Below are 144,179 nucleotides of genomic sequence, written 5' to 3'. Positions count from 1 at the left end.
CATTTGATTGCTAGTTCACATCAAAGCAAAAATATGAAAAGTGATGGATGTTCTTATTTTATAGTGTCAGCCCTATGTGACATACACATCATTTAACATTGTATTTAATGAGAGAGAAGCAGGCGATCTTGACAGATGATTCTCAAGTTTTTTACTCTTTAACCAAATCCTTAATGAGCTGCACTTTATAGTTCACTTTATCTTTAAACCTATTGATGCCTTGAACCATGTGCAAATCCTAAATATTCAAGTGGGAGGAAAGCTAGCTGTGGACTCCATGCAGACATCTTAATAGTTGCCAGTCACTGAAATAGTGTGGCTGGTTTAAGTGGGGTTATTCAGTCGGTAAAAGGACTGGTAGGAAGGTTGTGTACTGCTGTCTCTTTTTTTTTTTTTTTGGCAATCCTTCAATTTTGTGGCTTTTCTGTTATTTTCTATGGGGCAAGGTTTCACAGCTCAAACACACCCAGCACATGTAGTCTAGCTCTGTTTTGATTTCCAATGGTCAAGTTCTCTTTCCAGGAGTAAGTTTAAAAAAAAAATAGTAACAACGAATGCGTTCAGAAATGAAATGACTTGTGGTTGCCCAAAAGGAGCCAAAGCTGGAACAAAGTGTAGGAGACATAGGCGAGGTGTATAAATTGCGTTCTGTACATCTACTGTATATAGACAAACTTGACGTTGCAAGGCTATTGACAGAGTGCTGCTTATGAGCAACAAAATTTATGTAAAATTAAATTAGAAATGGTTATACTGTTAGAAATCATTTGAGTTTTTTCTAAAACTTGTAGTATGATTATTTTCAGAAGACTATGCCTTAATTTAAGATCTCTCCTTAATGTGTCTCCTACATTACGATGGGTTATTTTTCAGATTCATAGGCTAATGCAACAGGGTAACCCTACAGTGAAATGCTCTGTACTTCTTATGTTCTGCAGGTAATTAGCTATTGCACTTTAGTTCATTACTTCATAGGTGATAAATTACTTTGGGGAAAAATGCTTTTAAAGAGTTTGACAAGTTTAATTAATCTATTAAAACTTTGACTCTTGGATGAATTTACAAGAAACATCCTCGTGTTTCAAGGGCAGCTAAACTACCACCCTCTACCACCACATCAAAATGGCACTAAGTAAGGAACACAAACAGGACTAGTGAGATAAAGGAAAAAGGTAGTCCTGTACTTGGATGAGATTATAAGCAATTACATGTTTCACTAAATGTACCGCAGAAGAAAATGCTATCTTTGTACTGGCCATGTAAAGTGGTGACAAGTAATTAGTACCCAAAGCAAAAGAAATTTATGTAGTCAGATTCTATGCCTTTTCCACTGGGAATGCTTTTATTAAATCACAAAATCAAGGAAAAGAACATTAATATTATACTCAGAATACAAATTTGAGTACTCAAAAGGCAAAGCAAGACTTAAGGCTTCCTTAAGTGTTTGCATTCTGATAAATTTTAAAATACATGTATATTTTTTTCTTTTTTACCTCATTTAAGGTACAAAAGAGGTTTAATAAGCAGCTGCTTGAATTCTTGTTTTTTCTTCCTAGTTCCATATGTACTTTTTTGTTTCTAATCTGCAGTTGAAATCCTGCTTAGAAAGTGGAATTCTAAATTTCTTCAGGGTTCTTTTTTTGATACTGTATCTGGTGTTATTATTAATTTATTTTTTACAGCAACTTTATAAGTCTAAGTAGTGTAATTATTTGTGTTTTGATGTCAGTTATGCAAGGCAATAAGAGTGAAAGCGGATGCGTATAACTATATGGGCACCCGTTTTGAATCAATGAAAATACGTACTTTGCACTGTGAAACACCTAATATTTCAATCAGAAATCAGCTGACATTAACACAACTTTCTAGTAAGAACATTCAGCAGCTGGACACTTTGGCCACAAAGCAAATGAAAAACTAGTGGCCATTTTTTCCAGTTTATTTCCGTGACTTTGCACAGGGGTCTCTAATTAAGACAGAATAGATTTGAGTTCTCGAAAGCATTCTTTGCCTGTTTTAACTGTAGTAATCTTTTTATTCCTTCTCTTCAATTTTACAATTTCTATTTGCTTGTAACCATCATTCTCAACAAGAATAGCCATCGTTCTTAATAGGAAATAAGGTTGTTGGTATATGTCTTTGTTGCTACACAGCTCTGGTTTATTCCAAGACAATTTTATTCCCATTGTAAAATGAGTTAGGCATTAAAAAAATAGTTCTGTCACTGTGTAATTAAAGACTGTAGCATCACAAGCACAGATAATACATGAAGCTGCAGAAAAAAACCTCTTACATATGTGACAGCTGACAAACTTTCATCCCTCAAAGTGCCTTACAAGCAGTACGTATGAAAATGACCAAAGCTGCAGAGTGGAATGTGTGCATTAATTTAATTTATACATTTTATCAAGTAGTTTTGTCCATTTACAGGTTAAATAAAATAAAAGCTCAGCCAAGAGCTAAATTACCATCTTTTTTCACCTCCTTCCCCCTACATGGAGTTGGTGTGTATAGGTCAAGGTGAAATGTGTCTGTCCATTGTACCTTATGAATCAACCTACATATTGACAAGAGTGTTGAGACTACCATCTAAATGAATTAACTTATACAGGACATTTCTGGCTATTGATTGAAACTGGATACAAAATGAATAATGAACCACTTGGTGGTTGTGAGGTTCCTAATAGGTGACTGACTCTTAAAACCTTTTCTAGCAGGACACAATAATATTGACCTAGTCCTATAGCATTAAGGGTGTGGACACAAACACATATGCACATAGTGAGCCTTGGCATGTAGTTTGCTAATTAGTTAGGAAGCATTTCCCTCATATGGTACCATACTGCCATGAATGCTGATGGTCAGCAGAGTCAGGAGATCTCTGTCCACACTACAGACGTTTGCTGGTTTCGGTCATGAAAGTGCAGATAGAACAGAGAAGGGTGCCTGTGAGGATTTCTTCTTCTTTGCGATTCATAAAAGGCTTTCTGCTCCAACATGAGGAGTAAAGGGTGTTTAGCAGCAACACTGGTACTTGCATGCACCTCAAGGCAAAATGTTTTCTTATAGCCCTGTGTGTTCACTTTTAATTCTGATTATTAAAACTATTTAGCACTTCTTTTATAATGTGCTTCTGGATTAGCTGTGTTCTGGAAGAAAGGGTAACCCAGGCAACCCACCAGTCTAGCCCTTAGGCAGCCTACAGGCAGTCAGCCTTTACAGAATAATAATAATAATAAAAGACCCCTCACAGTGCTAGCAGCAAATGCAATAGCATTTTCGAAAGGTGAAAATCTGTATCTCTGATGTAAAGCAGAGGGGAAAATGGGCAGCATGACTAAGTGCTAGTTCTGTTAGGTTCATGACAGTGCCCTTGGAGATTTAGTAAAACAATATTTTAGAAGACTTCGGAAACAAACTGAACCATCTAAGAATGCTGTCTTGAGATGAAGGGCCAGGGCAAGAACTACAGGAGAAAGCAAATTCTTCATGCTCTGCAGCAGCAAGGTGAGTTATTTATACCTTACGCTCTGCAGCAGTAGCAGAGGGCTGAAGGCAGCAGTTCCTTCCCTTGCTTAGTGGTGGGAGAGGCTGACTCGGTTGTGCAGCACCTATTTGCAGTTTTCAGCTTGTTCTCGCATCCGGTGGAAAAGATGTCTACCTGGAGCATGCTGTGAACTAGATGGACAGCCCTCGATAGGCTCAGGCAAAGAATCCTTCCTCAGCAGGAGGACACTACTAATTTTGGCATTGAGACTTTCCTAGAAAAATTCAGATTGCAGACTGAAAGGTTTCAAAGCTGTATGATGGATGGAACCTATTTTATCTGTTTAAGTTTGTTGCTAGTTTAAGAAATTATTTGGCTGAATAGCTGGAGAGGAGTGATTCCCCAGGAGGTAGAAGACTGCTTCTTGCCTTGGACAGTAACTGAGCCAACTCCAGGGCAAAAGTGGGACCATGGGGTTTAAGAAGCCAGGGGAGCCCGAGCCTGGTGTGAAGGGGTGGATAAAGTGCAGAAAAGGAGTGAGGAGCAGCCCCTCAAGATGCAGAGGAGATGGCAAAAGATTTGTAGGGATCAGAGGGGCCTAGGCAGGGTTTGCTAAAGCTTGGAAAATGTGTTTAGAAGCGAGGGCCTGACCTGGTTCTGAGAGTTCTCCCTCATTAAAATGGTAATTAACAGTCCATTAAACCCTTGTTTATTGTTTTATTTTTATTTTAAAAACCTTCGGACCTGTTTTGGTTAGTTCAGTCTAGGAGAGACTGTAGAGCTTAAAGTTTTGACCAGCTGGGAATCTGATCTTACCAGCCAGCTGCACAATGTGCAGGACCTGGAATTGCAAAAAAGTATAGTAGTTAAGAAAGTAATGATTATGTCTTCATTGTGGCTGGATATACTTCTTCCAGCCTTACTGTAGTGTATATTGTACACAGAAGACTTGAGAATTGCAGCCAGGATGCTGCGATTGTAGGAGTACCTCTGTAGAAATGTTTTATTTTGGGGACGTGAAACTTTGCACCATGTTGATATGTATGATCTATGGACCTTGAGTTACTGAGTGATTTTGTTTGGAGCTTCGCAACTTGCGTTCGCAGCTTGTGATTCCCATGTTGGCAAGTGTCTGTTCACTCCTTCCCTTAGGTGGTCTGATGCCATCCATTATATACAGCAGGTCAGCAGAGGAGCAATATACAGTATTCTTGGCTGTTGGGTTTTTTGAAATTTATTTCAACTGCAAGTTTTCATCAAGAATTTTCAGTTACTTCTTTTGTTATGCTAGAAAGGAGAGATGCTTGCTGGGAGATCAAGATGGATCAAAGTGTGTGAGAGATACCTAAATAAAGGTAATAAGTTGCAACTATCCCACATCCCAAAGAGAAAAAATTAAAAAGCTTGCTAAAAATTAATCCATTAGGTGAATGGAGCAGATTACCTTATTAGAGATATGCTGCTATACAATAATGCAATAACTTATTCTAGGTTGTTGTTGCAACATGGGATCTGTTTTACTCCTCTCTTGGGGCGGAGGCCTTGTCAAGATGGACCTAAATCGATTTCTCCTTATTTGGGTTTCTGCAGTTGCATTCGGTTTTAATTGACAAACCTTACATCTAAGTTACAACAATATGTGCATATTTATTTAGAATATGAGATTTCCAGATACTGGGGGAGTGGGGTGAATGTAGTGAAATCAAACTGAAATCCCTGGTCCCCACTACATACAGACACACACGCTATTTGCTTTTTGTATTAACCTTTTGATTTTTTTGTTCCTTACAATACGAAAGACATGTTCATTTGTGTGTCCATATCATCCGCATTTTGCTGCTTTTCCTACCTCTAGGGGAATTAAATTAACATAACCTTGTCTTCAAGCTATTGATAAGAATATTCAAAATACAAAGGTGTTAGCAAGAGTGCGTGTGTGCCTGTGTGAAGGCGAAGGGAGAAGACAGCAAGGTCTTACGACATAAAATGAAACTTTAAGTTTTTAAGATATGTTCTTTTTGAAGTATACGTATAGTTGGGTAAAGGTGATTTTTTTTTTCTTTTTTAAAAGGATACTGTAGTGTACATGTGTGCACAGGACTCTGGGAGCATTTCTGAGAGAACTTTGTAAAACAAAGAGCTCTTCCGACCCGTTTGTGGGTACATCAACTGTTCTAATCACTTAGTCTTTTATTATAATTGAAGGATGTAATAGCTCAAATGAAGTTAATGAGCTGCATCAGGCACGGTTTTTTTTACGGTATATGTTTTTCTCTGCAAGAGATTTTTGAACTTCAGCTAAATGTATGGCAGGTATAAATCTAGCTAACTAATTCAGTAGCCTGAATTACATTAGATGATTTTTTTCCCTGTGATTTTTACTGGATAAATTAAATGGATGAAACTTGTATGAGTGGTTGAAATGTATGTTCAGCAATGACGGATTTTTCCTTCGGTCTTTATAAGGTGGTAAGTTATTTTTTTGAGAAGCTCAGGTTTCAAAGTAACTTCAGATTCACGATTCAAAGAGAAGATCAAATAAAGTGTTAAAATAGCTATGAAATCTGACGGAGAATGGTTGAGTGACATGGGTTTCATCCCACCCCTCCCTGCTTTAAGTTGATCTACATGACTAACAAGTGTAAATTATTAAAAATCTCTATGTGTGTGAATTTGTGTGTGTGTATCAAAAAACCCACCACCACATCACAACAAAGTAACCAATAGCAACCTTAGCTGCAAAATTACAGCAGATCACAAAAAAAAAGAAATCTGCATAGAAACAGGGTTTTTTCACTTAGAAAATATTGCCATTGTTTATTCTTCCTGTCTAAAAAGCCACTTGGAAAATGTAATTTCTTAAACAGTTATTTCAATATGCTGTGATATAGAGCTGTCTTTAAGCAAAAGAAAGGGCATATTGACTTTACTAGTAAAGCTCTGGACTAGAATCTTTTACCTCTGCTAGCTTGTTAGAACTTTAAGAATCTAAATTTCCTATCTGACAATCTTTTCTGGCCATATTTTGCAATTTGTTCTAGCAGAGCAAGTCCTTTAGGATTACTTTTTCCAAAGGTGAACCTAATAGAACCATATCAAGTATTCCCAGAAGTGAAGATTTACTAGTTTTGAGCAAAGAGGTAACCAAGTCCATGCAATAGAAACATATAAATGTAGGTAATAGCATTGAGGAGCTCTATAAAGGGAAAACTGTTCAGACACTGTAACGGGAGTGTTAAATGTGGTAGTCAGTCAGTGGTTTTGTGGAGTTTAAAATTATATGAAGCAAGGAGGTAAAATGTCATTTATCTAAGGAGTGTACTACCCTAGCAGCAGAAGAGACAGTTTAATACTAGTCTTTAATAAAAATAATCGTTCATAAAAATACTTGGTCTGGTTTTGTCTTGTCTCTTAGTTGAACTGCTGTTCCAGATAAGCACCAGAAGGAGGGAAACTAATCAAAAAAATCAAAGTCTCCTAAAGAATGGCGGTAATATATTCTATATCTTCGTTATATATGCGACTGAATGATTAAACTGAGTGTATATTTTAAGGTTTTCTTGGGGTCTGATGATTACAAATAAAGCTGGATTTTTTTTCTTAGTGCATACCAATTGGCAGTGTTATCTTCACAGACCACCATTTTATGTCAAATAGTATGGTATAACGTAGCAATGTCCTCTTGCTATAACTTCAAGCTGCTTTTGAAGTGCTCATCTGTGAGCACTCCTTTCCTTGTTGCCGTGGACAGGGGGCTTTGTTTTCATTTTGATTAGCTACTCACTTTAGATGTGCGGTCACCTAAGTAGGAAGCATCACAGCACAACTTCTCAGAGAGCTGATGACATTCTGTAGATAACAACCCTGTGGCTGAAGCCACCTTTCTTTTATTTTGGTTGCTTTCTACTCTTCTGTCAAACACTTTGAGTGGCAGAAATTACCAAGTGCTTATTGGATTCCTATCTGGCTTCCATGTCTCTAAGAGATACTATTTATTAGATTTCTTTGTTTGAGATTAACACTGTGTTTGGAATAACGACATGTACAGACCTGCCATAAACTGCTATACCATAAATTACAAAGAATCTGAAATAAATTATTCATTATTAGCAGCTTATTTAAATTTGGTAGTTTAGAAATCTAACATATCCTTGGAGAAAAATCAATAAATACCTTTTTATAAAATTTGTTGTGCATATATACACATATGTCATCATGTGAGTGCTACGATTTTTAACCACACTGTCCACTGCATGAAGAAATTGTGGTACAAATCCAATCATACATGCAGTGCCTTTGTTGTGTGCTGGAATGTAAGGATAGGACTATTTCTCTCAAACATATCAATGCTAAGAGATGACAAAAAAGAGGCAAACGGTTTTAAGGGAGCGATACTTCATTATCTTGAGAATCAACAGCAGCCTCGGGTATACCTGATAACCCCAAACTGTCTTTTGAGGTTTCTATTGATTAGGTATAGCAAGAAATCTGCAGTGTTGTATCGTTTGTAGGTTGCATTGATTTTACATGTGTTGAGATTTCGTCTGTTCTTGATACAAAGGTGGCCTCTGATGCAGAGCGGGAAAAGGGAGGGCATCTGAAGCAGATCTGTATAAACAGGTGCCAAATTAGCTCTTGTGGGTAGAAAAAACAGAGGTGAGAGATTAATAGTATCTTGTCCAATCTAAAATTGCTGTCAGTGTGTTTTCAGCCAGTACCTAGACAAAAGCTAGGTATGTGAGCTTCCCTCCCAAAATAAATTCACGGAAAAATGTGCATAGTTGTACACAAATTCTTGAATATGGACTGAAGGAAAAAAATAACATTGTAAGCTTACAAATGGTTGAAATGTTCTTTTAGTGAGGTTACACAAAAGACTTAAATTCAGTCTTGTGGATACATCAGAAATCTTGTTTTACTGAAGCTAAATATGATGATATAAAATGATGAAAGTTTAGGCCTGATGTGTAGCAATGTGCTCAGATGATTTTGAAAAAGTAGGCAGTGAAGACTCTCAGAGAAAACTCCTAATGAATAAATGAAAGAGCCTAATTACAATTACAGTTTGGGAGAGCGTTTACAATGCTTCAGAAATCAAATAACAGTACAGTAACTACAGGAGCCTTTAGAAAGAAAGGAGTTATAAATTGAGAAGTTCACTGGTACGACTTAGATGTAGTAAGAATGCACAGAATAAAAGAGCTGAGGAAATGCTGTAAGTCCATACTAGAGATGCATCGTGAATGTTTTCAGATTGCTAGACTAATTGTAACTATTTCCTTTTTCAATTTTCCCACCACCTTGCCTCTTGCTCTCTCTCTCCAAATCGTTTCAATAATATAGACTAAATGCCCTAGTGAGAGTTAGAAAGGCTACATAACTTAGATTATTGCCACAGACAGCTTCCAAGCAGTTTGTGAGCACAACGTAGGAGTCTTGAGATGAAACGGCAGATTTCAACTGTAGCGTATTTAGCTTTCGCTTTCTTTGCCTTGAGTGCTATTGACCACTTTTGCCCTCTGGGGATATAGTTGGGTTTTCATGGTACATGAAAATCTTTTTGATTAAAACATAGAAATATGTATGACTTTCTTGTGTGGACATTGAAGATCCAGAAGCGTTTACTCTAAAACTGAAACTCTGTCTTAAATGACTTGTCCAGACAAACTTCCGATGTACTTTGAGTGGGATGTCCAAACCTCCATTTCAGTTGGGTTTTAACTGTCCTTCTGAGTTTCTGGACCTCTCCATGCTGTTCTCTCTCCATCTCCCTGTTGCACAAAAAGAGGTGGATAGTTCACTCTGTTAATCATCCAGCAACAAGCACTTTTGTCACCAATGGAGAGCTTGTACTACTGGCCTCCAAACTGGCTGCTGCCTTTCATGGAAGGGGTCTTTGTCAGTAGAAATTTAAACCAAGCAATCCTGGTGAAGGTACCCGTCCATGAGGAAGGCAATGTCTGTGGTTTTCTAACCAACCTGAAGTCATCTATAACTCTAGCAAACAGTAAACTTACAATGAACTCAATTTACCTAAGGCCAAAGATTAAGACGTTTGCCCCTGTTTTGAAGATGAGTATGAGGAAACAAAACGATAAGACTTGTTATGAATGCTCTTCAGGGCATGAATACTTAAAGTACAGGCTTTGCAATGAGGCTGTTTGAGAAGATACTGCCAACTATTCGCTGTGTATTCTTGTGCTTTCCTTTCAGTTTTCTGCAAATATTAGATCCTGAAGTTATCAGTATAACAGTGTTTTTGATGGAGATGGTGTGGGAAAGGAAAGCGCTAATAATTTGGACTGTGCAGTGATCTGAGGATCAGCAGCTTCATGGGCCATCAAACTGCCACAGTCAATGGAGCAGTGAACTGCAGCAAGAGAATGGGCAGGGCAGGGGATTGAACTGCAACCTGCCCTGTAAATAGATTTGTGCTCTTCTCTGGTGTCAGCGTGGCTCCTGCGAGCCATCAGCTCACATGGTAAAGAATTTGGGCACATCTGAGAGCTCGTCCTTTAAACGTTTTCTGTCCTTTTGGGTTTAAAGGGAGAAATGCTGATCTAGGGCAAAGATCTGCTCTGTCTGAGGCTTCTATCAGCTGTAAATGTGATTTTTAAGGACTTCTTGTGAACTTCCAGCCTGGGTTCTCATAAAAGTATCACCTTATTTCTGAGAGCTGAACGGAGACAGCTCGGTTGCTGCTGCATTAGGATGCCTTTTGCCCCAGATGAGAGGTTTGCTGTTTTGTTTGACTGTAAGCAAACCTGTTCATGCAACACAGACAAGTCAGTAATGGAGGATTCTTTCACCTCTGATGTTACACACATGAAACTTATGTGATGCATAACTTGTTCATCCTGCGAACTATCCTACAAAGAATAAAGGACTTGCCATCAACCATGGAGAGAAAAATCATGGTAGGAAAATCAGTGGCTTAACTAGGCAACATTTTCCTTTTTCCAGAACTTACTTGGTCAGTTCAGGAGATGAAACTTGAAATGGTTTGTATTCCCTCTTTCTGAAAGACACAAAATAATAAAACATGAATATTTACTTAACATAGAAACAGGCAGTTACAGTGATTTAGTGTGTTTTCTGTGGAAAATGTGATAATATTCAACTTTTTAGAGTTGTCAGATTCTATGGTGTAAATTGTATAATCTGTTTTCCATAATCTCATCTTCAAGAGAAAGAGGAGTCAAAACTCTTATGCTTAGGGGAGGGTGGTTTGGTTTTTTGTTGTTGTTGTTTGTGGTTGTTTTGTTACAGAGTCAGAATGTTGCAAAAGTTAAAAGCAAGCCAGAATGAGAAGGAAGCCTAATGAAAGCTTAAAATATCCTTCTTTAACCTTTTCTAAATACATCTGTCTGATTTGAAGTAATTTCTGAAAGAACTTATTGAAATCCATGTTACCTGAAGATGGAGAGCGTCCGAAAGTAATTAACAAAACCCATAAATTTTCAAAAAAGTCAGCTATGACAGGTATTTCAATACAATTCTTCAGAGTAGTTTAGACATGTTATCGTTACTTGATAACTTTGAAAATAATTCTAATATTTGGATTTTTTGACTGGTAATCTAGCATTCTCCTTTATTTCAACGGGCTTCACAACTGTATTAGATTGTTCATACAGTAAGACAACTGCCTATTACAGGAATAATTAATCTTTCTTTTTTCCCCACAGGCATCGTTCTGTATCCATGTGTTCTCTTATCTTTTATTTTGGTTCTTTCTTCTTTGTTCTATACTTGTATGACATCTAAACTATTAGGGTCTTAATCTCTAACTGAGAGTCTTAGGCCCAGTGGGAATATGAAAATAATAGCAATCTATCTTGCTATCAGTTTGGTGATGTGTTTGTGACACTCACTGAAATATCTGAAATGGTAGAAGATTCTTGACAAGCATTGCCTCACCAAAGTCTGTTCCTAGAAAAATAGATTAATATAAAACTGTTCATACAGATTAAGATAAAACTGCTTCCAGAGAATAGTTACCAATACTTCAATTTTAAATTGAAGGCATTAGAAGTGGGATTTGGCTTGGTTCTTTCTTGGATCCAGTATTATTGAATAGCTTTGCTAACAACTTGGATAGTAGAATAGGATATATGGCAATTAAGTGAACAAAGGGAATAGGGAAAGAGTGACTGCATGCACTATAGAAGAGAAGACCGGGATTTAAAATAATGTTGATAAAAATTATTTAAAAAAAAATCTGTAAAAGAATAAAGTAAAATTCAGCTAATGAGAATGCACGCAGTGCACTGTACTCATACTTCCTTTATGCTTTCAATCTCACTGCTTTGTTTCAAGAGTCTCCTTGCAGCTCCATGGTTACTGCTTGACTTGGTTGATAGTGAACTTCCTCCTTAGCAGTACTGGTTTGGGATATTTGATTCCTCCTTAGTATTTTCACTCACTTTTCCATCTTAATCGCTGTTGTTACCCAGGACATTTTGCCAATAGTGGGCTATGGGATCACCCCCACAAGCAATGCCACACGTGCAAAAATGTCACATCACTGTATAGAGAGGAACATTACTTGCATCTCACAAGAAATAATTTCTCTCTTCTGTTCAGTACTACTAAGCCAAAGCAGTCTCGTGCCAGTTTTAGTTTCTACACCTGTGTAGACTACAGAGAAGTCCACTAAGATAGTACTAGACCACGGCACTAAACTGGAAGGAGTGGCTGACACACCTGAAGGCTGTGCTGCCGTTCAGAGAGACCTGGACAGGCTGGAGAGTTAGGCGAGGAGAAATCTAATGAAATTCAACAAGGGCAAGTGTAGAGTCTTGCATTTGGGTAAGAACAACCCCATGTACCAGTACAAGTTGGGGACTGAACTGTTGGGGAACAGCACAGGGGAAAGGGACCTGGGGGTCCTGGTGGACAGCAGGATGACCATGAGCCAGCAATGTGCCCTTGTGGCCAAGAAGGCCAATGGCATCCTGGGGTGTATTAGAAGGGGTGTGGTTAGTAGGTCAAGAGAGGTTCTCCTCCCCCTCTACTCTGCCCTGGTGAGGCCGCATCTGGAATATTGTGTCCAGTTCTGGGCTCCTCAGTTCCAGAAGGACAAGGAACTGCTTGAGAGAGTCCAGCACAGGGCCACAAAGATGATTAAGGGAGTGGAGCATCTCCCTTATGAAGAAAGGCTGAGGGAGCTGGGTCTCTTTGGCTTGGAGAAGAGGAGACTGAGGGGAGACCTCGTTAATGTTTATAAATATATAAAGGGTGACTGTCATGAGGATGGAGCCAGGCTCTTCTCAGTGGCATCCAATGATAGGACAAGGGGAAATGAATATAAGCTGGAACATAGGAGGTTCTGCTTAAACATGAGGAAGAACTTCTTCCTAGTAAGGGTAACAGAACACTGGGACAGGCTGCCCAGAGAAGTTGTGGAGTCTCCTCTCTGGAGATGTTCAAAACCCACCTGGACGCGTTCTTGTGTGATCTGATCTAGGTGGTCCTGCTCTGGCAGGGGGATTGGACTAGATGATCCTTTGAGGTCCCTTTCAATCCCTAATATTCTGTGATACTAGTTAAGAAAATTGACCGTAGGAAATACTGTAGCAAGAGAGTTTTATTTGATCTAGAGAGGTGACTGATGTGGAGTTAGTAACACTTGAAACATTCCTCCTCCAATGATTGCAAAAGTGGAGGAAATAGTTGTTCTTTTTTATACTGAGCAATGGTTAAGAAGTAATAGGTTTATACAGAAGCCGAAAATATCTATATTAAACATCAGGAGATGGTGTTTTGGGTTTTTTTTTTTGTTTGTTTTTGTTTTTTTACCACAAGGGCAGTGAAGTTTGTTGAAGAGGTTAAAGTGTCTCCAGTTTAGGAGAATTTTAAGGAAAAGTTATGGTAGCATCTTTCAGGAATAGATGAGGCAGAGTTGCTCATTTCTTAAAGCAGAGCGATTGACCAGATAATTCAACAAGTTTTCTCCTAGTCATTTTTTCTCCTTTGTTTATGGGCTGATGCTCTGTTTTAAATTACAGAGCTTTAAGGTAATAGCTTGGTTATAGTCCTTTATACAGTATAGTTAAAACATATAGTTCACCATTCAGTCTTCATTATGGTCAATAAGGCTTTCCATTGGAAACACGTATGTATATTTTATATGTGTGAATATATATATATAAAAAATTATCCATCTATATTTCCATTGTGAAGGACCACAAGAAGTAGCATAAAAGGGGTGGAAAGATTCCCCTATTTGTATTCGTTAATATAGGAGAAAGTGATGTGTTTATCTAATGCCATGCGAAAAACCTTGAACTAGCTTTAAAAAGCTAGTTTTTTTGGTGTGGAGAAAAAAAAAAATCCTTCAAGAAATGAAGCACTGTAACAAGAACTGCTCAAGAAAGAGGAAGTTTTAATTTGAGTGTTGAAATGTATGATTCAGCAGTGCTAAAAGAAGGTGTTTTAAGAATGCTAAACAAAGAGCAAAAGTCCCTGCATGCTTGTTTTGGCTCTTGATACAAAAGATTTAACTTCCTGTTCAAACCCAGTGATTTCGAAGAGCAGCTAGTTCAGCTATGATCCAAATTTTCTGTTGCCAACAGAAGTACATTTAGCTGACTATCATAATTTTTCGTGGGGGTTTGGCTTGCTTTGCTGGATTCTGCTTAGAGATGGCACTGCTTGAACACCTAATGTCCTTGCGTGACACTTAATCAAAATGGGTGATTTGTGCATCCTTTGACAGGGGTATGCTGGAAGTATTTCAGTCCTCTCTGCAAGTAAACCAGCAGCTGATTCTTTAACTGGCTATTAACATACTCCTTTCGCCAGCAGGTCTCCTCCTGAAGTCCTTAGGTGTATGGCAAAATCATTATCTAATTTATCTGGCTACCTTCATGTGGGCAAGTAACTTCTGTATTCCTCAGGTCCACCACCATGCTTTTGTCTAGGTGGATTAATTTAACCAATACTAGGGTTTTTTGTCTTTGGCATGCGTTGCCTGTGATAGGGATGTCAGTCAAACCGGAGAAGTGCTAAGGAAAGGCATATGTTTGTATAAAAAGAAATATAATATATAAAAAAATATAAATTCCATCTATCTTATATTATAAATGTCAAGTCTCTATAATCAGAAGAATTGCCAAATAGGCATTAAAACTAATGATGAAATATCATGCTTGTGGCACAGAATCAGCTCCTGATGGACACAGGTTGGTATGACAGGTGGTCCTTTAGACTGACCAGATATGGCTTGCTTTGTCATTGTATCACTACTTAGTTCTTTGGTGATTATCAGTGAGAGACCTTACTGCATGCCTTTTGGAAATGGAAGTACAATATATAATTTACTTTCCTTTCTCCATTTGCTCATTGGCTCCTTCAGAGAAGTAGATTTGGAAAGCATGACTTCCCTTTACAGAAGATACTTAGGCTCTTCCTTAATTATAATCTCAATCTACATTAGTTTATTTAGAGCATTCCTGGATTTTCCCTGAAGCCATTGAAATTGCTACATACTTGCCATCAAGGCAATTTAAAGAATAGATTACCAATAGAATTAATAGTTCGGATATTTTTTCCCTGAATTCTTTTAGAACTTAGGTAAACAATGGTGATTAGTCACTGTCCAACTTGTTTGTTTGTTCTATGAGTATTTGTACTGATGTTTTAATTTCAAACAGTTCCTCTAACACATTCTTTATTTAAAAAAAAAAAAAAAATTTGGCACACAAGCAGCCTGCTTGATAAATCAAGATATGAGAAAATCTTTTAGCTTTTTTGCTGTGTTCTATTTTCTCTGTCTGTTCTGTGTTTTCCTTATAAATTCCATCATCTGTTCACCCTCTCTAGCAAGATTGTGTTCCTGAGAAAAATAGTTGTTTACTAATTTTCCTCTGTCTTCAAGTTGCTTTTCAATCCCTTTGGGCCAGCCTAGTGTTTACATTTAAGATGTCAACATTTATAATCCTCTCTATTACTTGATTTAGGCATAACTTCATCTTCTGCAAAATAGCTTTCTTACTTGCAAAGGCTTTCTTACCTGGCATTTTAGAGAGAGTATCTTTTATTGTCTTTGTAAACCCTTTTGGACAGGTGAAGTGCATTTCCATTGGGCCTGCAGTACAGTGTCTATAAATACTCTGGTTTGTGTCTGAATATTTTCATCTTTTAGATGGCTTTTTATCTTTCAAAGAGAGTTGTTATTTTTGTGTACCTTATTATTTTAATTTTTTTTTAATTAGGCACATCTACAGTTAATTTTCTGGCTCGCTGTGCTTGTCAGATGCGGTCTCCAGGTACATTATTGTTGTAGGTACTGAATGGTTCTTCGGGTGTGTTTTGAGCCAGGTCCTGCATGCTGCTTCGGTCCTATCGTGCTGCTTCCTTCATGTAGTTCTCATCAACAGCAGCTAGAAATTCAGTCTCAGAATCACAAACGAACATGATAATTACGCAACCAAGATCGAGGTAGCTGAGGTTTCCCATTGCTGCTGTTCTTCCCCGGCTTCGTTAGACTCCTTGATCTCTCACAGCACACTACAGTCACTGCCACTTTCCTGTCTGGGTTGATGCTTTCTCTGCTATGAAAGGACTTAACTAACTAGAATATATACACATACCGATCATGTGCACATATAGAATGTGTTAGTGTATATATGTATATATAGATGGATCTATATATGCATGCAATATCAGGCACAGAAATCAATCACAGAATTATAGTAGAGTTTGCTTCATATACTACAGTTTTCTTTCATTTCTGAGAGCAAAACTGCGTATCAGGTTAGTGCTGTGAATTATCAGCAGGTCTAAAACTACTATTGCTATCAAATTCCTTTTCCTGGATTCCTCACTTTGTGAACAGCAGTGTCCTTGCCATAATTTTAAAGAAGTGACCTTTTATGCTTTCAAGAAGAAAGAAGACAACACCTCAAAAAGAAACTGTGTTTTATCTTCTTTGGATCTTTGATGTTTTGCTTCACGTTTATCTATTCAATATGCAAAAGGAGTGTTTGTTTCTCATATCACTCTCCTGACAAATCTTCTATGCTCCCTTTTTTAAGATAGGAATCTATTCTCAGCTTTGGTAGAGAGAAATTGTGCTCGTTGGATTTTTGTTTTGTTTTCATTTGATATTTAATAAGTTTTTAATTCCTTTAAATACAGTTGTGTGTCTGAGTTCATATTACTTTAAATACTTGATCAGCTAATGATTTCCATGTATTCATTTGTTCTACCATCATTCTTAAAAGTTTTGCTAGTGTTTCAAAAGATCTTGCACAACAGGGAATGATCAAAACTCAAAGTCACTCGTAAGAAATAGCACAACAAAGTAGAAATGTGTCAAATTACCCAGAAACAATTTGAACGGCTGGCAAACAGGGTAGCCTGCTGGTTTGTGAACAGTGTAGGTAATTTGCCACTCAACTCTCCTCTATTTGCTTCAATAAATTGTAGGGTACTTAGTACTCTACTATCCGTTATCTATCTGTCTATGTTTCTTAGCACTGTCAGTGTCTGACAGTAGTTCTGCTTCATTTTGTCTATGTCTGTCTTTCACTCTCAGCTTGATGGGAAACCTTTAAAAAAGAGGTGCGTGGTGTTTGGGGGCTGAGATCCAACAGTTTATACATCATAGTGCATCTATGCAGTCTAATCTAAAAAACATAGTTGAAAAGAAATAAAAAAGATTAATCTAGTACACCTAAAGTATAGTTCAACAACACTATATGAAAATAAATCAACAATAAGTTCTCATAATGAACTAGAAAGAGTGCTCAAGTCATAATTTTCCATCAACAGTCTCATAAACAAGGTGTTATAAAATGTGAACAACATCTGTGCAACACAAAGATTGTTTAAAAGTGCTGGTCAATCATTCTCCTTACCCCAGAACTCTACAACTCCATTTAAATAGAAGGGCGATAGTGGTTTTTTGGTGTTTGAGGAAAGGAGAATAGAAATCAATAACATGGTAGATAAGTTGGAGGAAAAACCAAAAGAGAAATCCGTAGCTTTTTTTAAAATATGTGCATATGTTCATGCTTGTGAGATAATTTCCTGTTGTTTTCCTTTTGTATTGGCATTATCCGAGTTCAGCGTGGACCTCCAGCAAAAAAGACTGGCACTGCTGTTTACGCAGGTTCCTGAAAGGGGATGACATTTCTAGCAGAACGGATTATTGTGGCCAAGGATTTTGAAGTTAGAGCCTTTGTTGTTCTGTGAAGAGTGAAACAAATCTGTTCTTGTGGTATTTGGATGTACTGATTTACAATCTGGACAGAATTTTCAGTATCGCATTCTTAGAGAATATCAGCTATTAGTTATTATTTGCTCTCTGTTAGGTGAGTGATATATACGTTTATCATTTCTGTTTCTGCAACATTAAAAAAATAGTTATATGTAACTGAGAAATATTTTGGTATGACTATATTAAAAATGTATGTTTAATTAATAGATAATTTATTGATTCCTCACATAAACTGAGTTAACATGACGGCATATTTTTACAATATGTTGAGATTGTTGGGAATATTTCTTTTCTGGCTATCTATAGACTTTGAGTGAAAGGGGATGTTACCTTTTTTTTTTTTCCTTTTCCGCCTACCCCCTGTAGTAAATGATGCTGTGTGAGAAACTAGAACAATACCTTAGCTGCTTGGCTAGGAATTAGTTGTGCCGTTTGATGCAAAGTGAGCTGCCAAGATGAGATGCTAGCAAATCCTCAGACAGAGCATATCTAGTAACATAGTAGTAGAAAACCCTAGAAAAAACTGCATCTGCTTTCTTTCCAGAAAATGAACACAGAAAAGTATCATTTTATTCAAGTAAAACGCTGCCAGGATAGGAAGTGTCTGTTAGCAGGGAGAAGGCTGGTGCCACAGGAGCCCTGCCCACAGGAACAGGCTGGAGCTGGAGGCTCTGCTGAGGGCCATGTCCCCTGTGGGGTATGGTACCCAGCACCCTGGCTACCCAGCCTGTCAGAGGCTGCAGCTCAGCCAGCCCAGCTCCCAAAGGACCAGTTCTGCAGGTTCAGTTCTGCAGAGGGAGACATGCCCTTGGCTGCAGGAGCTGGGCGCGGGCAGGGGTCTGTATCCCCGGGGGGAGGGCAGCAGCCTGTGCAGCACCAGGGCGGCATGGGGGAAGAGGACGGGATCTCAATGCGACGAGATTCACTGTGAGGCCACTTTTGGTTGTTTCTGAAAGGTTGTGGTGATTGGGAGAGGTTTCTGAGGACTGGAAGATGGATTCCAAGTTGACCATGAGCCGGCAACGTGGTTTTGTGGCAAAGGTGGTCAACAGCCTCCTGAGCTGCATTAGGAGGAGTGTTGACAGCAGATCAAAGGAGGTGATCCTTCTCCTCTCCTCAGAACTGGTGAAACACGCCTAGAGTGCTGTGTCTAGTGCTGGGCTTCCCAGTACAAGAGAGATAGGGACATACTGGAGAGCATCCAGGGAAGGTCCATAAAGATGATTAAGGGACTGGAGCATCTGTGTTATAAGGAGAGGCTGAGAGAGCTGGTGCTGTCCAGCCTGGGGCAGAGAAGGCTCAGGGGATCTGATCTGTGTGCATAAATACCTGATGGGGGGAGTAAAGTAGAGGGAGCCAGGCTCTTGTCAGTGGTGCCCAGTGACAGGACAATAAGAGGTGATGGGCACAACCTGAAACGCAGGAAATTCCACCTAAATGTAAGAAAGCACTTTTCTACTGTGAAGGTGGTCAAACACTGGAACAGGTTGCCTAGGGAGGCTGTGGAGCTTCCATCCTTGGAGATACTCAGAACCCAACTGGATGTAGCCCTGAGCAACCTGTTTTGGCTGACCATGGTCTAAACAGGGGATTGGACTGGGTGATCTCCTGCTTGTCATTTCATGTGAGTATGAAAAACATGTTTCTTGTGGTTACATGAGTACTTGTTGGCTGTAAGTTATGAATAATAGTGACTGTGACGTTTTTCCACCTTATATGTTCTAGCTGATATGGTAGACACTTAAGCAAAGTTAGAAGTAGGGTGTCTTGAAGCCATTATTAGATACATCAGTAGTTCATAAGTCATGGTCAGAAGATCAAAGATAAAGCAGATATGGAAAAGCTATATTGCAGTTTCAGCCTTTCTGGGACATGAAAAGACTTCAGGTCTTTAAACAACCTGTACAAAGTCTCGTTTCTTTAAAGTTGTATAAGGAAGGCTAAATTAGCACTGCTGACATAAAGTTAAAAATGTCATTGCAACTGCTGGCATGTGAAACTGTACCTCTGCACAGTAGCACTAGGATATTCTTTAACACTCTTACAGCTGTCAGACCAAAAATACAGTGTAACTTTACACTCATTCACATTGGACTTCGCAGTGTTAGATTTATAGTTGGACTCGAGGATCTTAAAGGTCTTTTCCAACCTAAATGATTCTACGATTGCTCACAAGAGTACCTGTAGGCTTTGAATTTGTACCTGGCACTTTGCATGCCATCAAACGCACTCACATGGACCCCAGCAATTGCAAAAGCTGCAGAACCACTATGTGGTGTTCTACACATGCAGTGTGTAGATTGACCCTGCATTGCATATGCTATGGCTCAAACGCATCAGTGACAGAGTGAGTTCAGTTCTGTGAACACAGAAATGTTTGTGAGACTACAATGACTAGATTTCTGGATGCCCAGCAGCCAGGTTTACAAAGGATACAAAAACTGCAGAACATCATTCTGTGCGGGAAGGTGGCAGTGTCCAGCCAGAAGTTGTACTTTCTTACTAGGTGGAGTGGACAGCTCTGCAGATGTGATCTCAACAAAAGATCTTTATGCACCCAATATTGGGTGATTCTCACTGTTAGTGGGCATGAGAATTTCACCTCATCAGTTAAAAAGTCAGTTGTTTAAAGCTATGTGATGTTCTTTTAAACCCTGCGTGTATTAACAACTTAGCTGCTGCTTTGCTAAACACACTGATGTTACTAGGAAATCCATGTCACAAAGAGAAATTTGTATTCCCTATTCTTTCCTCCATTTTTAATGATATATGAAACTTGAGAAGATATTATCGTCATATTATAAGGTGGGTTGGTTTTTTGTATTTGCTTTTGGATAATGGACAGCCAGCAAATCATTAGTAAAAAAGACTGTCTCAGGATAATTGGAAGCCATTTTCTCTTTCAAACGGTGCTTTTGCTTCCCTTCAGTATTTCTGTGAGTAAGAGACCATTATCTCATTGCAGCATCCCATCTCATTGCTGGACTCTCCTAATGAAACTGGAATTTCTGTAGGAATCCAGGGTATGTCTAACTAGAGATTCACTGAGCAATAAGGTTTCCAATTTCTGAGTTCTGGACACCTCTTCAAGGACTCTCTTGACAACTGTAAACTTCTTTTAAATAAATATTGACATACCAGTTTGAAAAGTAATGAATTCTCTTTTCTTCCTGTAATATGGAGCAGTAAAAAAGATGTGTGGATTTTTTCGGTTACTTTAATGTCTGGAATTGAAGCTAAAACAATAGGTAGTTTGATTATATAAGAATTTTAAAATGCATTACTTGGCTATTATTGGCATCTTGCAATCTAGGTTTGCAATTATCTAGAGCTGTAAATTATTTAAAATCAATATGTCGATACTTCGAGTGATATGTGTTTCATATGCGGCTAGACATTAATTTATGATGATACCTACTTTTTATTGGTCTGGTAAATGTAGCTATTTAGAAGATATTTACAGATGATCATAATTTTAATAGCATATGTATATTACTGAAAATCGTAGATGGCAGCAGCCCAGAATTCCATCTATTTCTTAAATCTTCTATACATGTATATGCTGCAAAAGACTTGAGTGGATTCTACTGTAGATCATTTTAGGCTCCCTTTGGTGTGCAAAAATGGGTTTGTGAGGTTTTTTAGAAATTGAATATAAGAATGACATGACATACAAATGCATTTATTTACAAATATTGGATTATTGTTCTCAAAAATAGAAGGATCCTCAAAGTGGAATTAGTTTTCCTCAAAATGTTTTTGAAATGAATTTTCTCTTCAAAAGATTGTATTTTTGAGAATATTAAGTATATCATCTGAAACACAGATGTCTAGATGTTTTAAACAGACTTTTTTAGTTGAAAGCTCAGTTTTACATTGAAAAAATAAAACCAATGAGAAATTCCAGGCAAATCTCATTCTTACTATTCCCTGCTACAGCTTCTTATAGCATGCTACTACAATTAGAGTACAGGACTTAGGTTTGAGTGGATAGTTATGAGGGTTGTGCTCTTGCTTTATAAGGAGAAGAAATAGTAGGTAATAATGTGATAATTTTCTACATTGTTTTCTAGTAATGGGATGCAGTTGATAGTGTCAGAATTTGGGAATGTTAATACAACTCAATATATATATGACAAATATTTTTCTTAACAGCAGTTGCATAATGTCTGCTTTTGCATCTCTTCTTTCAATTGCATCGGAGCAGAGGAGAGTGCTCTCCTACAAGTCTGACAGTAGCGTGCTCTGCTTCTTACAGAGAAAGCCTTCTCCTTATTTCTTCAGATAGTTGCTTTCGCTTTTAATGAGGCTTCTCAAATCTATTTTTATTCTTTCTCAAGTAGAATAAAATTCAAATAAATGAAACTTTTTGCTGTGTTACCTTCCTCTATGTGGTCTGATCTTTCTTGTCCTAGTCCAGTAACTAAATAACAAGTTTATTTAAAGTGACGGAGAAATACAGAGCTGGGAATAATTAATAAATAAGAAATAGAAGTAGTTTTCATTAAGTGTTTATCTGATAAATTTGAGAAATGTCTTGCTGATTAGTTCTTATTTTTGCAGGATTCTTGATGTCTTAAATGAAAGTCCTTCAGCATTTTATTGTAGAGTGAGTTCATCCTTAATGCTCTGTTTATTGTAGAAAATAAAAGCATGGCCAGGGACGTATGGGTGGGGAAGGTAGAAATCTTTCTCTTTTTAATATTTTTTTAATAGTAAGTGAGACATTACTTGAGTATTTTATATAGGGATATATGTTTCTTTTTCTGTTTTTTATTCTTGATTGTGCATATATTCTTAAATTGGCAAAGGTATGCTTGAACTGAGTGGTGGCTTTTCTTTTTTTAAATGAAAGTAATTTTGGAAAGTAAATACATTGTTATATTTCTTGGTGGAGGATTTTTTTTTTGTATAAAATTCACAAACATTCCTATGTTTTTTTTTTTGTTTAAAAGAGGAAAATTTCCCAAACTCTGTATTTCATCAAGGGATGTGTTTTTAATAGCTAATTCTGCAGTGATTCCATCTGATTTCTATATAAGGACCAGAAAATTGACAAGAAAATTAACAAATGCGACCACTGCATCCTTACATTTCTAAATATTGCATTACTGTAAGTGTAATCATAGCTACATACACATATTTAAAGTTATTAATCTCTCTGAATTTTTAAGAGGAGTTTGTGTTAAAAGTTGGTGTTGTGGCTATTCACTTTAAATCCCCGCTTGTCCAGTCGTTTAGAGAGCGTGATTCTACAGAAGCACCTTAACTTCAGGAGCTGATACTGGCTTCTAGAGAGAATGACACAACGTGTGGAGGAGAGGGCCAGGGGGTGAGGGTAACTGGGTTGGAAGATCTGTGTCTCAAGAGACTGTCAGCACTTCTTTCAATCTTGCAGGCATATACTGCATCTTTTCTAGCCTACTGCATCAGAACTGCTTGATGGCAGAAGTGGGAAGTGCAGTGGTAGCGGTAATTTTCTCTAAAGACTATGAAGGATGAGAAAGTTTTGTTTCCTAAAAAAAGGGGGAAAAAAACAGAAACAGAACTTTAATGAAAGACCACTGATTCCCACGTACTAGTCAAAACTCAGAGAACAGGAGCAAATCTCCAGTATGAAAAAAAGAAATATTTTCTGTTCATGTGGTAGCTCTGCTCTTCCTTTCAGTAGTTTTGCGGTTGAAGTCCTCGTGCAGATACTCCTTGTCATGGTAGAGGACTGGTGTTGGGCTCCAGCAGCAGGCACTGACCCACCTGCAGACACCAGCACCATTCTACCCAACAATAAGTGCAACAACTCGCTGATGTTTACAGACTTTCAAATAATATTGGGGGGTCGGGGAGAGGGAGAAACCGTTTACTTCTTGAAATGTAGGCATGAGAGTGTGCTCACCTCCTAGCAGATCATTGAAAAGCAGATGGGCAATTTTATTGCTGGCTTGAAACTGAGCTCGTGCTCTTAACAGTCACCCCAAATCTGCCTTATAATGCTTCTGAAGTTTCAAAATGGGACCACATCAATATTCAGTCATAACTCTCCTAAGTATATAGCTTTTTTCATTAAATTGGATTTTTCTACTGAGGTACAGTACAGTCCATTTCACTGTAGCTTTCTTCCAAGTAGAGCATACAGAATGTAGCATGGGATGATTTTATGAGCAGCACATTGAGAGCAATTAACACTTGAATTGAATCTACATCAGGATAACAACAGGCGATTATACTATTTAACAACTGTTAAATGGTGTTAATGGCTAAGTGTAGACCACAAACCCAACAGATTAGGACACAGTGAAATTCAGTAGGCATGTAAATTAACAAAAAAGGAATAGATAATTTAGGAATATGTTTGCTACTAAAAAGCTGCAAATTATTTTAGAATGCACTAATTACCTAATTTTTTTGTAAGTAAAAACACTGATAGGGTAAGGAAGGTCATTTCACTGGAGGTGTTTTAAGTTGAAAAAAATCAATTTGATTAAAGTGTGTTTGAGAGTCCTGTTTAGATGCATCACACTCCTATTTTTTTTTTTTTATGTCTCAGTGTTCTGGGTTGATAACTGCTATTTTGATGTGTTACACGGAATTTAGAGAATTAGCTGGACGAAGGAACCTAGATGGCAACAGTAGGCAATCAAGTACCCAAATGACAATTTAGTCCTGTTAGAAGCAATTTGAGTTTCACAGTATTTTTGGAAAAAAAACTTTAGTGTTCATTTCAACAAATAGTAACGTTTAAGTTGGCCTAGCTTGGTAGAGGAAAATGTATTTCCACCCTCCTGATAGAAAATATATTTAAAAATTTGAAATTTTCTCTGTAGAGTCTGTTTTACTGTTCTAATGACCCCTGTGAGTACAGTTTTAGGATAGTATTCAAGTTTGCCACGTTTTCGACCTGTTCTGTCAGCTGCTCAAATTCATTTAACATTTGTGTAGGCATCCAGAAAAGGCAAATCAATACTTGCCTAGAATTCTTTTCTAGAAACAACTTTTCTGAAGGTACTCTAATTCACTCTGTGGGAACAGGAAAAATTGAACTGGTGGTTTGAACTTCAGCTATATGAATGTGAGGGATATAGTCTCTCAGCTGTTGCACTGAGAAAGAGATCCCACATGGGTCTGGTGGGACCACCGTATGCCTCTTGCCACTGACCTATACCATGTATAGGCTACTCCTGTCACTTCAGACTTGGGCTTCTTGTGTGCCCAGCACACGTAGTTCCCCCGGTCCTGATAACTGAAGCTCTTCTAGTGTTGAGGGCTTTTTGCCATGGAAGCAGTGATAAATACAGAAGAAAACACTGAAGGCTTTTGTAAGACCTCAGGTTTTATTACCATAAAGACGCCTCCCTGTAGTTTTTCTTATGATGCTGACAGATTTCAAGGTATTTCTTTCAGAAATACCGTTGCAACATTCTGACATATTAGTCTGGCTAACGTTTTTTTTCTTTGACACCTTCCTCCCACCCCCCCAGTTTTGAGCTCCTGCTAAAATCTTTGTGTAATCAGTTTCAGAATTTGGCCGCAGGGAATTAGCTGGAATTGCCTACTTCAGGCAGCATTCTCGATAGTTAAGTATCCATTTAGTATGGGCCAAATCCTTAAAGATCTTCAATTGCCTTTGAATGGCAAGTCCCATAAGGAGCAAATGAACACTGATGGGTTATCAGTCCAGATAGATGGGAACAGAATAATAGAGAATATGAATGATTCATTAAAAATACCACTTTTTATGTTAACTCCAAGCATACAGTAACCCACTCAGAGTCTAGGCCTCACTTTCCATCTGTTAATTCCATGTTATTAAGGTTTTGATTTCTGCAGAAAACAGATGGCTATCAACTTAGACAGGTGTTCGCATTGCACATTTTAAAGTTTAAATGCTGAACAGGTATAACTTGAAGTTTGCTTTGGTACGAGGGGAATTAGTGCTTTGAAAGATGTGTGAGTAGAGAATAATCTGGGAGGAGGGTCAAATAATTCACTGGAAATACATTTAACTATGGACCTTTGCCATTGTAGAATGCAAGGAGAGATGACAGCAGAAAGATTTAAAGGAACACATTTTCTTCTGAGCCCTTGTTCTGTATCTCATGTTGAGAATATACACCATGAAAATGCGACCTAAATGCATTGCAGTAAGGGGAGGATGTAGGGAAGCATTTGCTGTTCAGTGATTCTTCCAGATTTTTTGAGTGGCTCAGCACGTTGCCACCTTGTTAGAATGCAAACATGCAGGACTAGACTTCCTTTGATTGAAACCAAATCTCATTCCGATTTTGTAATTTCTGGCTCTAGTAAACAATTGTAAAAATTTTCGAATTCTGAAGGAAAATAAAATTGCTGAAATAAGGTGGATGATGTTTAATATAATTTGATTATAAAATGCCATAGCATTACCTGTGACACTGAAAGCCTGCACAGTTTTCCAGCACAGCTTCTGTACAACCTCATTGTTCAGCCAGTTTTGCATTCATAGTAATATAAAAAAGTATCAGTAAATAATGCAGCAGGATTGGGCCGTTCTCACGTGCATACAGTTTTCTTTCTACACTTCTCATCAAAGATTCAAGAAGCCCCTGCTGTAGTGAGATGTCACTGTGAGGACCCTATTATTTTTCTGATATATATTTCAGCATATATACTAGTACTCAGTGAGCAGGTAAATAATTTAAGCTAACATACGCTGATCAAATGAACAACATGGATTTCTATGAAGCGAAATCTTTGCTTGTTTGTTCGTTTCCTAATTGGCAGATAGATGCATCTATATGCAAATTCCAAAATACAAGGTATAATAGCACTCCGATTTACTCTCCTTTATGGGCTCTGCCACCTTGTGGCAATCAGCGAGGGAAAAGGATCAGTAGGTTACAAAATCTTGCTCTCTTCCTTCTTTCTTTTCATGTTGATGTGCTCTGAATGGTTGAGAGGAGGGAGTCCTTGAACAAAACCTTGACTTATCTTTTGGAAGCACTTCCAGAGCACAGGGTGACATTGCTTTCTACCTTTTGTGGTGATTTGTAGAGTCTTTTCCTTCAAGAGCAGAGAGTGAAGCAGAATTACTGACAAGGACATTATTTATCCATAAATACATGAGGCAGAGACATACAGTGCTGTACTAAGGGTTGCTTCTTTCTGATCTAAGTTTCCAGTCTGTAAGGATGGAATGCTATTGAGCTTTTTGAGATGTCTCAACTGTGATCGGAGTTGCAACTCCAGCGGTCGGTAGCCTGAATGTGCTGGTTAGCTACAGCACATACTTAATTTCCAGTAAAGACAAAAAATGGACCTGTGGTCTTGGAACCAGGGTGCACTGGAGGAAAAAACCTCTCTCCTTCCCTTTTCATACTAAAGCATAGGTGTACTGTAGACATGCTGACATACGCGCTGCATGGACTTGGCTCAGTTCTGAGGGGAGAGTTCCAAAATTGTGTGTAGGAAAGAAATATTATATGGCATGTTTATGTTACGTTAAAGCCAAAAGGCTCCTCCCCACTTAAAAAGCTCCTTTAGTCTGTTGATGAGGCTATAGAGAAATGTATTAGAGCCAAGGAACTGGAAAAGACTGCCAAGGAGGTCCTTAGAAAATCTGTATGTAATTGTACAGATTCCATGGTTTGCATGTGGATTTCATTACAGCAGATAGGGTTTCTGGCCATTTGCTTGATTGTTTTCTTTTACTTTAAAAAGTAGGGTAAAAATGAATATAATATTGTAGATATTGGTATATAGTGAAAAGATAGAGCTAAGGAAAATAAAGATTTTTTTAAATTATTATGCTCTACTTATTTTCCAAATGAGTTGTTTTCTTGTGAGCTACCATAACAGATAGATACTAGGGAAAGGAAACATAAAAAATCTATTACCCCTCTAGTCAACTGAACAATAGGATTATGTACACAGGAGCAAATGCCTTTCAATTGTTGAGTGATGCAGTTGATGTTTCCTATTAAGAACAAGCAGACTTAGTCTAAGAGGCCAATGTGCTTTTTTATAGGTCAAAGGAAATTTCCCATCGCAGAATCAAAGCAAAATCTATTTTAAAAGGACTTACAGAATCATATTAAGAAAAGCATTCATTGATATGAACCAAGAATTATTGTATTAGTTGACCAGCAACAGGGAGCATGCTGGCTAATTCTGTACATGAGTCAAATCTCCAGTTAGTATAAATCAGGGCATCTCCACTGACACAGCACTTCCCTGCTGAGCTTCAGTGCTTGAGGAGGTGGCCTACCGTGTTTGAAAGGGCCTCCTCCCTTCTGCTGTTGGGTGTCTGCTGTGATTATGTAGCTTCAAATGACTTTCAGACACTGTTTGAATCGGCCAGGGTGCTGAAAGATGCAAGAGAAGATGTAGTTTTTTACTCTATAGTGATTGAGTCAAACATGTATTTATGCAGATTGTTTTGGTTTTGATACAGTATTTTGTTGTTGTTGCACTATTGAGCACGATAGGATGGGTGATAGTAAGCTACTAACAGGCGTTTCGGGGCTGATTTTATTGAATATAAAACTAAAGTATACAATATATAAGATTGTATTTAGCTTTTATGCTGTCCCACAAGCATCATGCTTACAACAACTGCCATTGCACAAAATTCTGGGCACAGAACTACCTAAAACAGATAAGTAATTTGTGATGTCTGCCACCCCCTGTGCTTGCTGTCTGTCCTTGGTGGATCTGAGGTGAGGAGGAGGAGGGACAGCCCAAGTGGGACGTGGAGCTGGCTGAGCAGGCTGCCCTGGCAGGCAGCTGGATCCCAGTCTCCTTTAGTGCAGCAGACGTGTGCAGCACGACCTCTGCGGCTGCTGCCTTGCTGCTCTGTGCTTGCTTTCTCTCTTTTCAGGAATCGGGAATTTAAGTATTTATTTGGATTATTTTTTTTTAATTAATATTTTCTGTGCATTGCTTCAGTACTTGCTGACAGTTGCATGACAAATGAGCCAGAAATAGGTATTGATTTGCTTTTTAGGTATTTGTGGGATTTATCAGGGGTAGCCTGATCCCTGAAGCTAACCCCAGCTAAAAATTTGAAGGAATAGGGCTAAATCCAGTCGTTGGCATAATGTTGTCATTTTGGATGACTCAAGGCCACAGTTCTGCAATGCAATGACAGAAAAGTGAGGAGGAGAGAGGAAGTAAAAGAAGAAATAGAGGGCAACCCTAAAGCCGGTTCAGTGCCCTAAACAACCACTGTGCTTCACTCACACTAATAGCAATATAGTTGAATTTCACACTATAACCCAATTTTACTCTCATCTCAAATGTTTTTTTACAGTTTAGCTCTGTGATTACCCTTTGATGTTACTGAACAAAGTCTATATGTAAGAAGTATGTATGAGAAATCTCTGCTTTAAAAATTAGGGATGGTCTGTAATTAACATAATTTGTTTGACAGCTTCACAGTATGCCTGTCTTAAAATATATTGATGATTTTTATTTTTTTGATGGTTAATTTTCACTCTGTTCCACTTAGGATATATGCTAATTTGACAGAAATGAAGATGCCTTTACGTTAGACGTTTTCATATTTGTCATGTATTGGTGTAAATCCTTTGCACCATCAGTCCAAAATTGGTTCAGGCATTGTGGTGGGAGGGGGCCACTTATCTTTCTCCTTTTCCTCAGAAACAAAGCTTAAACTGACACAGAGAAAATTGCATATAGGAATGTGGAATCAAAGCAGTGTAAACACAAAAATGTTCCTGTTAATTTATGTGAGTGGTTTCACCGAAATAAATGAAATTAACATGCTTTTTAACATTTGTATCATCAGGACTAAACTTTGTTGGAATAATGCCATATATATTATCAAATGTATTGTTTCTGCAGTGAAGTGGTCTTATGAGTCCTTGACTAATGTTTTGCCTTTTTTTTTTTAATAAAATAAAACAGGGATTTAGTTTAGATGATAAAGATAATGAATTGCCTTAAATAAATTGCCTTCATGCTAGGGGAAGTAGTGGGTTGGGGCTCCAACTGTAAAAATGTAATATAGGTCAATTAATATGAGATTTTTTCCCTACTGGACTTACAATTCATTCTTAAAGTAGAGTTTAGGAAGAAAAGAGTGTAACTTTTATTTCATATGTTCTACTTCAAGTTAATGTAACAAGCTAGTTCAGTTTTTTTTCCTCTATCTTTAGGAAACTAAATAATGATTTACATTCCCACTTCCTTATATTTAATTAATTTGATACAACATTCTGCAGTAACTGCATAATAAAATAGATAGAAATATGCATTGATTTATTTTGTGTCATTTCAAGTTTTAGTAACTCTCTAGGTTATGGTAAAGAGAAGGAAATGGAAATGATTCCTAAGATTCCTATAACGAGTCAAATACGAAGGATAATAGGAAAATGATAAAAATCTTGCTCTTGGAGATGTAACATCTTCAGTGTATATTGGAAGATTTATGAGGATAAGAGAGTTGTCAGTTTGAAGAAAGGTTTTTAAATATAATTTTAAATAGTAATTTTTGTCTATAGCTTATTACACAGCATATACAGATTGGTGGGTTAAAACACATGTATATTTCTGAACTTTCACAGTACGCTTAGAAATGCTAGAGAAATTCAAAGATGACCTAAACGTGTAGGTAAATTTTACCAGCTCTGTTATTTGAATCTGGAAGTGATTCTGAAATGCAGCGCTTGACAAGAGAATCACATTTTTAGAAAAGCAATTTGAAGATAGCCCTTACAAATACTAAAGATGAGCATTCTTAAAAGGTGGAAGGAAGGGATACCCTCCAATTTTTAGAAGCAATGGGAATAGCAAATCTTGGATCCTTTAGGCAGATCTGTATCATTATACACATATACCAAGTCACAAGTTGCTTGTTAGCAACTCTGATTATCTCAGAAGATGGGAGACGATAGGATGAGATAATATAAGCTTTTGCAAAGACATGAACAAATATTTAATTTCAGACATTATGACTAGTCCTCTGAATGCCACTGAGACTATTCTATGCTTACTTGTAAGCCATGATATAAGTGTATAGATATTAAGAGGCCCAGCACTGCAAGGTAAATAATAAGATAAATAATCTCCAAATGTTAAGTGTAGGATTCATCAATTTTTGACACTCGTGTTCTCTTTAAATAATTGCTTGAGTTCTGGGTGAAATTAATACATTCATATTTTTTTAAACATAAAAATGTTGTTGTCAAATTTTGTTGAAGTCTATCAAGACATGATGCAGGATGCCTGATCATTTCTTAATTTATTCTTTAGTGGAAAATAATGCAAAATGAATGAGTGATGTGTCAAATCAGGCAGTTGACGAATATTCTTATTTTGCAAGCACTGTGTGTTTAGAAATCTATTAATGAAAATAAAACTGTGTTTGGTAACGCGTGACATGGAAAAAAGGCAAATGTTGTGATGACATAAATGCTAAAGCAAAATTTGAGACATTTTCTGAAAGTACAGATCTTGGAAATACCTGCAAAGAAGTTGGAAAAGATGAGTTATGTCAAATTCCTTGAGTTATTAAAAAGCCCTGACCGCTATGTTAGATCAAAGACGACATTCCCTCTGTTGAAAATACAAGTTGATTGAATAATTAAATTTTCTTCATATCAAGTTTACATACATAAAATCAGTCTTTTTGATAGCAAACTGCTTTTTGAAAAGAACTTCACAAGTTGTAGACCCCGATTTTTGTCTAGGGCCCAAGGCATTAGCTAGTGACACTACAGAGCTGAATTAGCATTGTCTCATTGTAAACTGATGCTGCAGCCCAGGAAACCTGTCAGTAAAGCTTATGTGACATGCTAAACTGTCGCTTGCTGAGATGCCGTGGCAGACTGACTCCAAAAGGTATTGATCTGAAATCATGACATTTTGTTGGGGAGAAGACAGGAGAAGGAAAAGAACTAGCTACAAAGCAAGAAAAATAGTAAAACTATACCACTAGTAAGTAAATGGAATCTTGTAGTATAACTAGTAAACGTTTAAAGAAGTTTATGTTATGATATGTTTAAAAAACAACCAACTCTCCCCAACTCTGTTATTTACACAAATGGTCCTTTGATTTAGTTATAATTGGTTGGTTAGTAAAACAACAAAAACAAATGAATACCTGGCTAAACAAAACAAAAAAATCAGTCACACTTCTTACTAATTTGCCAAGAGAGTAAAATTGCTAGCTTGGTCCTCTGTGTTACTGAATGCATATTTTTTGAATATAAACCAAAACAAAGATATTCCCTATCTAAACCACAATACTTAGTAAAATCACAGAATCATAAAATCATATAATACCAGGTGGGAAGAGACCTCAAGGATCGTCTGATCCAATTTTTCTTGGTAAAAGCACACTCTAGACAAGATGGCCCAGCACCCTGTCCAGCTGAATCTTAAAAGTGTTCAATGCTCAGTACTTCCATGGTGAGATTATTTCAATGGCTGATGTTCTCATCATGAAAAAATTTTCCTCTTGTGTCCAATTAGAATCTCCCCAGGAGTAACGTGTATGCATTACTCCTCATCTTTTCCATGTGACTTCTTGTAAAAAGGGAGTCTACGTGTTCTTTGTACCCATCCTTTAAATACTGGAACATGGTGATAAGGTTTCTCCCCTAAGCCTTCTTTTCTCAAGGCTGGACAAACCCAGTTCTCTCAGCCTTTCCTCATGTGGCAGGCTGCCCAGTCCTTTGATCATCTTTGTGGCCCTTCTCTGGACTCTCTTCACATCTTTTTTGTATAGCAGGGACCAAAACTGAACACAGTATTCCAGGTATGACCTGACAAGCGCTGAGTAGTGTGGGATGACTTCATTATCTCTGCTGGTGATGCCCTTGTTGACGCAACCGAGCATCCTGTTGGCTTTCTTTGCCACAGCAGCCCACTGTTCACTCATATTGAGCTTGTCCACAAGGCAAGTGACAAACGCATGGCAACACAGTAACTGATACCTAGACATCATAATTCTTCTTTAGCAAACTGTCAAAAAATCCAAGCAATTATGATGATGTATGTGTAGCCTTCATTCTTTAGACGTAATAGTGAATATAACACAAACTTGAATTGAAATCTTTCCTGTTGAGACACTTAATGTACCTGTGAGAGAGCACTCTTAGGAATGTCTGTTTAACTAGCTCTGTAACACCAGAATGTCAATAACTTTAATCACTGTATAATATGGTACTCCTTTTGGTGAGAGAGATTTTTACTATTAGAAATTGCTCCTTAAGGAGGTATATTAATAAAGTAACACACATTTTCTGAAGACCAGTGCTGAACAAATAAGAAGTCTACAACAAGCAATGAATACGTGATCAAATTTTCAACCAATTCATAATTTAAAAAAAAAAAAATATTCCTCTGAAAGCTTGTGGTAAAGTAGGGGAGAAAGCTTATAGTTTTCATGTAATGATGTTTGCAGATGAACTTTCATTGGAGCTCCATATTAAAAAAAAAAGTAGAATCTTTTAATTATTTCTTTGTTTTTATGCTTTTCTAGCACTTACAATCTAAAGCATCTATGTTTCCAAAGTAATGATTGTACTCTTACAAGAAGCAAATCCTTGATCATTTCCATCTTTCTTCACCTTTATTGAAAATAGTGATGATTACTTGTAATATATTAAAGTTTAGAATTATAATTATCTATTAAAGATAAAATGTATTAGTAATTTAATTATAATAATGAAATGCTGAGCATCATCTTCCCCCTTTTTCTTCCTTCGAAAAAAATGGCAAGTAAAGAAAAACCAAAGAACTGATGTGGAAGGAACTTCGGTTCATTGCCCTGGCTTCATGAAATTTTTACACTGCATTGATTAGAAAGAAGTAATTGTTTGTTCTATTATATCGTGCTTAACTCTACAGTTTAACAATCTACATTCAAATTTCCACTTTAGTTAGCCCAGAGTATGAATGTCAGGAACTAGGTAAACTTATACCCCCCTCCCTCCAAAAAAAAAAAAAATAAAAAATAAAAAAGCAATGGTTTTGCCCATTTTTTTAATACACACACCAATACAGAAAACCAGAATAGAAATAGTGTAGATACGACAATGAATTACCCAGTTAGAAGAGTTTACCACTTAGATGAGCAATGAATATGAATATAACCAATGGTTGACTTTATAAATATAATACTGTTACTTATGATGGGTTAACGGGAAATCAATTAGTGACAAATTCTTAAAATCTCAATAACATTGTATGGGATTTTGTTTTCAAACTGCCTCACTGATAAAAATGGAAACTAGCGAAAGTTAGTCCTTGCAGATGAGTGTGAGGTCTCATCACTATTAGCTAACCAACTCTATCCTTCTTTGAATCATACATTTGGAATACTCAGTTATTTGACTCAGTCTTAAGAAGAATTCCTATGGTACATGTCTGTGTTTGTTAGCATAGCTATAATCCAAAAGAACAGGAAAGCTGGAGAGTTTGACTTTGAAAATGACTAGAATAATTGTTAAAAATACTGGTTGACTGGGAAAAAGTCAAAAGAGAGTGAAATGTCTTTATCTTTCCAATATGACCACTTTGTGTTACTTCTTCTATAAGAGGCAGCAAAAAATATCGGTGCTTAATAGGATAACCTTTGTGCATCAATATCCCTTGCAGCCTTTATTGCAGCCCTTATGCCAGACACTTCTTCTGCCAGAAATGCTGTTTTATGGTGCTTTACAGCTGTTCCAAAACCCCTTGGGACTGTTGACAGTGAGGTGACCTAAGTTTCCAGTATCCATTAGGCATGTATTTTGATGCACAGTGAACTCAACGTGTTTAATGCCCACATGCATCCTGTTAAACTACACAAAGAACAGGAAAGCAAAAATCATGCTAAGTCTCTCAAAAATGAGCAAAATATCAGCGTATTTTGTAAGTGGAAATGTAGTCGAGAGGCCTAATGATATACGATAAGAAAGCATACCTCATAAAAGAGATTGCCAAACACTTAGAAAATATTGTACATGGACAATTGGATGTTATTTTGTAATTTAAAGGTCTAATAATGATTTACTTTCAGAATAACACACTTTTATATGTGAAACTAAATGGCAGGAACTAATACGTAATAAATGAGAATATTTTTTAAAAAATCCCAAGTCCATCCATTGCTGCTATAAAGAGTTAACTTCAATGTTTTGCCACTTTAATGTCTTCTCAAATGAACTGTATTTATCCTGTTAACAATTGTGTAGCCTCATTAATATAGTTAATGAAGTGATATTACTGTTAAGATGCTCAATGCAACCTACAAATAGCATCGTGAATATTTAATCAACCATTGATCTCAGTCAACAGATCCAAACATCAGTCAGTTGTATCAGATCAATCTTCATAGTTTGTTTGCATGCTATCAGTTACTTGTTGAGTTAAAGATGTTTCGCTATTTCAAAAAAATCACAGAGACTTGACTTCTGTAGGAGGAAGAGCTCCCAGCTCCCCTCTTTGACACCACTGGCATCCACATCTGCCTGTTCTTGTTTTATTTCCTTTCAATTTACTTTTCCTCTCCTAAGAGGAAGAAGCTGGGAGCTCAGTTTTACAGATTTTCAGGTCTCTCTGGCACAATGTTACTAGTCTAGCTGCCCCTGTAGTACAGGGTCCATTAGAGGCTCGACTTCAGAATTACTCCTTCCGATAGTTCAACAGTTCTGCCTATGGCAAGGCAAATGAATTCTGACATTCACTCCATCAGTCTACTACACATTTTTTATCTTCCAGTCCAGAACACATACATTATACTCTGCAAGAGATGAGCTTTTTCATGGAATACATTATCTGCTTGCTGCCTGATAGCAATGTTAATGACTCTGCTGATTCTTTGAATTTGGGGAACTGAAAAGGCAGGATCCCTTCAGATACAGGAATTTCAACACAGCCATTCTCTTCTCTCAAGAACCAATCTTGTGTCCCACAATCATACTTATTTCAAAAGGGAAAAGACCTATTTCATACCTGATTCTGTGATTATGTAGAAATAAGGTAATAGAGAAAAACAGTATCTCACTCCATTCATCAATAAGAGATCATAGATAGCCAGATGTTCTATTTGAATGAGATGGTCTTGCCCTATTCTGAAAAGTAAAATAATGTCATGAATTTTTTAACAGAAGACCAGAAAACAAAATTCTGTACATGACAATATTCCTTGGAAACATCTTTAAAATGTTGAAAGGAGATGCTTGCTGAGGTGCATTCTTCAGCTCCTGGTGATTATGAATTGGACAGAAGGAGAAAAAGACACGTTTAGTCTAGTGGTTAAACTCGCTGAATATGAAGTCTGATAAAATTTTCATAAAAATACAACAGGAAGACTACTTAGGAATTTTTCATTACACCAGTGTTATATGACTGAACACCACAGACTGTGGTGGTTCGTACCACTACGATCCAACTGAGACACAGGCAATTTTGTTCTAAGCTGTTACTCTGAAGTAGGCAGGAACAGGATTTGATTCACTCTTCATATTTTGAGTGAGTTCCAAACCACAGTGTTACAGGACCTTGGTGGCCTTTTTGTGAATAGCTCTCCAGACCTGTTGTGCCTGTTGAGGTAATTTATCCTAGAAATTCTTGGGCATTGTTGATATTTTTTTCTCTTTCTGTTAAACTTAATCACTTAGCAAATTGAATTGAATTGCACTTTTTCAGGAAATAAAGTAGTTTTAAACGTATGGTGAAGAGCTGATGAAAGGTGTTTCTTCACTATCAAAATGTTTTTGACTTTCAGCTTAGCACCATCCTGTTAAGCCCAGAAATTTAACTTTGACCTTTAAATGAAGTTACTTTACCATTGGATTCACCACCCCTCAAGAGCTATCATCCAAAAATATTTCAAGTCATGAATGTTAAAAACAACCAAATAAATTTAAGAGTGATATACAAGATTTTGACAGAAACAGTTTTGCTGACTAGTGCTCAATACTGCTATGCTAATAAATTTTGTTGTATTTTTAGCTCCTGTTACTGCTTGATCTTTTTTACACTATAGATCTAGTAGAGATACAGCTTTCTTAGACTTCATACATTTAAGAATACACTCTGTTCTAAAATCAAGTGCAGAAACTTCAGTCATCAAATGAAGGCATTGCTTTCATAGTAGTGGTTTTTTTTTTCCTTCATTTCTTTATCTCACTGGAATTGAATGGGATATATCAAAAAAAAGTAAAGAACTTTTTGACTGAAGGCATGTATATGCCTTTCTCTCAGAAGGTTGCTAAAAACATGGTCAGATTACTGGATTTCCGAAAGCTGATCTATTGCAAATAGATAATGAAACTATGTTAATAACAATACTCTCTGCAAGGTGACTGAGGAGCTTGGCTTTAAATGATGACAAAGATGTACCCTGTAGTACTTTTCAGTGCGTTCCACTGAATAACAAGTCTAACAAAGACTTACACAATTGGCTCTTCAACATTGAAAAGCTATGCTTTATTTAGAAGAAAAATATAAGTTGTCTATCTTTTGCTTATATTCATGAATAAATCTACAACTTGAGTTTATAATTTTTTGGTGAAATAGAAATGCGTGGATTCCATTTAAAATTTTAAACTAAGCCTTTTTAAAAAAATGCTTTAGAGAAACAGGTATCTGTTCCTTCACATTGTTTGCGTATTAATGTAACAAGTAGGTATCCAACTAATTTTCTTTACCAGTTGACAGTTCTGATAAGACCATTAAAAATTAGTAAAAAAAAAAATAAAATCTGTTATTGATCCTCTTTAATGACATACAGAGACTGGGCATAAAATCCACAAACATAAAAATCAAACTAAGTAATTTAATATTTAGTTTGTTTTCAATAATATTGAACTAGCCTTAAAAATTAGAGCAGGAAAAGATTTGATTGTCCGTAAACTAACTGGGCTTATTTTAATTTTATTTAGTGAGAGACTCTTTAAAACATGATACTTTTCCTCTAAATATGTTTCATAATCATGAAATACACATGGTTCTGAGAGTTGGGAGTTCCATTTCTTTTAGGCTTTGTGGTGGTGATGTTTACCTTGAATGTAGCTTTTGTGTTTTGCTTCTTTCTTTTTAGACTAAAATTAGTGCTAAATAAGCAGAATGGACATTGGACGATCATATACTTTTAAGAAAATGGTACTATTTTTCAAGCTATTTCAACATAATGATAGGATAAATATTTTCACAGTCCACCTTTTTCTGTAGTTTTAAATGATATTTTGAAGTATATTTCTGAGTATTTTCTTCAGGAAGTATGTAGAATTATACTTTTCTTGCAAAATGCAAGACTGCAATTTGTCTGACCTTCTTTCTGTTTTCCATCTGCATACATTAAATGAATGACTCTCCATTTTGCAGCTGAGAGAAGCACAACTTTGAATGAAAAATGCTGCCATTAAAAAAGAGGGAACAAATTGCATAAATTATAAATGACCTGCGGAAGCTGAAATGTACTACCACGTTATCCTGATTATACATGCATGGGTTTTTTGTCATTAATCCAACAAAATAGCATGGCAACCTATGGAACTTATGCAGATACGGATCTTTTGGTAAAGAAAGAGAACTCCAGATGGATTTAAATTTATAGCATTGCATTATGCTTTACAGGGAGAAAAAAAAAAAAGACTGACTCAATTCCTGAGTTTATAGTGTTAATTTTACATATCCATACAGTTGGGTTTTGCTTTTTACTTTCTAAAAGTTTGTATTTTATTGGAATACGTAAAAAAAAACAATTGATGCTTCTGTTGATCTCCAAGCAAGCACTTCAGATTCCACTGGATTTATTTTGTTTATTGTGATCTTGCTGTGTCAAGTAATTTGGCTCATCTTAAACTTACGAGTTTTTCAATGCTTCTTTGCATGCTTAGGCTTTTCATGATTTCAGATCACAGAATATTGATGCAATAATAAATCTTATGAATTAAATCAACCCATAGTTATTATTAAGTAAGTTTCATTTACGAATATTGTTAGGATTATTATAAGAACACAGAGAATACTGGGTTAAGTTGTCCAAAGAAGGGTGACTAAACTGGTCAAGGGGCTGGAAAACAAAACTTATGAGGAGCGGCTGAGGGAGTTGGGGCTATTTAGCCTGGAGAAGAGGAGGCTGAGGGGAGACCTGATTACGGCCTACAAATACTTGAGAAGGGATGATGGGGAGGTGGGGGAAGGGCTCTTTACATTAGTGATGGGTGATAGAACAAGAGGAAATGGGTATAAGCTTAGTCAGGGGAGATTCAGGTTGGATGTTAGGAAGTATTTCTTCTCTGAAAGGGTTGTCAGCCACTGGAATAGGCTGCCCAGGGAGGTGGTTGAGTCCCCATCCCTGGATGTGTTTAAGAATAGGGTGGATGATCTACTTAGGGATATGGTTTAATGCGGATTAGGGATGGTTGGACTGGATGATCTCTAAGGTCTTTTCCAACTTAGAAATCTATGAAATCTATGAAGCCATAGATTCTTCTGGCGCATTTTCCTGTTTCTAGTATTCTCTGGTAAGAGCAGGTAAAAAAATACCTTTCTAGAATTTTCTCACTGTCTCTATCAATTTATAGCTCTGGAATTTAAATATCAGTCTTTTGATGTATTCTTCTCTCAAGAATGTCTTCAGTTACTTTTTAAAGTTCTGTAAAATACAGTAATACTGGTTAGATAGCTAGGGCACAGCTGAGCTCTGCAATGTGTGAAGAATTATACCTTTAGGTTTGAACTTGTTTTTTTTTTGGTAATTTCATCTAATGCCCCTTGATTCTTGCCCCAATGAAGGAAGGACTCAATGAACGGTTGCTGTCCTCCTCCTTGCCATTCATGCCTTAAGTTGACTGCTATCAACTCTATATCTCATAACCTATTTTCTAGGCTAAAGATACCCAGAGGTATTTTGTGATTCTTCACACTGTAGTTGTTCAATCCACAAGGATTTTGTCATCCATATTTCCTTGTCTATATATTTTCTGTAGATGCATCCTCTTAACATGGAGAGAAAAGGCATGTGCCTCATGTCCAAGACATGACTGTGTTCTGACTCATGTACGCTGGCAAAACAGCAGCTCCTCTCTTGTCCTCTGTGCTTTCCTAACAAACCCCAGCATCAGAAATGCTTTCTTTCATCAAAGACTGATTAAATAAACTAACAAACTCAGGCTCTTCTACTGCTGAATGTTTTTCCCAAATGCCTAACTAAAGATGGGCATTAATCTACAGTGATTATCTTCTACTATATTAATGCTGAGTCATCTGGAAACTTGAGAACTTTCTGTTATGATTTGCAGATAGCCCTTGACTGTACTAACACTAAATATAATTAAGTAGCCATAGGTAACTTTGTAATCTCACTTTTGTACCCTCTTCCAGGTTAATTTTTTAATGTTTTCAACAGTATGTCATCAGGCTTGTATGTACAATTCAGGGAATGTTATTGAACAGTATTTTCATACGAAAGAAGGGTTTGGGTTTTTTGTCTTTTCATTCTTTATTTTAACGGATGAAGCATCTCACATTCTGTAAGTGATAGTCACTTAGTGTTATTTCAGGTCTGTATCTCAATAATAAATTACTCCATCATGGTGCTTTTAACCAGTAGCGTTTTTGACACACTTCTGAACATACCTCTTTTGGGAATGTCTCTATGAACACTACAAAGGTGCACAAAAAATTTTCTTTGCTTTCTAAAATAGTGTTGCTGAGACCATTAAACTGAAATATTTTTCACGCCACCTCCAAGCTCTTATGTCAGACTAGGATTCAAGAGTGACTGAAAATGACATTTGTTCACTCACATTCTTGAAGCGTTAGGGCTCTCACTGTGCTAAAGAGTAGACTACTAGAGCCTACTAGTCTAGTAGACTACTAAAGCTTCTCTAGTTTTAGTGATTCCTCCACTGTTTTCAAGCTTCAGGACAAAGGCATTTCTGTTTCACATTAACAGAGCAGTAGCTTTGCAGCTCAAGTGTAACTGGAAGATACCAGGATTTTTCATAGTAGTTAGGTGGGAAAAATTATTATGTTTATAGGCCTGGTAAAGGCTTACAGTTTAAAGCCTTAAGCTTCTGTTATAACTTAAACTGCTTATGTTTATGCTACAACTTCAGTAGAACCAACGCTACATCCTACTCTGACATGTCAGTACATTGGCAAATGGTGACCTCATGGTAGGTGATATAAAGCTAACCTCAGGTTTTTAATAAGCCTGTGTAACAGGAATACTCATTTGTTTTGTTGGTTTTTTTTAGTCCCTTTGTCATGGTACAAGGAAGTGAAGGTATCTGGGAAAGGGAAGAGGCAAATTATGGAGCATGAAATCTGAGTTACTAACGGAAATTGAAAGATGTGAAATGTACTACTGTGTTCATCAACAATTTGAATGCGTTCATTAAAAGTGAAGAAGAGTTTATCCAAGTGAACATGCTTAATTTTTACTTGGTAAGTGTATGCAAATGAGTTTCAATCCCCCTCCCTGCCCTTTTCTGTACGTGAAAAAGAACCTTTGGAAAAAAAAATAAACAGAATCCACTCAAACTCATGGCAGGTAAATAGTGCCTGCTTTTAATTAATGGTATTAATCTTGGATGCCTTGAGTCCAGATATCTCTTGGGGAATATAAGAGGAGGGCTAAAATACTGTGTTCATCACATAAAAGAAATCCTGAAATTACTTCCCTGTCATTTTAAACTTAATACTGTGTCATTTTTCTTAAACTTTATTAAGGTAACATTTCTAAAATAATATTATAACATTTTAAACTTCAAACAGTTCCAAAGATAATGGTGGATTTTAATGAATTTTCTTAATTAAAGGAATGGTTAGTTGTGCCTGTTTTCAATAAATTAATTAAACTTTTAGTCATTAAGCAAAACGTTAATTCATTATTGAAGGATATAGGAAATGTAAAAAATTCTGGCATTTGAGATGGATACCATCTCCTAATCTATCACTGATATTATGGAATTACATGCTTAAAAATGTTCTAGATAGTATAAAATATTATAGAAAGTGCCTGGTGACTAACTAGGGGTGTTTAAAGCATTTTAGTTTGAATCATCATATCCGATATAAGAATCTTCTAACTGGTTTTAGACAAATGAATTATTTTGCATATGAAATGTTAGTGGGCAACTTCTTAAAAAGAAAAAGGTAGTGAAAATTGTGTTCTCATTTACTGTTCATTGATTCAGTATGACAGTTATCTTCCTCTGAAGAAGAAAACATCAGAGTATTAGCACTATATATGCCAGTTTTGTGAACTGTAGAAATAAGTAACCTGATTTTTTTTTTTTGTTTTTCTCTACTGGACTTTCTCTACCTCTGATCCTGTTTTGTCATAAAGTTGCTCTGTTTCTCTGAGTGTAACTCGGTATAAAATACCTTTGTCTAGACTTCTAAAAACGTGGCACAGGGTGATTCTGCAGAGGAATTCTTTGCCCAATGTCCTATTCTAATCTATTATTGGAGAGAGAAGCAAGTGAATCTCCCATGCTCTGCATATTAATCGTAATAATCAGAGAGCAGATTTGAATTGATGTTCTCATTGCACCAAAATTCTTACAATGTGGTATATAAAAAAATAGATTTATTAGAGATACTTTAGTGTGATTGTTTGCGTGCTCTGCCTTATTTTCCTGCATTGGAGAAAAACGTATATAAAGGCAAGCAGCGCAGTTTTATGACATACAGGGTAAAACTTTTTCTTATTATATGAAGTATTGCCATGCCTTGGCTGGTCATTACTGCACACAGCTGGCACCTTTGCAGTGGCTCCTGATCCTTGTTGCTGCGGGTGTTTGACTGTTAGAAGGGAGCAGGAGGAAGAAGGACTTGACTCCCCTCTGCTGATTGCTGGCTGTGTGGCTGGAGTGCCACAGCTTGGCCATCTCCCATTTTGAGAGTACGTGTCAGGAGAGGAAATTCAGTTGACAGCTTTATGAGATTTACTTTAAGAATACCATTATGTATTTTTATTTTCTTCTGGTGGACAATTTGGCTTAGAAAACTGATGCAAATCAGCTTTACTTACTGCATAGAATTAAATTCCCCTTTTTTATCTACCCTTTGTTATATTTGCCTAACAAAAGGAGAAGAGGTGTTTTCTCCTTAGCTGCTGGAAAGCGGAATGTGACAATGTGACGGTACAAACCCTGCCCCTGCTGTCAGTGTTGTAACTGCAGCAAATACTAATATGGAAGAACGTATATACAGGTATGAATGTGCACATGCACAAATACCTTTGTTAATGTAACTTTTTCCTATTTCCTATCAATCATGTTGATCGCATTCACTTTGATCAGGATATGAAAGTCATTATCGAAACCTCGTAATCTAGCTTATTGGTGCATTTTGCTTGAAGTGGCTGCGTTGGTCAAAATATCATTTTTAAGGAGAGGAACTTAGGTCTGAAATAAAAATGGAGACTTCTGTAGCTATTACTTTCTGTATGTTTTGCAGTTAAGATAAATACTGTGGGATGCTCATCAAAGAGGAACTTAATAAAATGGATTTGTGTTATAAAATGCAGCTCTCCGAACAAACCAGATTCTAAATTATCTGCTAATGTGTCTTCTGTAACAGCAGATTCTCATAAGATTAGATGTTTACATGATCATCCACAATTTTAACCTCTGCGTTTTGGTTAACCGCATGATTCTACATGATACGGTTGCTTTCTGTTCCGTGTCAGATAGCTATAGGAGTTAAAATAATGATTAAATATCTCAGGGAAAAAAAAAAGATTGCCTGAATACCCATCTTGTAAAATTTAATGGTTTTTCCTTTTACAATATTATGTTATTGGCTGTAGTAGAATAGGACAACTTTGATAGAAGAATTGCACGTAATTAAATTTTCATGTGTGATTCAAAGTGCAAAAAGATTAGAAGGCTATTTAAGAGGTGCTGGAACTGTCACACCATATCGGTAAAGTCTGGGAGATAAGAGAGCACAAAAGTACTGATTTAGTGCAACATGTCACGTTATTATAGCAATAGCTACAAGGAAGATTCCATGGATGGGTGCGCGTCTCTGCCTATGAATACTTGTAAGGATACTGTAGAATCCATTTTTTATCTTAAAAGGGATAAAGAAAATGGATTCAGAAGGTGCATTCAAAAGCTGTGATTTAATCATGTATATTCAAATAGGATACTAAGTAACTTTTGCATTTATTTTCTCTAGGCTTATTAATACTTATGTGTCATGGATACTTATGAAATACTAATAATCTTTGAAATTTTTTGTTTTGGTGAGTTGTGATGTGTTGGTTTGAGGGCAATATTTGCCTATTCGGTGATGAGGGGTAGGAGTCTCTGCAACTCCAGAAGTGCAGGGTCATCCCTGTTAGTTCCAGCCTAGGATTGCCTGGCAGTGGTTCAACTCGCAGGACCAAAACTAGGCCCATATTATAGCACCCGTTTTTCTAGCACATACAGTTTGTAGTTCCCTTGCAGAGATAAGGTGAAATATTGGTATGAACCTATCAAGAATTGCTTTATATTTTATTTTGGGGGAAAAAAGTATTGTGATTCACCTGAACTGTGTTGACTCCTCAAATATGATTATTAGGACTGTTCTTTAGAAATAGAATTCTGAAACCTATATAGTATTTTCAGGAATGTATGTAGTAGTGGGAATAATCCAAATCGGCATCTAAGAGAATCAGTGCAAAACCCAAACCCAAAAATGATCCTTGAAAATAGTTACCAACTGTGTTTTTTGTTGTTGTTTGTGGGTTGGTTTTTTTTTCCTGTGGAAGATTGGATTGGATCCAAGTGATAGGAAGGCAGAACATTAAAATATATTTTGGTAGTAACCCATGTATGTTGGAAAAATCTGCAGCCATCATAATGTCCAGACAGGCTCTTTCCAGGCTAGAGAGGCGGTAGGGAGATTTGGCAGTCTCTCTTGTGTTTGAGATCAGAGGCACACCTTCCAACAGCTGTGAAGCAGCAAATGAAATATTGACCATGTTATTGTGTCATTTAATTTGTAATGATCTTGAACACTTTTGAAATGCTGGACATGACATGTGGCAAAATCCAATTGTGTCATTCCTTGTAGTCTTAGGAAATAAGAAAAATCACAATATAATGAGAATATAAAAGGTTAATGTAGTTTTCCAAAACTAATGAACAAGCACATATTGTGTCATAAGACTCTAGTGTCTCACAGCCTAGTAGTTTTTTTTGTGTGTGTAGCTGGAACCAATATGTATCTCCAACATTAATTGATTTATGAGACTTTTATTACATTTTGCCTCTGTAGGATGAGTGAAACTTCGTTTCAGAAGCACATACCAAGTTATAAAAGTTACTAAAAAAAAAATCCCCAACAACTTGCTAGTTGATTTGGACCCAGTTCTTTCTCCAATAGGTAAAAAGCATGGGTTCAAGGTCATGCTGTGGAATTTAATTTCCTTGGTCACAAATTCAAATAGAAATAGTAATCTTGTTGCACCGTTCAGCTCCCACTGAAACCAGTGGGCATTTTGCTGTGCAATTTTAAGGGAATGGAAGGAGGAATTTGAAAAGTATCTGAATCAGAGAAGCATAAATAAGAGAGGGAGTCACTCATCCATGTACCCAGCCCTGCTTGAAGGAAGATTTTGCATTTGCATGAAACAAAGCATTTGCCTGTCTTTCACTTCTTGAAATGCAGATCAGAAACAAGAGAGGGTGAGAGAAATACGTTTTACTGTCTACTCACCTAAAAGAACAGATGACTCTTTGTTTTCTCCTTTTTTCTGGCATTTATGCTAGGAAAGCAGCAAAAGGCAATTCTGACTCAGAAACTGTAGTACCAGGAGTAGAACCAAATTATGGAAAAGAAACACAGAAGTTGCAGGTTTGGGTTTTTAGAGTTTTTTTGAAGTTTCTTTCTTGCTTGTGTCCTAGAAATCAAATAGAAGCTTGTTATGATTTCATATATTGCCTGGAAATGACCCTGAAGTACTTCCTTAAAAGGGTAGCTCCAGTAGAGCTTTATAATATTAGTAATAACTTAAAGGTTCATTTAGGTATATTGTTTGGAAATATTTTTTGATGCAGGGTTTCCTACCAATAAATACAGACCTTTGACGAAAAACTCATTAATGTAGAATTAGATGGTCATTTAGAATAGATGGGTATGAAAGTTTTTAAATGACATTAAAATGCAAGCAGAGCGTCATAATATTTGAGTTTGATTTCTACCTCAGCAGCTATAGACTGACTGCTGATTGCACAGGGAAGACAACTGAACAACTCTTGCTTACCTTTTGCCCGGTATTTTTCACATGCAACTTCTGAGAAGATGCCCACTATTGATTTGTAGCATAGCAATGTCCAGAAGCACAGTCCAGTCCAGCCTAATGTTGGGTCTTATCCTTTTCTGTGCTGTATCAGCAGATGGTGGTGTAAGCATTAATGAATTAAGTCAGTAATGAAGCTTGCGATCCTGAGGCAGATTTTGTCATGGAGTACTTACTCTGTACAGACAGTTTACCTTGTTTCACAGGGTCGCAGAGGCCCTGGCAGTAATATTCATCTCACTTAGCTGTGGATGCCTACAGTGTGGGTATCTGCACTTGAATACTTCTGTGGGAAGAAGTAAGGGCATGTACACCAGTTGAAAGGCAGTTTTTCTAGCTCGATGTTGGAATTCCTGTAGGTCTGGGCTCAGTTACATTAACCCAGACCCCTCTTCCCCTCCCATTACCCTGAATGATGTGGAGAGTTCATGTTTTTATATGATGACTGTATAGGAGGTCACCTCCATGAACACACACATAGTCTCTCATGTTAGCACAGGAATGATACCTGGCTCTCTCCAAGTTCTTCAGTGTGTCTGGTTTGTCATGCTCACTTAGTGAAATCCAGAGCAATAGGAAATAAATAATTGTCTCTTATTGGCTCATAATGTGGCAATTTAGGTTACAAGGTTGTCATTTATATCATTGAAATTCTCTTTGCTGTTTGAAAAGATGGCCTGTGCATCTTTTCTTACTTTCAATAGTAACAGCAAAAGTGAACAGCTCTCAGTACTAAAACCTCCTGCAACTGAGTGTAATATTTCACTCTCCTACTACCTTTTCAAATACTTTACATTCCTTGATGCTGTAACTGGTGGTGCATCTAGCCGGGCTGTTGGTTCTGCTGACTTTTGTGTAATTATGCCACCTTACTCCAATCTTAGATTTGGCCTTTAAAGTTTTTTGGGGGGTGGGTTGGTTGGTTTTGGTTGTTTTTTTTAAATAGTGAGGCAGTTTCTTAATTTACTGCTGTTTGAACTTTTAATACAAGAATAGGGTGAGACCAATGCAGCAGGAGATTCCTTTGTTCCTTGTCAGTATTTCCCCACAACATTGCATTTCCACAGGGAAAAGCTGAGGCATTTTATTGCTTTATGCGATGGCTGAGTACTATGGCAACTAGTCTACCAACTCTTAACTATCCCCCAATATCCATTACATTGTAGGCATATTGCAGGGTCAATTTGGAGTGCTTACGTGATATGACAAGAAATCTTTAATCTCATTCACTCGCATTTATCAATAAATTACATTTAGCTCAGTCTTGTTTGAATCATAAAGGATATGCCCATGTTCAACAGCTCCATTATATTGCTATAAATCCAAAATAAGTCTGAGATTCATATTCTTTTTCCATTCTAGAGCACTTTGGGTCACTTCTTGCATGGATTCATTCAGTGCATTATCGTCGTTGTTCCTGCTGGTCTTTGTATCCCTGCAGGCAGGCAGCCCTCTACTTCTCTGGGGCCAGATCTGTAATCTGTGTGAGGGAAGGAGCATGTGGCCAGCAGCAGCCAGGCACTAGAGAGGTCCACAGTCCCTGAGTAGAGAAAAATAAGGGTAATTTTCTGAGACCGCAGCTAGCACGCTCTGTGGAGGAAAGAAGCCGTGAGGTAACAAGGCAGCAGGCCAAAAGCAGCAGGTTGAAAGCAGGCTACGGTGGGGTGATTGATTAGGAGCAAGCTGCCAAAAGGTGGTCATGTGCACCACATCGCTGATGCTGCTACAGCAGTAGCTGTAACATGCAACGCATGTAAAGCAGCGGTGCATGGTCGACACCATTGTCTGTCGCAGGCAGACCTGGGGCTCTGCTGGGTGGGTGGGTGCTCTGCCGTGACTAACACCGAGTGGCAGCAAAATGGCATGGCTTGCTCAGGAGAAGCATGTGTACATGGGCGCGTGTGGAGTTACAGTGACGTAGCAAGCACAAGGACAACAGAGAGCCTCTAATCAGCCGTGCTCCCTCCTACAATTGCGTGACAGAGTGTATAACCAGGGAGCTAAGAAGTGACAACAGACACACCTTAACAGACCTTACTCGTGGTGGGTTGACCCTGGTTGGACACCAGGTGCCCACCAAAGCCGCTCTATCGATCCCCCTCCTCGAGTGGACAGGGGAGAGAAAATACAACAAAAGGCTCGTGGGTCGAGATAAGGACAAAGAGAGATCGCTTACCAGTTACTGTCCTGGGCAGAGCAGACTCAACTTGGGGAAATAAGTTACATTTATTATCTATCAAATCAGAGTAGTATAAGAAGAAATAAAACCTAAATATTGAAAAACACCTTCTCCACACCTCTCCCTTCTTCCCGAGATCAGCTTCACTCTGGATTTCTCTACTTCCTCCCTGACAGCGGTGCAGGGGGACAGGAAAACAGGAGTGTTGTGATCAGTTCATCACATGTTGTCTCTGCTACTCCTTTCTCCTCATACTCTTGCCCTGCTCCAGCATAAGGTCTGTCCCACAGGAGAAAATTCTCCACGAACTTCTCCAACATGAGTCCTTCCCACAGGTTACGGTTCTTCATAAACTGCTCCAGCATGGGTCCCTTCCACGGGGTGCAGTCCTTCAGGAACAGACTGCTCCAGCATAGATTCCCCTTGTGGGGAATACCTGCCAACAAACCTGCTCCAGCATGGGCTCCTCTCTCCATGGGTCCACAGATCCTGCCTGCTCTAATGCAGGCTTCCCACAGGGTCACAGTCTCCTTTAGGGCACATCCACTTTCTCTGGCATGGGATCCTCCATGGGTTGCTAGTGAATCTCTGCTCCACCGTTAACCTCCATGGGCTGCAGGGCGACTGCCTGCCTCACCATGGTCTTTGCCACAGGCTGCAGGAGAATCTCTCCTCCAGCACCTGGAGCATCTCCTCCCTCTACTCCTTCTCCACTGACCTGGATGTCTGTAGAGCTTTTTCTCTCACATGTTCTCACTCCTCTCTCCAGCTGCAATTGCTGTTGCACAGTGACATTTTCCCCTTCTTAAATATGTTATCCCAGAAGCACTACCGCTGTCAGTGAGGGGCTCAGACTTGGCCAGTGGTGCCATCTTTTGGTCCATCTTTGAGCCGCTGGCATTGGCTCTGTTGGACGTGGGGGAAGCTTCTAGCAGCTTCTCACAGAAGGCACCCCTGTAGCCCCTCCACTATCAAAACCTGGCCACGCAAACCCAATACGTACTTCTAATCTCCTCTAACCTGATCCAGCTTCTCTAACTCAAACAGCTGAAGTTTTGGCTTTCAGAAATTGAGCACTGATCTTTTTCCAAAAGATTAATTTTGAAATTGAGGATGCAATATGTATGCTACTGACCTGAACATATGTTACAACCTGATAATAACAGAATCATCACTCGGCATCACTTCGCAAATGAGTGTACTGCTTAATCTTTCTGTGCCAAATCGTGGCTTCTTTAGGACTGCCTTATCGTTGTGAGGCATTGCCTCTTCCTCTGTTGCCATTAATTGTCCTGGATGAGTACATTCCCAGAAAAACAGCTATAGATTCACCTAGGCGAGGTCTGAAGCTGGATGTGCAGAAAATTTGAATGGCCAAGTGCATTGTCACTTTTTCAGAGTAAATTTTAAGTACATTTGACCTAGTCCTCTCTGAGAGTCCTTCACTCAATGGCATACCAGTAAGAAAGTAAAAGAATAAAATAAAATTAATCATAATTGTTTCTCCTGTGGATGAAAGTGAAAGAGACAGGGAGATTATTAGTATCATTTAAACAGCAAATGCTCATCAGGCACCTGGATATCAGTCACTCACATAAGAATACAAGTGTAATTCGGGTAATTTCAACTGCAGGAACGCAGAGCTGTCTCATTCTGGTTTTGTGACTTTTTTATGATATGTTAATGACATTTATAAAAGCTATATGATAGCTGAACTTTTTAATTGGTTTCTGATGTAAAGGCTTTAAATTTAGAGAGAAAATAACATTGCTGCAGTACAAATCACAGTTAGCAAAATTTGCACAGCTGTGTACACAGGGATGCTACTTCAGTAGCAGGACAGGAAAATTCCCTGTGTGGTGTGGGGACAGGCCAGCAGCCAGAGGCACAAACCCTTCCTTGCTACTGCCTCAACATGTCTATTGGGATGATGGCTAAAGCCTAATCTGAAGCTCATCTCATTTAGTTGGACCCCTTCCCTTGTGCAGAAACCCCAAGTGCCTTGCACAGAAATACCTGGCAGCAGGGTTTAGTTTGCGTAGGTCTAATGGAATCTACCCTGATGGGTTTTTTTTTAGCAAAGCTCTACTGCCAATATATTGGGGGAACTAAACCAGCTCGTTAGAGAGTCTAAGTTGCAGTCACAGCAGTGATGGCAGCATATTTGAGAGATATCCAAAGCTAGCTTTAGATTAGCTAGCTTAGGTATAAATAGTAGTCTGTGGCAACAGCTCAGGGCTGAACCATCTCCCTGTGTCTTGGGCAGAAACAAATGTCTTTTTCCTAAACTGGTGATTATTGTCACACTGAATACGTTTTATTTTTTTAAACAAAGATGGGAATTACTTGTTCATTCCCCATGAGCTTGCACACAGCTTTGTACTCTGGCTAAGTATCAACCGTTTTCCTGGATGATTCATAATTTATAATGTGGGAGTTAAATTTAGATGTATTTTTGAGGCTTCAATTTAAAAATATGTTAATTTACAATTGTGGATTTTTATGAGGGGAAAAGTGCTGGATGTCGACTGATCTGTTGGTGACTTAAATCTCTCAAACCACTAAGCCCCACGTAATCTTAAAAGCAATAGCTCTGCATTCAGTTTGCTACTTCACAAGTCAGCATCTTCTCTGAGTATTTCAGGAGGAATTATTTTAATGTCAGCTAACATGAGATTGCTCTATGTGTAATCCCCAATCAGTAAAACCCACACATCTACACATACATGCACAGCATACAGTCATTAGTGACAGATCATGATGGAGATAAAGTTCACAAGATTTTTCAGCAATGTTCTAACAGGTTGTTGTCATCTCTGGATCATCCCATTCTCACAATATCTATTAGATTGCCTAGTGCTCACCTTGTGATGCTCTGTTAGTCAAAACATCTCTTTGCCCATATATTCAAATGAACTGTAGAGGTTATTAACTTGCCCTTGGCAAAAAGATTTAGTTTTCTAGGGCAAATGCTTTTATAAATTCTGTGTGTGACAGTTTTATTACATATTGTAAATAGAATACCCTGCCAGATTTTTATGACAGCCATCACTAAGTCATTCAGACCTTATTACTTTTCAACCCTTCACATACCTTGAATAGTTTTTTGGTGTGGTGTTTTTTTTTTTTTTTTCTTTTTTTAATCTTCAACAGTGTACTTTTCTTACTTCCTTAAACAATTTAATTTACATACATGACTATCGAAAACATTTTGTATTAAGCTAAACATTTTATCTTGCAGAAAATCAAGGCTGTATTTTAATTTGTCTCATGCACACATTAATTTGCACGTTCTGCATTTATAGTGATAGACTCATTTAAGCTTGTACAGTCTCTGCTAGGAGTTAATATAACAGTTTCTGTGCTCAGCGGCATACCTATCCTGGGTCCCACTATCTCTGACTGAATGAATATTCTGCTGAAGTCTGTTATTCACTTAATTTTGCATTTTGTGTTTCAAAACAATGTACATGTTGTGAAAAGAAAAAGCACACGAGCCACGCTGGTATTAAGACCTACTCAGACATATCTAGTTATTACATATTTCATCAATTCCTTTCTCTGATCCTAAAGATGTTTTCAAAGAATGAAAAAGAGTTGTTGAAGAGATTTTATTTAGATACGTAGTTTTTTAGGAATGGAAATCTCACGTGCTAGGCTTTGGGAACACAGGTCATAAAAACAATAGTTCCTGTTTTAGTTTCCTGTTGAGATGACACACACAAATGAGACTGGCTTTGGTAAAGATATGGTAAAAGTGAAGAATATTGATTTTGAAAAGTAGTATGTAAGGGACACAAAAGTCTAAGTTCCTAAAATTTATAATCCTTTTCATACTCTGCTACTTTTGAAATGTTACCTTCAATAGTAATTTAAAATATAGTGAAGCTCAGTTGCTGGAAAGTCCACTGGCAATAGAGCCGAGCTGCCTGGAAAGGGACATTTCGCTGCTTGAGAATGCAGCTGAGCTGTCAGTGCCGAGGCTGAGGAGCACAGGAGCCCTTCGCCTCCGTCCTCACTCCCCTCTGGCCTTAGACCTTGGGACAAGCCCCTTGTCTCGTGCGTTGATGAACCAAGCCTTAATCCTCCCTGGGGACGTCATATGAGGACAGGTTGGAGGTGCAGCTCATACAGTCATTAATTAGGCAAAATTGTGAATGCATTGATGGAGCTTCCACTTCCTGAAGGTGATAGGAAGGTGTTGTGTTGGGCTGTGGAAATGGAAAGGATTCAAGTCCCTTCTGGTTTTCTGCTGCTGCCGAATAGGATGTGTCTTCTTACAACCTGCATTTCTGATGAATCAGAAAAAAAAAATCCTTTTAATAAAGAATTTTGAATTGGCAATAATGAGGCCTCATTTGGAAATTCACTACATGTCATTCCTTTCTCTTTATTTTTCTGTGTATTTGAACTCAGATTCTTATAAAGGAAAGAATCTGGTGCTTTGCAGTTTTAAAGTTGTATATTTTGCTGTCTAGGCAACTTACAATAGTTAGGTCACATTATGATAATTAGCCTATTTATAAGTTAGCTAACGGAGTTCTTTGTTTTAAGCACTATAAATTCTAAAATTAGTGAATAAAGCTAGGAGACCATTTTCAGATCCATTTAGATGAAAGGTGCTATATAATTTTAAAGTGATTATAAATGATTGAAAGATGTTTTCACAACTGCTGCTAGATTGCATAGGAATGTGGAATAGCGTTTCAAAAGATTTCGAAATTAATGTGTGTGTGGATGTGCTCTGGAGAACTGCTGAACCTTCACTACAGCTTCCTTTCTGCCTGATGCTGACTATCACAGTGTTTCAGTAATCAGGTACTCATTTCCATGCTAACTTCCTTCACTTTCAGCCCTGAATCTCCAAGCTCCTGTAAAAAATATATATATTTTAAATATATATGTATATATACAAACACTTTTTTTCCCTCTATTTGACAACAATAGATTCTAAGTCATCTTTATGGTTAGGAGTGAGGATCTTTAAGTGCAAGGTCCCATGAATAATAGGATTATAAAACTGCACTTGAAAACAAAACCGGACTTGACTTTTATGTTATTACATGTTAGGATATGCTAGTTTTATTGTCATGGTGAAGACTGCTTTGTCCATTGCCTTAAAAGCCGTGATTCAGGCTCCTTATTTAGGTATGAACTATACAGCACGTTCTTCCAATAATGGTGGTATTTGATTTTAAAAAGATTGCTAAGGATGTATTTGCTACTGAATCTCTTAATTATATTGACCTAACATTTACTTTTAAATAACTGCTTTAAGAGATTTTGCCATCTGTCAGACTTTTTTTTAGTTGTTTTTGAAATGTTCTCACTAGTGGAGAGAGAGATGCAGGTTCTTTCATGTCTCCTCACAGTTAAAGCTAATAGAAATCTTGCATTTGTGCTCAATGCGAAGTACTGGCTTTAAATAATTAGATCTCTTTGGACGTTGCGTAGGTGATAGATATAAGTCTCTTCTGCCTAAAAAGTTGCTTCAAAGCTGCTATAATAGGAAAAGAAAAAGAAACTTTTAAAGGATTTTCTAAGACTAAGGACCAGATTTCAGCAAGAATTCTCCTTATAACAACCCAGGAGTCTCATTTGTCCAAGAAGTCTTATTTTTTAAGAAGGACTCTTGAAAAGAGTAATTAGCAGAGAACTCTTAGATTTTCAGAAACTATCTTGCACTTAGTCCTGCAGTTCTCATCGGCTTTTCTTTGTGATGTGTCTCTCCTCTTGGGCCTCTGCATCATTCTTATACCGAGGAAAGAATGGGAGAATGAGATCAAAGAATAAGCACCAAGAAGCTAAATTAATTATGTAACCTACACTTTGATAGCTGGTTAACTGAAAGATTTTATTTCTTTGTCAAGTTTTATTTCGTTTACTCTTCCACTGAGTATATTTTTCTTTCCTTTATGTTTCTAGAATTGTAATACCTCAGGGTGAACTCAATAGAATTGTTACATCATTTAATATAATAGGATGGGACATGATGCAACTTGATATAGTGCCTGAAAATAGTAAGGTACAATGCCTTGCAGAAGACATTTGAAAATTCTGAGCACTGCAGATAGGAAATAGCCAATTTGAAATCTGGCATGTGCATATCTTCATTTTTGTTCTCTAATTATGCCATAAACAAACTTAATTCACTATAGCACTTTAAAGTAGTTGGCAATTATTCTTTTCAGACTAAAACATTACCTTAGGCAGTAAGAACTTCAATGCTTCATACATCAACATGTTATTGTGTTAATGTGCCTATTATTGTACCGTTTTGATTGACAATGCTAATTACGAGAGTTCTTGAACTTGATGTGATTTTCTGGCTGACAGTGACCATTTAATAAACAGGAACAACTTCAGTAAAAGAGCTATAAGCATTAAGCATGAACTGCTCTTCTTTTTCACAAAATCCAAAGATTGTTTCTCTGGAACAAAGTCATACCTTATTGTACCTTTAATGCCTTTCGGGAGGGTGTGGTTATCCTCCAATAATCACACTGATTGGTGGGGAATTAAAGGCAATCTGTTCAACAAACCACACAAAATAATGGAGAAGTTGATAAATAACAAGTCATGGGACACAGTTAAAACTCTTCCTCTGGAACTTGAATGTAAAAAAAAAACCAAAACCCAACAGTTTAATTGCAGCAAGCAGTGTGACTGAAAGTTGGGATAATTCATGCATAGGTGAATCTTTTTATTCTGCTGAATAAAAGCATTCACTGGTTCAAAGGAAAGAAAGAGCAGTTGATAATCCACCCTACCTGGAAGCAAAACTAATGAGCCTCTGTGTAAAATCAGTGTAGACAAGTAATACTTTTGTAAGAGAAGGATTCAGCTGTGTGAACTGATTTGCTGTTGCTATTTATAAAGTTGAATTTGTGCTTAGCCGGTTGTTGAGAAAGTCATTATTAATGTTTGCATTAATTATTTTACTATAGCAGATTGAATTATGGCATTTGACCTTTGTGAGGGTAGGAAGGGTCCTCTGGAGTTACGTTGTGCTGTTTGAAATGAGTCGCTGCCCTAATTAAACTCACAGGAAGTATTTTTCCAATCTCATTTAGCATTATTATTTCGGTGTCCCCCTTAACCCACAGCATAATTAATTAGCATTAGGAGCCATACGCTCGCATTGTTCTTTCAGCCCTCTGAACAACGCCTGTGCTTTTTACTAGGGCTTAGCACCTTATCATTATCCAGCTGTCCAGAGAAACTCTTAGAGTTCCAAAATCTCCTGTGGAGAGCCATGCCACCCCTCCGAAAGCCTGCAGCTCTGCGGGGGGGTGCCTGCTGGAGGGGTGCAGCTTTCTGCCACGGGGTAAATTAGTCCGGGGTAAATAATTGTGATGAGAAACGCGGTTCTAACCTCTTGTAGGTAACAGAAGAGGAGGGAGGAAGGTAGAGGAGAGAGAAATGAGGAAAATAATGACTTAAGGCTTCTATGGGTGGGCAAGACAGACTGGTGTGGGTCTCCCACTGGAAAGACAGTGCTGAGCAAGCAGTTTGTCAGAAGACAGGGCTGAAAGGATAACGGGAGGTTGGGGACAGAAGGAAGTATTATGAGTGTTGGGAAGGTAAAAAACAAAGCATGCTGTCCTGCTAAAAAACCAGCTTGGGAACTGCTGCCTTGTGATCACAGAGGCTTGCACAGAGCAGTTCAGCCTGCTGGAGATCTGAGTAGTGCCCCAGCAGGGTCTTCCTCTCACTGTTGATTACAAAAGGAAATTTGGGCTACCAGGGTCCTAATTTAGACCTTCATGCAAATGTTGAAAACTGCCAGGATTTTGGAGTGGAGACTTGCTCTTTATGGTTTCGCTGCTGCTTTGCACAATATAGCACCAGTCTGGGTTGCTAAACTGTGATTACTGTTGTTAAGTATAAATAATAACAAGAATGATTCCTGCTGTTATTTAAAATATATTGCAAACCAACTAAGGGTTCCAGATTTTTCTTGACAGGAAAACATGCACATTAAGGTAATCCCCTGCATAGGAATGGAAAACCAACCTTTTTTTTTTTTTAAATAAATTAATCTATGTTTAAAATAAACTGTGCTGTACCACAGCAAGTATTTGCTAACTGCAGAGTCAAGGTATCCGGACACTTATGGGATATTTTTAATTTTCCTCTGTTACAAATTTTTAGTTTAATGATGGGTATCAGTGCTAAGTAAATGCTGTGACATTAGGTCTTGCATATATTCATTATTAGTTGCGTTTATTGCTACTGTTCTTTTTGGATTTGATTGTGAGTGGATACCTCCTGGGACAGACGGCTTGGTGTCTGCTAGCGCTGACTCCAGAGGAATTAAGTATTTCCAAATCTAATCCAGTGAAAGCCTTCGCTTCACTTTGGCTTGCTTAAATTCCCCACTGGTATTTTTACCTGGGATTCTTGTCATGAGTGAGTGCCTAGATCAGCAGCCAGATCTTGCTCTCAGCACCTTCACCCGTGGTCCCTGTGCTGTCACATGTGGTTGCTTTCTGCTGCTGCTGCCCATGAGCGCAGCCCTGGTAGGGTCAACCGGGAGCCCATCCAAGCCTGGTACGGCTCATTGCCCTCGGCACTGCTTGGCTAGAAGGGAAGAGATGGAGCGGGACAGCTGTTAGCTTCCTGGCATCGCAGTATATGCCTCTGAACTATCAAAGCTCATAAACCCCACTTTCTTTTCATACTTTTAAATGCAGATTAGCATTAAATTAGGCGGTTAAAGCCTAGTGTTCTTGTGAGCTTTTAAGGAATATTCACTTAAATATGCATTTGTTTTCAGACGTATAGTGAAATTGAATATTAGTGTGCATCACTATACATAAGTGTGTTGTTTATCTGTCATTGGGATACTTGCATTTTAGAATATTTGAACTACTTTAAAATACATTAATTTCTTTCCTTCCCTCATAAAAGTGGAAAATAAAGATAAGTCTAGGTGAGGATGTGTAGGATTACTCTGTGTGTGCGATTTTCCTGTTACTTATGAAAAAGTAATTTTGATCTTTGATAGGTGAGAAAATTCAAATTCTTTGAGTACCTCAAATTCTCTAATTACTCAACAAGAAAACATGATTTTATATATATTAAATATATGTAGTAGTATTTGATTGGTTTTAATTAAAATATAGAAATGTCTTTTGAAATTACTCTACTTTAAATAGAAATAAAAAAACTTCTTGATTGGATAGAACAGTTGACACATGACAACAAGTTATCTGATCTATTGTATGTCTGCTCCAAACTACACTTATGATACCGGTGGACTATTATTTAAAGATCTCCAGGGAGGGGAATGAGTCCATGCACAGTGTTGCAATTTTTTTCTGTGTTTTTCTAAAGGCTCATCAACAATCATGTTCTTCTCTACTGTGTATTTTGGAGAAGGTGATGGAAAGCATTAATTAATTTGGGAGGGGAGATGTAGGGAAACCCACAGGTGTGCGCAGTGATCCGTGCCACAGCTGAGTCAGTGACAGGATTACTCTGCTACCCTCATAATTTCCTCTGACTGTAAATTGCTATCATGCACAATTTTCACAGTAAAATGGTACTGTACACATGATCAGCTAGTGCCAAAGTTAAGCTCCTGGATAAGATACAGAAGCAGTATCTGCAGTATGGCTTTCTACAATCTTTGCTGCTCACCAGTGCATGTAGACACGGCTGTTTTAGTCACAGTAAGCACTCTCCTGTGTCCATATCCACATTGACTGCGCATGTCCTGTCATACCTAAAGCCAAAAAAAAAAAAAGAGAAGCAGCCTTAATAAACTTTCATATTGCAGTGTTCCCTTTCTGAGTGCTTTACTCCAAGACCTCAGCTTTGCCAGATGAGTTCAATGCTTTTATTCTAAAGATTTTTACAGTGCTCTTTGATGAGATGTATCTAGACCAAGGGGAACTCAGGTCTTGGTCCAATGACGGCTGTAAAAATAGAACAATTATGAAACTGATAAGTGTGATAAAGCATTTAAATGATACTAGGCATTAGTCAAGAATGCCTCTGACATTTTAAACACGTTTTAATTTACACTGGAGTATTTCCTTGCCTAGATGTTATCTCATGCTCTTTGCTAGAATAATTCTTAAGAAACATGATAGGAAGTAGGATAGCACTATTTTACAAAAGGAGATCTGTCAAACAGCTTAGATTACTTTATTTTCCATGAGAAATAGTCAGAGGGCTGGGAGGTTTGGTCCATTGTGAAAGGAACAGCGTGCTGCCACATGCCATTGCAGTCTTCCCCAGCTAAATCTTAACCTGCTATTTATGTAGAGGAGGGTTTGCTGAAGTTCCAAAAAAAGCCGGGCCTTTTTGCTTTTTAGGTTGTGATGAACCAAAAGGTATTGCCTCAGTCTTCACTGGCAAGAGCTCCAGCTGCACAGCCCAAGTCACAGAAGGCAAAGGCAGGGACTGGGAGAATGAAGAACTGCCCACTGTAGGAGAAGATCAGGTTCGAGACTGTCTAAAGAACCTGAAGGTGGACAAGTCCATGGGACCTGATGAGGTGCATCTGCGGGTCCTGAGGGAACTGGCAGATGAAGTTGCTAAGCCACTATCCATCATATTTAAGAAGTTGTGGCAATCTGGTGAGGTTCCCAATGACTGGAAAAGGGGAAACATAGCCCCTATTTTTAAAAAGGGAAAAAAAGGAGACCCGGGGAACTACAGGCCAGTCAGTCTCACCTCTGTGCCCAGCAAGATCATGGAGCAGATCCTCCTGGCAACTATGCTAAAGCACATAGAAAATAAGGAGGTGATTGGTGACAGCCAACATGGCTTCACTAAGGGCAAATCCTGCCTGACTAATTTGGTGGCCTTCTATGATGAGGTTACAGTATTGATGGATAAGGGAAGAGCAACTGACATCATCTACCTGGACTTATCCAAAGCATTTGATACTGTCTCACACGACATCCTTGTCTCTAAACTGGAAAGACATGGTTTTGATGGATGGACCACTTGGTGGATAAGGAATTGGCTGGATGGTTGCACTCAAAGAGTTGTGGTCAATGGTTCAATGTCCACGTGGAGGCCAGTGATGAGTGGTGTTCCTCAGGGGTCAGTAATGGGACCAGTGCTATTTAACATCTTTGTTGGAGACATGGACAGTGGGATCGAGTGCACCCTCAGCAAGTTTGCAGATGACACCAAGTTGTGTGGTGTTGTGGACACGCTGGAGGGAAGGGATGCCATCCAGAGGGACCTTGACAGGCTGGAGAGGTGGGCCTGTGAGAACCTCATGAAGTTCAACAAGGCCAAGTGCAAGTTCCTGCACGTGGGTCGGGGCAATCCCAAGCACAAGTACAGGCTGGGCGGAGAATGGATTGAGAGCAGCCCTGAGGAAAAGGACTTGGGAGTGCTGGTGGATGAGAAGCTCAACACGAGCTGGCAATGTGCGCTGGCAGCCCAGAAAGCCAACCGCATCCTGGGCTGTATCAAAAGAAGTGTGGTCAGCAGGTCGAGGGAGGTGTTTCTGCCCCTCTGCTCTCGTGAGACCCCACCTGGAATACTGCGTTCAGCTCTGGAGTCTCCAACACAAGAAGGACGTGGAGCTACTGAAGTGGGTCCAGAGGAGGGCCACGAAGATGATCCGAGGGCTGGAGCACCTCTGCTATGAAGACAGGCTGAGAGAGTTGGGGTTGTTCAGCCTGGAGAAGAGAAGGCTCCAGGGTGATCTTATTGCAGCCTTCCAGTACTTAAAGGGGGCCTACAGCAAAGCTGGAGAGGGACTTTTTATAAGGGCGTGTAGTGATAGGACAAGGGGCAATGGCTTTAAATTGAAAGAGGGTAGATTTAGATTTTTCACTCAGAGGGTGGTGAGGCACCGGAACAGGTTGCCCAGAGAAGTTGTAGATGCCCCATTCCTGGCAGTGTTCAAGGCCAGGCTGGATGAGGCTTTGGGCAACCTGGTGTAGTGGAGGATTTCCCTGCCCATGGCAGGGGGGTTGGAACTAGATGATCTTTGAGGTCCCTTCCAACCCAAACCATTCTATCATTCTATTAAATTCAAAGGTGAGTGTTTGGGCAGGGCAAGCAAAGTTCTGCTGCCCCTGGGAAGGGGAGCAGCCTCATCCCCAGGGTGGCCTGGCTGCAGTGTCGTGTGGGGGTCTGCGGTGCTTGCACCCTGTTGCTGCCTCCTGCTGCTCCTTCTGGCAGGTCTTGAGGGTTTCTGAAGAGAAACCCCGATGCTGTACAGCTAACTGTGATAGCTGCAGTGTGAGAGGATAGAGAGGCAAAAAAATAAGGCTTTACTTGCTGTGTGCTCCTGGTATATCTTTAACCATGGGAGATTTTTTCTGGTAAACCTTGCTCCTTCTGTATTGTGATTTTAGATTTTTAAATTTACACAAAACTAAACCCTAAAATGGAAAAATCTATGAACTACCATTAAAACTCAGTATTTGTATTTTATTTTCTTGGAAAGAGTTGAACCAAGCACTAGTTATGTCCTTTCTCGTGGCTGATATTTCAAACAAGAGCATCTACTCACAAATAATCACAACTGCTATGAGAGATGACTCTAAAAGTCCCTTCTTGCCTTAAAAATCTATTCATTGGAACAATCAGCATATGGGCCCTTATAAGCCTGTAGGATTGCTGCAGCAATTCGCATATTTATAAAACGTTGATAATATGTACTGTAGTACAAAGATACCAAAGACTTGGATTAACAATTTTAAAGGGTTTTGTATTGTTTGAACACTGCGAGCTTCTCTAAGTGTTTCTGAAATTAGGGCACTCTGCTGCGTAGGATAAGGTGGTAACATCATTCTGTCTCAGGCTCTGGGTTGAACTGAAGTGTGTGTCCTAAAACAGGTCACCTCCAACAGTGAATATAAACTAACTCTTAAATTGTTCATTATAGACCTGACAGTCAGATTTGCGTTTATCATGTAATTGTTAATCTGTGTCCTTAAACAAAAGCCGTGTATAGCTTCGAGTAAAATGCGTTGCAGCTAATGAGGGAGATTGATTTCTAAAAATCTTCCTCTAAATCATGGGTTCAGCTACAAACTGCCCAAGTCTCCAAGCTCATTTTGCATCTCAAATGCTTGTTTGTAAACTGCCCGTTCTTCTTTCACATGTTGTGAGAATGAAGCCTTAAGGGTTTAGAAAGTGTGCAGGTATTTGGGTGATAAAAGCTATGTAAATATGTAGATGGATTAACATATGGAGTAAAACAACATCTCCTATGACAGTGATACAAGCTAAGAGCCAAAATCTGACAAGGTTTTCGTGCGTATTAAAGTATTTCTACCATTATCTTAATGCAAGCCTACAGGAAACATCTGCTTACAGTTTGTGTTTTATTCAGTCTACATAATTCTCTGTTTTCTAAAGCAGCCACAGGGTAGTGTTATTTTATTTCCATATAGGTTATCCAGACTTTGCGTCTGGAAGTCTTACAGGTACAGCATAAGTGTTTGTTCGTTATTATCTCAGACTCGTATACAGTCTGCTCTACAATATGTTTTGTGGGATTGTTGTTTGGTTTTTTTCCATGGAAAGTGGAATCATCAAGTTTAAAAACTCGGTCATGTCATTTTACAGTGCTGTCCATACTTTGATGTATAGTAATAATCTCCTGTAAAGGATTATTGCTAATGCTGACAAGTTAGCAGAACGCCACATTATAACTATAAATTCTAGTTGGCACGGATATTGATCAAGATTTCTACTAATCTCACTTGTGCTTACTTGGGAAAGGAGAAGCCTAGGGCCTTACCTAGACTTGCCTGTTTGTTGTCTCATACTTGATCAGCAAAATCCTCTTCCTCACAGAAAACAGATGTTTTAAGGGGTTTTTATGCATTGTGAGGAGCACTGGAACAGAGAAGAAAATCTAATGTACAGTATGGAGGTCTTATGGTTCAAGTAGATGCTTCTCAGGTCCCATCCATGGACGTGTCTGAAACTGTGCCAAGCTATGGGTCTGATTACTGGTACAAGGGAACACGTTTATTTCTCCTCAGTCTAAGACTGACACCTGAATTTGACTCCCCCATACAGACCTGGGTTAGAAGTCCTTCCCTGCTCCTCGGCTCAGCAAACAGGAACCGTGGCAGTAGGAGCTCTCCCACCACATCTGGACTTCAGATTCTGTGAGGACCCATCAATAAGGAAGCTTAAGATGTTGTTAAAAACATTGCATCAAGAAACCCCATGAAGTGGTGATCTGCTCATGAATAGTCTGTGGACCAGATAAAGCCCAGTTATCCATTGCAATTCATTTTCTGAACTCTATTAATCATAAACTTAATTTCGGTTTATAATTTAACGATCTGATTTGCTCTAGATTATTAGGGTTTGAAGGTCAAGCCAGATGTCGTTTGAAAGTAGTTTTCCCTTGATTTGCAATCGGATTTCTAAATTGACCTGCAACCTTGCTGACATAAAGCGTTAATGAACTACACATGGCTTGCATATAGAAAGATGCAAATATAGAGGTTTTTACGATTTTACTAGAATCAGTATTTTATCTTCAATTCTTTTGGATGTTTAAGTTTGACGAGTCTTACATGTGTGTACCTGTGGGGGACATTAGATCTCTTAATTTAAAAATATCCCTAATCATGGAACATCTCTCATTTGAGTAACTGATAAGAGGAATAAGTAAGCAACTGAACCAATGCAGTACTGAGAAATGTGTTACCTGTATTTTCTTAGTCCTGTGCCAGCTGCTTGAGGTGTAGAGAGCATCGGGTCTCTGTCATTTGATGCCATTATAGTGAAGAAACCCAGTGCAAGTTTAAAAACATCTGTGTTCTACCTACTTACAGAAATGCATTTAATAAATACTTTAAAAAAATAAAACTCAGTGTTACTCACGGATATCACAGGATCAGTTATGAAATCATACAATCGTTCAGAGAGCTCTAAAAGGAACAGAGGTTATTGAGGAATGCTGTTTTAATTCAAACTTACTGTAATGTAGATATGAGTCCTCCAAGTCTATGAGTATATAAGGAATTATTGGCAAAGCTAATAATTGTTTCCTGTAGTTCTTAAACTCTATTTTTCTACTTTTTGAATTACTTAAAGTTGCAGAATATGTATTAAAAAAACCCCACCCTCTGCCAGCTGCACAAAGAGGTCAGAAATAGTGTATAATTATTGCTGAGTTAATTGCTGGGTGCTAACAGACATATAGTATTCAACTCAGACATTATCACAATAGTGGACAATTAGGGCAAATTCAGTGACAGATAAAATGCAAATAGATTTTTTAAGCATAGTACTCTACTGGCTTTTTAATTTTTTAATAATCTTAGAAAAATTGTCACTTCTATCTATAGCCTTACAGATGTATTTTAAAAGGGTGGCTAAGTCAGAATAACAGTTGCAAAACCCTTTGAAATATTGTGCTCAAACTCAAAATTATTTATTGTAAAATTTAAGATTGTATTTTCCTTCCATTATTTCTGAAGATTGAAAACTAGATCTGCAACAAATACACATTATATAAATAAAATAACCTATACTGTAGATGTAACATATTTCTCAATATAAGACTGATTTAGTCTTCATTTAATTTTATTAAATTAATCCACTTTTATTTTCTTCATGTGTATTTTTAGGCAAAGACAAACTCATATTTTTCTGATGTTTGATTTTTTTTTTTTTTTTTTGTGAAACAGAAAGGCAAGCTTAAAAAGAAGAAGTTTTCTTTGGAAAATCATAGAGTCATCGAACGGTTAGGGTTGGAAGGGACCTTAAAAATCATTCAGTTCCAACCCCCCTCCCATGGGCAGGGAAATCCTCCACTACACCAGGTTGCCCAAAGCCTCATCCAACCTGAAAAATGTTTACTGTTGTTTAGTTCCTGACTTCAAACTATCTTTCTGAAATAATAATTTTGGTAAAATATGTGATCCTTTAATAAAAATTATGTCTTTTTATATTTGAGGGAAAGAAGATTAATTTCAGAATTATATATTTTCAGAAATATATATTTTCAAAATGATACAATTTTTTATGTTCAAATATCTTAAAAGGTGTAGCAGGATACATGAGAAATAACATAATTAGGAGAAATCTATAGCAACCATCTGTACTTCATGAAGCTTAAGGATATGATGTTTCCTCTCAAACTTTAAAAATTTACTGTAGCAGCAGTATGAAACACCGATAGTCTGACCCTACTTTTTATTCATGAAAGTTGTTACAGGAATGTCAGGATGATGGGAGATCATTCTCTTCGTGCATGTTTGGATCTGGGTTTCTGATGGTCTCATGTTCTGAAGAAACAAGAATGTGGAGCCACAGCTTCAGGGTTTTGATGCAGGAGGAGCACTGGCCAGTTATATTGAAGTTTAAAAGAAATTATTTCTCTATGGGTATATTCCATTTGAGGGATTAATTATGCATATAGGAATTTTCTTAAAGCTTTAAAAGTCGAAGAACTCACAGGCAGCTAAAATTGCCCGAAAACTATTTCCACGGTGTGTTTACATGTGTGTATATTAAGGAGTAAGAAATCCTTTTAATTTTCATTTATAGAGAAGAAACAGAAAAGTTAGAAAAATAGAAGTTGAAGTCATATTTAAAAGTTGAAGATAGATAAGGACAGACTTCCTTGGGACACGTCTACACAATGTCTCATGATCACAGCCACTAGTTCTTGTGGGTGACTTCAATCTACCAGATATTTGCTGGAATTTGAATACAGCAGTGAGGAAACAGTCCAGGAGGTTTCTAGAGTGTCTGGAAGACAACTTCCTGATACAGCTGGTGAGGGAACCAACTAGGGAAGGCTCCCTGCTGGACCTGCTGTTTACCAACAGAGAAGGACTCATTGATGGTGTCAAGGTTGGAGGCTGTCTTGGACATAGTGACCATGAAATAACAGAATTTTCAGTCACAGAAGCAGTAGGGAGAGGGGTCAGCAGAACTGCTGCCTTGAACTTCCGGAGGGCAGACTTCAACCTTCTTAGGAGACTGTTTGGAAGAGTCCCTTGGGAGTTGGTCCAAAAGGCAAAGGGTTCCAGGAAGCCTGGACAATTGTCAAGACAGAAATCTTCAGAGCCCAGGAGCAGGCCGTCCCAGCGGACCGCAAAATGAGCCGGAAGGGCAGAAGACCAGCCTGGCTGAACAAAGAGCTCTGGCTAGAGCTCAAGAAGAAAGACTATGACCTATGGAAGAAGGGGCTAATCACTCACGAAAACTACAAGGATTCTGTGAGACGATGCAGGGAGAAAATTAGAAAGGCAAAAGCCCAGTTGGAGCTTAATCTGGCAGCTAACATAAAAGACAATAAGAAAAGTTTCTACAAATACCTTAACAGTAAAAGGAGGGTTAGGGAGAATCTCCATCCCTTGCTAAATGCAATGGGAGAAATAGTGACTGGGGATGAAGAAAAGGCTGAGGTACTCAATGCCTTCTTTGCTTCAGTCTTTAATGGTCAGACCAACTCACTGGGTGATATACCTCTAGAACCAAATGGTGGAGATGGAGAGCTTTATCAAGGTTTCTTTCAAGAGGAAACGGTAAGCAAACTGCTGCACAGCTTAAATGTGCAGAAGTCTACAGGGCTGGATGAGATCCACCCAAGAGTTCTGAGGGAGCTGGCGGGAAGTGTTCACCAAACCACTTTCCATCATTTACCAACAATCCTGGCTAACAGGGGAGGCACCAGCTGACTGGAGGTCGGCAAACGTGACACCGATCTACAAGAAAGGTCAGAGGGAAGACCCAGGGAACTACAGGCCTGTCAGTCTGACCTCAGTGCCAGGTAAACTCATGGAACAGATCATCCTTAGTGTTATCATGTGTCATGTACAGGACAGTCAGATGATGAGGCCCGGTCAACATGGATTTATGAAGGGCAGGTCTTGTTTGACCAACCTGATCTCCTTCTATGATAAAATGACCTGTTTAGTGGACGAGGAAAGAACTGTGGATGTTGTTTACCTCGATTTTAGCAAAGCCTTTGACACTGTTTCCCATAACATTCTTCTGCAGAAGCTGGCTGCCTATGGCTTGGATGGGTGTACGCTTTGCTGGATCAAAAACTGGCTGGATGTCTGGGATCAGAGAGTGGTGGTGAATGGAGTTAAATCCAGCTGGCGTCTGGTCACCAGTGGTGTTCCGCAGCGCTCAGTGTTGGAGCCTGTTCTCTTTAACATCTTTATCAATGATCTAGATGAGGGGATCAAGTGCACCCTCAGCAAGTTTGCAGATGACACTAAATTGGGAGGTAGTGTTGATCTGCCTGAGAGTCAGGAAGCTCTACAGAGGGACCTGGATAGACTGGATCGATGGGCCAAGGCCAACTGTATGAAATTCAACAAGACCAAGTGCCGGGTCCTGCACTTCGGCCACATCAGCCCCCTGCAGCGTTACAGGCTTGGGGAAGTGTGGCTGGAAAGCTGCACAGCAGAGAAGGACCTGGGGGTGCTGGTCAACAGCTGATTGAACATGAGCCAGCAGTGTGCCCAAGCAGCCAAGAAAGCCAACGGAATCCTGGCATGTATCAGAAACAGTGTGGCCAGCAGGAGCAGGGAAGTGATTGTCCCCCTATACTCAGCACTGGTGAGGCCACACCTGGAGTACTGTGTCTAGTTTTGGGCCCCTCACTTCAAGAAGGACGTTGAGGTGCTGGAGCAGGTTCAGAGAAGGGCAACAAAACTAGTGAAGGGTTTAGAGAGCTTGTCCTATGAGGAGTGGCTGAGGGAGCTGGGACTGTTTAGTCTGGAGAAGAGGAGGCTCAGGTGGGACCTTATCGCTCTCTACAATCACCTGAAAGGAAGTTGTAGGGAGATGGGGGTCGATCTCTTCTCCCACGTTATGAATGACAGGATGAGAGGGAATGGCCTCAAGTTATGCCCGGGGAAATTTAGTTTAGATATCAGGAAGAATTTCTTTACAGAGAGGGTTGTGAAGTATTGGAACAGGTTGTCCAGGGAGGTGGTGGAGTCCCCATCCCTGGAGGTGTTTAAAAAACTGTGTGGATTTGGTGTTGAGCAACATGGTTTAGGGACCCTGACAGTGCAGGGTGAATAGTTGGACTCAATCTGAAAGGTCTCTTTCAACCAGACGATTCTATGATCTACAGGTGCAATTAAGCACAAGAACCTTACCAGGACCTGTTTAAGGAGCCCTTTGATCACATAGACACAAAGCCCTTCCCAACACTTGATTTTCCCTCACCTTACAAATCAGAGACAATACCTCTTTAAAGTCTTTTACAAACTTCTGGTTGTTTTTCAAAGTTTATGATTTATTTTTCATTTGGTGCTGTGGATGTGATTTATTGCCTGTTTCACAGAGGGAATGAGACTTAAATTGCTAAAGGCAGATGTGGGGAAAGCTGGGAGTAAACATATGACAATTGATTTTGGGGATATAGGGAAGCTTTATGGGGGCCATATCTGATAAGGCTAACTTCTACTTGGACAAGAAAAAAACGTATTTTTTCAATATGAGCTCAGATGGATGGACTTTGAATTGTTCAATTAGTAGTGAAAATGACACTGAGTTTTAAGATGAAGGTTATGGGATTGATCTAAATTTCATTGAAGTTAGTGAGTGTATGCCAATTGCTTTCATAGATTTCATGTGGTTTTCAAGGCTGTCAGCCAGGACAATGATTTGGGGCTGCTGGCAGAGTGGGATGGAAAGGTTGAAGAAACACAATAAATGGGTGCAATTTGCCCAGCCTCTCAGAGGGAAAGCAGGGCCTGCCTCTGCCTACATCTGACATCAGATGACCTGTACCACTGTTCCCATTAATGTTAACACAGGTATGACCTGAGGATTCTGACTGACCAGAAATTTGGAAGAGTTTCAGCTCAGTGTTTTTGACTTTGTACTGCCGTTCTTAATGTAACGTGAAAGGGGAGAGGCGTGCTGGTGTGGTATTGTAGGGTCCGATGCCAAATTAGAGCATCCTTTGCATCCTGTCGCACGGAGGGCTCGTACGGATCTCGGGATTCAGCTTACAGCATAAAATCGCTCCGATTCCCCTCAACTCTTATGCGATGAAACGTCTGATTGTGTCAGCATCCAAGTGTTTGTGTGAATTTTGGTTGGTGGCTGTCGGGGCTGGCACGTACCGCAGAAGGCACAGGGTTTGGGTCATAATCTTGGTATTGTAACTCTGAGAGGCCGCTGGTACTCAGGGATAGGTCTGTAGCGAAAACTCACTTTTCAGGTAGGAGAATGATGCTTCACCCTCTGTGTTGTATGTGTTAGGGCGCTGCATCCCTCACCTTGAGGTGGTTTCTTCTCTTTAGGTATGTGTTGTTTGAAGCCAGAGCAACCGCCTTTGCATAGTGCAGAATTTTCTGTGCTAAGGGAAAGAGCAGAATTATTAGCTGTTAAACATACGGATGATGACCTTATTAAAATCAGTGTACCAGGGAAAGGTACCGAAGTGCATTGCGTTATTCACATAATTTAGGTGCCTTTACAAAACATTCACACGTATGCAAATTCCCAGTTGTTTTGTTCAGCCTCTGAGCAAGGCGTGTTCAGCATAGATTTGACACACACTGTCGTATGTGTGCAAATATGTGCACGCTTATTTGAACACCTGGGCCTTGGAGACCAACTTGTTCTGCTTCCTTGGGTGGTGGTCTGCTGTTGTGCCCGCTTGCCTCGTGAAGCTGCTATGCATTACAGTGCCATGACAAATTATAGCCCTCACTGATTATCCACTGTCATTCTGGCCCCTGGTCACTGGAGTGAAACCAATGAAAGATCACATTTCTTCCTACTGTGTTGCTATAACACAACCTTACAATGCTGTAGGCAAAAAATTACTATAAATTGTTTTATTCAGCCATGCTTATAATGCCACATCTTCTGAGCCTGCAGCACAGGACATCCAGGTAGAGAGGAATAACCCAGCTTTAATTTTGCTCTGCATATTCGACCCTCTAACAGCAACAATGGTGTTTTGCCTCTGTGTTTGTTTTTGTTTAACAGGCGCTAGTTTTGTACAACTTGTCTGAAAGCCCTTTCAGTCGAATGTTTATCTAGTTGTTTAGTAATGGTAATTGTTTAAAGGGAAAATCATTTTCATGTGCTGAATGAGAGTGGAAGACAGTTAACTATACTGACAAAAGACATCATAAGAGGAGATTATGCTTTTGTTACAAAACCATGCTTGAAGTGTGGCCTCCGTCCGAAGTGGGATGTGCTGATAATGGTGTGGAAGGGTGGGGTTGGGGATAAGTTTATCTCGGAAGGACTTACATATGAATTTTTCTCAATTCATGAATAATGAGTTATATTTTCTAATATCAGTCAGAATAGACTGAGGCTAGGATTATTGCCTTGCTAAATTCTTTTTCCTTGTGATTCGATACCACTAATAAAGATTTCTGCAGGTCAAATGATGCCCTCATTTATACCTATGCAACATCATTGTGCGTACCCTCTGGCCTTGGTTCTAGTCCAGCGGGGTTGACCCTGGCATTGGAATGTAATTATCAAATGGCACCTGATGCATGAGTGACATTCGAATGCCATCTGATTTGTTTCGCTAGTGTGGGCTCTGCAGTGCTAATAGAAGTCAAAAAAAAAATAAAATCATTGAATGAATGAATTCAGGGTTGCCAGTGATGGCTGTGACAGATGAAGTGTCTTACAGTACCTGTGTCTGTTTCATCTATGAACATTTGATCCAGTTCTGCTGCCCAGCGCAGATGGTCCCTGCCTGGCGGACTGTCTCCCAACTAAAGCAAGACTGGATCCCCATAACAATGGAAAAAGAAAGAATGAATGTGGAACTTGAACATGTACTTAAAGAGCAGTTGTTTTTGCACTGCAACAGTGCAAAAATAGTTTGAAACCACAAATTGCAATTAAACCCAAATGCATTTTAAATGCAGCAGCAGATACTTGCTTAGCATGAGTCTGCGTAGCATTTGTCTCAGTATTTCAGACAAATGCTGATTATACAATGCTTGCTATCTCTGAAAGACGCTTATAGATCCTTAGAGAAATCCTCTGTTCTAGCTTTATGTTCAGAAAATTTAGCAAAGGATGGAAGCAGAGGTGTCACAGTTGCTGTTTTCTTTTCTAACACATAGATGCTTCTTCTGAACTTGAAAGTGGCGGAGCAAACAACTCAAGCCAGCCAAACCTCCTTCCTTTTTTTTTTTTTTTAAATGAATTGCAAATGTAGGGCTCTGCAGAAAAATTACTCCAGTATTTAAAGCTGCGGGTGTATGAGCAGTGTGGTATTTTGGCATGACTTTCAGACTGACCCGTTACACCCTTGTCTCATAATTGCTGGTACTTTTGATTTGTATCTGGAATCCCAGCTGACAAATGAGATTCTTCACTTGAACACTTTAGAAGTGGAAGGGAGAAGTGTAGAGTCACCGCTACGTCTTTTGTCTTCAATGTGTCCTCAGGGAAACTTCAATACCACATAAAAGGAAAACAAGCTAATATCTTTAATAACTGCAATTAGTCAGGGTTTCATTGTTGCAAGTCACCTGAAACGTGACACCTTCAGCAACACCGGAGGCCTCGCAAACATAAAACCTACTGGATCAATATTTGTTCAAGGAAAGCAGATGTATCTCTTGTCACCAGCAGTATTTCCAGAGTGAGCTCTGCGATATCTTGGTCTTTCTTTCTTTCTGATCCGAAATTTCAGATCCTATTTAATTCCATTTTCCAATAAAACTTGTCTTCTCCCAGGTTCTTTATCGTATGGAAATGCCAGATAGTGTGTGATTTAGTTTGTCTTTTCCATGTTAATTTCTGTAGATTACATCTGGAGATACTTGATTGACTGACGTTAGTCGATTCTTCCTAATGGGGCTACTGGGCGTTGCAGTGCCAAAGAGCTTCAAAAATTAATCGGAAGCAGGAGGAGAGGAACGGCTTAGTACTTTGTGGCTTCAAAGTTGTGCATAGTAAAATTTAAAGAGAATAGGTCTAAAATAATCCCAAAGAAGGCAAAAAACTTGGAAATACTCAAAATGCTTTGAGGCTCTCTGATTTAAAGATCTATTTTAAAATGAAATATGAGCCTGACTTATTTTTTCCTGTGAGCGATAACCAGAATCTGTTTACTGACAAATCAAAGCCTTTAAGTCATGGTAGGAAAATTATGATTCCCATATGAATGAACTCGTACTTTTCAGCTTTGCTATCTCCTCTTCATAGCCATTAGAAATAGGCCCCCAGGGGAAAAAAAAAAAAAAAAAGTTGTTTTGGAATGATAGTTCAAGTATTTTCAAAGTATAACTATTGCTCTACTCACACCTCGTAAAAATATATCTTGGTATCTTCTCTACCTACAAGTTGGTTTGCACTCAATTATTCTATTTTCTTTTTTCCCCTCTTGTTGGATAGATAGTGGGTGCCAATTTTTCCAGATGATTTCATAGTTGTGTTTTGGATAAATGTTCTACTTCTGGGTAGGAAATAGAACAAAAGAGGATACAGTAAGATAGCAAGTGTATTATGATTTTTTCGTATTAGAAAAGAGGTAAATAAGGCCAGAACAGTTTGTCTTTTTTTTTTTCTTTCTCTCTTGTATAAACCACAGAAATTTATTTTCACTGTGTAGTACAAAACGCAGTGAAATATCTCATTAGTGTTTTTACCTCCTCTTGTTGTTTATGACTTCATATAGTATTTTTCTTACCAAAACTGCTTCTTGGGAAACAACACATGTATGTTGTTTAACAATTCATATTATTGTTAAGTACTTAGTATTTATTGCATATTGTTACATATAAATAATTACATATATTTTGATATTTTACTATTTAATTGTAAGTATAGTTTATGTTACATATAGGAAGCAATACAATTATTAGATAGATGCACTGTGGAAATTACATTTCAATGTAACAGTATAGCATATTACCAGTGCTAAAAGAATTTGGAATCTTTGTGTATAATGTAGTGGATAGATTATTGAAGTTATTCTATTAAAAATATTGAAAAAAATGAAAAGTTGTTTTTCCTCACGCTGTTTACCAAATATTGAAGAAGTTCTTGGCTGCCTATGAACTCCATCAAGCAAATGTATACTTTTTGAACTGCTGGGAGACTGAACTGAAGACTGGAATAATTGATAAACTCAAAATGATTTATTATCTTTCTTATTATACCTAAATGTAATCCTCAGATAAATCGTAATTGATGAGTGCAAAATAATATGAAATAAATTTCATGCAGTTTTTCATTCTGCATAATATAATCTGCAAAGTGTCAGAAAAGACCTTGGACCTTTAACATAAACAAGGGAAAAAAACCCTCGGTGTTGAAAGTTGAGTCTTAGACATATTGTCCATGTTTTATTGATGTATTTCTTCTCCTGCACTAAAACTGGTATATTGTGAGATCTCTCTCTCTCTCTCTTTCAAGCTTTCGTTTTATCTTATATGGGAAGAAAGCTACTTATTAGTTAAGATGAAAAGAGAGACCCTTTTGTGGGTCTCTATTACCAGTGAAAGCAAAAGTGAGCGTAGTATTTGGGGACTGGCATGCAATGATTGCCAGAACTTCATCTTAGGTTATATTTGTGAAGGGGAAATGTAAATGGTTTTGCAGAATACCTGCGCTGGAAGTGCAGATTATACACTGGGCAAACACTGATTTCTCAATCCTTGGAAATCACATGAACTGGAAGGAATTTCAAATAGATTTTTGATTTAAGGTGGCTATGGATTTATTTGGCAATGTATTGTTTTACAAATACCAAAAAATTTTGTTCCCATTGATGTCTGTGGCTAACAGAAATCCCCAGGATGTTTCCGCAGATATTTAGAATGCCCTAAGCTGAAAGTACTTAAAATCAAAACAATTTTCATGCCTAAAAAGAACTGAATTAATTATGGCTTATAGCAACTTGGGCCTTTGTGTATGGTGAGGTAGACAGTGGGAAAATATTATTTATGCCTACAGTGCAGAATGTGACTATTTCTGTCTTGTAGTGTTTAGTGTTGATTATATTCCTTTTGCAAAGTTCATTTAGTCTTGAGCATTTTCATACTGCCAAACGCTGGCTGTATGGGATCTTTGGGAGAATAGAAGTAGCACAAAAAAAAATATTTGTAACTTCTTAGGGGAGAGAATGGGCATTTCAGCTTCTGTTTCCATTCCTTCTCATCTTAATCATGACTCTCAATTCAGTCATTTCTTTTTCTGCAATCTCTTTAATTTTTTATTTTGATTGTCCAGTGTTCTGAAATGGGAAAAGTGAAGGCTTCTGTTGAGCTTCTCCAAATGTTAAGCTAATGCTACAATTAAATACTTTCAGGAAATACAGTCATGAAAAATACCTGCGCTACTGAACGCTGATTTGATCCAAGTGTTACTTCTTGCAGTTACTGAAAGATCTTGTGAAAGTCTGTAACCTTCGCCATAGTGAAATGGGATCTGGATGGCAAATACAAAGGGTCAGAGAACATGTCAGCAAGTGAGCGGTTGAGGCTTCTGTCTGTCCCTCCTACTGTTTGCAAGCAGCAGACCTCTCCAAGATACCGCCCTTAAAAGAGCATGTTGCTCAGGGGCTCTGATATTTAAGCTTCCGTGAAGTTATTGTTGCTATTTATTCAAGCTTGAGGGTTTTAACCAAGTGCTTACACCAGTAGTCCTTTGTGCCAGATAGTGATTAGTAAAAAGAAGGAAAACATGGAAAGGAAGGAAGACCAAATAACCGAATACAACAACTTCAGATTAAACTAACTTGGACGTATTTTTTTCTGAGTATCTCACTAGTGGTTTGTTAAGTAGGGTGCTGATGTATGCTTACACTGAGTAAACATCTTAAAATTCTGTTAATTAAAAAGAACCTCTGTATCCATTAATGTTGTAGGCATTTATAAACACAACTCCATCTTAGTGGTAGCTGCTGCCCTTTGGCTTCATGAACAGAATGAGAGAATATGCAACTGATAATTCATCTTGAATACTGCAGGCTTTTCTTTTGACTTCATCTCATAAACACTAAATTACAACTGGATATACTTTAGATGAAGGCAGCAGGCACATTTGTGTGTATGGATCATCTTTGGTCTGAGAAAAGACTAGAGTAGGAATTTTCTTACTGGAATAAATTATGTGAAGGGAGGGTATGTTGGAAAACCATGATAGGAGGAAAGGTGAACAGGAATTTTTTCATGGTGAAAAGCCAAAATTATCTCAATAAAATTATCAAGTACACTTTTCAAAGTGTACAGTTTTCTTTCAATAAAATTATCAAGTACACTTTTCTTTCAAAGAAACAAGAGAAAGTATGTTTTTCAGACTGCTAATAAATTAAATCTGTGGAACTCATTGCTAGGGACTATGGGCTGGAGAAAATCATAAATGAATCAAAAGTGGAACTAGACAAAGGCAAGAAGTATAGATTCTTCACATTCTAATCAAAGTTGATAGCTGTGATAGAGTCTGTAGTTAAGAAGTCTCAAAGCCTTTCCCAAGCAGAGGATGACAGGCTGGGCAAATGCTAAACTCCACTAATTTCTTATCATTCTTGTACTTTTCCCATAAGCATCTGAGGTTGACCACTACTGAAGATGTGATGCTAGACAAGATAGGCATTTGATCTGTCTTAACATATGAGTAGTTCTGTGCTTAGAAAGCGTTAAATAGTCTCACGTTCATGACTGGTGTAAGCTGTCACAAAGGACCTTGGAGGATGTAGGAGATCCTGGCAAGGACTGGTTGGATGTCAGGGACGTTAAGCTGTAATGGGGTCGGTTTGTCTCTTGTAGCTCTCATCGGAGCTACAAGCCTACATTTCTCTGTTTCCAGTATTGCACATTCAAAGCATGAAATAGAATTACAAATCAGTTCTTTTACATCTCTAAAACATGATGTTGACTTAAAAATCATGACACTTAAAGGAAAAATAAATGTTGGGTTTCTTTTGTTTGTCTTTCTGATGTTTCAACCTATGAAGTTTGTATAATCTTTCTTGAAACTGTATCTTTTCTCTGGAGGCATTTCAACTCTGGAAAAGGGAAATTCTTATGAACCTAGAAACGAGGACATCAAAAACCCCACCAAATTTCATAAGAAGTGACAATGCTTTTTCTGTGTTTCCCTGAAGGTCTGCCTGCTCACTCTTAATGTATACAAAGTGGGTTTAATAACCTACCTTTTGCAAAATAATGCAGAAGGTTTCAGCAGAAAGGAAGTCTGGGCTCTTTAGGCATTAGACTGAAGGAAGCACGCCTGTGACCAGCAACTGTGATGGTTTCCCTTTTGCTCTTGTATCAGGTAGTCCTTCCCTTCTCCTGCCACATCACTTGACCTGCTACTCAAGCAATACCTGATACTGCCAAGGCTGCTGGAGGCATATGTCAGAGCTGGCAGAAAGCTGACAGAAACTCATCATACCTTCCAACAGCCTCTGCTTTCATTAATGCTGCAAATACAAGGTGTCCAGGCTGAAGAAATTGAATTCTTCTACAGCATAGGAACCAAGGAGGTATTTTTAAGGATGTCTGCCACCATTGGAAACTAGTTTCCCTATAGCAGCTGGCTTCTACATGGATAGAGGTAGAAACAAGATGGTAAACTTTCAGGGGATTATAAAATTTGAAAGTGAGATGGAGACTGAAGAAAGGATAAGGGAGGCAGAAGTGACATAAGGCTGCAGAGATGGCCAAGAGAATGATCCCATCAGGATTTCTGAAGCATGGCTGATATCGTCGCACATGTTTTGGACATTGGAGGTGTTTGCTTTTTGATTCAAAACTGGTTTAAGTTAGTGAATTTGCATAGTGGTACCTGAGGGTGGTGGTAGTTGTTGTTGGTGTTTTAGAGTAAGGTCAAAACATAAAAAGTTTGAAACTTAGCCGTGTAAACTTGTAATTTTTTTGATGCTTCAACATGGCTGTATGGTGCTAGTTTCAGAGGAATGTTACAGAGGCAATGGAAATGAACACAAGTGTCTGCCTCATTTCGGTAACAGTTGGGAGAGAAATAGAAGAAATGGTGTTTTAATTATTAGCAATGAGACTGGTGATTAAGAATGCCTTGATGGAGAAATTTAACATAAGAAGCCGCCGCTTAGTGACTCCACATGATAGATACTGACCTAATTTTTGGCAACTAAGAGCCATAAACATCAGCCTTGATATATCAGACTCAGCATCTGGTAAGATGTCTTAAAACTTTTAAAAATTAATGCACAGAGGGATGAAAAACTACTGTACATCAGCATGCATTTGTTTTCCGTCTAAATGCAAATGTTACATCCTCTAACCAGCCTGTAAATATATTTTAGAACTTAAAATAAAAGATCTTTCATAGTTGATATGGTGGTGGCGGAGTCCAAATATTTCCTTGTTTGTGATGTTACATGCTGTTTGTTTAAAAAATCCCTCTACATATATGAGATGTTCATGATTGTCTCCACCAGTCAAAATATCATTCTTTATTCAGACGAATAAGCAATGCTTCAGATTTATTAATATAAAAGGGCATCATGTCCCTGGTTGAAAATGTGGTAACTTCAGGGAATTTGTGACCATTGTTGCTTTATCATTCTAAGGACATTGATTTTTTTATTTATATAAATCTACAGCACAAGGTTTGTGGCTCATTGATTTGAATACTGAACGCTCATACGGAAACAACTAAATGCCAAACTGTAGACGAATTTAAGCTACTGGGCATGCTTAAGCAAGCACTGGGCATCTCGAGGCTGTTTACTATGAGCAGTCTCAATGTTGTGAATTTTTCTCTGAGCACCTTTTGTGAAAATCGAAAATTTTGCGCTGAAAGTCTTGTGTTTACTGATCCAGCTTTGGCATTCTTAAATATGGACATCTGGAGACATAGGTAGTGGTGTTATTTCTGTGGCGGTATCAGCAACTGTTAAATAAAAAATTGTGACTGCAAAGCTATTATTTTCAAAATATCTGTACTTCTGAATGCCCCTTTTCTCTTTCCCTCTCTTTCCATCCCCTACCCCCGCACCCTGGATTTAGGAAATCCTAAGCATAGACTGTAAAAATATAAAATGCATAGCTGCTCTGTGCAGTGAAAAGATTACTGCTACTGCTAAGGATTTGTTCTTCCTGTTTGCTACTTTAAATGAAAAAAAAAAAAGCAAAAGCATGTGGATTTTTTTCCCATATAATAATTACTTCAGAAATGGTATAAGTAATTAGTGCGTTGAAGCTTGCATTTTAGTTTAAAGTATGAACGAAAGCCTTAATAAAATGCAGTCAAAAGTCCTGAGCATTGCACAGTGTATAGCAGGAATTCTCCTCCACACAATAGAGATTAAATGCTCCCTGTGCATACTGTATTCTGCTCAGCCCTCTGCGTTCGGAGCTGGGACCGTGGCAGTCGTTATCTCTAGCAGGTTCTTTGGTGATTTTCAAGCCCTGCACTACCTACCCAAGTGGCAGTGACACCAGCTTTCACCGAAGCCTTATTACTCTTAAAAGAGCAATTTGGTTGGTTGCACGGCTATTAGGATCAGACAGTCAGGCTTAAAGCTGTCAGTACAACTGCTTCTCATCTTTTTTCACAATCCTGACATCTTCTCTCTTTTCTGCTGGACACAAGCATTACTGTTTTTATCATTTTCAATCAAGCTCACGCTGCAAGCTGAGGAATATATTCCCACAGAAACCCAAGTGAGGAGCAGAAATTATTTTATAGCTTCTGTAGTAGCAGCGGTGCTGGCTGCTTGTTGTGTGGGAGAAACCGGATCAGTGAGAAATGTGGCTTTCCTCAGGGCTACATCACTGAGATATTACTTCAACATCTAAGCAGGGCAAAAGCTACTCCTTGCTCTGATTTTTCAATGATTAATCACTCCCCCTTAAGCAAACAGAAAGTGGAGGAGGGGAAGATGTAAGATAATTTTTAATATTTTTTTTTTTTAAGAAAATAACTTGTGGAAATGTTATCATCAGTGAAACGGGGGAAAATCACTATGCTTGAACTTCTTTTCATTTTGATGTTGCTCTTCTCTGGACCAACCCTCAGCAAGCTTAGCAGGACCAAAGGCAAACACTGGAAGGGGGGTAAGTGGAAAGAAAAAGTTTTGTGTTGGATGTTTCGGTAAGATTCTAAAAAAGCTGTGTTAAAGGTGGTCTAAGGAGACTACCTATGCTGTTTTGAGTGACTCAGATTTCAGGTTGCCGTGTGGGCTTGCAATAGGATGCTGAAAAGAGAGCATGGAGTTTCATTTGTTTTCTTGTTACTTTGCCTGACTGGCTCTTTAAGCTATATATTCCTTGCAGGAATTTTACTTTGTATTGTATTATTAGCAGAATAACATATAAGGCCTTTATATAAATAATTGTATGCTATTTAGAAACTGGTGGGTTTTTTGTCTGTGAGAATTCGGATTCTTCTTTTCAGTATGGAGACTCTGGGACAGGTGCTTGTGGCTTTATTGCAAGAGATGTTACCCCCATCGTAGGGGGTGGTAGTGTTGGAAAAGAGGAAGCAAGAAGAGAGAGAGAAAGCAAGCAGCCTATTTTGAGTGCAGAACTGTTAGTGTATGTGGTAAAAATGACTAGACAGACATTTTTCCAGAGTATATGAATGTTGTGAAATGCACTGCCAGCAGCACTAATTGGCTGACTGACTATGTCAGTGTTGATGTGTTAATAAAGATAAATTGCATTAACTTTATTGAAAAAAAATGCTGTGCTGAGAAAACACTTATGATTTCTGAAGGCAGCAATCCATTTTCCTCTTCTGTTAAAAACTGCTGAGAAGATTTACCCTATATGTGCTGCGAACAGTTCACTAAATGTGCCTTTCCATAAAGTTCACTTTGTTTTGCTTCCTTGCATGACATTTGTTTATGGAAAACATGGGTTATCGAGGTCTCATAATCAAATAGCTCAGTGAGCATAAATGGTACCTCATAAATATTTGGTCTGAGGGACTGTGGATTGTAGATAGCTTCATATTCTCTCCCTGGTTGTTTCTTGATGTTACTGATTGGAGGCACCCCAGGATTTTTTTTTTTTTCCCTTACAAGTGTTGCCACAGCATGGTGTGTTTATCACAGCTTTAATAGCACTTTCAGTTTTCCTCTGCTGTCAGTATTGTGATCTGAGGTTAAAGAGTAGCATCAACATTAAAAAGAAGTTTTAATAATTTATCACAACATCTCAGCAGGAGGCTCCTCCCTTCCCCCTCTACATTTCCTTTTGTTGCGTTTAAAGATGTCACAAATCTTCCACTTACTGTACCTTGAAGGGAAAAGTTGCAGCGCACACTTAACCTGGACTGTTAATGCGGCACGGTATATCTGAAAATTATTTCCTGGTCCTGTAAATCACATTATCGCATGTATCTCACAGTGTTGCTGGGTATCCTCGTTGCAAATTACAAGCTGTTATTTATTCTGGGCAGCACGACCTCTTCTCAGAGGCACGTGAGTTAGGAATATGTGTCACTGTCAAGTTCCTGGGATTTAAAAAAAAAATCTGTTAACTTTTTTCCCTTTCTCGCACTTTCAATTAAACCTGGTAAAGGAGGGGTTTATTGCTTCAGTCTCTTACATACTCTCTGATGGAGGCAAAGAGCTCTACTGAAGAATTTTTATTATGGGTAGAAAATAATCCCTGAATCTGACTGCAGAAAATAATACCTTATTATGGGGTTTTGCTTTTCTTAGAAATGTTCTTTGCAGCCAAAAGAAAACATAAGGAAGGTACCTGTTTCAAGGAGACTGAGCAATTTGTCTTATTTACTCACAGCTCTCGTATCAGCCAAAAACTAGGTATACCTGCTGTCCAGCAGTTTTTTTCGTACGTAGAGGTTATTGTGAAGAGTTGTATGGCGTGAAGATGATGTATGCTCTCTAGTGAAAGTTTCTAGTTCAGGGTGTGTCAGAATCCGTGTGTTGCAGTATCATGTAGTCTGAACGTTTTTGACCTCCAAAACTTAATGTATGCACCTCCCTTTCCATTAAACATTAAGCATCAGCTTTTGCTTGTATATCAACGATATGAGTTTTTTTTGTTGGTGTGCACGTGGAATTCGTGGTGTCACTGGGTGAAATTTCGGCATGCAAACCTCTCCACTGGAGCGCACTGGGAAGCCCATCCCAAAATGGAAACAGAGATTTTTATTTTTAAGAGGTTCAGTAAGGCCTGACACCTGCATACCAACTTCCAGCTATATTGTTCAGAGGGGAAAGGCGATGCTGGATGCATGAATCTGGAAATGCATTGCATGAATCATAGTATAGCTATGCTGAAGTCAGTTTCCACGGTGGACAGCAATAGCGGATTTAGCCTATACTCTAAAGTTTTTCTGTACCACATTTTGTTTCAAGAGTGCTGCAAAGTATAAACATCCTTGAAAAATGCTGCTGTTCTGTGTCTGCCTAGGCCTTGATCGTGATCAGTCCAAGTGCAGGTTACTGAATCTGGAAATTCTTCTGGTATAATTAAAAAAACTTTTTTGTTGAAGTTATAGTCTCTGATAAATCATTTTCTGTGGTTTTGCTGTGTGCTTCTCTATTATTCATGAGAAAACCAACTCTATTCACCTCAATTTTTCTTCTTGGAATTTACTCTAAAAAAATGACTGTCCACATACAACTAAAATAAATGGCATTATGAGTAGAAATCACCTTGTGATTTAACTGCAGCTTCAGGTGTCAGGGAATGAAATGAGTCCCATACGTGGGCCTGGAGAAATGTAAAGATACCATTTTCTTTTCTAGTTGTTTCTAAGTCTGCACTCCAGAAAACAATTCAGGATAGTTTATTGGAATGCAGGTTCTAAATGTGCCTTAAACTGGGATTTATAAAGTAATGATCAAGATAAACTGGAGTCTAAAAGCAGAACCTGAAAGTACCTATCAACTGCATTTTCTTTTTCCTTTTGAGCCAAAATAACGCACCATGGTTCACGCTTTTAAGAAGGATTTATAATATGGAGAACAAAAAACTGGGAAAAGAAGATTAAGTACTCTTTGAGTTTACCTTAAATCAGAAAGCAGATTTCGAGCGTTGCTAATGCCTATCCCCTCCTGAATTTGTTTCCACAGTATTTTTACTCCATCACATACTATGGGGGTGGGGAGGAAATAAGTTTTGAGTGCATCCATCCATACGCATATGCTTTGTGTCTGTTGAGCAGAGAATTTGGAGACGGGGAAGAAAGTTGTCCATTTGTGTCGTGCTTGGAAACCTTCCCAACACTTTGCTCATACTAATAATGTGGTAATAGTAATTTCTGACCAAGGAGATAGTGGTGTGGGAGGAGGGGACGCGGTTGTCCAGGCTGTGCCAAAGCACCCGATGCTGCTGGGACCTCAGCCTTGTTGAGCAGTTGGCACGGGTAAGCTAGCGCCCCTATGCAGAAGCCTCTGTGTGTAGTGGCTGGTTGTTCCTTCAGCTGGCAAACAGCAAAATGCGCGGGGAGAAGAAAATCATGCACAACGCTTGTCTTCTGGTAGACATCAGTATATTTTACAACTCGATGTGAAGGCTGTGAGGCAAAAAGGGTTCAGCAGAGAAGAGCAAGAGCATTAGGACAATCGCTGTGCTTGGCAGACATTAACCCTTTACTCATCTTGGAAAAAAATCACGTGTTCAGTCTAGGGGACAGCTGTACGCTCCTGGGCCATCAGGCACTTTTGAAGAGCCTGACCCCTTACGCACTGGCCTCTATAATAGCACCAGATCCATTTGACAAGCCAGCATCCACCCTGGCCAAAAGGCTGCAGGCTGAGCCACTGCAGGACAGTACCCAGGGGTGATACAAAACTCGGTGAGGGAGCACAGAGGAACTTTTTGCATGCCCCAGAGTGCCTCAGCATAAGAGCAATACGCCGGCAGTACCTCACAAGGGAAGAAAAGGCCTCCAGGGTTGGGGAGAGGCATCGGAGATGAAAAGACTTCAGAGATAAGAGACCAGACCTGGGATTGGGAGATGCAAATTAAGTATGCCTTTTTCCTGAAGATGTGTTTGCTCAGGTCTCCCTTGTGCTTCACTAGAAGAATGTCCCTTTTAAGAACTAAAGTGTGATTGGATTTACTTATGATCAAATTGGAGAAATAAAAATAAAATGCAACCACAGTGCAACACCCTGCGGAACTAGACGAGGACAGTGCCTGTCCTTTCTGTCTACATGGAAGCGAAGCAATAATCACTTTAATGACTAAATCAAAGTTTATTATGCAAGTGATCCAGCCTTATATTTCAGTTCCAATTCCAGCTCTATGACAGTTTAATCATTTTTATGGCAAAGGATACCAGTGTGAGAAATCTTAAGTGTCACAGCCTAGGTATTACTGGTAAGGGTGATACAAAGGGACGTGCTTGAGATTCTCACAGGATCCCTGCAGATTGATCAGCACATGTTTTATTTAGTATGCTTGTAATCTATCCACACTAGTTTAAATGTTTTTAAAAGCATAATTCAAATGTTAGCTGAGAAGAGAAAATTTCTACAAACTTCCTTCTGTACAGAAAGCAGCTACTCATCAGACCTTCCAAATTTGGAGGTAAAGTGTAAGTTTATTAGAGCAATGTCTAGAGTATTAAAGTTGGAGATATGTTACTGGACAGCTACGAGGTGCCTGATTGCTCTGGGTACCCAGACGTCTCAGATACATGGACGTTCACATGCAGAAACTTTTCTGTGCATACACACTGAGTTTGGTGAAAATAAGGCCTTGAGATTTTCTGCATTTGTGAGGAAGATTCTTTGCATGGTCACAAAGTCCCACACATCAAGAGCCCTGTGAATTGTTACAGCTGTTTAGATGTCTTCTTGGCAGCCACTCAACAATACTATTCACGTCCCCCATGGGGAAACTCGCAAAGCCTTTTTTCACCAGGAGGAACTTGTTTTCGTTTGCCCCATGGCTGCGGGGTGCTTAGGATAAAGGGATGCAGACTGGGATCTTTGAAGAAGGGAAAGTAGAGAGGAGGCATTTACGTGGACCCTAGTAGCCTGGCCTTCAGCACGAGTTTTTGTGAGACATGAGGAATCTAGTCGGATGTGATGAGGTGGAGCCTTTGATGTGATGGTTAAGTTGCAACACTCGTAAAGCACAGTCAGTTGTGCTGGTATGAATCACTGTGTAGTTACGTGATTTTGGGAGGATAACGCCTTTATATAGTTTGCCATTTATCTCATTTACATAGTTTATTTTATGGAATTTCAACGATAAACTGCATGAATTGTTTTTGAATACATTATCATGTTGTATGATTTACAGTATTTCTTAAACTGTGAGATACTAAATATGCTGCTATGCACTCGTACTTTGGAAAAGCTTATGAAACACTGACCAAAATCTTCAAACTCAGACTCCTAAAATTATTTCCCTACGTTTCGTAGAAGCAAGCCCATTTTGAGTAGTAAAGAGAACTCACAATTTTTTGTAACTTCAGAGGAAGCTTAATATATTTGAGGAGGTGGCTTGTGCAGAGATAAGGATCTAAAAATCTAATTTTAGAAACTGAGGACTGTAAGTGTGGATCTGCAGTTTTAGTCTTACTACAAGTATATAAAGTGTGTGAGAACACACAGTATGTGACTTGATGTCTGAAGATATTCTAATAGTTTTGTTTTGAATATACTTAAAAGGAAAAAAAAAATATTTGCATACTGAGTTATTCAGTATTCTATTTTCCTTAAAGACTAGATTTAGCCCTTATCCCACAAAAACAAGCGAATTTTTGTACCTTCTTTTACACCACCTTCTTCAGAGTGAAATCTGAATTCAGAAGGACTCTGCTAATGTGTGAAGCTTCCTGTACATATTTTCTTGGAGCGTACTGCCTTTACTTCTCTGTTTTTCATCTCTTTAAAGATATTTGAAATACCGTATAGAAGTCCGGTAACCTGTATTCAAGCTCTTTCAGGTGGAGACGACAAAGACAAGGGCAATGGAAAACCAAGTTTGTGAGAGCTTTCTTCCCAGCTGGAAGGCTGGGAGGGAAAATGATGGGGTTATTCCAGTCATGAGGGAGAAAACATGGGGAAGAGGTAACATCTACTTAAGAACAGACTAGTGTTGGCACAAAACTAAACAGTAAGGAATAAATGTAGACTAGAAGTAAGAAGAGTGTTTCCAACTATCATTAAGAAGAGACTGACATCCTTTGGCAGAGGAAGTCAGCCTGATCCAGGTTTCCACAGTCTCCTTCGACCTCACCTAGTGCTGGCTGCAACGTCGCCCTCCGCCTCTTCCACCAGTGCTAGTCCTTGTGCACATCTTCTGGCACCTCTACCCAGGGAGCTGATCCAGCTAGCAATTAGCCATATAAAAGAGAGGATAGCACTCATCTAGCTGATGGGATCCCTTAATTCGCACTCTCTTAGGTCACAGGGGAACTTAGTACACAAGAGGGACATGGCCACAAGGGAAGAGGTTGTGATCATGGCTCAATGTGGGCTAGTTCCAGCTGATACATAACTTCAGCCTGCAGCTCTGGATTATCCAGAAGAAAAAGAAAAAAAAAAAAGAAAAGAGATTTAATAAGGTGGCACCTTCCTTTGAATGCTATGTCCACATCCTGTACTTGGAGCCTTGCTTGAAATGTTTGCCATCATATTAAAAAGTATGTTGATCAAATAGTTATAAAACAGAAGGAATATTTAAATACTGTTCACCCACACACAGACATGCACATCTCTCTCCTTCGGTTATTTGCATTTATTTTTTCTTAAAACAGGTTTTGGAACCACCACAAAGCGTCATTGACATTAGAAAGCTAGCAAGCGTAAGCAAACCCTCTTAAGTCCACAAATAAAATGAACTCATGTGAATTGCCTGCTAGGTGTTGAAAGAGGGCAGATCAGAGACTCAAAATGACGAACAGGCTTAAACCAAACACTAGAGCATCTGAGAAGTTGTCGGTTTGGCTTTCCCATTCTAGCAATTTTGAAAGACAAGGATGTTCATCAGTTAAACACTATTGATTTTTGTCTTCAAAGAATGATCTAAAGAGTACTTTGAGAGCATTACTTCTTTCAAGAGCCATTACTAAATACCTCCATGAAAACTTCTTTGTTTAGCACGTTCAAAATTGGGGGGAAGATATATGATGTTTTTACAGATGATTTAGTTTTGATACTTGAATTGCCAACAATGGAAAGCTTTTGATATTTTAGAGCTGCTGTTCAATAATGACAGCACCTCCTATAGCAATGCTTTTTTCAGACATTTATATCTGAATCATAAAATCTTGTTATTGGCTAAATTGTGTCGTGTTAGCACTCATCCTAGTGCTGTTTCATCCTACTAGTTTTGAAACTTCATTCTCTTACGCTAGCTGAGTAGTAAAACAAATTCGTGGTCGCATGTATGTATTGCACAGAGAAGTGAACCACAGTAATTCAGAAACATCAAAAAGTTCTTCTATTTTCTAAAGTTTTCCCTCAAAACCTGTATTTTTCATTACTGTGTTTCCTTGCATAAGGAAACTTAAATGAAGTAACAGCTAAAACAAGAGAGAGGCAAAATCCAGTTTTGTTTCCAGAGATGCTCATCACTCGGTAGCAGCTGCCAGAGATAAGGATTCTCAGCCTTCAAAAAATTCAAGGTTTTGGTATGAGTAAATATGTAGCTCCTTTTCCCTCCAGGCTCCTATGTCCTCTGAATACCAGCTGTCTGTAGCCTTCCCATTTCCTTTCAGGTGTGGACATGTGTGCAGTTTCAGTGCTGGTGTAATTTGCGATGAGACTTCACTGATACAATTCCTGCTGCGATTCCAAGCATGGGCATGGCTGCAGTGGTGCAGAGCAGCAGCAAACTCTTGTTCTTCACTGTCTTTTCCATGCAGGATTCTGGATAAGGACAAATGATAGTGCTCATGTTAATACCTCATGTCATTTTACTTAACGATTACTTTCTACCAGCTGGACTTTTTGTGTTCTTTAAAAGTTTATTTGGTTGAGTTTGAAAGTTCAGAGAGAGAAAATCACAAGTTTACCATGCTGCCTGAGATTGCTGCCTCTGGCTCAACAGTTCAACCCAGCTATAGGTGCGTTTTACTGACAGTAGAAAACAGACAAACAGAATCCTTAGCTCTGTAAATAGGATAAAGGAACAAATAGTTTGCTCCTTGCGTACTGCCTTGTTGAGAGAAGAAATGGAAGAGTGTCTAATATTTGATTTGGAAAAATTGGAGGAAATAAGAAAAAGCCACAAAATTATTCTGTAAGCTGGAGAAAATGTTTTTGAGAGAGGTTGAAGGAATTTAGTCTTCTCAATTATGAAAAATTTGAGAGCTTTCATGCCATTTAAGTGTGTCACTAAATTTCTTCTCCTTAGAAGGGTCCTTAGAACTATTAGAGAAAGGTGTTGCAGGAATGGATGAGTGAAAGCCCACGGCAGACACATCTGAGTAAAGACAATAAACAAGCTTTAGGCTGAGTATTTCAAAAAGCATTCTTCAATTATATTTTAAAATCTTACTGATGTGTTGGAAATTTGCATGGCATTGTTATACTTTATGTAATAAGTGCTTACTCTGAGAAACCATGGATACTATTCTGAATTTCCTTTACACCCTGAAAGGAAGCAGGGAGTAGATCATTCTACAGTCATGATGTTCAGTGTTCCTTCTGGAAAGCAGTTGGTGTATCAAATCTGCTGCTTCTGATTTAAAAACTAGCATGCTATAAAGAAGCCCTTGGGGAATGCCCCTGGTTAACTATCTTCTGCAAATGTAAGACTGTGTCTTATTTCTGGTACTTGCTTGAGAAGAATTGCTGCATTTTGCTGCATGTTGTGGTGCGCCTCATAGTAACTGGAACATACTCATCATCTTTCTTGTACTTGTTATAGGCAGGAGTAATTCCACTGAAATTTATGGAATTAAAACACTTTAAATGAAAGGAGAATCTGCTTTTGAGTCTTAGCTGTATTATCATCTATTTGATAATCAATCCTGACAGTTCTCACCAGGTGATGCTTGTCTGATAACAGATCTAGGCAGCTGGGGAAAGACTGATCTGAAGAGTGCACGGGTGAGTCCTGAGGCTGATTAAGACAGAGGAGAAATTGTGACACTGATGTGGTTCCCACAGCTATAGAGTAGTTCCCACTAGTTGTGGTGGTATCATACTGCAAGTGACTCTGGTAAAGCTTGAGATTTTGACTACGGTTCTTACTTGCTGTCCATCATTCTGTGATAGGTCTAAATGAGCAATTGTTAATCCATCCATTTGATTCTCCATGGACTTCATAAGGGTTTGTACACTAGGAAGGAACATGCTTGAATGACTTACTGTCCCGGCGTCAAGAATTGCTTAGTTCAATAATTTTCAATTTATGTGTAAAGTCATTTCAAAGATATCATAAAACTTATATTAGTAATACATGTTTAATAAAAAAAGAATGAATGCATACTTAAAATAATTTAAGGTTACAGAGCATGGTGAAGGGTAAAGAGTTCATTAAAAATCTGGACAACAGTCAGTTTTCACATTTTCAATTTTTATTTTCTCTACTGCTAGACTCTTTGGTTTCTGCTTTCAAAAAGTGACAGTTTTGAAATGTGAGTAATGTTCTTGCTGTTGGTAGGCACTGTGGAAAGAAAATGAAGAATGACTCTGTGCTTTGCAGAAGTTTTATTTCCTCTTTTTTTTTAAAGTTGGAAACTTCAACTTTTAATGTTGAAGTGCAGCAGAAGGGAAATAGGAGAAATAAAGAAATCAACCTCAATTAATTCCTTCATGTTGTCGAATTGTGCGTTTTGAAGGACAAGTATCTTTTGAAGAAGAGGGTTGTGGGAGTTAAAGAATGGAGCTGCAGCGGAGTTACGAAGGTAACTTCTCTAGAGTTGTTTTTGGAGCCTCCTGGTGCAGTGTGTGAAGACAGACACTGCAGTATATCAGGGCAAAGACACAGTTGTTTTTGCACTCTGAGAAAAAAACCTCTTGGATAATATTTGCATAGAGCTTAATTTCAAGCTCTTTGTGTTTTAGGAGGAACATCTACTGTCTCTACTTTCAATTTAAAAAAAAAATAATTTGTAAATGCATAAGTTTTATTATTGTGCAGAGGAGAATTTCTCTGTTTAACATGGTCTCACTTTACTTTTTCAACAGCAGCCCGGCATAGGTTGTATTTCAAAATTCAGAAAATGGAATTTCACTCCTTGAGCTGTCTTAAGATCCTGTTTTGCAGTACAGCCCCTGGACACCAGTGACCAACTTTTTTATACCTGTGTGTTAGTTAAGCTGTCTCTCATCCCCTTCTTTGATCTTCATGTTCAGTGTATAGTTTCTTCTGCTTGTCAATTGTCTTCTCATTTTTAAAAGAACTTTTTTACAAATTATTGTCTGCAGAGGTTATTTATCAGAGTTCTTAATTTGTTTCAATCTGCTTTAATAGCTTTTTCACTGTATTTAAAAGAAAAATATTACTATTAAGAAATGTTGCCTCAAATTATACTTATAGAGACACAGTATTGCAGACCATGAGGAACGTGTAGACATGTTTTTGTTCCTGTCAACATGCTTTACTTACTTTATATTCTTTGGGAAATATGGCTCAGCATCTGACTAATTTCCTTTCTGGTGCTCTTTGATGGTATATTATTGTTCTTTAGTCTGAAAGGAACGCAGTAATTGATAAGAGTTTTTGTACCCTTCAAATTACAGAAGATGCATTGTCTTTTATGTATTCTCTGGTGTTTGTAGCTGCTTCATAAACTTGCTTAAAGCCTAGTTTAAACAAAAGCTATATTACAAAAGCTTGCATGTGATCTAAAAAAGTATAGCTCATGTAGAGAAAGTGAGATGTGTTGAGAACACAGGATAATATAATGTATTATGCATGCAAATTTACTTGATCTGTATTGGTCTTTTCGATTCCCTTTCCAAACAATGAACATGGTAATTTCATTTTACAGATAATGTAGTTTGAGGCCCTAAATCAGTTTAGCAGTACACATTTTTGATTCATGGCAAGGGCAGTTGCTAGCTGTAGCTAGCTGTAGCTGTAGCTATGTATCTGTTCATAATCTCTTCAGCAGAAATACAGCAGTGACTGATATGTTTCATGGCACTTATATTGTCTTTGCATATTGGGAAAGATCACAAGATGATCTATATGATTCATTGATCACTAGCAAAGCTGTAGACAGTCACCACAGGGTGAAATTTTGCTATGTACTCACAAAGAAAAATAATTTGAAGAATCCTTTACTGACATTCTGTGACCACCGTCTTCCACAGACATTGTGATTTGGGGTTATGTTATTTTATTATCTTTATATTATTTTTTATGTGGGCATGTGCATGTGTATAATACCATGTTGTTTCCAATTTTGCATTGTGGTATAAACAACAGCTGGAAGCATACCACTTCCCATGAGCATTCCTGATTTATTCCTTTATTCCCCTGCACGTGTAAGTTGTGCATAGACTGATGACCAACTTGAAGATTAGTCCTTTTTGCTGCTTGGTCTGCAGCATGGATTTGCGTCAATGCACATAACTGCTAATAAGCAGCTTGTCATCCTTTAGTAAATTATCCTGTTAGATTTCAAAACCCCTGTAGATACAGGCTTTTATAACAGTGTTAAAGATGCAGCAAGAACTGTCAGTTAACTTGCTCAAAATGCAAAGGAGATGCCTTTTGTATTGATTGCTATAGATTTTTGTCTTGTCTAATTGGATTTATATTTTCATTATGAACTTGTATTGAAAAAAAGTGAAAACAAATAATGGCCAAGACTTTCTAAGTTCAAAAATAACTCAAAATTTCAAAATTCTCATGCATGCCATTGCATACCTGGTTTATAAGACATCCAATCATGTCTGTCTTTTCACCAAGACAGCGACGCTAAAATGGACTTAAAATGGCATCCTTTCACTTTGCGTTAAAGCACACAGACCAGCACTCAGCTTTGTGCATTTTGAACTCACTGCAATAAAAGTTTTAAGAGATAAGAAGCTTTTTCTATTTCAGGGTTGCCATTAGCCTGAATAATACATAAACATGGGAAAGGTCTGAAGTCCTTTTGAGGATCACAGTATAGCTTCAATTAAATTATACATCATTATCACAGCTGCCAAGCCTGGTCTGGGATTTTAGCCCCCTATCTCACTAAATGTTCTATGTAGCTGTCTTGTCCAATTCTTTCTTCTTCTTTTTCTCTTTTTTTTTTCCTAGGCAACAATAGTGCTCTTTGAAAAACCTAGTTTAAGGAATAAAGTGGAGGGATGAGGTTTGGTTAATCAAGAACATTGAGATGTCAACAGTCAAGCACCAAGGGAGGAAGAAGGTCAACTCTCTAGCTTTAAAAAACACTAGGGAGAAATCAAACACTATTAAGTCATGACACATTATGTTCCTTTTGAACCAGGGCTGTGTACACTCCCTCTGTCTGCTGAGTGGTTTGCAGTGCAGCCCTGAGTTGATCATGAAAACCATTGTTAAAGCAGAATTGCTAGGGTTGCCCACCAGGGATGCCCTCAGTAAATGTCCACATAGCTGGCAATGACTATGAACTGCAATCTGGACAAGGAGATTCTTTGTCTGCTTGTCCGTCTATGGTTCTTTCAGGATTCACAACCCAAAATTTTCACAATGTCTTGTCATATTGCGGATTAGTGTTTTCTTGGTCTCAATATGATACAGAATGATTCAGTCGTCGTAATAGGTGTCAGCTAGTTATTACTTCTGTGGTGGCTTTGGCATAAATCTAGGATATACAGAACTATTATCACACACTTAGAAAAATCATAATGGCTTGTCTTTTTTATTTATTTCTATAATATCCTCTAAAAGTGTTAGAAGTGTTTTGATTAATTAATTACACTATTCACACTCCCAATGTCACCGCACTCGCCGTTAATTTTATCAGTTTGCTTGTCTTCTTTGTACTAGTATTATGCTAACAAATATTCTGTCTTGAGTAGCCACATATGAAAGACTGAAATCAAGGTGGCATTGCAGAGTTTTGTGTGTAGAATACTTATTTAGGATTATATCTTACCATTGATTTTTATGCTGAACAACCCATTGATTTCAATGGGCGCTTAACATGCAGATCAATGACACATTATAGTGCTTAAATGGTAACATTCAATATTTAAAACTGAATGGGCCAGGAGTATTACTGAGTTTCAAGCAAGACTGAAAAAATCTTGTAAAACTCCAAACTTCCTTAACATTTCAGACATTTACAAGACTTGGTTCAGGAGAAACAGCTGGCAAGGGATGGATGAAGAATTGTCTTTAAAATGCAAAATGAGAATTCGTAGGAAAACATCCAAGTTGAAAGTTGTTTGTAATATATGTTTGTTGCACAAAAGCACCAGTATCAACTTAGCAAAGCTTTGCACGTTGACTTGTAGCCTACTGCAGCTTATGCTGGTGTCTTGCCTCCAGCACAGCTACCTGCCGACACGCATCTCCTGCGGTTGTGTTGGCTTTGATGTGTTCTGTGTCGATGTGCTTTCCTGATACAGTAGTGGTTTGCTGAGTGGCAAAAGAGTATTTAGTGTATATTGGGGAGAAATCAAACCATGTAGTTCACTATTGCAGCGTCCTGAATTTATGGAATGCGGTTGGAAATTCCTGAAAGACTGTTTACATTAAACTTTACATGAACTGTGTACTTTCCAGTCCTGTTTCGGGGACAGAGATGTTTGGCTATGAAATGTGTTATGGATTTTTACAAGTATGTTGAACAACAAGACTCTAATTTCTTAATCCTCTGCTTGGCCCAATTTTGTTTTGATGCAGGTTTCTTAACAATTGGTTGAAATCCATGTATGTTCTCAACTGTGTTTGCATCTTTCAGATGTTTTTCTTAAGCCCGGTTTGTGATTTCTGCGTCATTTGTATCGCTAGAAGGGCATCGAGTTGCAGGATGAAGCGTTCGTTTTTGATGGTTTGCACTGTGTTTAACTCTCAGACTGGAAAAGAAACTTTTTTTGGATATCAGCTATGCTTTGACTCAAACCTTAACAAGGAAATGCAGAAGCTTTAAGCCTGTACAGGTTGTCAGACCAAATATATAAAGAGTTAATTTTTTGCTCTTCTGTTGCAGAACTATTTTATAAGCATTTCTGCTGATACTGAAAGAGAAGAAGTAGAAGCACCTTCCTCAATCACTTCGTCAAATTGACTTGAAAAAATCTGTTCTCCAGCATGTCGCATATGCCCTTTAAAACTGCTACTGTGCTGCTGCCTTCTCGTATCAGTATGGGCCATAAATTTTGCATGGGTATAGAGGGAACTGCAGCTTGAGTACTTGAATAGTTAGCAAGATGCTGCTGAAGTATACAGACAAAGTACATTGGCAAGTGGGTCTTTGTAGACAGGCATCATTACCAAGATCCATGTGTTCCGAGTTGCGTAAGCCTGAGGAGCACTAAAGGCCAGTGCTTGCAAGCACCTAATTTTGGGTGAATAGAGTCCTTGGAGTCATTGTGATATCGCACGTAAATGAAAATACCAAATGTCATTGACTTGTCAGTGAAAAAGTAGCCTAGGCTTTGTAACAAATGGATCAGCGATGTATATTTGGAAGCTCTGTGACATATTAAAGTAGTTTATGAGGCACAATTTGTTTTGGTGGTCTGCTCTGATTGATGGTGTGCTATCTGCCACCGCTTCAGCTGTTGTGCTATGTTTGTAATAAATGTTCGTTGTAAGACAGTGCTAGATGTGTTCCATCTAAATCATTCGTTACTTATAACAAGTTTCAGTGTATATGAATCAAAGGTTGTTTATACTTGCCTTTGAAAGAATTTATCATGTTGAAGCAGCTCTATCACCTCAGATGGGGCAACTGCATGCCTAAGCGCTCAGACCCTTTCAGCAGTGCCTACTGGAAACAGCACAGAAAGTTAAGCAGCAAGCAGTGTTGTGTTAATAACTACTTCTAAAAGTATGTTGTCTTTTCCAATCTAGCACTCCTATGTTTTTCTTCTTTCTTTTTTTTTTTTCTTTTTTGGTTTTGCAAACAGAGTATCAGAAAAAGCACTGATAGATGAGGAGGCAACCTTCTTGTGTCAACCACGACATGTCAGAGAAAGCACATCAGTGGGTGGGATTTTTGCTGATGTTTTATACTAGCATATCACTAAGTTAATCAGAAAACTATAAAAAATGTATGCACTACTCACAGGGGATTTTCTCTGTCTTGAAAATGCAGAATGCACCATCCTTAACCAAACAGCATGCTTTGTTTAGTCTTGGTTGGTAGGAGATGGGATGCTTTTTTCCCATGGGCCTTGTCTGTGTCCTTCCTCCAAAATTCAAGTGAAAGAGGAGAAAACCTAAGGACTAGCATTTCAGGGTGATCAGTGTAGAAGTACTACTTCACTTTTTACTGTATAAGCACTGCTTTTCATTTCTATGTGGCATCTGAAAGGGAGAGCGCTTATATTTTCTCTTTCAATAGCCACTAGGAAGTAAAAAATATAGAAAGATGTAGCTAAAGTAACATAGAGGTGTTTAAAGTAATCTTGAATTCTTAACAGAACAAAAATGGGAGTACTTTGAGTACTTATTAATTTAAAATTTGCATGCAGTTGTATTTTGACTGTTCTGTAAATGCAGTTCTTTTCGTGTGAAAGACTGATGTGCACTAGAACGTAGATAGAGAAAATAAGATACGACTTTTTAAATCACTTTGACTGTTAGCAATTATGTTGGAATTGTAACAAATCTGTGAATCTCTAGATGAGCTCATTTCTCCAGTGTCCTTGGTGTACCTTACAACATTAAAAGAAGCAAACTTGGGTACCAAACAGTTTGTAAAATAGAGAAACAAGTTTCGCAAAGAATGGAAAGGGGAAACAGAGTAGAATGACTCACCCAAGCAGTCCAGTTTTGATGCAAGGAAAATATATCTAACTCTGGATAGTCAACTCATTTTTAAAAAGAAAATTTATACACAATACAGCAGTAAACATGCAAATTATATTCTAGCATTTGGAAAGAAGCATGTGGGTGCTTTTTTCATAATTTTCAGAAAGCAAGAAAAAAACACAGTGTTACAAAGTTGAATTTGCCGTTATGATGGGTTTAAGCTGTACAGCTGCAGCAACATCAAACGGTGGAAGACAACAGCATGGTATAAGGTAGTCTCTTCATTCCCCCAGCGATGTGTATCCATGCCTGTGCTAAGTTCATTGCATTTTTTTTTTAACATACAGCCTTTTTAACTGTGGATTGATCTTATGTCTTTTTTCCTGTTAATGCTCTCTTTCCAGAAGTTCTAAGCATGTTAATAGCATCTTGTAAGCAGCGCATTCAGGAGTGTTTATCAAACCTGAAAAGTTTTATAACTAGTCCCTGAGGAAAAAAATACCCCAAGATCAAATACAGGAAAAAAATACAATAATTCACAGATTTCATAGATTTTCTAGGTTGGAAAAGACCTTAGAGATCATCCAGTCCAGCCATCCCTAATCTCCCATTAAACCATATCCCTAAGTAGTTCATCCACCCTATTCTTAAACACATCCAGGGATGGGGACTCAACCACCTCCCTGGGCAGCTTATTCCAGTGGCTGACAACCCTTTCAGAGAAGAAATACTTTCTAACATCCAACCTGAATCTCCCCTGACTAAGCTTATACCCATTGCCTCTTGTCCTATCACCTATCACTAATGTAAAGAGCCCTTCCCCCACCTCCCCACCATCCCTTCTCAAGTATTTGTAGGCCGTAATCAGGTCTCCCCTCAGCCTCCTCTTCTTTAGGCTAAACAGCCCTAACTCCCTCAGCTGCTCCCCATAAGTTTTATTTTCCAGCCCCATGACCAGTTTAGTCGCCCTTCTCTGGACCCGCTCCAGGAGCTCAATATCTCTCTTAAAGCGAGGGGCCCAAAACTGGACACAATATTCCAGGTGCGGCCTCACCAGTGCCGAGTACAGGGGCAGGATCACTTCCCTGTTCCTGCTGGTCACACTATTCTTGATACATGCCCGTATCCCATTGGCCTTTTTGGCCACCTGGGCACACTGCTGGCTCATATCAAGCCGGTAGTCAACCAACACCCCCAGGTCCTCCTCCGCCAGGCAGCTCTCCAGCCACTCTTCCCCGAGCCTATAGCGATGCTTGGGGTTTTTATACCCCAAGTGAAGGACTCTGCACCTGGCCTTATTAAAGCTCATGCCATTGGCCTCAGCCCAACGATCCAGTCTGTTCAAATCCCTCTGAAGGGCCTCCCTACCCTCGAGCAGATCGACACAGCCTCCCAGCTTGGTGTCGTCCGCAAATTTACTGAGGGTACATTCAATCCCCTCATCCAGGTCATTGATAAAGATGTTAAACAGAACCGGACCCAGCACTGAGCCCTGGGGAACCCCACTGGTGACCGGCCTCCAGCCGGATTTAGCCCCATTTACCACCACTCTTTGGGCCCGGCCATCCAGCCAGTTTTTAACCCAAAGTAGGGTGTGCCTATCCAGGCCAGCAGTTACCAGATTCGCAACCAACTGGTAGCATCAGCAACTCGTAAGACAAATCAGTTCAACATTTGCTGCTTTCCTAAAGTTAATGAACAAATACTATGTGGCAATAGATGAAAATTAAATCTTCACTTTGTTTAAGATCTGTCTTATCTGCCTTTAACCACTATGCTGCCTTTTTATTTGCAAATCTTTGCCTGCGCATATTCACGTTTCTTTTTCCTCTGTAGATATCTTTTTCTTTATAACCTCATAAGGAACTGGTTGTTGAATTCTATAAAGTCTCTTATGGAGGCTTAGTGGAAGACGTGACAGCCTTGGGTATGTTTCTTTATAAAACTAATTATCCAATCAGTTCATAGAAACTATACCCATCCATGGGTAAAACATGGTTTTTATAGATTGCCTACTTCTTTCTCGCTTTGGTATGTGGAAAAATAATGTATGCTTATATGTGATGTATATATGGTACATGTGTGATATACATATACAAGATCTGAGGTCCTGAATGTTTTTATATGAATGTCTTGTAACTCAAAAATTGACGCATGCTCATCTTGGGGGGATGGGGGTGGGAAGGAGGGACGACGTTTGCATCATCTGATCAAATCATTGCTCAGACTAGCAATGTTAGCTACCCTTCCTGCCTCCAGATGCCAGCAGCTGTGAAATCTGGTGTGAGGCTTCCATTTCCATTTTCTTGCTTTCAGAAAGTAGTAAAGGTCTAAGAGGAAGGCACGATGCAGTCCCTGAGTTGTCCTGATGATTTTTGGTTTTACTCTTTGCCTTGTGCTTAGAACGAGAAGAGAGAAAGAAAAAGAAGGAAAAAGGAGGCATTGGGTGTCGCCAGGATTTGGCTGTGAGCACATGACTACTTAGTGTCAGGAGCAAGCATGGCAGTCTCAAGACCCCTGCCTTGCACCGGTGGCTGCATCAGTGAGCAGTGCCTTAGTTCTTGCGCCTTGTCATCTCCTTCCTTACCTACTGATTCTGCTATTTCTCAGTTACAGAAAGCGTTGCAAAGTGCAGCTGCTACCCCCATTGGCAAGCCCGGCTGATTTTCAAGATTGCTGGCAATAGCTGGTGTTGCTGCGTAACCAGCCATCTTTCTTCTATACAGCAACTTCACACACAAGTTTTGCACTTGAGAATTTCATGAGTGGTACGGGCACAGGGGATTTATACTACTGAGACAAGGTCTTTTATTCAGGCTTTTTGACAATGATGCATAATACTCACTGTGTCTGGGAGGAAGCAACACATTTGTCTTTTTATCCAGTTCAATAACCTCTGCTGCCTGGGCTTACTGCTGCAGAGGAAAGACTAAGCTGAGGATCAGGGCTTTAATTTTTAGCTCTCGCTTGCTGGTGGTATCTGTTTGACCATGCCTTTTAAAATTTAGCTTTGTTGAAAGGCAACAAAAAAACCCCACCAATACACAAACTTTTCTACCAGCTTTGATGGAACCTAGTGTCCAGACTCATCTGTGATATTTTTCACTTGTCCTACTTACAGGGAGGTCTGCCCTTCCCAGCAGCTATCAATATAATCTTTTTTTTTTTTCCCCTCCTCTGCAAAAGTAAATTTAACCTCACAACCCTCTTGCCAGGGGAGAGTTTTATCTAGTAACCACATAGAGATCTGAGAAATACAGATACTAGATAATCTGCCAAATTGTACTGCCTCCATCTCTTACAGCACAATAATAGAAAGATCTTTCCTATAATGGCTCTTCATTGCCAATTCCCTAGTTGTTCTTCACCAAAGTACAATTAATTACTAAAGGGGCTTCCCATACAGAAAACTGTTGATGGAGCATCTAAAAAAAAAGCAGTAGAGCATAAACCCCTGGAAACACACTACAAAGGGGGGGGGGGGAGTGGGGAAATTTATTTCCCACCCCAGGCTATGCCCTTCATTCCTCTCTTTCGTATTCTGAGGTTTTTGGTGTTTGGGTTGTTGGTTCTCTCCTCCCCTCCTTCTTAACTTGTCTCTGTCTTCCTTGATACTTTGACTACTGTCATTATCTGTTCTTCGTTTATGAGCAGGTTAAAAATGGTGATGGAGTTGTCTGCAGCGTTAGCTCCAGGCTCCCACTGCCCTCTTTTAAAATGGCAGGTCTCCCTCCTCAGCTTGCTCCAAAGGGCTGAATTTGCTTGCTAATAGGGATTTTCATTATTATTGTGCTTTAATTCAGGATTTAGGATAAAATAAAGAGCTGAGCTTCTGAGTGTTTAGGGACTGTGGAAAATAGGACTGAATTGCTACTGTCCCTAATGGTTTATTAGGGAAAAGGCACAGTTTGCCAATATTTTCTTTAAATATATGTGAACTCAATCTTGCAGAAGTTGTAAAAATCAATTTCACTAGTAATTAGAATTATAGAATTTTCTGCCAGTAAATATGCTAAATATAAGGAGGCATTGGACTCCAGAAGGTCGATACGCTTGCCTTCAAAATATATCCTAATATCTGTTAATGTAATCCACCAATTAAAAAGTCTATAAATAAGTATTTACTCAATAGATTTTAATGTCTCTGAAGGGAGCAATTAGGCTTTTAAGGAGAACTCTTAAACATTCCCGTGAAGGTTTTAGTATTTTCTTTAACACTTTGTCTTACACAAATGCACATTTTAGAAATCATGTTTGAAAAACTAGTAATTTATGGTAAACTTGTACTTTGCGCCCTGGTGATAAATAGTCCTAAAATAAGTGTTGATAATGTATATATGATAATATTTGTTTCAGTATGTGAATGGTAAGAAAAAGGAGACAGGTTTTCTTTTCTGCCCTAGTGTTGTATATCTTGCTACGTACTGCGACCTTTGGTGTAATTAGTGATCACGTAAGGGCAGTTTTTGTCCCACAAAGCCCTTTTTATGTATTTTATATACTAGAGATAAAGGGATTTAAAATACTCAGGCAGACTCTCGACTCAATGTAAATATCAGTGAGCTAGGCTGATTTGAATTAGCTGAGCATCTGGCCCATTCTCTTTGAAAATAGATAATCAGCTTCAGTAATTGACTGAGATTTGTGGGTTTCATTTCTTTCATTTTATATTTAATTGTATAAAATAGTAGCATGCAAATGTAGCCAAGATTATTAAAATTATTGATCATCTATGCTATCCAATCAGCTACAAACTACACAGTTATAAACCATTAGTTTTAGGTTATATTAGAAATTCACTCAATTAGAAAAATAATAATAATTAAAAGGATCAGGGATGTGTGTCAAAATATAATTGCACATTCCAGAGACAGAAAATTGTAATAGTAGGACTGGCAGTTGTTCTTATAAGAGAAGGCAAGGGCAAATGGTGAAAAATTCAAATATGAGTGAAATGCCAGTAAATGTCATACTAATAACAGTATACATTATAACCCGCTGTGATTTTTCTCTCCCATGGGTCATATTTTTTTTCTCTTTTCTTCCATGGCCACGGAAGAAAGCTTTTCTCAACTCTCTGGCCTCTTTTTTCAACAGTTTTTTTTTTTTTTTCTTTTCACTTAATTGATCAAATTAATAGTGTCTATAATTAATCTACAACCTTTTGTAATATGAGCTGTGAATTAGAGACATGAAAAAAAAATCCACTTACTTTGAAATCACGTTGTTTGGTTTACATAATTTCTTCTAGAAAAGATGATTTGCCCATAGCAGAATGAGATTCACCATGATTTCTCTGCAAACTTCTAAAGTAAAACTCTACATGTTGCACAGTTTATAGTAGACTGTAAATCATATTAAGTTAGAGTAAGCAATGACAAAAGTGACAAAAAGTGGCTCACATCAGTGAATATTACGAATATAAACCCAAGCTGATTAACAAAGAGATTTCCTCTCAAACTGTATCTGAAAGAAAGGCACTATCATCCCTGAGACACCACTGAAAATGGCAACTTCTAGCAGTCACAGCTTGGTTTTCTACAAGGAATCTTCTCATTCCCACAGCAGGATTTTTTTTTCTAATCCTTGGGAAACATCAGCATTTTGGGTATTTTAGGGAACGCAGCAAATTCCTAGCAGGATACAGAGTCCTCTCCGTGAGCTTACACAGGGCTCCACATTCACCTGCCACAAAAGCAATCTCTGTCTAGAAAGAAGTTTCAGTGTTGTGTGGTTGACACACTAAGAAGTGCCTAAATAATTTAGGACTGCTAGAAAATAAGCTGCTGTGTTAAAGCTATTAAATAAAATTAATGCAATTTTTGGTGGTTGTTTTAAATATACAAGTAAAAATAGTTTGGAAAATTGTCTTCCTAAGGTAACTGAGCTGTAGCCTCTCCAGTTCTTCTCTGGACAGTGATCACATTCGCCACCAAAACCATTAGCAGAGCATTTGAAAGAATTATAACAGCCAAAGAATGCCTTTTAATGCTGAGTACTCTCAATGACTGAAATTACTGGAAAGTGTCCATTTCCCTTAAGTTATTTAAGTGCCCAAAGTGGCAAACGGGTGCAATTTTCAAAAGTATATGGATGAATAATTCTCATTGATCTGAATCCCAGAGAAATGACCAGGTTTACCTATGAAATCCCACTTTGCACTCATCTGCATCTTTAGGTGTCTGCGTATTGCAAATATTTCCTTTGGGCACCAAATCAAGAAACCATCTTTATTTACTTAAACTCCTGCTTAGCTGTGAGTATGTGCTTAAAATTAAGCATATGCTTGCGTGCTTTTCTCAATAAACATAACTCAAGCCTGTGAGGGTCCTCCTGATCTAAAGTATGTGGCAGGGGTAGACATCATTCCTAGCTAGCGGTTGCATTGCTTCCTCCTAACTTCCAGAGTTTTAAAACTTTGATATTGTGAATTGAGATGTAGTATCTTATTGTCTTGAACCCAAAGGGGATTTGAAATCTAATCTGTTAATGTGGAATAGAGAATAGATGGGGTAGAGACTGAGGGTGCTCATCGAAAGAAGAAAATGAAGACTTAGAAAAATAATCCTCGTTTAAATCCCTTAGGCGGCATTTTGAAAATCTCTGCCTCGAGTATCAACTGTGCCAGGGATTGATACCAAACAATGGGAAGGAAAAAAAAAAAAGTACTTTGGATAGTCAGAAAGTATTTGGTTCTCAAATAAATAAAAAGGGCCATACACTGTTGCTTTATTAGCTGTGCATCGTTCTTTATTTTTGAAAAGATATATTCATTGAATAACAAAGATAAAAGATGCCAGACTCTCAAAAGGTTTTCAGTGACAATGTACATTACTGAAGTCTTAATTCATGTAATTAAAGAAGAATAAGAAATATATAATTCATAACCTTTCAAAAGAAATCAAGAAAAATGAGTGGACTGAGGATTTTCCCCAGTCTATCATTTATAAGAAGGCTCTTCAGTCAGTTAAAAAAAGAAAAATTGAAACCTGTGATCTATAAAATATATAAGCACATAAGAGGGCAGAATTAGTTACTAAATGAAATGCTTGAGACACGTGCTTTTCTTCTATGGGGAAAAAAAATGCTGTTTTGCACCATGCCGTTTGGTTTGGAATTGTAAATTTCCTAACATGTTTTGGGTGCAAGAGAAACAGCGAATTGAATTACAGGCTGTGGATGTTGGAGAAAGCAGGAGTGGCCTCCAGGCACTGTCTTGCTTCATTTCTGCTCCTCCCTCCCTTAACTGGGAAACATCAAGCTGGATCTCAAAGGTACTGCCCTCTGGGCTGGTGGGTTTTGCGTTAGGCCATCTTGAATGGTCCAAATCAGGAATATTTTACCAAAATGTTTGTGAGGGCAGGAAGGTGATACAGACTGGGCTTTCAGCCTGGCTGGATTTTGGAGGAGAGAAGGAACAGGGGGCTGAGGTACATAGGGGGACAGGTAAGAGAGAAGAGCTGCTCTTGGGCAGGTTTTGTTAGACAAATCAGAGAGGACTGGTGATTTCTAATTGCCAGTTCTACTGAGCTGGTCCAATTTGCCTCTACTATAGCCCCAGATCCAGAGAGTTTTCTGTCTTTATTGAAGTCTTGCCCATAGGAGAGAGAAAAAAAGAGTAGAAAGAAGCTATGGAGAGCCGGCTCTCCTCCAGTGAGGAAGTGGAGGAGGATGGAGACCCAAGGTCCTGCAGGCTGCCCTGTGACCGCCTTTTCCCATGGCAAGGGAGCATCAGTCATGTTCAGAAACGAGCCCTGCAGTTAGGCCAAATACTATTTAATTTGAAATAGTCATTGTGTCTGGGAGGCACTAGCTTGTAAGTGGGTCCAATGGGGTGTCTGCTAACTGGGCAAACTAGATCCACTGTGGGTTGTAAATCCCTCTCCACATCTCCCCTCAGCCTACATGTCCTAACCGACTGCCTTTTCCTTTTTTACTGGTGATCATTGTATGACGTTTTAAACTCTTTTTGGCATAGCATCAAATCTGCAAGAGTCCCGAGACTCCTATTTTGGCATGGGTCCTGAAGAGATAATAGGTCTTAATATACTTTTATACTGTAAGGGAATGTTTATACACAGCAGTTACCTCTTACAGCAAGTAAGGAAACATAATTATTGGAAAATCAAGCTGTAGGATAAACTTGAATGTATTTCTAATGAAAGAGGGAATAGGATTGCACTTTTATTATAGAGTGAATGACCTTATACTGAAGTTCAACACTTCTGTGTTCACTTACTTAAGCAGAAGATTTCCTGCCTGAAAGCCAGCTATAATATTAGCTCTATATTTCTTTGTTACTTTAGGCAAAAATTATATGGTATATAACCACACCACCATTTCAGCATAATTTTTTGTAAATATTTACTACTGCTTACAAATGACATAATTATTTTGTGAAATGCCAGGTACTTTGGTCTATGTTTACAGATATGATAGAATTTAGTAATTACATTGTTAAATATCTTTATATACTTATGCTACTAGATCTGTTTATATGTGGATATTTCCTATAGTTTAGTGAAGGCTTGTGTCAGTTCTTAACTTTCAAAAACGCAACCATACCCGAGTTAATAGGAAAGTAAAAAATTCAGTATATTCAATATATTTTTTTGGAATTGGTTCAACTTACCTAGCTTCTCACGCTAAGGCTTATTGGTCCAAATTAGCTAGCCAGGTTGCAGTTTCTGCAAAGCTTATGTTAACTTTTTGTGTATACATGATCTGTATTAAAAAACTTGATCCTAATAGCCTGATATTTTGAAATGTTTCTTAGGCTAGTTAAACACAGCAGTTAGCGAGTCTAGTAATGACGCTTATTTTAAACTGAAGTTTGAATAATACAAGAATGTTCAATATAAGTAAAATAACATAATGTACAGGTGCTATACTTTAAACAATAATAAAAATCTTCCTTGCTGTCTATTTAGTCCTTTAAAAAGAGGTGGCAGCCAGACTTTTTTACTGTGCTACCTCTACATCACTAAACTGGAGAAGTTATGTCAACTTAAGCATGAGGTTTCAAAGCAAAAAACCAAACCTCTAGTTAATCAGTCTTATAAACTGTAGTAGTTTTCTCTAAGTAGCGTAGCTTGCTTTTACCTTGTTTTCCTAGGGGATATCATATTTATTTGTGAAATGTCTTATGTATATAAAATATATATGTATAATATATATAACCTTTCTTGGTTCCACTGCACATACTACAGTCAAGGACATTAACCAGATCTGGAACAAGCCCCAAAGGATTTTCATCCCTTAAATAACAAGATTTTGTCAGTCTGCACCTTATATAATCTTGCTTCCTTAAATTAAGAAGCATTCAACAGGAAACTTTCCAGATTTCTACATCATTCTGAGCTTTAAAAAAGCACATATCAGTCCAAGTAAGTATGGAAATTTGAGATAGCTTTTCATATTAATAGTCTAGTATACAACTTGCAGTCTGCCTGATTATTTTCAATCTGTATATTATTATAATTAATATAGGGTGTATTTGTTTTCACAGTTGATGTTTGTGTCTCAGTAATGGAAAGCGATCCATCTGAGCATTTTTCTTAAAAGTCTTCTGACTAAATAAATGGCAAGTTTAATATAAATTCCATCATTTTAAACTAGTTCGTAAATTTATGATCTCTCTGGGTCTCTCTGTGTAAGTTTTTCCCGCAGGGGTATTGACTTAGCCCATAGCAGCAGAGTTTTTTACTAGAAAATCGATGCTGTTACTCTACAACTCTGCAAATGGATGTTGCTTACTGTGTTCTGTCTTGCTGCTGCAAGATTAGAAGGCTGGCATCAAAGAGGACAAAGTGAAAGCTTTATGTATTGGTTTTAGCTTCAGTTTTGAAAAGCACAGTAGTAATGGGAAGTATAAGATGTTCATGAAAAACGGTGGTGCTAAAAATAATATGAAACTCGACGGGAATAAAAGGAAAATATTAATCTGAGAAAAAAATAGAGTAAGAAAAGGTTACAGTTCTCTCTGTTTCCAGCCCTTTTCAAATATATATTTCTGAGGTAAGAGCATTAGATGATAAAATTGTAAAACCTCAGTGGTATTGTGTATAAACATTGGCTGCTCTGAAGCTCCAGGAATAGTCTGGAATTAGAGCCACTGACTCTGTGCACAGGGGATGCAGCCTTCCTTTGCTCACAAGAGCAGGTAAATAGCATAGATGCTGGTACTTGTGATTTTGTCTGCCTCTCCGTATGCGTGTCTGTGGGGCAGAGGCGATGCTTCTCTTCCTCCTGGAAGAGTGCAGAAGTTGTGCAGGTTGGAAAGAGAATATTTTTCTTTTCTGCACGTTGTAATGAGTTTTAAATAACGTATATCAGAAATACGTTTGGTTTGAGATGGAAGCTCCTCAAGTGAAAGGTTAAAATGACAACATCTTTACAACCTTTGCGATCTGTGTCTGCTACTTGTAACTTGATAATAAAGAAGTCTGTAGCAGTCCTACCTCCAAAATGCTGAGTGACAGCAAAAGCAAATATACTTTCCAAAGAGCTTACTGGGGACTGCTCTTGGGTCTTTCATTCCCAATCTTGGTGTGGTGTAGCACCTTCTCCTATCCTATGTTGCCCACTCATCAGAGTCCTTCAGTTTCTTGAAAAAGGTGATTATTATATTTTCACGGTTAGACGGTTGATATGAGTTGTTGATAGAAAGGTTCTCTGTCCTGCGGGTTAAACTCCAAAGGAGAGTGGTAGACTTGTTCACCTCGACAGACCAGAAAAATGAAACATTGGTACACTCACCACGGGATGGTCAGGTCATGTTTTGCATTCTTCAGGTTGTATGAAGAAGTCCATATAATATGGAAACCAATTTCTTCTGACTAACATGAAAGAATAAAACAAACTGTTGCCTGCTTAGTCTCACTCACGTATACAGAAATGATCTAGTAGATCTAGTGTTGTGTGATTAATGACGATTATGTGTTTTAATTTTCTGGGTCCATTATTAAGTTTGTGCCTTGTGTAAAATAAGATTAACTCTTTCAACATATGATATAAATAATAACTTAAATAAGTTAAATAATAAGTTAAAGAACAAAGTGGATTTTTTTCTGTCCACAGCATCTTGAAAGATTCAGATGCACACAGTTTAGATCTTTTAAAAATACACTTTTTTAGAGGATCAACACTTTATTACAATTAATAAATCATAGTTTAAATGAAAACAAAACTCTCTGGAGATAGAGATAGCAAGTACTTACATAAAAGGAGTTTATAGTTAGATTTATGTTGATTTATTTTTAGAAAATTTTTGTACATACAAGACTGAATAGGTTTATATACACACACGTCTTAAATTTCCCATAGAATGATTTGCATTTTAGGTAGATTGATAGTGAGATAATAACTAATACTCGTGGAAAATACGGATGCATTTTTTAAAAAGTAATTGTAACCTGTTACCTAAACAGTAGTGCTTCAAGTATCTTGTGCTAGTATTTGTATAGGAAAAAAATAAAAAAGATGAAAAAGCTAATCTTTCTGCAGATTTCAGAAAATTGTTCACGTCATCTCAGTTTAGCAGGTTGTGATTGATATACCCGAGGTGGTTTCTGTAGAGCTAGCCTGGTTTTTCGAGTGGAAAAGCAATGCACTTCTGCATTTCTGCTGCTTTTTTACCTCAGCTGGCTCATTTAGAGCCCAATTGCGTGTTGCTGCAGAGCAAACTGCAAAAATAGTGCCTAGATGAAGCTATGACAGTGCAGAAAATCGAAAGGAGGGATTATCCGGTGTAATTATCTGTGTAAAACTCCAAGGTTTTCTACTGGCAGACCCAGAGCAGTTCCGTAATGGTGTTCAGCCTGTGCAAAAACCCACTGATGTGAGAGCAGGGATCTAAGCGTTGGCTTAGGTGGGGTGGGTGTGGGCTTCTGGCCCTTTGTAACCAGAGCGATGGTCAGCTCTGCAGGTCATGGTGCCATGTCCCGTTGACTATACTCAGTTCTGAAATCAGCAGCTCAATTCTAACTCACTTGGAAGACGGCAATAGCAGAGTTTGATCTAGACAACGAAATGTTTAGATCTCAGCACTCGACATGTTGCATCAATTTATCTTTCAAAGAAAAGTACTTTAGCTGAACAAAAATCAAGCGGTACCTTGTTAACATTAGTAAGCTCTGTAGGAAATGTAAGGTGAAGATATAAAATTACAGTTATTAAGTTCTGGTAAAATGAATTAGGTGCATTTTTCTTCCTTTTATAAAGAACATACTTTTTTTGTACCTTAGACGGATGCATACGATCTGAATGCTCAAATGCTTCTGTGCTGTCTTTAGGGTCCAGGTCTGTTAATAAATTCTTAGTCACTGGATCAGATTCTGATTCCCTTCTTCACATTAAACACAGCTGTGAATCCCACTGGGTTTGATAGGAGTATTTCCTTCATTAAGGTGCTGCTTAACATAAAAGGACATAATGGAATCTCATCCTTCATGACTTAAAAATGTTCCAACTTGATGTTGCAACAGCAGCATTTTCTTCTAGCATTGCACTGAGGTGTGCTCCGCAGTCTTTACAGTCTAATTATCAAAGCTCTGTAGTACAATTTTGATAATCAGTCCTATTTACTTTTGATCAAGACTGGCCATAAGGGAAGGGTGGAAAAGCATGAAACAACTCGAGAAACACATTTCACTGTAAATGAAAAAACCTTATGTTTATGCAAGGTTATATATGTGAAAAATATAACGCAAAGTTGAATGCATTTTCTAAAAAGTTTTTTGTAACTTCGTCTCACCGCTTACCAACTTGTAATTACCCTCCTTTTTAAAACTTTTTCTATCTTCTAAGGTTCTTTAGAGTTCATTCTTTGCTAACAGCTATGTATTTTTTTTGTCTGTATCCCTTTCAGTGACTTTTTTACACTTCTCTCTCGTGTTTTTTATGTTTTCTCTCACCACGCTTTTTTCCCTTTTATTAATTTTAGGAATATATTTATAAATGTAACTTACAGTGACCTTTCTTCTTTAGTTCAATGCTCTGCATTATTAGAATCATAGAATGGTTAGGGTTGGAAGGGACCTTAAAGATCATCTAGTTCCAACCCCCCTGCCATGGGCAGAGAAATCCTCCACTACACCAGGTTGCCCAAAGCCTCATCCAACCTGGCCTTGAACACTTCCAGGGATGGGGCATCCACAACTTCTCTGGGCAACCTGTTCCACTCACCACTCTCAGAGTGAAAAATTTCTTTCTTATATCTAACCTAAATCTGCCCTCTTTCAGTTTAAATCCATTGCCCCTTGTCCTATCACTACACACCCTTGTAAAAAGCCCCTCTCCAGCTTTCTTGTAGGCCCCCTTTAGGTACTGGAATATTGTTTAAAATATTATTTCTAGTTATATTACAGATCGTTATGATGTTTTGCAGTAGAGATGGTACAGCAGAGTCTCTGAAAACAAGTTGGAGAAAATCAGTGTTATTTAGAAAGAAGTGACATACCAAGACATGGAGAATCTTTTCACTTCCGTAGCTGTTTGTGAATTTTTGTGCTTGCTCTTACATTTCATGATAGTGATTTGGAACATGAAATTCTGATTCTTCTTAACCACTCTGCATCACCCTGCCCTTCCCTGAAAGAGAAACTCTTTGAAAAAAATATAAAAAATATTGCCTGGGAGAAACTGAAGTCAGTACATATCTCATAAACCATATATTTGCAAATTTTGAAGAATTTTCATGTTAATAGGGTAGGTTTTTATAGCGGATTTCAAAAAGCAACTAGTCTCAGGTCACTGATCTAATTCTTTTCCAGCTTCCCATACTTTGCAGCAAAAGAACATACAGGTTTAGGTTTTGCCTGACAGATGGGTTTGTTCTGAGCAGCAGGCTTTGTTTTTCAGGTATAAAGGCATGTGGTTTGCAGGCAGTTTTATAACTTGCTGTAAGTTGCAAGTAGTTTGCTTTATGAGTGTTGTCTGTAAGAGCAACTCCAGAGATAGGAACTTTCAAGTTTATGTGTCAAATTAATTCCTTAATTCACGTGAGGAGACAGGTTGTTTATTAAGGATAAACTTAAGACAGTAACTTTATGACTCATATTTCTACAATGTGCTTCTGCAAGAAACATATAGAGGTCCAAACAAGGCCATTTTGAAAGACATCAGAAGATAAATATATAAGGGGGTTTCGCTAGCTTCAAAATTTGGCAAACATTACACTTTCCAGTATGATCTATGATTATCTCCTAAATTTTTGCTATTACTTACTAATTTAATAACTGTTACTGTTCTTTCTAAACCATGTGTAGACAGTAATTGTATAAAATTCCTTAACATTTTAATGTTTGTCTAAACAGCTTTCACAATACCATTACATTAACGTATCTAATACTTGACTGGGCTAGCCACTTTAGGATGCTGCATAGCCTGGAAGGTATCTGAAAGCTTTGACGATTGTTTCTTGCCAGGTTTAATAATTTTATAGTGTGCCATATTAATTCATTGAGAAAATCCTCATTCTGTGGCCAAACATGCCAATTATTTCCATCTGTACGGATTTTTCGGATGCATTGCTTTCTGATATATGCAGTGTCAAATCTCTTAGGTGCAAATATCATTGAAATAAAAGGGTGTTTTTGAGTTCATATTTATTCTAAAGATTACAATTACTGAATGCAATCTAGAAATGTTGATAAAAGACATTGTCTCTTCATTCTGTCTTTTCTAATTGAGAAAAATGCTATAGCTGTTACTAAAAGGCACATCACTCAACCTGTTTCATACTGCAATCCATCCTCTTTATTCTGTTTGTAAATATAGATGTAAACACCTAACTTTAGACATATGGGAGAGGATTTATCTTTTCTGCCTTTAGTATCTACGGCAGAGATGCCTACATCTGAGCTCATAACCCTGGCTTCCCTTTTGAGCCAGTGGGAAGCGCTAGGCATTTTTAACACATTTGACATAACAGGTGGATGAGTTGCACCCCAGAAATGCCTGTTCCCCTCTGATGACTGTGGTCTAAAGCTAGGTGAGATAAATCTCTACTGCAATTTTTGAAATCCTTAATATACTCATTAGTACGGGCAGATATTGCAATAATTTTTATATTTTTTAATAATTTTATAATATTTTTATAATATATATAATTTCTATGATAATTTGAAATCTACCCAAATATTCAGGTTGAGCATGAGACTCGGGAGGAGAATCTGCAGGTTTGGACATTGGCCTGTAGGAACTTCAGGAACAACGTGATGACATTCTCATAAGGTGGAAGACAGAGAATAAATCTCTTTGTTTCCACAGTATTTTGTGCCTGTCAGTTTGTTCCTTTGTGGCTGGGTCTGGGGCCGTTTTTACAGTGCTCAAAAACTATGTAATAAGGGCTGCTAACATGTTTTTGTTACCTTTCTAATGCTTTCAAGACCTTTTATTTTAGGTGAAAGCATTCCCCTTTATTTAATTTGTGTTGCTGCTTACATAAATATTTGGGATGCAGAAAATAACAAATGGAAAGATGAATTGACATAGTATTTAACAATTCTTTATCGCACCTGCTCATACTTTCTAATCCGCTGTCATCTCGACCTTTTGTGTGAAGACGATTCCAGCATTGATAATGAAGGCTTTCTCTTAAAGCTGACGGAATCTCATATGTAAGCGGATGCCTATACCACAGGCCTCCCTTCATCTGAGTGGCGTTTCATCTGATCTCAGAATGAGTGAACTTTAACGAGCCTGGTTTTGTTTTGCACTAACGAGAGTGATGGCCTTCTGTGGCTGTGGGCTAGCCCTGCCTGCAACTTACTGCAAGGGGCAGGTAACAGAAAAAAAGCCAAACAAGGCAGCACCAGGGGATGTGTTTCAGGTCTTCCTGCTGCTGTGAGGAGTGGGCAGGGGGACCCCCCAAAAGGAAAAAACACCTAGCCAATGCCCACTCATCTGTCTGACCCCCTCTCAAGCACAGGCATTAACAAAGCTATGCACATGTTTGAAAAACAGTATCGGTGCAGTACCTGGACACCGCTTGGCCTATGCAGCAGACAGTGTTATTACCCGAGGGTCTTACAATTGGTCTCATCCTTGAAATGCATGTACTGTGTGAAGTACCACTAAACAGTGTGAAAATTATCTCCCCCCCCTCCCTTCTTTCTCTTTTGGTATGCAATCTTCTCTTTGCGGGGGTTTGAAAAGGAAATCCTGAATCTGTTCTTTAACATATAATTTGGGTATCTAAAAACAGCACTTGGGATTAGCAGGCTTGTCAGAAAAACAAGAATTTAGATGTTCTAAAAAACTCAACAGTCCACCCCCAGCTTTTCAACTGTGTCAGGCATTATTTGACTGTACACAGCTGGTGTAAGATGAAGAGAGAGGAAATGCAATGAAAGGAAAAGGTGTTATTTTAAGGACATGATCTGAAAATAATAGAATCACCCAAACTGCTTCATATAAAGTGGTTCATATGCTCTGCAAAGAGATGAAAATGCACGCTGATCTCACAGTTGGGCAAGCGTTAATTATAGACTCACCACCAAAAAGATCAAGTCTCTTAGAACTTATTTCTTTCAGTTTTCTCTAAAAAACGAAAAAAATATTACTTGTATTCATCCTCTTCTTCCTCTCCTCTCTGCGCATAGATACTGGTCTGCTTTGTAAATCAGGAATGAAATGAGATACAGCCAGTTGACATTAATAAATGATTTTCTGGAGGCATGGAGACTGCTATCATTATTCCTGACAATAGGTAAAAAGTTGTCTTCTCCCTGATTTTCTTCCAAAAGTATTTCTGTCTGTCCATATTTACTACATGTCAGATGTAGCTCTTGGGTCAGATTTTTTTGCTGTTATCCTGCTCTATTTGCTGTTCAACCTCTGGCAACGTTTTACTTGTATGACGCTACAAAAGAAAGACTAAGTTTTATAATTTAAAATGTTTTCTCATCATGGCACATAGAATTACTTCAGGTGCTCTGGTTGTTGCTTGCCTAATAATGCCCTTTAATAATGCTAGCAGATTTTTTTAATACCTGCTGGCCATGAAGGCTACATTTTAAAATAAGGAAAATAACATACATAATAACAAATTGCAAAATTGACCTCTAGATTTTCACAAAGTTTGAAGTATTGCTTCAGTTTTCCAAACAAAATTTGCTCTTTCTTCTGCTTTTCCTCCTAGTTCTCTGCTTGCCCTTTTACTGTTACCAACAGAAGATTTTCCTAGTCTTCCATTGAGCTTTCATTGTGGGTTTCACAGGGAGAGACTATATCATTGGTGGTCTTCATCCACAGTCATCTTGGATACCCTCATCCTCTTGCTCAGGTTCACCCACTAACCGTAGGGTATCTCATTACTCCAGGGCATCTCCTGGAATCTCCTTAGTGACAAGCTATCTTCATGTACGTGTAGCTATCAGCCCAGAGTCGAGAATGATAAATGACTCACTCATACCTCCTAAACTCTTTTCTAGTTTCCTCTGTGGGAACTACTTTTATTACCTCCTACCCTATCTATTATTCTGATGTACCATACTATAATACTGTTGTTCTCTTCTTTTCTTCATTTCTAGATATACAGCTAAACTGGATATGAATGCACATAAATACACAGAAACATTAATTGGAATGTTGGGGAGAATTATGGGAATAGAAACAAAAAGAACATTAGCCTATGAAGTATATTTAAATTTCAAAACTGAACACTCAGAAGCTGAGTTGAAATTCAGTGCTTGTATATAGAGCATAATCATAGAATCATAGAATTTCTAGGTTGGAAAAGACCTTAGAGATCATCCAGTCCAACCATCCCTAATCCCCCATTAAACCATATCCCTAAGTAGTTCATCCACCCTATTCTTAAACACATCCAGGGATGGGGACTCAACCACCTCCCTGGGCAGCCTATTCCAGTGGCTGACAACCCTTTCAGAGAAGAAATTCTTTCTAACATCCAACCTGAATCTCCCCTGACTAAGCTTATACCCATTTCCTCTTGTCCTATCACCCATCACTAATGTAAAGAGCCCTTCCCCCACCTCCCCACCATCCCTTCTCAAGCATTTGTAGGCCGTAATCAGGTCTCCCCTCAGCCTCCTCTTCTCCAGGCTAAACAGCCCCAACTCCCTCAGCTGCTCCTCATAAGTTTTATTTTCCAGCCCCTTGACCAGTTTAGTTGCCCTTCTCTGGACCTGCTCCAGGAGCTCAACATCTCTCTTAAAGCGAAGGGCCCAAAACTGGACACAATATTCCAGGTGCGGCCTCACCAGTGCAGAGTACAGGAGCAGGATCACTTCCCTGTTCCTGCTGGTCACACTATTCTTGATACATGCCCGTATCCCATTGGCCTTTTTGGCCACCTGGGCACACTGCTGGCTCTTATCAAGCCGGTAGTCAACCAACACCCCCAGGTCCTTCTCTGCCAGGCAGCTCTCCAGCCACTCTTCCCCGAGCCTGTAGCGATGCTTGGGGTTTTTATAAACCAAATGAAGGACTCTGCACTTGGCCTTATTAAAGTTCATGCCATTAATTAAAAGCTATATTTTCTTACACTGCGCATGGGTTAGTATTTTCAACATGAGACCTGCTCAGAAACCCAAGGTACAGGGATCATCCTTTCTTTGTCCCTCCCCTCCTCCCTAGGGAAATAATATTATAAGCATGGTCAGAAAACAAACTAAGTCTTCTATGATCACTCGACTCCAAACTTTCTGACACTTCACATATAAAAGCAAAATACTTTATTGGAAGAGTGTCGGGGTTTCGAGTATGCATGCTTGCCAAGCACTTAAAGGAGTTTCCCAGAGACACGGCACTCCCTTTGGTAAATGTGCTATGACACAACCTCCAGCCTAATCATCACTACGTTCTTAATCAGAGGCCACCATATTCAGTGAACGGTTCAGTTAACAAATGACAGATTGCAGAAAGAGTAAAGTGTTGGAATAGCCAAGAAAGTTGAGATTCCTACTGCAGGCGTATGCTGGGCGAGGTTATCCTAATGTGAGCAAATTAAGTCTCTACAGGACATGCTAATTATATCATCTCCTTGGTTTCTCTGGACCCCTCCTGTTTCTGTTGCTATGCGTATCGCATGTATCAAGTGCAGTGGGAATTCACAAGGACATCTTATGCCTTTGTGAGGTACCACACCATGCAGTAAGGAAGCAGTGGTGCTTCTCATATCCCTTTGCTAGTGTACTCCCCAAGACAGTAGAAGAAAACATAGGGAAACGTGGCTTCCTGAGAAGAGGAGGACGTTTGTAGTCCTACAAGGAAAAATGTCCTTGTGAAATGTGTTCCTTGTGCTGTTGTGGTGACTGGGGAGAGGCTGAGGAGGAGGCAGGAGCTTCCCAAGCCAAATACCACACACTTCAGCCTTCTAGGAAGTCCTAAATGATGTCACTGTGGAGTACATTTTTAATCTTTATTAATAGTCATGTTGAATAATACAATCCAATATTTAAGTGGCTGAAGTGAAACATGTTGATCATAACTTCACATTTTTTTCTGAATGGAGCCTGTAGTTCTAGGCATAATATCTAAATTAAATATTTATACAGAATCTCCGCACATTATATAAAAACATTGTTTATATTAATAAAACAGTTACAGTACATGCATAGTAACAAAATCTAATATTTGAATCTCAGCTTCCAAATTCCAGATTTGTCACTGAAACTATTGGTTATAATTTGAAAGAAAGGCTGACATTTACCCCCTAGTATTTTACATGTAAGTATCCTTTTCATGGCAGCAGTCCTTTTCCTCAGATACTTTGCTACTTATATTTCTGTGAATTTCATGTGCTGTAACAACTCTGCGACACTGAAAATGTTCACATGCTGTTCAGCAGTAACAGAACGGACTCATTTTCTTCTACGAGAAAAGAATTGGTTTATCAGTATTTAAAATCCAAAATAATTCACTCCAAAACTGAAAATTCCTTCCACTCTCTTTTCAAATAACACAAAAAAAGAATGCTTGCAGTGTTGTGTTTCTGAAAATGAGAAATATGCAGAATATGAAAGCAACAAAAATGAAATCAAGTTGTTTCATATATTTGCATTTAAGTTTTCTGTGTGAAAGTGTAAAATGCCTATCACATCTGTCTTAACCACTTATAGTTAATTTCTTTCATCTGTTAACAGAGAAGTACCCAAGTTTCTGATGATGTTCACATTTTGCTTAGTTCTTGACCTTTTGGAATTCATGTGTGTCTGATCTTCCTCGAGTGTTACAGTGGTGCCAAATGCTACCCCACAACCTTACATATTTCAGAAATGCATTTATGAAGGGAGTAGTAGCTGGTAAATTGCAGGCCTTTCTACTGCTTGGAAACATCATGAGGTCTCCATACAAGGTTTCATACAAGCCTTTCCTTGTATCTGCAACGTTGTCAAGCTAAGCGTGTACCGTAGGAACACTACGTGTTAGATTGCTGAGGTGTATCTATATAAACTGCAACAACACAGATGCACATACACATCTACAGAATATGGAGGCAAGGAGACAGAAACCTCATCAAATTTATGGTTTAAAGAATGTGAGTTGGTACTGTATCTTTGGAGATTATCAAAAGCTGTATTCCTTAATTTCTGGAAGGGGAAAAATTGAAACATCCAGCTACTAACTTTATATTTCAACTTCAAAGTTTAGAATTAAATTTGTGGGGAGAAGTAAGCAAAGGCATACAGTAACGTGAAAAAAAATCAATATAGGCTTACAAAATACATCACGATAAAGGAGGAGATTTTTAAAAAACAGGACTTAGAAAATAAGTCATGATAAAGGGAAGTTTTTTAAAAAAGGAAGCTTATAGGCTTGGATATTGAAAGATTCTGTATACTCATTTCTCTTATCAGGGAAACTGTGCACTTTATTATGCTTTAACATGTTGGGTATGATGGCTATATTGTAGCTGTGGTCTGACAGGTTTGTTCATCATAGTTCATTTCACAGTTTGTGAGCGCCATTTGTTTTTCTATCTATCCTTAGATCACGTTGCTGACACAGAGTGCAGGTATTATTTCAAGACAATGGCAGATGAAACCATCCCAAGCATTATCTATTGCTAAAAACAGATGCTAAAGCAGGTTGGTGACCTGCTAGCTTTTATGTGGGTTTAGTTTATTTGAAAGCTACTGGTGCTGGTGCAGGCTGGCTCAGAGAAAGCTTAAATATCCAAGACAAGTTATTGGAAGTGCTACAGGACAGTGGTGTTGCTAGTGCAAGTGAGGCAGCAGTGGAGGGATGACCATCAGCTACCTCAGAGGGACCTGGGCTGCCTAAGTTAGCCCTTGCTTTGTTATGGACTAACCATCACCTGTGGAATGTGCAGCAGGGAGATCTCATTTCCATTTGTGAATTTTATTAATTAACTCCGGAACTCAGCAGTACAGAAAAGACTCTGTATGACTCTAGGCAAAGGCTTGTTCTAACTCTGGGAATGTTTGTTACAGCTTGGAAATATATCGTCTTAATGATTGTTCTGAAAATTTTAGTAGCATAAGGTATTTCAAATTCTATCAGATTTGAAAGCATTAGGTATATTTGTTTCTTTTATTTTCATCCATTTCTTTATTTTTCTTTGCAAATTTTCAGTCTGCCATCTACAATGTGTGCAACAATAGGAGAGGTGATTGGTTATCTCTATGAATATATAAATCCCAGATGCAGGCAAGGCTACAAAAGAAGAAGGGAAATGCAGGTGATAAAATCTATATAATCTCAAGAAGAGCGTGTTTCTATTTGGGTGATAGAGGTAATGTACTACCTGGAAAAAAAAGAAAGGAATATGTAGCAGTTGTTTGTGAAGTCATTTAAATTTAATTTAAATTCAACTGTACTACATCTGCCCTCAGAACAGTTGTATTTCCTAAAATGCAGTATCTCTTATGAATATTTGTGGGTGTAGCACTGCAGATAAAGGAATCCTCTCTTGAATAAAAAGTATTATAGGGATATTTGGAGTGTGTACATGTGTTTACATGTTTTCAAATCGGGGATTACCGTGGAAAGTCTTTGTTGGCTCTCTAGAGTGGTTTCCAGAGAGACATGTTTGCTCTAGCAAGCATGACATGGTGTGGCATAAAACTCAAAACAGGGGTACAGTGATTTCTAAAGGAGTTTTGGACATTTGGTAAACGGTGCAGTTGTGAGTACCAAGTTGTTGTCTTTCCATTTCTTGCAAGACAGCAGGCAATGCTTATCACTGGTCAAAAACTTCTCTGTAGAAGAGAAAAATCTTTAAGGCATGTTGCTATGCATTTCTTTATTTCAGCAAACGCTCCTTGAAACGGATAAGAAACATACACAAGAGAATCCATTCACAGCAATTCTCAGTAACTTCCTGTTGTTAATCAAACAGCTGCATGAGTGGTTTCAAGTGTCTAAGTTTCCTTCTTTGATGCGTTTTTTCCTTTTAATATTGGTGCTGTGACAATTGGTTTTTTTTTCAGATGAGTATCACTTTCGGAGCTGGAGTGCTGCAGACATAAGAAGAGCATACAGCATCAAATGTATCAAATGACTATTGAACTCTATCTTGGGAAATTTAGTGCAATCTAAGAGGGATAATGAACTGAAGGGATGTTAGTGCTAGTTATTTTTGTTCATAATTCCCTCTCTTCTCATTCTGTTGCTTCCCTAGCATTTTTTTAAGTTCTTTTTATTTTATTTTTATGCTAAAGTTTGTTCACCTGGGCCATAGCAGGGAAGAGATGAGCTAAGTCAAATGTTTCTGTTGATTTTAGTGAGATTTGGGTCAGGATCTATGTTTATTGTTATTAAAGAATCTCACCAGGATGCACAAATATATATCAAAGCTTAAATGATGAAATTCAGCATGTCTGTAGTTTACTAATGTATAAACTTTGAGGGTCGTTGTGCATGTGCACACGTTTCTGAAGATGTTGAAATGTACCGTTACAGCACGGGTACTTGTTAGCTGTACATGGTTTAGGATCTGCCAGCTGATGAGTTTCTGCAAGCCTCCCCATGTCTGAGTTGAGTAGATGTTAATTCAAAGCTGCTTTTGATTTTATTTATGTTACAGCTAGAAAAAAGGCAGAGTTGGAACAATAAGCGTGGCACAAATGACACCTGACAAATGAGAAAGAAACCAAAATCTTTCATGGAAGATGAAAGGAACAAGCAGTAGAGAGAGATATATATAAACTAAATTCTCCATATGGATAGCTTAATATGTCTACTTCATTTCTTATTTAAATGAATTCAGAGTCCTAACTATAAAAAACAACATTGTATTACTACATTGAGAAATTTGCCTTCATTTTTTGCACAAACTTGCATAAAAACTGAATTTAAAGATAGTTGAGTACTCATGCTTAGGAATAGTATCTAGCTGATTGTGAGAGCCACACAGCCACCATTGTATGGCACTTTGTGAGCACAGGGTTCCAATGTGGTTTCTGGATTGTGGTCCGTAGTGTAGTTTAGGTTGCATATCCTCTTTCGTCTTTCAGTGTCATGTTTTGCAAACAAGTCACATGTTAAAAATTGAGGGACTGTCAAATGAAATCTTGTGAAAATTCTGAACAGAAAGTATTTATTTGAATATATACACAGATGAACGAAATGTTAGATGTAAGAGTACACACAAGGCACATGTGATTCACAACAGTGTTCTAAACAAAAGAAAAAAACGGACTGATATTTACATGTGCAGCAGAAAACTGAGCATGTAAATGAAACAATCTTGTAATTGCTATATTTTTAGAGATTTTTTTAATGCTTCAGGATTTTGAAAAATGAGAAAGTTTTAGTTTAATATTTCACTTCAGATTTAAAAGATTTTTTTCAGTTATGTGGATAACTTAGAAACATAGATCCCTCTAGAAGTCAAGAGAGTGAGAGTTATGTCCTATGAAACCTGCACTAAAACCACTCAAATAAAAAAATAACAACACAAAATGCTTTTAGAAAAAAGATCTTTATGAAAAAAAGTAGTTTTTTGTTTCTCCAATATTGATAACTACTTTATCTACAGCAAGTCAGAAAGTTCCAGTTTTATTGAAGATACTTAAAACTTTTCATGGAAAATGTAGTGGATATGAATTTGGTTCCCCAAAATTTATGATATATTGAAATCAGGAGAAATCTTAATTTTTCACTGAACAAATGTCATTGCTTTCAAAAAACAGTGCTGTATGTCAGTGACAGACATATCTGTTCTTAACCATAATCATGGAAGATTTTAACAGAGACAAATATGACTATTTATAAATCTGTAGTGTATGATGCACCGCACTAAAAGTTTCCAAGTTAAATTATTCTGCCTCAGTCCATCTTACTGGTTTCTACAGTAGCACAGATCATTGGTTACTGGTCCTTGAAAGACTATTGTTTCAACCTGGGAACAGTTCTTGACGAGGCTTAGTCATTAGTGACTCTGAAGAATCACGTGCAAAAGCTCTGTTTATGTAAGAAGTTTACTCGTGTTTATTTTGGCATTTTCCATTAAAGTTGAATAAGAAGTGTTCTTGTATATCTTCAGTAATCCTACATTAATAGCCCATGGGGAGCTGAATAACATTTCTGCCTGTATTTGATTTGTGCTAGTTCTTGAAGGCTTATCAGTGTAGTACAGCATCATATAACTTCAAATCTAAATATGTTTTCTTTTTAGCTTTTAAACAATAAGATATTATCTTTTACCTCAGTTTAACCTAGTGTTCCTAGTACAAAAGTCTGCTACTGATTTTAATTTCGTAAACTTAGCAGCTTGCTGAGTGCCTTCTATCAATTATTCAGTTGTTCTGTACCCAGTAAAGTTAAAGTAAAATGTTAGCGCGGAACAGTTCTTAGGGTGAGACTTTAAAATACTTGTGCTCAACCAATATTTCTATTTGGAGCTCTACTTTGATCAGTAAATTAGTCTTTAAAGTGAGTGCTTTCTATCTACATATGTCATTATCTTTACCTACGCTATTTTTTTTTTCCCCTTTCAAGTTTTAGGTGAACATTTTAAATTTTGGGCTATTTGAAGTTAGGCACTTAAATCTTTGTTCAGACATATATGAGTGGATTATATTTCAGAGCACGTGAGCAATTGCAGCAGCTGTTGACTGCAGTTGAAAGTGATTTTTCACTCTGAAAATGAGCTCACTTGTATTTTGATGACTAAAATATATATGTAACTATCTAACTTTTGTACCTGAGTTTGCGCATACAGAGTTTTGACTGAGAGCAGTCTCCTTGTTATGTATGTCAAGCCCCAAAACTTTTGTAATTTTTTATTTACCTTATGCATATAAATGACAATGGTAATTTATCCTTGTGATACAAGCTGTGCATATTGCTCGTTGCTGAACCAACCTGAGTTCCCAGGGTCTGGTCCTGCATCTTCAGAATCCAATAAGCAAATCTTCCCTACTGACTGCAGGAGCAGACCATGAGATCACCAACAACCTCTCATGATAGTGATTTTGTCGTTTGTTCCGGCAAACTTGTACCACACCAGATACAAGCCTAGCAGTGAGTAATACCAATAACATGAAGTGTTTGGCATCAAGATTCCCTGTACTGAAGTACCTTGGTTCAACAGCTTTTCATATGGAGGTATATATAGGGGTGGATGTGTGTGTGTATGTGTGGATGTGTGTATGTATCTATAGACACACACACACACATATATATATTTAAGCATATGTGTACTTCCTCACTAGGACAAAGATCTTAGGATGGCTCTGTGCTAATATTTTACTTGGAATATGTTTTTTCACCCTCAGGTGCAAGGTCCTTGGGCAGCTAGTTCACATGTTCAACATGTGCATGCTGCGCACCTCAGCTCAGCCATCGGTGCACACTTCGCCACTGGTTGAGTCACGATGTCGACATACTGTACCAGCATCAGAGCATCAAGCAGTCTTTGAACCCTAGGCCACTAGTGTAAATTCACCTGACCTCCTGGATTTCTTTTTGATGAAACTAAACAAGAATATGTATTACAGGAGCACAGGCTATCTTCTCCTCTAGTCTTCTAGTAGACTAGAGCTACTCTGGGTAAAACTCCCCAAATGAGTATAACGTGAACATGGGAGCTTTAACGCGAATGATGTTGATCTGCAGGTCAACTACTAAAGTCTGCGCTCCACTGATACAGATGTAGCCTAAGCACTGTGTTACAGATGAGGATTTGAGGGGCAGGGAGCTGCAGGTCCAATTTTGACAGGTTTCTGTTCCCCTAGCAAGCAAAAAATTAGTTTTGATAATATACCCCAAAGTGATTTGGTCAAAGCTACATGAGAATTCACTGTACAGTCTCCCAAACCCCTGGTGTATCCGTTTTCTTTCTCTCAATGCTATAATAAATAAATCAGAACTGCCCTCTCCTCCCCACCCACCAATCCCTGAAAGCATGAGTTCAACTCTGGTTAACCACCACAAGTAATTACTTTAGGTCTACTCTTCCTTCTGTGTCTACATCCACAGTTTAAGATGTCCCACGACTTTGGAGTTGGATACTTTTAGTAATAATGAGGTTATTTTTTTTGACCTGAGCAGAGATGGTTTATGTAGCCTTGGCCACCCTCCTACACTGCAGAAGCAGCTGATGCATGTACTGAAGGGGAGTTCCCAGGGTCTTTACTGAACCCCAGATAGCAAGAGGCAGCCAGTGGACGAAATGTACTTTGGTAACCTCATGGCTATGGGCAACTTCACAGGCTCTTGTGGACCTGTTGTTGGAGCCATGCAATGGGAACTGTTGCTGCTGCGTCTTTCCTCCTGGGAGAGAAATACAGTCCACGTTGAATGCAGCAGATTGTTAAATCCTGCAGCAAATCTGTGTGGTTTTCTACCTATGATGGTGTTATTCCAACTTCATAACCCATCCTTATTTAAAAAAACCCAAACTTTTCCCTTATAAGAACACTGAAAAGGTAAACATTTTGCTTTTGAAGTGAATTAGACTCCAATGCCTAGTGTAAAAGACATTAAAAAGAGCATTTTAAGGACCAGTTTTCTCCAATGCCTTTTCATCTTTGTCATTCTCATTTAAGTTTAAACACACTGAGTAATTATGTATTACTGATGTTTTGTTAATTGCTGATGTTTTGTGAATCATTGTTTAGCTTTCTGATATTAGTAGCCAGGCACCATTCCTTTCTTTGGTTTTGACAAAGAAAATATTTTTTAAAGTGATGGAAAAGTAGCTCTGTAAGCCCTCCTTCCTCTGTGCTGTTGTTCACACCCCTTCATGCTCTGCAACTTATCATGGTTAAGAGATCGCTTCTATGGAGACCATATATGAAAACACTGGTAGCATATTGCTTTTCTGATTTTATGTGTCTCATATGACCTAAAGTGTACAATATTATTTAAAATACAAATCACTACATGTAAATTATTTTTCCATGCTCACTAATTGGGATTTAAATTGAACTATGATGTCATGAAATTAGTTTTACGGTTTGGTTTTTATTTTTGTGTTGGTGAGTCTGGACATTTGCTGAGTGAATGATGTTTAGGTCATTTGCCAGTATGTTTGCTCCAGGAAAGCATAGTTAGACAATTCTGAGTTGTCAGTGGAGAAAATGAAGGGTGGGACTTAACCGAGGACATTTGTCATGACCTGAATTAGCTATGTTTGCTGAAAGCACGGTTCAGGACAGACATGACCAAGAAAGCAAGTTACCCAGCTTATAGAAATATTAATAACATAGGAGACACTATGCCATAAATGAGAGTAATTTACCCCAAACTATGCTTTGTGTACTCTCTGTGTACATTTTTACTGGAGAATATGACTTCAGAGCATGAAGGAATTTTTTCTTTGGGCTATTCCCAGAAGAGACAGGGATTTAAACTTAAGCTTCTTGTTGGCGTTGACCGTGGCAGACCTGGCAAATACAGACACTTGATGAGTCAGGCCAGGCTGAACAGCAGGTGAGCATCAGTTTTAAGACACAGAACAATACTGATTTGTCTGTAAACTGGAAGGAAATGATCTTTCATGAATGTAATCCACATATGTGCTTTCTCTGTTTAGTGCATACTACTTTACATTGAGCTGCATTCAAAGACAAAAACGCTTTCAATTTTCCTGATCAAGACTATTAAAGTCTGGTGAAATAGAGTAGAGAGTTAAAAAAAAAAAATAGACAAAATAAATACCCTCTCCCAGTTCAGCAGATATCTCTTTATTTTGCTTTCTGGAAAGCTTCCCGATCTCTGTATAGTGCCTTGTTTGCTACTCAGGAAAATTGTATCTGCTCACTGGTTTACAGGGAGCATGTTAGACCCTGCTCAGCCCTGGGAAACCGCATGCGCTAATCCTTGGGGAGCATCATGATGGCAGAACGTACTTCCAGACTGAAAGAACTGAAAAGACAAGCAAATATGAAGTGTATGATATATAATTGATGAAGAAGAAATCTCTAAATGTAACAGTTTCATTCGATCATAATAGTAGAGGGTGTGCAGACATTGGAATTAAAGATACATGTGCTCCATTTGGCAGACCAATTTTTATTCTTCACTCTAAGGCAGTAAGCATATATTTTTATTTTTGCCTGAAATCAAGAAATCGATTTAAATCTCACAAATGTTTGGGGAGAGAGGAAGAGCACACCCAATTTCTGGTTCAAGTATCTTTCTGTACCTTTGTAACAGAAACAAGTTTCTAAAAGATTAGGAACAATTGTTCTAATTTTAAGTAGATTACATCTATCACCTGGAAAATCTTAAAAAAGAGGAAAGTTACAAGATGCAGAACAGAAGAGGATGTTAGCTGAAGAACATGTGCAGAGCTCGTAAACCTTTGCAACGCAAAGAAAGATAACTGTTTTTCCCTGAGGTATTCTGGAATTGGTTGGGAGTAGGTTGTGATGAAGATTGCAATGTACAATCGTGCCTCTTGAATCCATAAATCCTAATGTCCAGAAGAGTTATGGATTTGCAAACTTTCCTGTGGGACCAGAGCTGAAAGGTCAGAGAGAGAGAGAGAGCTTTTGCGGCGAGTGTGCTGCTGTAAATGGGTGTGGGATTGAACCAAGGCCACGAGATATCCAAATGGTTCTAGATGCCTATGTTTAGCCAACTAAATCCCACTTCGGATTTTTAGCTCATTCTAGTCTAGAGGTGTGAGGATTTTTTTTTAATGTCACCTGTGTGTAACAGCCTTTGAAGTGCTCGCTGGTGCTCTTGCAGCCTGGCAGTGCATGTCTGGAGGATCCCTGGGTTTCTGTGGCTCAGCTTGGTGGGGAGGGGAGAAGGAGGGAGTCATCAAGAGAGTCGAAAAGAGAACAATCAGGTGTAGCACTTCTTACTCTGGTACAGTCTGCTGTTGTTTGGGAGGTTATTGGAAGGCTGGAATGTTTCCTGTAAAGTGCGGTCTTTCCAGAGGGACAGTATTTCTTCAGTGACTTTCTGCGTAGGTTTCATTACGTGTGTGATGTGACTGTCAGTGGCACACGGCCAGCAAAAACCTCCTTTTTCATATTGTGCTGTGTTCATGACATTGAGGGCATTTTACAAAAGATTAAGCTATTTCTTTAGCGGATGTCCTCACTAGATAAAAGTCTTCAGACTTCTCTTTCTGGTGAAGAAAGTGCTTAACGCTCCTTCTGGAAGTAAAAGCAATAGTGTCTGAGGCTGTTTCATAGTACGGACTCCTCATGTTTGGAGTAAGTTGCTGGACGTAGATGCGTTGCATAACGGTGTTCAGTAACGTGCAACTTTTGTGATGAACATGGGGATTGAGTTAACTGATGTTAATGCAGTACTCTTCCAAAGACAATTTAGTAAAGGGCAGTGGTTATTAAGTTTTGGGAGAAAACCGTGAGGAATTCCACGTTCTGAACCTGGAAAGGAAGCGTGCGATGTCTGTGTATCTCTGTGCTCTATGGGTCTGCGGTGGAGTTGCTTACTGGTTCTTTTCTACTTTACCTCAAGATATTGCAGGGCTAACTTGGTACCTTCATCTGTGCCCATGATATGGCAAAAGCAGTGGTTAATTGAAGTGCCAAGCATGCTTCTCTGTAAAATTGAGTACCAAAATAATTATTCCCAGTCACTATTTAACTTGAAGTTTGCTACATTTATTTTTCATCAGAGGAAGGTCTATTTAAACACAAAAGCTTCTCTGTTTTTTTCCCATTGTAACATGAAACATTATTCCTTCACATATAATATGGTATTTTATATACTAAATAATATTATTTATTTTTATAAACTGTTATTTTTAACCATCAAACCAAAAAGACTTTTGCTTCTGCAAAACACCAAAGTAGGGAAGGTGAAGTCAATTAATGCAACTTGAGTATTATTACTATGGATAATAAGTAGACATGTGGCCACAATGACTTTGTTCATTAGTGTTGCAGGGCAAAACTGTGGGCAATAGCCGAGGCTGGAATTTCCAAGTTAGATATCACCATCCTTTAGGACTTCTGTTAGTCGTGTTGATGAGAAGGAAATTTTGCAGTCTTCTGTAGAAAGTAGCAACAGTGAGACCTGATTTAGGCTCTATAATAAAGTATGTAAATGCTTACTAGCTTTGAGATAAAGATGTTTTTTCTGGTGGGGAGCAAAAGTTTGTTTTTTCAAGCATGGTATTTCCAGTGTCTTTTTCTAAATTTCTTTCAGCTAGCAAACACAATGATTAACTGGGCACATATCAAACGGTGTAGCTTTCCAATGACATTTTCTTCCAACAGTGATAAAATGGGGTATTTTTTTTGTGCTTAGAAGTGGATATTAATATAACTTCAGAAAGATTGTATCACCGACAGTATTTACTCATTTATTAAGGTGATTTTTTTTTTACTGTGATGTTTCTTACTATCTGTGCCATACATCCAATGTAGTTGCTTTTGCTTCTTCATTTTATGTTACTGTAGATAAAATATAAGCCAATATCACTTTGCTTTTCTTTGTATTCATCTTATTTACCAAAGTAATACATTATTTTTGAAGTCAGAGGTACTTTCTGTTTTGAAGGCTCTGAAGACGTGTACAAATAGAAATGTTAGAGCGTTCTTTCAGAGAGAAGCCTGGTCATTAATCTCTTTTTCCTTTCATCTCTGTCACTATATATTTGTATTAAAATAAATGTACTTAGACTGTATCAGGAGAATAAGAGACTGCATGCAAGATATACTTTCATTTTGTATGGGTTTAAAGGTTAAAGGAAAATGTTCCCTACGCTTCAAAATGTTCTTTGTCTAAAGGGTGCCTGGTGAGGCTTGAGTTTTTGCGGTACTTCTCTTAGTTTATAGCAAATGTTTCGTGGCACAAGTGGCTGCTGCCTGGAAATGCCATCTGCTTACTTTGGATCCCTTCACCGCCAGGGAGAGCTTTCCTCTCTGGAGAAAGGACTGATCAATAGCCCTGGCCATAGTGTGTCAGACCATTCTGCAAAACAGTCATACTCCATCCCTCCTTGTGGCCCAGGGTGTCTTGGATATTATTGTGCTTTGTGGCACAATTTTAGGAAGGGTGGGCAGTGACTTTTCAGTGCTGACCAGAGTCCGGGAGGTAGAGCAGTGTCTCTCCAGGCTGGGGATGTGGCTTTGATCCTGCTGAGAAGGGAGGAAAATATGAACCCAACTCTCTTGCCTTCTGCTCTAGCTCCTAATGATGAGCATGCAGCTAACGAAGGGCTAAGTGTTGTGATTTTCTGAATACCTGCTTCAATTGCTTTGTGCTTCAGTCTAGAAAGTGGCTAAAATGGGCCACAGTAGTGCTTTTCATTACCGAAGAAACAAACTAATTACCGATATGCATCTGTGCATACAGAGATACTGTGTATCTATGTGTATACGTGACCATGTGATTTGCCTTGTGGTTCTTTTGTCAAGCTCAGTAACCAGTTAAACTGGGCCTGATTTTCAGACAGGCAAAAAACTGTATGAGGATTTCTGCCTATATTCTTTAAACAGACTTTCCAGGGAGTTTATTCTCTATTTATTGTGCAATTGAATGCACAACTTGCATAAATTTTAAAATCCCGTGTATGCCAAAATAGTTGCCTACAGCCTTGCCCTTCTTTGCTCTCTTTTTTTCTTGTTCAGTTTTGGAGGATGGAGCTTATGAGATGCTTTGTTAAAATTCCGCTCATTTAGGCTGCTCTCATTTAACCTTCCAGTGGACAGCAAACTGACTGCTTCCTGCCTGTGTGCCCGTGTACATCCTTTGAAAAAGTTAATAAGGCATGACAAACTGAGGGGGGAGGGTGGCGGGATGGAGGAAATCTACAATTTCCAAGCATGCAGAAACTTTCCTTTTACCAAAACCAAGATTAAAGTTTCATATGTTTCAGCCCCTTTCAGTACTGCTGAAACAGCGCTGCACTGGTAGATTTAAAAGCTTGGTTTTTAACTCAGCAATTTGGTGTTTAGCTTAAGTAGGTCAAAGTGGGTAAATGCTAGACTGAGTCAAAGGTGGGTAAACTCTATATACTTGCACTCAGTGTCAACTGAGAATGACATGAACCGTTCCTAATTTGTTCAGACCAGTAACGTGGTAAAGCAGATTATGTTCCAGAAGAGATTTCAACACAATTTGTTTTTTAATGGAGTAGATTTTACTTCATTTGAAAGATACATTGTATTGAGCATAGGGTGGAAATCAAGCTCCCCGGGTTCTATGTAACAGTCTGCAGCAGCATTCAGAAATCTGGTCAGTTTATAAGTACTAATGATTAAAATTTACTGAGACAGTCTGCTCAGCATTGCTCTTATCTATGGTTTTATTAGACAGACTTAAAAATGACAGCATTGTCATTAAATGTTGCTGATTTTTTTTTAAATCTGCATATATTTAGACATAATTTGGAAGAATATCCATTGCATTAATAATGCAAATCTTAATTACTCTTTCGAAAATTGATGTTACCCCTCCAAGCTACATTATTGCACAGGCTTTCTCCAGAGTAAGATTATTTGTATAATAGTCTCCTGAGGATCTCAGGTTTTGTGTTGTGTCAAATTTTTTGCAGCAATGTGGCTTACAAACTCATTTTTTTGCGCAGCAAGGGTGAATAATAATCTTGGCTGGCTTATTAGTAATCCTGTTTAGACACCTGTACAAATCTTATTGTTTGAAAGAGTGATTGAGCTTATGTGTATTAATAAGGCTGGAAATACATTTCTTAACTATTATACATTAACGAACATTTCAGACTCTCCTTTTCTCATTAAAAGTATGAGGAACATGTCTTTGTATAAATTAACTGAGCACAAGAATCATGAAAACCTTGCTGCTGTTTTTAGAGATTTTTTTTTTTATTCTGAATGTTCTTATGGCATTCTCAACTTAGAAGTATAAAAATCTATGAGAAATATTAGAAATAAACTGTATTCTGACATTACTAATGGCTATTTTTAAGGTGTCCAACACAGTAGTATGTTGGAGCTTCTGTTATTAGTCTAAAAATACTTCCTAGTGAAAGTGCAAAGATAAAACTTCTTGAAAATAAAGTTTATGCATGTTTTTGAGCAGGGCCTGCCAGCCTTCAATCTTTTTTTTTTTTTTTTTAAAGCTGATATATTCTTCAACTTTCATTATTCCTGAGTAAATATGACACTATAAAGTCATATTAGATGTTTGAAACCAACAGCAATATTATTTCTGAATATTATTACAATTGATGCCCATTACCAGAATTTTGTCCAGTTCTTGGTGTGCAAAGTGGCATTTAGTGATGGCATTGAGTATACAGTTGGGAATATTACTGGAAATGGACCTCCTTGGGTTGTGAATGTATGTCAGCTCGTTGAAAAATTTCTGATTAACTTTTAAAAATGCTTTCTGTTGGGAAATACCCCATAGTATCCCCAAAGACTGGAATGAAAGCAAACCTGAATTGATTGATTTTCTTGCAGAACACACAGACCACGTTTATACCAGCTCCATGGACTTACTCTTGAGCAGCTGATTACATAGTTCACTTCATGCTTACTCCAGTCTTTTCTGTTTGCAAAAACCAGCTTATCATTTATCTCATTTGTGATTCAAAATGTCATGTCAAAAATAATTGTAAATAAAACCCGTTATGGTATATTTCTACAGCCCAATTTATAATGATTTTGAGATTTACATTTTAGAATATAATTAATTTCTGATGGAATGTGGGATATTCATTATGCCCTGATTATATGCAAAGAATTCTAAGAATGTTAGTTTTTCCATGGAAACAGATATTTTGAAGTTTACAGTCCATTTTCTTTTAATATCTACAAATTCGTGTAATGTTAATTTTCATGTGAATACTCTCACCAAATACATTTTCTGATAATCATTGCTCAGTCTTTATTTCACAACTACCTCCAAAGGAATACACAGATGTTATCTGTTCATTACAAGAATGCAGAAGAATACAGTAATTTGCTATACTCTTAGAGGGGCGTGTGCTGTGATGTTCAAGAATCTTTTTATCTTACTTATGTTCTTTATATGTGCACAGAGGAACGGCAGCTGGCTTTAGCTAAATTTATTGTGCCTCGTACATTCTCACTGTATTTATCCTGACACCAGCTCTTCCAAGTTGTCAGTGGTTGTAACGTTTTAATGTGCTGGGATGGAGGGGCAGAATGATTGGCCTGGGGTCATACTGGAAGAATACCCACTTCTGTCTAGCACCTCCTCAGCTGCCATCCCCACCAGTGCAACTGCTCTTGGGATTAACACAGCAGGAACTTGCTTGGAGGAAAGTGAAAGTCTTGGTAGCAACATTTTCATATGCATGGAAATGTTGGAGCTCAGAAAAAAAGATTGTTTCCAGTACCCTGCCCTGTATTTCTAATGGTAAAACCAAGGGATAGGTGATGAGCTTTAGCCGACAGAATGAGCTTTTGCTAGTAATTTAAATGACGCTTTTGAAAAAAGATCTTTGTGCTGGCCTTCGAAGTTCACTTCACTGGCAACACAATTAGTACAATACTGAGCTGGGTCAAAAATTCAATGCAAATGCAAAAAATATGGTAACGATGTACTAATAAAGAAAAAGAAAAATAAAATAGAAACAATCTGTGTTTGAGAAATTCCATTTTAAAGAAGCCATAAATATCTGCAGTTTATTTTTGGTGTGGTGGAAATTTTTCTCCCATTTGTCTGTCTCGTCTTTAAAAGCACCAGACACATTATATCATTGCACTGAGGTAATATGAGATAATCATGATTTTCCTACTTGTGATTTAATGAAACTTTCCCTGGCAAAATGTCAAATCTCCATTTAACACGAACTACTGAAATATGTAAAGCTTAGAAATCTAAAACTACAAAGAATTCTTATTAGGAGAATATTGATTTAACCTAATTCAGTTTAATTCCTTTGTAATATTTTAAAACTTAAAAGTGATGAGTTTAGAAGAGTGCAAAGTATTGCTCAGCAGTAAAAATACCAATTTTTTTAAGGTAGACCTACTAATGTCACTCACTATTCATCACCTTAAGCTTCTGCTTCACTATGCCGTGTTTATAGGGCTATTATTTTTTCTTTTAATGCTATAGATTTTCAGAGCACAAGAGTATATTATGACAGACTTTATTTTTATCAAGGCAATAAAAGAAAATTGTGTGGTAAAAAGCTGTTTAATGCTGTTATAATCAGGGAACTAATAGTGAGAGAAATGATGTGACTGGACGACTAAACAGTTCTAAATAAAATTATGCCCCAACTTCTCTGCAGACAGTGTGAAAAGATACAGCTTTTTAAAGTTTGAATTTGGACATACACAAGCGTGGTCTGTGTCCATGTCCTTGGTTGAGTGTTTCTGAGTTTTAGTGAGATCGTGATCAGGACTCAGAACTTTCCTTTGACTTGCGTATGGGAAGGGTGTTAACTTACAAAGGCCAGCAATTAATACATTAATAAATAAATGCTGACAAGTATGCATAATTCCTTCAACAGCTGATTAGAAATGGAGGGGAGGAGAAAGTCAGATGTATGTTTTCTTTACATATCATAAATTTTGTTGTGTTTGTTTCATTAATCATGGAAATGCACGTTCGGATGAGCAGATGGGGTACCGCTAGGTAGGCAAAAGTAACCTCACAGAGCAATGGGAAACACTATTTCTTGGAGTATCTGTTCTGTTTACTGATCAAACCTGTATCATCCAGATTTAAAAATTTTTAAATTTTTGAATTTGCTACCTTAGAAAATGAACAAGTTGGATTAGTTTAGAAGATTTGATGGTCAGCTGGAAATCATTACACAACTGGGGAGATCCAATAGTATTAGAGCTCGTAAATACTTTAAACCTTCAATTTTTGGTATACTAGGGTATTTTGGTATATTAGGTATATTGTGCATAGATAGATGAGATTTTGTCATTCAGTGCCTAACTATGGAAGTTTGCATCCAGCTCTATTGAATGGCTTTGGAAAATATTGACTATCAAATGAGAAAGCATGACATGAAATGTGGCTTTACAAAAGTGTTAAGTACTTTGGTAAAATTCCTTTTATTTCTGTTTGAGCAGAGCCCCAAAGCTGGCTCTACCGAGGATGCTGGCTGTGTAGCAAACCTGTTTATCTCAGCCCCCGGCTTTGGTTCCCCTCTGCAAATGAGAGGACTCTTCTTTTCCTCCCCTGCAGGAACTGCAGAACGCAGAGCCAGCCTCTCCCAAACATGGTATACAAATAAGCTCAGCAACCTGCGGTGCTGAGCCAGATTTTAAAATGTGCTCAAGCAAATTCTATGGAGATTTTTAGCTTTGTGGAGAGATCTCTGTAACAGATGTGTCAGGGCCTCAGCCGCTCAGAACTGCCATTTGCAGTTTGACACAGTGCATTTTCAGCTGAGATTCTCCTGAGGGGAGGACTTTGGTTTTAAATCGGTGCCTTTAGATCATCTGGAAGAAATGGCAATTTCCTACTTTTTTTTTCCCCTACTTCTTCTTTTAGGAAAATAGGTTTCATCCAAACACTATAATTCAACTTTTACATAGATGAATCTCCCTCTCTGGAGAAGACCTGAAGGCAGAGAATTACCTACAGAAATCACTTTGAGGTCAAAGTCCTGGAACTACAGTTACCTTTTCCATAATAAGTGAAAATATATAACGTCCCACTGGGCATCCTGATAGCCTGAGGAGGTATAGATAAATTAATTGCTCAATAGCAATATGCACAGAGCTTTGCTCTTTGTATTATGCCTCTGGTAGTCATACGTACCTACATTTGCAATTTGAGAGAGCTGGGAAGAGCCAGAGTTTGCATTTTTTTAGTGCCTACCAGATGGCTATGCTAGCAATAGCTTTTTCATGTTACATAGGCCAATAACCACCATTACAACACAGCTCCTCATCAGACTTTGTTCTTTTGGTTAAGTATAGATAGATGAAATCGCATGTGATAGTTCCTCTAGAGCTACTCCTCCTTTGTAGGCTAATCTCTGCTAAATCAGAAGAATAGCTTGGCCAGTAGTCTGGGGTTAGAGACAAGAAGGAATATGAAACAATACCTGTACATCAAATCTTCCAGAATCTCTGCCCAGCTAAAACTGCATCGGTCCATTCGCTCCGCCAGTAGCATTTAAGGGTTGCATCATTTATACATAAAGCTTTGTCAGTGTGTGTGCAAGTGAGTAGATAAAAATGCATTAAAAATGGACTCACCCTGAAAAGCATTACAGTCTTTTAGTTACAGTTGCATCCATAAAATGTGTTTCTACTAAAAACTGTGAAAACTCTTTCCAAAAAATCCCCAAACCTGATCTTATTGCATCAGGCTAAACGTTAAACATCAAAACAATTGGAATGATGTCTGCAAGTAAAATGTACTGTGGCCAATAAAAAATACTATATATAGCCCTCAATTGGAAGTAGTGAGCTCTCTCTAATAAATTAAGAATCCTGTGGTTAATGTATGACATTATTTTTCTCCACAGACTTAAAATATGGATAGCCCAGTGATTTCAATTAGGTTTGTACCTGCTTCTTGCAAAGCTAAATTTGGCCAGGGTCTGGCTTGCCATTTATTTTTCTTTCATCTTACACTAAACAACTATGTTCAAGGATTGGAAAAGTAATTGTACTTCATTTTATCTTTGCTAGATGGAAGTATAGAGGGAGTTGACAGAAATCGTGGAGCTATTGTAATAGAGGGCTTCATGCTTCGAGGTTTCTGGACTCTGTTCTGAACACTGTAGGGGAGACCAGAAGGCAAGTGGTGCAGTGCCTTGAAGAAAACCAAACCAAACCCTTCTCTTACTCAGCTGAGCGTATCTCAGGTGGTTGCCTTGAGCTGCTGAGTCATTCATTGATGCTGCACTCCACAGGGTTCTGCCTAGCATCCCAATGTAAACATCTTGCTCTGTGTTCAGCTGCAGTCTTTATTTGGGAAATACTTGAAGGGATCCTCTTACTTATAGTGATTATATTCTGAAATGCATAAAGTTGTTTTTCTCTCTGCCACAAATATTTTTAAGCCAGTTCCATTGCAGAAGATACAAAAACTTTTGAATAAAGGATTTAAGGAAAGAAAGGCATACTTGAGAAAGAAATTTAGCTTGTGTTGTAGTTTAACTCCAGCCGGCAACTAAACCTCACCCAGCTGCTCGCTCACTCCTTCCCAGTGGGATGGAGGAGACAACTGGAAGAGTAAAACTGAGAAAACTCATTAATTGAGGTAAAGATAGTTTAATAGGTAAAGCAAAAGTCGTGCATGCAAGCAAAGCAAATCAAGGAATTCATTTCCTACTTCCCATTAGCAGACAGGTGTTCAGCTGTCTCCAGGAGATCAGGGCTCTATCACGCATAACAGTGACTTGGGAAGACGAACACCATCACCCTGAACATCCCCCCCTTCCTTCTTCCCTCCACCTTTATATGCTGAGTATGACGCCCTATGGTATGGAAGATCCCTTTAGTCAGTTGGGGTCAGCTGTCCCAGCTGTGTCACCTCCCAGCTTCTTGTGCACCCCCAGCCTACTGCTGGTGGAGTGGGGTGAGAAGCAGAAAAGGCCTTGGCTCTGTGTGAGCACTGCCCAGCAGTAAGGAAAACATCCCTGTGTTATCAGTGCTGTTTCCAGCACAAATCCAAACCATAGCCCCACACTAGCTGCTCTGAAGAGAATTAACTCTATCTCAGTCAAAACCAGCACAGTTTGATATAAAAAACATTCAGCCTTCCTGAACAACAATTTTAGCAGTTAACAGCCAATCCAGGCTGCACACAAGATAGTATTTTCCCCCTTCTCCATTTTAGGGAGACTAGCATCACACTCCTATTGTGTTGTGAGGTAATAGAGAGAGTTTGTTTTCATCTGCACAGGAAAATAAAACAAAACACAATGATGGGAAGAAATGTCATAATTACAAATTTGCGTTTTAAATAATAGCATCTCCTCTCTGTTTGATTTCAAATAGAACCACCTGCTGATAGTTCAAATGATGTCCTAAATCACTTTGCTTTTGGTACATAAAAAGGGCAAGAATTAATATATTCATTCTTGTATGTTCTTAAAAAGTTTTATTAGTGAGAATAGTGAGTTTCTCAGAATTTGAAAAAGATTTTTTTCATAACTGTGATAGGGTCTAAGGGTGTCTAATCTAAGTCAGCTGACTTTCAAGACTAGAGGATGGTTGATACCAGCCTGCGATTAAGACTGCCTTATTGCCTTTTTTTTTTTTTAGTTTTGAAACGTGCTAGTGAGATTTTATTTTTTTAAACGTTTCATCACTTTCTAAGAATCCTGTACAGCTGAAAGCCTGGAATTCAGTCTGCTTTTTTTTTTTCTTTTTTGTTAGTAAGTTAAGGAATGAAAAATATAGCTCTATGTGCTATACACAGTTGACAATGATAGATGGTAGTGTGGAACATAGGAAGAATATCTTATTGGGAGCTTTTGTGAGTCACTACATCCCTGGTAAATGACTGGCACCAGGTAGATTCCCCAGGGGAGGAGAGGGCTTGGGGTACTGTCAGCATTCACCTTTTGTTGGGCAGTTTGCAGCTATAACATGTGCTAATGTAAATGTTGTGGGCTGCATTAGATTTGAGAATTATCACCTGGGTTTGTTTCATGTTACATTAAGCACTTCAGAGAAGTGCAACAGCACTATTCAATGAGGTGTGTGACGTATCATACTCACAGGTTATGTGATATGTGTAAATTTTCCTTCTGTGTGGTGGAGAGGAAGGGTGTTCTTTTTAAAAAATACTCTTTTCGCTTCCACATTTGCCTGCTAAAATTGGAAATGTAGAAAACAATACTGCAAGTAATACTGGTCCTCAGAATTCAGGAGGAAAAGTAACAACTTATATACCTGGCAGAAACTTTGTAGAGAAACAAAACAACTCTTAGTTGGGAAACCTGGTGCAATGTTGGGAGTACTGAGATTGCAGTAGGCAAATCTTGCATGGCATGTGCTGTGAAATATATTTAACTTCAAGCCCCTATCAACTAATACTCTTCTCTACATTCTCTCCATCCCTCCTAACTATTAAGATAAATTTTTCTATGGTTCACATCTCCTTTTTTTTTTCCCCTTGACTGAAGATGGGAATATGTGTTGAGAAATTATTTGAGGGCCATAAGAGACGGTGTACAGCGGCTGTGATGATGGAGGTGAAGCAGTGCAAGTGTCCCTTCCTTCCTGAGAGTATTAGCTGTTGTGTCAGCCGTCCCTGCGTTGCCTTGGCAGAGCCACAGAGGACTGCAACTAGGAGGGCGTGTTCTTGGGGGGTATCATTTTGGCTGTAGTCTTTAATTGTGGGCATTTATTACAGGCTGCTTTCCCAGAAGAAGATGCTAGGCAACACGGATCTTTGTCTTGAGCTGCTACAGCCTGTTTTTGTATTCTATTTTATTATATTCCATTTTTATGGTAGAATTTAGAAGCAATTCTTGTGGAGGGGGAGGAGGTAAAAAGGGCTGAATCCTTTACTGAGATGGCATAACTTTGGAAGTGTAGACATTTCTTCTGTTTTAGGTAAAGGATTAACACATCACAACTCTTACTGCTTGTGGCTCCTGGGTAAGGAGCAAGAATGACAAGCTCTGGCTCAATTCTGGAGTTCATGATAGCTAAATAACTTAAGGACTTACAAAGCTGCCCAAGCCCTGGAAAGAGCTGTCCTGTCTCTCAAGTCTCTGGGTCATAACCACGGTATGCTATGAAGAGGACTGCAGGCCTTGGAGATCAGACACTCTACCTTAGACATTTCTATACCAAAGGAAGAGGAGGCGAGACAGCAGAAGGGGTTGAGGTCTGTGTGGGAATTACTTCTCAGAGTGACACTTCATTGGTTTCCTGCTCTGAGAGTCGCTGTACTGCAGTGTTTTAGACAGTGACAGGTGAGGTAGAGCGTCCTCACTAAGTGGTGTGACTTCAGCAGAGGCTTTTTTCAGCCTGGAGGATTCCACCAAGGGCTGGACAGTTTTTTCTTCCAAAGAGAAATATTTAATAGAATTGTAAAAATTTCTGTTGTTGGGTTTTTTGTGTGTGGTTTTTTTTTTTTTTTTTTTTTTTTTTTGTCTCGTAATCCCAGAATCCTCACTAAATTGTGGCTATGCTGTGGCATTGCTGAAAATAAATCCCATCCTGTTGCGTTAGCACACTTTTGTAAACATGGAAGCTTGCAAGGTCAGCTATGGGCAGTCATGAACAGCAAGTGCTCCCCAGTGTGCATATCTGATAGCAATTGAAATACAGAAATAAATTAGAAATTATGCTTATTTTACAACATAGTGATGTAAGGATATAAAATGGATACAATGATATAATCTAACTGTTTCTTGGTAATTATTGGGCAATAATTTCTCTTTTCCTCCCACAATTAAATTCAGAGATTTTTTTTTTTTTTTTTGAGAAAGAGGTGCTTTATTTCTCTGAAAAAGTATATATCTCTTTTTGTGCTGTTAGTGTGTCTTGTGGTAGGAATTATAGCAGTATAATTGAAATTCTCCAGTGTTTTTTTGCATAATTTGGCAATGTACAAGTTATAGGAACCCTGGACAGCAGAGGCTTAATATGCATCATTATACATCATTCTTTTTCTTGGTAGAAAGTGAAAAAGTTTTATCAGAGATTTTGTAGTATTTTAATAATAGGTAACTTTTGCTTACTGTTATAAGAAGAAACTTTTCAATCATATTATATATGTTGTGTTGGATGGTTGCATTGTTACCAAGCAATGATAACATAAGAGACAAAAAGTGATTCTTCAGTAGATACTAATATTGTGACTTGGAGCAACACAAGTGTCAATTATATCTTTTCTAGGGAAGTGGTGTATCTGTGTGAAGACCTCCAGTGTATGTCACGCAAGACTTTTTCAGAGATGGACTTGTATACCTAAGGTGCTTGTGGAAATAGTTTGACACTGAGATCACTGCATTTTTACACAATGCAGGATTTTATTTTAAACGTATGTTTAAGTAGCTTATTGCTGCCAAAGGCGAACAAAATGTACACAAAGATTCAAAACAGGCAATGAGATTAACTTAAGTCTGCCTCGCATACAGCTGCCCTTCTTCCAACTTTCTTTCATGGGGAGATATGGTGCCATGAACATACACATATCATGGAAAGCGTATTTATTTCATATTTTATTTTATAACCACAAGCCTTTGTCACTTTACTCTAAGGTTAGTGCCTACTATTTTCATTAAAGTACTAGGCTGGTGTGTTTTGTCTCTGTATGAGCATGTGAGAACAGTGACCATTCCTTGTGGAGTGTGAGGTCCCACCGTTCCTGGAAACAGGGACAAACCTTGGGAATAACCAGGGTGCGCTGATATTTTGCTTTCACAAGTCACTTAGCCTGCTCCCGTTTTCCCATCTATAACACACATTTTACGTCCATATGTTCTTCTTTTTAATACAAGCAGCTAGTGAAAGCTTAGGGTCTGTGAAGTTATTTCTGTTAGGAGAGAAGATGTGACAAGTTGGGTGTGTTTGATGCCAGCATGTTTATTTTTAAGAAGGTACCAATCCATGAGGAATCCGTCTTTGAATGGAGGAGAGACTGCCTTGAGGGGCAGCTTTCTGACTTATAGCTTCCTCAAACTACTTCTCCCCTCCTTGATCACTTCCTGGTGCTTTTAGCTTGGACTGAAGCCTCCCCAGCTACCCGGCTGTAGTGCCAGCTCTGGCAGTGGGGCTTCTCGCCGACACCAGCATACCCTCTCCCCCCAGCCTGTCAATGCTTCTCAGTAGCCTTGCAGACACTTTTGTTTGAAATTCTTTACTGATTTCATTCATGCAGTTATTTTAGTTAGCTGTCAGCTTTTTGATGCAATTTTTCCCGGCCCATTTGTAAAAATATTTTAACAGTGTGCATTCTTTAATCTTGCCTGAGTTAGTTTCGGGGGCGGAGGGATGCGTCATACCGTTTGTCTACAAATTACATGGATTAGTTTAGGTTTTTCATTGTCTTGGATATGCAACATTAAAATTTTCTATAAAAGAACAAACATTTTCTAAGTGCTGCAAATTCAGGAGACCAGCAATCCATGTTCTTTCTTCACCATGTATTATTTAATGTCTTTTTATTGTGTTTTTACACTTTAAATGCAACTCCTTTCTAAGCAAAACTATCCCAGCTTTGTCTCCTTGTAGGAGAGTTCATGCATGTCCTGGGCTATTCATGTTGCCTTCTCTCAGCCGTTCTCCATCTGAGCCAGGTGTGATTGGGTCATGCTTTGCTCTGCTGAGACTTCCCTGGCTGATGGCATCTTTCCGCATTATCTCTGGTATTCACCACACAGACTTTTATGTAAGTTTTTCAACTTTGTATTTAGCAGACCTCATCCTTGTGTTCACCAATGTAGAGATACTTCACTTTCCTTCCCAGCTAAGTTAAACTCTTTTAAGGTGGACAAGGATTTCAGGCTTCTATCTCCAAACATAGACTACTTTCCCGATATGACCTTTTTTATATTTGAGGGTAACCCGATGGTTGTAATAATCTTTCATCCTAATAAAGCTGAACAGCTTTCTTTGTAGTCTCTATAAATATTTCCACTGTTCATCATCAGTTCTCGATTATTAGCTTTTATTTTAATCATTTCTATTTGTGGCCAGATGACATAATCGCCATTTCTGACATAGTAAGCAGAGACTTCAGTAATCAGCGACTTTTCACAAAATATCAAGGAAGAAGTCTAGGTCATGAGAGTTTCTGTATCACTCAATCTCCCTTTCCAATTTGTATTAAAGTGGAGAGAAATTTCCATGAAGCCATAGTGAATGAAGACATTCTTTTAATCCTAGATAAATAAATCCTAAATTGGAATAGTAGTTGCTATTTTCCAAACTGATTTTTTTTGTGATTATTTTATAATGAACTATTAATAAACATTTATTAAAAGACTAGCTGAAACTTTGTGAAATACACTAATATGTTTATCTTTATATAGTAAAAATAAAAAAGTATTTAAGTAGTACAAGTAAAATATCTTTATATAGTAAAAATAGTAATATTTTTTTAATAATGCAGTGTTTTCCTTTCTGTCTGCTAAGCAGCTTTTGATAGTTTCAAATAATTTACTCTGTTCTCCAGCCACTTAAATTTTCAATTATTTTCTATGTGAGACTTTGTCAAAAGGATTTGGAAGTCCAAATAAATTATGTCAACTGGTTTTCTTTTATCCATTTTATCCATTACCATGTGTATGTAGTATGACCCACTTTGAGAAGCATATCAGATAAGAAAGAGTTACATAAAGTGCTATAATACAGACCAAACCACTGTCTAAATGTATCTTCAAGCACCATAACTGGAAGTGGGACTTTTCAGATCACTGTAAATTAAGTTGATTAATAATACATCATGTTAAAATGAATTTTTCATGGTTTGGGAGCTAATGTTCTCAATTATTCAGCAATGCAAAATGTAGGAAACTTGCATATAAACAGCATGTGAGAGTTGATCCATGAAATCTTTATTTAGAACACAAAATATGTTTTTTTTTTTTAATATCATAGAACATTTTTTCCTAAAAATATCATTTACTTCTGGTGGCAAAAATGAAGTCTGAAGTTAAATCGGCCATATACATGCAGCATAAGTATCCTGTCTATTACAGCAGCAGCACACACTTTAAATTAATAAATTTTTTTTTCACAATTTTCCCATATTTTGCTTCTTCAATGCTATGAAATAAAACTCTTGTTCCAATGTCATAGTTTCTGGAAGGCATTTGCAATGCTGAAACAGGAAGTTTTATTGTCTTTTGAAAAGCTTAACAAATTTTTGGAGCATTCCATTTATAAATATTGATGTTATACTTCTTGCATCTTTTCTGGACGGTGATTCCAAAGCATAATCCAGTGTACTTAAACCTTGGAGTGTTGTAGTTGAACTGAATTTCAAGCATTCAGAAATTGTAAATCCTCGAAAATATCTCTAAAAAGGATATTTTATGTTTAGGAGGGTTGGTTGGTTGGTTGTTCTTAACACATAACTTCAATTAAGATTAAAATTTTTTCACAGATGTTTTAAATGTGATCAATTATATTGGAAAACAATATTAGTCCAAGTACTAATCTCAGTAATAACTGCATAAGTTTGGAGTATCCCACCATGAGGTAGTAGCAGTATAGTCCTGTGCCTTGTGCTTGTGGACATCTGTTATTTTCACTCTTTGTAGATGAATGCAGGTAAGTATAGTAATAATGTTGAGCACCTGCAACATCTAAGTGCTCCAAGGCATTCAGTATTTCTCAGGATTTAGCCTGTAGAAATGACAGATGGGAAACACTTGTGAGGTTGTCTAAATCATCTTTATATTACTCATGGGCGGCTCCCTAGGGTGTATTTTTTAATAACAGATTCCATGATCACCTCCTGTGTGGAATACCCTTTAAACTTGGTGGGGAGTTAAAATGTAGATTCAACCTGTACTGTGTCTAGCATCGTGTTAAGTGACTCAAGATTAGGGCCTTCATGTATGGTGGTGGTAGCTAATTTTTCTAAATGATTCCATATTCGTACCTTGTATGAAGTGAAGGCCTTAATTCTCCTTTTCCACACTGCTAGATAAATTATGTAGCTGAAGTTGCAGGTGTAGTAAGCTGTCACTCAATATCCTTAATCCTAAAAGCATATTGTCCATGGTGACATCTTTGCACCAGTAGAAAGTTCAGTTAAAATCTATCAAGCTACCCTCATGGACAGAGGGGTGCAATCCTATGCAGTATGTTATAAAAGGTGAAAGCAATGAAGGAATTGAAGCAAAGGTGCTCTCTACATGAGTACTTCTCAACACAAAATTCAGATAATTTTCCATTTTCCTTCTTCCTTGAAATCACTGCTCTTGATTTCATTAAGATATTTGCTGGGCACCAGCGAAATTTTTAGTCAACTAGGAACTATGAGGTTCCCAGACACACATCACTAGAATTGTCTAGAGCTCTTTGGTTTGGTTGTTTTTTCCGCCCTGAGAATTGTAAAATGGTTTAAAGCAACTCCTGCTGGGGTCTCTCTTAGCGGACGTTCTGAATGGCAAAATATTTTTAATGCATAATGAGATATAAAGCAATATAACTTTGCCATGTGGGGTTTTTGTGTTTATCCATCTCTCAAATCTACTCATGGCGAAAGAAAACCATTTCCCTTTTTTGATGTTCCTATTTGACAAACAAATTGCGGATGCACAGATAGCCGGAGACCCAGGTGTCTGGGCTGCAGTAGCCTGCCCCATTCCACACAGGAGAAACTGCTTAGAATGAGCATTTAACCACAACACTTCTCAAATCCAGAAGCTGGGTCGTTCTGAACCTTGCTATCATCAATCTCTCTATCATGCTTCATCATCAAATCCCTCTTCCCTCAATATATTCCATTGCTATACTGTTACTAGAGCTGATTCTCGGGCACAGATTTAAAATTGAGATTGTGTGAGTGAGAACTGGCCGCAGTATCCACTGATACCTATTCATCTTGGGCAGGATCTGTTAGCTCTGTAACGTTTGTCAAAGCTCTGTTGGCAATGTAATCTAGAGCAATCATTTCTCTTCTGTCACTGCAAATTCTGCCTGGGAAACCGTAAACCTAAAGCAGACTTCTTGGAGAGAGGTGCAGAGCGAAAACCGAAAGACTGGGAACTGCTGAACGTCAGCAAAGGTTACGCAGTCATTTCTCATGTCACTTTGTCGGGCTTGCTGCTTGCACGAGAGCCAAGAGCAAGGGAGAAGTGCGGAGCGGGGATCCAAGGGTGCATGGGGAGAGCAGGGAAATGCACCATTAATCAAGGGTTTGTGGGCAGCACATGGGAAAGCTCTGTGTTTCAAAGTGGGGTGACCTTTAGGAAACATCTAGTTAAGCAACGTGATTAATGTTCTGTGTTCATTGCTTAATCAGTTGCATTATTTATTGCAAAAGCGGGTACAAATAAATAAACACAAAGATAAAGGAACAGCCTTTTAAAGGCAGCGGTGGAGTGGTTCTGTTCAGTTGCTGGTTCTGTTTGTTAGATTTAGGACAATTGATATCCACCTCGCAGATCTTCAGAGTGCGCTTTTTGATGGTGCTGATAGGCAGTGAGTACACAGCAAGTTTATATTAAATTGCCTAAAGAGACAGTGATACATATTATTGCCCTATTGATTCACGAGATGTTTTATAGTATAAACGGTAAAATCACTGAACCTCAGGTTAAATATTCAGTGCGATTTGGGATGTTTTAGTCATAGAAACTGTATTAAGAAAGAAAGTAATCATACAGCTAAACCCCTGTAAATGGCACTGAGCAGTTACCTCTAGTGTCCTGTAATGATCTTAATAATGGAGAAGTCATTTGATATTCATTGTCGAGCCATTGATCATAACGGGTTCATTCATTATTAATGTGGCTAGAGCACAGTGTTGAAAGACCTGTTGCAAAGTGAGCAGGAAGATTACTTTTGCAGAGGAAATCTTGAGGTAGCTTGAGATCAATAGTCTTACCTGCCGTGCCAGCAGTATTGCTAGAAAGGAAGTTAAAGGATATCAGTGGTTGGCTCTTCAATACATTCAAAGAGGAAAAAAGAAAAATGAAATTGCTAGAAGAAGATATTGAAGCTGCATCAGGAGCCTAAATTCTTCAGGCTCAATAGTTACAGATTACTACCCATCATTATTTCTGGTTGAAGATCAAATGCCGGCTTTGGTTACAGCCTACCAGCTGGAGGCAGAGAGACTAGAAGATATGAAAGGGCCTTTGGGGACAGAAAGGGATCCTTGGACCAGTTCTGCATACGCAGTTGTCACCCACTGTGATGCAAAGCCACTTTCCTTTAAACCCAAAGGGCCATTCCGAATTGAAAGCTCTGCCTACATATTCCAGATGATTTTCCTGTATCTCAGTTACTAATTCAAACTGTTTTTCAAGTATCTTCACTCTATTTAGCTTTATAATTATTCTTACCTTTCTGTATCGCCTTCAATATGCATGAAGAAATACCCAACTAGAGTAACTATTTAACTTCCAAAAGTACTTCCAAGAGAGTTCCAGGATGTAGTAAGTCAATACTCCCATTCTAGGCATCTCCCCTTGTGCTTCCCAGGTGTATGATTGCTCCTTGCTTTGCCAGGAGGCAGAAGGCAGATTTGGTAATTCGGGCGAGTGGCTAACAGGTCATGATTTTACACCTCGAGTTTTTTCTCTGATGTACCAAGAGCTCTGAAATGGCTTTAAACCACAATTTCCATAGTATCAATTAGCTAACTAAAAATGTAATTTTCTTATCAGTAGCTCACCTCTGTTTTTTATTTTATTATCTTTTCAGATTATTCTTTATTTATTTATGCTATTGGGAGCAAACAGACTTTGTTAAAAGTAGCAATGGAAGATTATTTTCCAGCTCTTTAAAAGTCAATCAAGAAGTTCCTCTTTGATGTACTTTGCTTAGTGGTCCTTTTAGGCATAAATTTACTTTTGCCTTCATTAGTCATTGTGGTGAGTTGTTGGACCATTACTTAAAGATTTCTGTGCCACATCTTTGACTGATGTGAGCTGAGTAGAAGGTGAGCGTCTGACTCTCTTGTTTTCCTATCACACTGAAACCGTACGCATCAGAGATTGCACTGACATTTTGTGTTTTTTTCCTCCATAAATACATATTTTGTTTTCCGTGGCTGTCTGTACTTCTCAAGCAGGTGGACTATGATGAAATTAGAACTGAGTTTGAAACTGGCATGTGGGTGGCATTTCACCACATAATCCTCAGAGGGAAAATGTTACTGTATTTCATTTTTTGATCAGAAGAAACCAGTGTTCCTTTCTGCGCTGTTCTTTCTCTTGTGTTATCCCTAAAATACTAATCGGTCGGGACTTATTGATCACCTCCAATTTTTGAGACAACTGAACGTTTTCTCAGCACTGAGCTCCAGCCTTTGTATTTCTGCCAGTGCTGCTGTAGGATCACATTGCCTCCACATATATGCTGTTCATCCTAATGCTAAGGCTGATCTTCAGCTTTTGTAATTTGTGGGTCTTAAGAATGTAGAATGTTATTTATGTTAAAGCAGTAACGTCAATCTTCATGTGCAATGGATGTAGATCTTCAGTAAGTTAAGCAAAGTTCATGAGAAATGGTGCCTGTCCAGCTGAACTCAAATGCACCCTGCAGCTGAGATGCTCTGAGAGGCTCTTCAGAGGAATGTGCACAGCTATCCTTTATAACTCGTTTCTTCTCTGAATATACTTAGGATTTTTCAGCACTTAGTACTTATGTTGCAGCAAGTGTTATTCCTTTTAGCAACTTCTCCTTTTGTGACCAAAGATAGTGAGTAATTAAACCAGTCTTGAGATGGTCAAAACACATGTTCTCAGTTCATTTCAGAAAAACTGAGGTGTTTTTCTTTTCCCCCTCTTCGAGCAGAGGTACTTCTATATCAGAGCAATAAAGCACTATCTAGCAGGTTATTAAGGCTGCAGAACAGCAAAACAGCAGGCTGAAGAAGATTGCCAAAGGCAATTCATACCTTAAATATTAAAACAAATGATAATTTTCTTCATACTGTGATGAAGAGTGAACTGATGGAGTGACTATCTTAATGCAGATGTGCTGGGTGGGAGACAGTGAAGTCATCTCTTGATTTGTCCCCTTATGTGTTTCAGGAGTATACAGCAACGTTTTATTGCCCAGGAAAAATGGACAAAATATGAAGTTTTTAAAATAATGCTCAGCTCTGAAATGCCATAGAAATCAGTGCAAAATCATGGATTCACGTGTAAAACAGTTCTGTATACAGGTAGAAACCTAATGAATAGTGCTTAAACATAAGTACCTTAAAATAATAAAGTACAACTTCTCTTTCATTCAAATAAACATTAGTATGTCAAATCTTTAAGTGGCTATCAAAATAACTTAAAAAAAAAAAAAAAGTCTTTCAAGAGAGAAAATCCATACCCATTTTAAGCAAGCTTGAAGCTAGGCTGGTAATAACATAGTTCTGTAAATGTA

The sequence above is a fragment of the Tauraco erythrolophus genome, chromosome 1 (assembly GCF_009769465.1).
Source record: "Tauraco erythrolophus isolate bTauEry1 chromosome 1, bTauEry1.pri, whole genome shotgun sequence".
Classification (NCBI taxonomy): Eukaryota; Metazoa; Chordata; class Aves; order Musophagiformes; family Musophagidae; genus Tauraco; species Tauraco erythrolophus.
The sequence above is the reverse complement of the archived record's forward strand: the minus strand, read 5'-3'. Positions refer to the sequence as shown.